Source organism: Lithobates pipiens, unplaced genomic scaffold (genome assembly GCF_037356315.1).
Source record: "Lithobates pipiens isolate NorthernLeopardFrog02 unplaced genomic scaffold, aLitPip1_a1.2 Scaffold_13, whole genome shotgun sequence".
In the NCBI taxonomy this organism is placed as follows: Eukaryota; Metazoa; Chordata; class Amphibia; order Anura; family Ranidae; genus Lithobates; species Lithobates pipiens.
This window is the reverse complement of record NW_027507718.1, coordinates 50811319-50955497: the sequence shown is the minus strand read 5'-3', so window position 1 is coordinate 50955497 and position 144179 is coordinate 50811319. Positions and strand designations below refer to the sequence as shown.

General features: G+C 41.6%; 1 protein-coding gene across 3 annotated transcripts; it reads right to left on the bottom strand.

Moving 5' to 3' along the window:
• Window positions 1-46156: 46156 nt before the first annotated feature.
• LOC143974067 (uncharacterized) lies at window positions 46157-121069 on the bottom strand. 3 transcript variants are annotated; one of them, XM_077475092.1, is made up of 6 exons: window positions 120837-121059; window positions 101314-101466; window positions 74910-75221; window positions 61088-61205; window positions 46804-46905; window positions 46157-46312 (listed from the first exon to the last, which is right to left on the bottom strand). In XM_077475092.1, the coding sequence occupies exons 1-6, from the start codon at window positions 120898-120900 to the stop codon at window positions 46198-46200; spliced, it is 864 nt and encodes a 287-aa protein (XP_077331218.1). In that variant the 5' UTR covers window positions 120901-121059; the 3' UTR covers window positions 46157-46197. The 3 variants fall into 3 exon arrangements, with proteins under 3 accessions (XP_077331218.1, XP_077331220.1, XP_077331219.1); XM_077475094.1 differs by having other exon boundaries at window positions 101314-101449; window positions 120837-121058; XM_077475093.1 differs by lacking the exon at window positions 46804-46905 and having other exon boundaries at window positions 120837-121069.
• Window positions 121070-144179: the final 23110 nt, after the last annotated feature.

Sequence of the window (144179 nt, the reverse complement as noted above, 5' to 3'; positions counted from 1 at the left end):
GAAAGGATATATATAGATATACATTTTGATTTGCTATGAAAATATTTTTTCACTTTTGCACATATATTCATTGGGTGAATTAAGGTTACTTGATATTCAACTTATACGTTTATTTTTATATTTGCATACATATATTTTTGAGGTGAATAGAATAAGGGTTGGAGAGTCCCTTCTGTATACTATCATTATACACCTTTGGAAGGGTATACAGGGGGACTAGTCTTACCTATTTAGCGCCACAAGGTGATAGTGATTTGACACAGTGAAGTTGTCAGGTTATATTTACTTTTTGATTGATTGTGCTATATATATACAAGTGGCAGCTGGGGAGGTTGGGTGCTGGCGCAGTGTTGACACACGCAGGTGGCGGTATTTGAGGTGTGTATTGATTGTGGCATATATTTGATTTAAACACTAGCAGCCAGAGGTATTCATTTACCTTTCATATTATTTAGCAGTATTATTACTAGCTAGTATTTTCTGGTGTCAGTGTGTAATAGCATTTTTTCACATAATTTTAGGTAGGATGGAGGCCATCAACTATTTGGCATCACGACAAATTAATCTTGAGAGTATTTTTTCGAATAATTGCGAAATGATGGAGGAGGAAGAGGATCTATCAGGGCTCCTCAAAAATCTTGACCACTTATTAGAAAAGCAGGTGAAAACCTGGTGGGATGTGCTCACCTTTGAACAGTACTTGAAGGAGGGGTTGATTTTTAGGAGCTTGAGGTGGGATATTCCCCCACAGGACGGTTTAGATGACCAGTCCTTTATGGATGAATGGTTAAATTTTTTCAATAAAATGGGAAAGGAATTACAATTATTGGTTTTAAAAAGAAAGGAGATCAAATTGGTCAAACTAAAGGAACAGATTGAATTAATTAAGGTTAGATTGGAACCCTTGGGCGATACTAACCAAATGAAGGAATTTAATATTACGATGAAGAAGAAATTGGAAAAATGGGACAGAGACATCCAAAAGAAGAAAGTGAAAAAGTATAATAGAGATGCAACTGATTTTAGGAACAACAAAATCTACGCATGGCAGACAAAGGGAAAAACTACAACTAATGAGCAGGAACTCTCTGGGGATGTGAATGCATTGAGTGCAAGGCAGAATCAGGGGGCCAAAACCCAAGAGGGGAAGGGAAAAGCTACCATGAAAAATACTGGCAATAAAACAGGGGTCTCCCAGGTCTCCGGACTAACTTATAATAATATCCAACAGAGGAGATCAAACTCTCAAGGGGGGTACCAGTCACCAAGATTACCACCAGTGGAAAGAGTGGAGGGATACCCACCTAGATATTTTGATCACCAGCCCCCACAGATGGATGGTTATGGATACCCGATAAACTATGCACCTTATACAGACCAGAGATGGCCACAAGAGGGATATGGTGCACCGAGGGATGTCCCTATACCACTGTATAATAGATTTACCCCATTGAGACAGGATGACAGGGGAAGGAGATACAGTGGTAATATATATCCACCTCAACACCCTCCTCCTCCACCTTTTCTAGATCAGAGGGGGAGAGGGGGCAGGGGAGGTGGAACTCCGAGGGGACGAGGATCAGGGGTATACAAAGGTCAGAGAAATGGACCCTACCAACAAAACGAGCCAACCATAAGAGACGGAGGGGGTGCCGGGCAGGAAGGCGGAAACAGTTTAAACAATCCAAGAAAGAGACTGAGGGACAACTGAATGCTGGAATCTTTAACTTGAGTGAGGTACAACTAAATACTAATGAACTGCATATTTTGAATACGGGTCTTAAATGTGCCCCGAAAAAAATTATGAACAAATTCGAAGTATACATGGACATTCATAGGTATATACGTAGTCTAAACATTAAAAAACATTTTTTAATGCATCCCAGTAAAACACACTCAGAGGCTAATACAAGGCCTCTGCAGAGTGATAGTGGTCTAAAAAACCGCTCTCTATTTAACCCCCAGATTGTGAGCAATCACTTCGTAGAGGTGTTTAAAAATCTGGTGTTGAACGACCTGGAACAATTACCCCTAAAAAAAGGAGTGAATGCTAGGCACTTTACAGATGGAATAAAATCCCTGGAAAAGAAGAAGGGAATTATCATACGACCGGCTGATAAGGGAGGTGGGGGTTGTTATCCTGGATAGTGCCTTTTATGATAAACAACTAAAGGAACTATTGGGTGACACTAACACTTATAGGAAGTTGGATGCAGATCCTACTAGCCAATATCAAAGTCAATTGGAGGCCCTAATTCAATGGGGCTATGGGAAGGGGGTGCTGAGTGGCAAAAAAGCATAATATCTAGCTCCCAGTGCTTGCCGCATTCCAGTGATTTATACCTTACCCAAGATCCATAAGAATCTGGAGGCTCCTCCTCCACGCCCAATTGTGAACGGGATTGGCTCGGTGACAGCTAGGCTGGGTGAATACTTGGACAAGTTCCTCCAGCCTAGTGTAAGAGACACACGAGCGTACCTGAGGGATACCACTGATCTCTTGAAATCATTGGGTGAGATTTCTGTTCCCCCGATGGCTGAAGTCTTCTTAGTAACAGCTGATGTATCAAGCCTATACACTATCATCCAACATGAGGATGCCCTACTAGCCCTGAATTGGGCGATGAGTAGGAGGGATGATGTCTCCCATTCTCGGAAAGTATTTGTGGGTCATGCCTTGGAATTTTGCATGACCCACAGCTACTTTTGGTATGGGGGCATGTTTTACTCCCAGCGTGTTGGTGTGGCAATGGGGGCTAAATATGCTCCGAGCCTCGCCAACCTTTTTATGGCTGAGTGGGAGGATAGGTTTGTCTTTGTGAATAAACCTCAACAACTAATATTTTATCGTAGGTTTATAGACTATTTATTCTTTGTCTGGGTTGGCACTGAGCCATCAGCCAGGGAATTTATTAGTAGATTGAATTCTAACTCCAATAATATTGTATTGGACTTCAATATCAGCTCCAAATGTGTAAACTTTTTGGATCTTACCATTGAAAGAAAGGGGGGTCTAATGAAGACTACAGTATTTTTTAAGGCCACGGATCGGAACAGTTTCTTGTCTACAAGAAGTGGACATCACCCCTCTTGGATTAAGAACATCCCGAGAGGGCAATTCTTGAGGGTTCGTCACAATTGTACCACTGACGAGGACTATTTAACCCAATCTGAGGTTCTGAGAAAGAGGTTCATACAGAAGGGGTATAATGCAACCACTCTGGACATGACTATTAAAGAGGTCGCTAATACACCTAGGGAAGTCTGCCTTGAGGCATGTAAGAAGGGGGGAGACATACAACACCAGTTTAAATTCTTATCGGGATTCCATCATCAGTATAAGGAAATTGAATATATCTTTGCAAAACACTGGTATATTCTGGGGAGAGACAAACATTTGGGACCATGTTTACCAGATTATCCCAAGTTCATCTATAGAAAGGCCCCCAGTATAGGGGACAAAATTATCAAAAAAATAATTGATCCCCCGATCAGACAAACTATATCAAGTGAATTGAAGGGATTCTTCTCATGCAGAAGATGTATTTGCTGTAAAACCGTGAGGAATCTGAGTAGAGGGTCACTGTAGTAACCAATGGAGTGGGTGAAACCTTCCACATAAAGGAATTTATGACATGCAATATCCCATATGTGGTATACCTATTATGGTGCCCCTGTAAGCTATTCTATGTGGGCCGCACTAAGAGGCTATTGAGGGTACGCATCTCCGAACATTTAGCTAACATTCGTAAGGGATATCGGGACCATAGTGTTTCTTTACACTTTAAAGAGTATCACCAACAAGACCCGAGTCTTCTACAATTCTGCGGTATAGATCATGTGTACCCCTCATGGAGGGGCTCTAATCGGGTGAGGGAACTCTCTCAGAGAGAAACTAAATGGATCTTTCTGATGAAAAGCCTGGCGCCGAGGGGAATGAACATCGAATTGGATGTGAATTGCTTTATTAGCAACTCATAATACCCTATCATTAAGGTTGGAATTAAGTGAACACTCATTTTAGGACTAACAAATAAATTTTTAATTTGTTTTTGCTTTGGCTGTTGAATAGCCTCCTGGGGAATTGACCCTACCAATGATTCTATCAGGTATATGGGGGATATGGGAAATCCCATATGGAAATGTCTGGACCAATTAATTAATTACACGCCCAATAGGTCCAAGGAGAATTGATCAATAGTTCCGAGTAGTAATGACCAACAGTGATATTTATTGAAAGTAATAATTTTAACTTATATCATGCAGATAGGTGAATGATGGACTGCCATATACTTTTGAATAAAGACTTATCGAGCGGTTATATCTGTGCAATTGTTTACACACCACACCGGTGGGGGTGTATATGGGTGTAACCTTTTACCATTATCTGCGGATATAAAGAAATATTAACTCTTAATTTTTAGTTATTTTAGTTGTTAAATCAATTTTTATATATGATTGTATTTTGATTATGGGATAAGGATGTGATGCACATTTATTTATTTGATGTCATTGGCACCTAGGACTACATCACATAAATGGTAGGATGTTTACTGTGTAAACTTTAAGGCAATGGTGACACAGAGATATTGCGTTTAGTATAGTGAGGATATGTAGATGGGAGTTGTGCTGTGATCACTAGTGTTCCCTTGCCGATCTCTACTACATGGCCCTGGAAATATTGTGGGGAGGGACAGTTTATGGTCTGTTACAGCCACCTTTAAGGGGGAGGAGAGATCCTATAGCTGTACAGCACTGTACTAGTGATGACTGATCGGTATGTCAGCGTCGCTACCTCCCTGTTGATCTGGGTGGAATTGTGTTGAATGTATGGAAACTTTGTGTGGGAGGTAATTGGATGCGCTGCTGGCTCTTTGGTGTGCGAGGTATTGGTGTGCGCGTGCGCGGTGACACCGTAAGAGTATTCGGATGTCTGTTAGGGATCCGAATGGTTGGGGAGATGGGCATTGCTTACGTCCTATATATTCCACGGTGAAGAGAGCGAGGCACTGGCGCATGCGCAGTAGTGGTACACCTGGCCCTGACACCATGAACTCCCATAATAAGTAGAACGAGGTGCTGGAGCATGCGCGGTGGCACCGTTCGATGGGTGAGGAGGGGGGTGGCGTCTGCGCATGCGTGACCGGGCGGCTGAATCATGACACCGTATTTTTTGTAATGGGCAGAACGGGGTGCTGGAGCATGCGCGTTAGCACCATACGAGGTGTTTGAAGCCTGATGAGTAGGGAGGGGGTAGCGTCTGCGCATGCGCCACCGGATGGTTGCGAGCGGCAGTTCTATACAGCTGCTTGCTCATAACCCCTCGGATGTAACGCCACCGGATTGGCTCTGGGTGCTGGAGGGGGACTCCTGTGGAGAGGTGGGTGGATCGGAGCGGTTTGATTGGAGGGGATAGGTGATGGGGAGTGATTGTGCTAATAGTGGGCGTGACTGAAAGGCACGTCTATTATGGGATGGTTGCCATTAGAATAAAAGGAGGTATTGGGATCCAGATAGCCAATCCCATGAATAAGTCCTATGACGAAACATGTCGGGGCGTGGCTATCTGACAACTACTACTGATTGATTCAACACTGCAAACAAGGCGGAAGTGTGTGTGCCTCTAACACGAGGAACAGGACTGGAGAGAGAGTGTCATTGAGAATCTGGCTGTAGGGTACCATACAGTAGAAGGAGGGGTGAGAGATATTATTGACACTGCTAACTGTGACCAGTATCCACTGTAACCACCAATGCCTTTGAGTGAAGTTTTGCTGATGTGAAGGATTGCAGTGACTTTGAAGTGCTTGTTCCAAGTTTTTTACATGTGAGTGCATTACTGAGTGGCTTTTAAAGTGTGCTATTAAAGATATTTTATAGTATTACACCATGGGAAGCCTCTGTTTTTCTCTTTGAGGAACTTGGGGAGATAACCGTATTGGAATCTGCAAAGAGGAATTAATACTTTCTGAATGCTGTGTGCCGGACATCTGTGATCCTCAATTGAGTCACTTAAAACGCCTGTTGAGCCTGGTGCGAGAGTGCTAGGCAGTATAGCTGGTGAGTGCTCCATCCAAAGGGGGTCACTGTTGGTGTGGTGGAGGATTTTCATCGTTTGGGGACACTGATAAGAAAGCACACAGGGGAAGGATGTGCTGATTCTCTATATATCACTACTAGTTGTTCTTTTTTTGGGACACTTCTACTGAGGACTTGCTTCCTTGTCTTTTTTATATTTTTTCTTTTTATGTTGAAAACACATATGAAGTTGTGGTATACACATTTGCATTTTCTGTTGAATGGATCTTTAAATACCTGAGCATTATCCAACGGACAGGTCAGGTTTTTATTCAAGCAAGAAACAGCCGCATCAACAGATGGGACCCTCCATTTCTTGGTGAAACTTTCCTCCAGAGGAAAATGCATAGAAAACCTTTTAGGAGGAGCAAACAGTTTATCGGGATGTCCCCAATCCTCATACATCAATTTATCCATTAAGGGATGAATTGGAAAGGAAAAAGCAGTCTGTGGGATTTTCCTGACTCCCAGGGAAGAAACAGAAGACGTAGCGACTTCAGCAGCAGGCATTCTGAATGTGGTACGCACCAATTCAGTATAATACTGCACCTGTTTTCTGAGCGCCTGGGAGGAGGGGACTCTCTCCTCTTCCTCTGATTTCTACGACTGCTCAAGATCCCTGTCCCAAGATAGGGATCTCTCCTCATTGTCAGAAGAATCATCTGAAAGAGGAATCTCTACCCCTTTCCCTGCTATCTTTCAGGGAAGCAGAAATAAAATTCATGATTCTCCCTTCAAAACCCTCCAATGTAGCCCTAAGGGAGTCCTCAGTGACGTATACCGGGGCTGAGACATTAGGAGAGGCTGCAAAATCTGACAGGGGCACTGACTCATCCTGTGAGGCTGGCTCCAGTCTTGCAGGGGGGGGGGGTGGTAACTTACAGGCATTTTTAGAACCCCTGGACCTAGGCGGTGATTTACCAGTGCCCTTGTTACCTCCCTCTGAGACCCTCTTACGAGGAGACATAGTCCTAAGCTACAAAGCAGAGGTACTAATAAAAAGTGCATTCACTGTTGTGCTAAAAGTCTCACAATAACATATATATGCTTAATACTGCACAACCTGATGTTGAGTAGGTGTCTAAGGTTTGCCTGGATCCAATCCCCTGGGATGCTTACTGCCCACAGCTCCTGTGCCTCTCACTTACAGTCCCCCGACGCTCTGGGCGTTTAAAACTGCCGCCTGGTGCCTGCGCAGTACAGCGCCATGCACACCAACGTGCACGACTCACAACCACACTCCCCCCTCCTCCATTAGCCCGGGAGCGCGAGGACCGCCAGAATCCAGGGGGGGAAAAGGAATCTCATCAGAGCTGCGTGGGACCCCTGTATTACCTTATTGTGGCAGGGACTGCAGTGGATACGTGAGACCTCTGGAGAACCAGGCTTCACTGAGCACGTGTACTGAAAGGCATGTAAGTATGCATCAGGTTGCTCTTACTCCCTCTAGTGGTGAAAACCAGGTAAGACATACAACTACTCAAATGAAGAAATCCATCATATAATTATATATAGGATTAACTTCCCTTACCTGTCCTCGCCGCAGGAATTGCTGAAAACAGACAGATTCCAGCCTTCACCCATCACGGCGGGCAGTGTTTGCCAACCTTCAGGTTTTTCTGGGGTTCTTTCTCAGAAGAACCTCCTACCTGGACCTTGTAAAAGACTCTGCCAGAAATTTTCGTGTCACATGTGTAAACAGTACACCAAGTCTGGTTTTCCCAGAGCCCAGTCTTCCAATAGGAGAGGACTTACAGGCCAAACCTTGTTTCTTCGGATGACGAGGCCCGGGTACCATACCATCTTGGGAGTCAAATATCGGCCCGAGATATGGATCCGGTTTGTTGTAGCCCTTAGGCCCCCGCAGGGACCTGCACAGAGCTTTCTTCATAGCACATGTTTTACGTGACCAACCACCATAGACACTAGCGAAAAAACTGAGGTGCCTCCCATATAGGGGAGGAATTCTCCTTAATTGGGGTTAACCAGTGTCCAATCACCAGAGGTGCCTATATAACCCACTATGTAATGAGCTCCTGTGTCCCGTGATGTATGATCAAGAAATATATGTAAAGCACTGCATAAATTGATAGCATTATATAAGTGCCTGTAATTAAAGAATGTACCTTATCTCTGTAAGTATTTGCATAGATCCCAACTGTCCCTGATTTGGAACAAAGTTCCTCTCCCCTCCTCATTTTGGTCTGATCTATATATTTGCATATAAAATGCACTATTTATCTTTCAAACATTGTTCCCAGTGCCAATGGTGTGGGCGTAGTGATCTTTTCCTCCCAAGCCCACCCTTTTTTGAAGCCTATTAGAGCCTCCGGCTCTAATCACGTGCTTCAAAAAAAAAAAACCCCATTGGAATCCATGCGTCCAGCGCCCCACATGTAGATTAGGGGGCCAGATGCATGGATGGACAGGCCGCAACTGCCCAGTGCTAAACTTTTCATCCAATTTCTAATTGATGCATTTGTAAATGTCTAAAGCCAGTATAAAGGAATAGTAGTGGTAATAAACAAGCACTTGTGGGTTTAACTAATATATTTTTTTGTTTAACCTCCTCATGCCTGTGCTATAGCCGAAAGACAGCTACAGCATGGGCCTAAATTGCGAGAGTGTCCGTGTACAGCCTCCAGTGCATGAGCTGCTTGCGCGCCCTCTGCCCCTTACCACATGATCAGCTGTCAGCCAATGACGTGAGGTAAACAGAAGATTATAATCAGTTTTTTTCCTCTGGCTGACAGTGTGAGGAGGAAAAAAAAAGATTACCAGCTTCTGTCAGAGGGACATCGGTCCCACACACCCACTACTATTAAACAGTGCCCACCAGTGCCACCTGCCAATGCCCACCAGTGCCCGCTATCAGTGCCACCAATCAGTGCCCATCAGTGCCTTATCATCAGTGCCACCTATCAGTGCTGCCTATCAGTGTCACCTACCAGTGCCTATCAGTGCCTCATCATCAGTGCCACCTATCAGTGCTGCCTATCAGTACCCTTCAGTGCTTCAAATTAGTGCCCATCAGCGCCACCCATCAGTGCTACCTATCAGTGTCCACCAGTGACGCCTCATCAGTGCCTATCAGTGCCACCTTATCAGTACCCATCAGTGCCACCTTATCAGTGCAGCCTATCAGTGCCCATCAGTGCAGCCTAGCAGTGCCCATCAGTGCAGCCTCATCAGCGCACATCAATGAAGAAGAAAAATTACCTGTTTGCAAAATTTTATAACAAACAGTTTTTTTTCAAAATTTTTGGTCTTTTTTCTTTTTTTTCTTTAGTGATTACATACCGGCAAAAGAAAGCTCTGTTTGTCTGAAAAAAATGATGAAAATGTAATTTGGCTACAGTGTTGCATGACCACACAATTGTCATTCAAAGAATGACAGCACTGAAAGCTGAAAATTGCCCTGGGCAGGAAGGGGGTTTAAGTGCCCAGTAAGCAAGTGGTTAATTCTCCTTTAAGGTGTGCGTGGCAAGGTGTGCCTACATATTTTTGCTAATAGGTGTCCCTTATTCCCATCTAAGAAAGTTGGGAGGTATGTATTTGTACTGTACAGTGTAATACCTATTAATATTTAGGAGGTGCAATTTTGGTAGCAGGGAAGTAGTATAACAACAAGGGAATACAATTGAGTATTTGTGTTGTTTTTTAAGGAAATGATCGTATCATTTTGTATTGAATAAAACATTTATGGTTTTATAAATAATTGCCTGTGTTTTCTGTGATCTGTGATCTGGCACTTTGAAAATCCCTTTTACCTCCTATCATTTGTGTTATGTAATCTGTATGAATAGAAGATGGTGCCAAACTATTCATGTCTAATCTCCAATGTGTACAATTACATTCCATACACAACGGAAATTGAAATAAACATTGAAATAAAAACGACAGTAAAATGGTATATAGAGAGGGCAAGTAAGAGGCGCTAAACAAGCTATATATCAGAGAGGCCACTGAGGATGCATTTTCATAGGAATCACGAAGGGTAGGATTTCAGAGTAAGAACGTTATGTGAGTCTAGCGGCATGATATTTTGTTTATGCAATTTTACCTGTTTATTATATTCCTTTTAATAAATACTACACTATGAGACATATCTTTTGTTTATGGCCTTTGGTATTTTGGGACATATAAATTGAGCTCTACCCTGTGAAGTGAGATAATATGAGAGGAAATCCTTGTACCTGTAGACATCCCTGTTTTCACCTTTGATGCTTCTTTTGATCTTTTGTTCGGTGAGTGCGCACTGCATTGGGGTGAAAGTTGGTAGAGGCTGCTGATCAACAGTTGTACTTATAATTTATGCATGGAGTGTTACTCACCTGGGTGTAATTTATCAGAGTGGTAGCAATATTATACCATATTCGTTTTTTCTTTTTTACGGCCTATCTGAAGTTCCAGAGATAAGGATCAGAGGAGAGGATTCACCATACTCCACATGAGTGGCATTATCAAAGCATGTTTGGTGGACTTAATTGTGTAGCCATTAATTCTGGTAAGCCTTCAATTATTATGGTGGTCGGACACCTTCTTTTGCACTTAAATAAGTGGGAATATTGGACTTTTTTGTGTTTTTTATGTTTATGTAACTCACGTTTATAATCATCACAGCGCTGCATGTTTTATGTTTATTGCTTTGAAAAATTGGATATATTGCCTTTTTTGCTAGCAGCTGTTATTTAATTTTATTTTTCTGTTTAGCACTCACTTTATTTATATTTTCAGCTATATATCAGGAAGTCATCAACTCAATAGTATACTTGAATCTGGAAGAAGTAAGGATAAGGCCGCGTACACACGGGCGGACTATCCGTCCAACTAAGTCCGTCAGGCAATCCGACAGACAGTCCGTCCTACTTTTGAATGAACGGACTTGACCACACACGATGAACAGACAGTCCGCTGAAAGCTTGCGCGATGACGTGTACAGCACGTACGACGGGACTAGAAATACGACGTCCAATACACTGCAATGCAACCTTCGGCCGTGTAAATCCTTTCTGAGCATGCGCCATACTTAGTCCGTCCAACTTGCCTACTCACGAGCGGACTGTCCGCTGAAACCAAGTTTGTATTACGGAAATTCCGAAAGACTTAGTCCGCCAGACTGTCCGCTGAAAAAGTCCGCTGAAGCCCACACACGAGCGGACTGTCCGCTGAAACACGTTTCAGCGGACTAAGTTGGACGGACAATCCTCTCGTGTGTACGCGGCCTAAGGGTGTTGAACGATGACCCCCTGATATCTCTAACCTCAATAGATAGGAAAACTGTTTATATAAAATGTCATAACTTTATTACAAACTGTTAAAAACAGACATATCACATCATAAGGGCAAAGTAGAGTCCAAATGTATAAAAACAAATTTAGGGTAATAGACAGTAGAAATCGCCTACATAAACATTCTGAAATAAATATTCTAACTGTAATTAAATAAAAATGTAAAACGTCACCATTATATTCTCTAGGGTCTCTGTTAAAAAATATATATATAATGTTTGGAGGTTCTAAGTAATTATCTAGCAAAAACTACAGATTTTAACTTGTAAGCAACAAGTGTCAAAAAAGGCTTAGGCAGGAAGGGGTTAAAATGGTCTGTGGGACCATATATTAGGGTAAGGCCTTCCTTATTAGACAAAAGTAGGTATTTGGCATTTCTTTGAGGTAGGGTTTATCTCACCCTTACAATTACATTTTCTCCTTATAGGCTATCTATGTACATATCCTTCATTGGGTTTATAGTATGTGGAGTGTTACAGGTGTATGATATACACCTGTCCCTCAGGCTTATGTTGGTTGCGTATTATTATTATTATTATTATTATTATTATTATTATTATTATTATTAGTTTATTAATTTAGATTTATCTCTAATATTCTGTTATAATTATTTACAGTCATCCTAACTATTGTTAGGAAATACCATCACAAATGAGGTTGTTTCTTTATCTTTTGTGCCTTGCTGGTGGTTCCTTCTTGCCCCTGTGTCCGCTGGGGGACTGGCTGTGCCATTACCAGATCGCCATGCTTGTCTGGCAAAAGTTAATCAAGTATGTAATATACATATGAGAAGTTTATATAAAAAGCTGTGACTATCATTTGATTTACATATACGGTATCTCACAAAAGTGGGTACACCACTCTAATTTTTTTAAATATTCGATAATGCTGGCAGCACTCATACGTCTATTTCCCAAAGACAACCTCTTGGATATGAAGCTGAGCACATGCACTTAACTCCTTTGGTCAACCACAGAGAGGCATGTTCTGAGTGGAACCTGTCCTGTTAAAACTGTATGGTCTTGGCCACCGTGCTGCAGCTCAGTTTCAGGGTCTTGGCAATATTCTTATAGCCTTATGGCCATCTGTATGTAGAGCAACAATTCTTTTTTTCAGATCCTCAGAGATTCTTTGCCATGAGGTTCCATGTTGAACTTCCAGTAACCAGTATGGGAGAGTGAGAGTGATATATTTTAACACACCTGCCACCCATTCACACCTGAGACCTTGTAACACTAATAAGTCACATGACACCGGGGAGGCTATATGGCTAATTGGGGCCAATTTGGACATTTTTACTTAGAGGTGTGCATACTTTTGTTGCCAGCAGTTTAGACATGAATGTATGGGTGTTGCGTTATTTTGAGGGGACAGCAAATGTACACTGTTAAACAAGCTGTACACTCACTACTTTACATTGTAGCAAAGTGTAATTTCTTCAGTGTTGTCAAATGAAAAGCTATAATAAAATATTTACAAAAATGTGAGGGGTGTACTCACTTTTATGACATACTGTATACAATTATACTGATTTACTGTATATCTGTTTTCTCTTATGTCTAGTGCACTGTTATGTTTCCGTTCTGTACTAAAGAACTGATTTCATCCGTAAAAAGCTTTGAAACAGAGAGGATGCTTTGCCAAGAGCCTAAGTGAATATTGTGTAGACTATATAAAATAATATTTAAAAAATGGTTACTATACAGATATAGGCCATTTGTTAGGCAAATAGGCTCATTCTCTCAAGAACAATCAGTTTGATATTTTTTATGGTTTGATCTATATAATTTTAGGATGTCAAATGATCCAGATTCTCTGATATTCTCAAAAAAATTGGAAATACATTTATATTGTTTTAAATTATTGTTTTTGTCTCTATTATTTTTTCCCTGTGAGGATTTTGCATTTAAGGTTGTGATGCTAGTGAGGCCCCTTTTTTTTAGAATACCTATATTTAAAATGAATTATCCCCCAATTGTATATTACATAGATTGAGATTTCCTTTCGTGGATGAATATTTTGTGGTCATGGGTGCAGAAAATAAATATTCTTTCTAAACATAAAAGTGTTTTAAGTAATTATTTTTCTATATCACATATTACCTATATGATTCCCCAGGTGTTTGCTTATGTCTGATTTTATAAGATATTACATTGCTATACACTAGACACTGAATGACAAAACATTCCCTAATGCTTACCCACTTACACTTTTTATGTTATGTCAATGAGATTTTCTTCATAAGTGACCCAAATAGAATTATAATTCACCGTTAATGACCATCACTGGGCACAGAATGCTTCTTCCATTTCATTTTTTAAAGGTGAGCTCTGAATGCCATATTGCACGTACATCAGTTTTTAATAGTCCTTTACTGTTATCACTGGCAGATCTAATGGAAAGGTCAGGTTAATTCCCAGGGGACTCATAGAGGTATGGTCAGATGATACATTTTATACACTCTCTTCCACAACCGATCAGAAATATAGCAAACTTAAACCCAGTAGAGGTTTTTTATTAGGTTGACTGTTATGGTCATCATATCTCTGTATGTATTGGGCTATCCTGAAATTACTATTACTATTTTCCAGGTTATTTGGAAAAATAGGAAAAGGATTTTGATACTATTTTACCTAAAAAAAGATTTTAAGACTATGCCACCCTTCTTTAACTGCAAAATTGTAGCAGCTGAACTTCACATTGGCTGTTTATTGGCACCTATCGCTATCACATCTGGCATCCATCTCTATAGCCTACACATCAATGTGCCTTTACATTGATAGTCATTGTCAGCTCTGTCCATCGACACATGGGGGGTTATTTGCTAAAGGAAAATCCACTTTGCAATGCAAGTGCACTTGAAAGTAAAGTCACTGTAGATCCGAGGGGGACATGCAAGGATAATAAAAAACAGCATTTTAGCTTGTACATGATTAGATGATAAAATCAGCAGAGCTTCCCCTCATTTTAGATCTACCCCTTAGATTTACAGGGACTGCACTTCCAAGTGCACTTTCAGTGCAAAGTGGATTTGCCTTTCGTAAATAACCCCTTTGGTTTAATCATATTGATCATACTATATTTATGGAGGAATTAATACAGCATAGGTGAACCTCTGAATTCTAATATTTGGTATCTTTGAAGAGAATGTAAAGCAGAACTACACTGCATCTGAGCACCACAAAACAAAAAGTATTTTTAACTAATTTTTAATATTCACAACAAACTCCCCCATCCATCCATGTCCCCATGCTTTATTTTGTTTATGTGATTGTAGCTGTATTAGTGCAATTATGACAGAGGAAATTGAGTACTGTCCGTGATACTTTTTTTATTTGCACTAACATACAATTTTTCAGGACAAGCTTTCGGGGGGTGTCCCCTTCTTCAAGGTCCAAGCAGTACTGATTTACAAATTTTTAAGCAGAATGTAAAAACAACAACAACAAAAAAAAACACATCTCTAAGGGAAAGGAGAGAAAAAAAAAACAATACAAATCAATGGCAATAAAGATAACAGCAGAGTTAGTGAGATAAGACAGAGGGAGAGCTAAGGAATGGAGGGGGGGGGGGGGAGTGCTAGTCACAGAGAGAGTTGAAAAACTTTAGTATAATCAGTAAGGAAACCTATATCTACCCCCAAAGCACCCTCCCAATGTTGAGGGCATGTGGCCTGGTACGGTTCAGGAGGGGGCGCTCTCTCGTCTCCCCCTCTTTTCCTACGGCCTGCCAGGTTTCACGCTCGGATAAAGGGTCTGGTAAGGATTTTTGGGGGGAACTCCACGCCATTTTTTTAAAATTTGGTGTGGAGTTCCTCTTAAAATCCATACCAGACCTGAAGGGTCTGGTATGGATATTTGGGGGGAACCCCACATCATTTAAAAAAAAAATCGACGCAGGGTTCCCCTTAATATCCATACTAGACCTGAAGGGCCTGGTAATTGAATTTGGGGACCCCCACACATTTTTATTTTTTTTTATCAATGACTTTCAATGACTGTTCTCTGTATTACGGGGAACTGATAATTCATTATAGCCACGAGTGCTTTTAAATGACTTTTTTTCCTTCAGAAATTACACTTTGTGCAGGAACTGTTTTAAGCACGGGAAACAAGCGCTACTTTACAGACATAATATATACACCCCCTAAGTACCAAATCTAAAGAAATATTGTTTCACTTTAAGCATTATTAAAATCACTGCTCCCGGAAAAACGACCGTTAAAAAAAAAAAAATTGCATTGATACATGTCCCCTGGGGTGGGACCGAGGTCCGCAAACCCTTTTTATGACAATAACTTGCATATAAGCCTTTAAAATTAGCACTTTAGATTTCTCCCATAGACTTTTACAGGATGTTCCACGGCTTTTCGAATTTGCCACGAACACCCTAAATTGTTCGCTGTTCGGCGAATGGGCGAACATGAGTTCAACTCAAACTCGAAGCTCATCCCTACCTGGGATATATGACATCATTTGCCTAGGCCTAGAAACAAGGAAGTAACTGAAAAATGTAAAAAAAAGAGTTTAATATAAGCAAATATGATATACGTTCCTATCTATGTACTAATGCTTGCAGCATACAGATTAAAAATAGTCAACATTAATTAAGAGCGTGAAGTTCCACTTTAAAGTCGCGTACACACGTAGCCGTCTGTCCGACGTACTTAGTCTGGCGGACTTCCCGCCAGACTGTCCGTCGGACTTTCCGAACGGGCTACTTGCCCACACACGGCACTTTTTGAGCGGACTAATACGGCGTACTAAGTCCGCCGTACTATCCGCCCTACTTTCGAAATGAACGGACTCGCCCACACACGCGGAGGAAAGTCCGCTCATTTCGAGCGCGTCTCCAGGTAGGCGGGGCCCGCGAAGGAGACGTCGCTGGCCCCGCCGCCTGGTATGGACTTAAAGGGGAACCCCCAACGCCGAAACAAATCGGCGTGGGGGTCCCCCCCAAGTCCACAACAGACCCTTGTCCGAGCACGCTACCCGGCCGGCCAGGAAAAGGGGGCGAGCGAGCGACCCCCCCCCTCCTGAGCCGTACCAGGCCGCGTGCCCTCAACATGGGGGGTGCCTTGGGGAAGGGGGGGCCGCGCGGCCCCCCCACCCCAAAGCACCTTGTCCCCATGTTGATGAGGACAAGGGCCTCTTCCCGACAACCCTGGCCTTTGGTTGTCGGGGTCTGCGGGCGGGGGGCTTATCGGAATCCGGGAGCCCCCTTTAATAAGGGGGCCCCTGATACCGGCCCCCCACCCTATGTGAATGAGTATGGGGTACAATGTACCCCTACCCATTCACCTGTAAAATAAAAGTACAAAAAAAACACAACACACGAGATAAAATACTTTATTGCACAGCTCCGGGGGTCTTCCGTCTTCGGGGGTCTTCTCGCCGTACTCCTCCGCTATCTTCTTGTAGCTCTTTTGCTAGCGGAGGAGTCCGGCTTTCTTCCTCGCCGCCGGCCTCTTCTTCCGACTTCGGGGGTCTTGTCCCCCTCTTCGGTTCTTCTGCCGGGCCACCGCACCTTCTTATAGCTCTTTTACAGGCGGTGGCCCGGTCTTCTGTCGCCGCCGCCGCCGCCTTCCGTTCTTCATCTTCTTCTTCTTCTTCTCCAGGAGGTGTTGACTCGAGTACTCGACGTTCTCTCCGGCCGCAATGCCAGGGAATACCTAGGGGCAAGGTCTGACTTGGAGACCTTTCCCACTGAAAATCCTCTGGCTTACTGGGTCTTGAGGATGGATCACTAGCCAGAGCTTGCACAGTATGCAATTGAGCTACTGGCCTGCCCTGCATCTAGCATTCTTTCGGAACGCACCTTCAGTGCTGCTGGTGGCTTTGTTACCGATCACAGGGTGCGCTTGTCCACTGACTCGGTTGATCGACTGACCTTCATAAAGATGAATCATTCTTGGATCACCCACAGCTACCAAGCACCTTAAGCTGATGTAACCGAATAATTTTTTTTGAAATATCACATCCCTTCACTGCCTATGCTGATGCTGAGTGACTGTCCTGTTATGTTGATTGTCTATCCTCTTCCTCCTCCGCTGATATCTTGGAAGAACATTTTTGGATCTGGGTGATGCCACCAGCCCAATTTTTCTGCCCCTGTTTAACAGGGGCCTTTAATTACAATTTGTGATGCAATACTTTGCAGCAGGGCTCATTCCTGCACTACAACTAGAGTATATGGGAGAGGTTGCAGTGTCGTGGCACCAGCACCAGTGCCTAAGGCCCAATTTTTCTGCCCCTGTTTAACAGGGGCGTTTAATTACAATTTTTGAAGCAATGCTTTGCAGCAGGGCTCATTTCTGCACTACAAATAGAGTATATGGGAGAGGTTGCAGTGTCGTGGCACCAGCATCAGTGCCTAAGACCCAATTTTTCAGCCCCTGTTTAACAGGGGCATTTAATTACAATTTTTGAAGGAATGCTTTGCAGCAGGGCTCATTCCTGTGCCCACCAAGATTAACAGTGAGGACTTATAGTGTTGTGGCACCAGCACCACAACCACCGTCGCCTGGTATGGACTTAAGGGGGAACCCGAACGCCGAAAAAAAAACGGCGTGGGGGTCCCCCCCAAGTCCACAACAGACCCTTGTCCGAGCACGCTACCCGGCCGGCCAGTAAAGGGGGTCGAGCGAGCGCCCCCCCCCCCCCTCCTGAGCCGTACCAGGCCACGTGCCCTCAACATGGGGGGTGCCTTGGGGAAGGGGGGCCACATGGCCCCCCCACCCCAAAGCACCTTGTCCTTTAATAAGGGGGCCCCCGGATACCGGCCCCCCACCCTATGTGAATAAGTATGGGGTACAATGTACCCCTACCCATTCACCTGTAAAATAAAAGTACAAAAAAAACACAACACACGAGATAAAATACTTTATTGCACAGCTCCGGGGGTCTTTCGTCTTCGGGGGTCTTCTCGCCGGACTCCTCCGCTATCTTCTTGTAGCTCTTTTACTAGTGGAGGAGTCCAGCTTTCTTCCTCGCCGCCGGCCTCTTCTTCCGACTTCGGGGGTCTTGTCCCCCTCTTCGGTTCTTCTGCCCGGCCACCGCGCCTTCTTATAGCTCTTTTACAGGCGGTGTCCTGGCCGGCTTCCGTTCTTCATCTTCTTCTTCTTCTCCAGGAGGTGTTGACTCGACGTTCTCTCCGGCCGCAATGCCAGGGACGCGCTGCGCTGCCACTTATATAGGGACAAGGGGCGGTGTCACATGGCTTTATGTCACATGGGTTGGTCACATGGGTTGATGTCACATGGGGACTGTGACATCATAAGGGGGCGGGGTCACCATGTGACACCAACCCATGTGACAAAGCCATGTGACACCGCCCCTTGTCCCTATATAAGTGGCCGCGCAGCACGTCCCTGGCATTGCGGCCGGAGAGATAGTCGAGTCAACATCCTCATAGAGAAGAAGGAGAAGAAGAAGAAGAAGAAGAACGGAAGGCGGCGGCGGCGACAGAAGACCGGGCCACCGCCTGTAAAAGAGCTATAAGAAGGCGCGGTGGCCCGGCAGAAGAACCGAAGAGGGGGACAAGACCCCCGAAGTCGGAAGAAGAGGCCGGCGGCGAGGAAGAAAGCCGGACTCCTCCGCTAGTAAAAGAGCTACAAGAAGATAGAGGAGGAGTACGGCGAGAAGACCCCCGAAGACGGAAGACCCCCGGAGCTGTGCAATAAAGTATTTTATCTCGTGTGTTGTGTTTTTTTTGTACTTTTATTTTACAGGTGAATGGGTAGGGGTACATTGTACCCCATACTTATTCACATAGGGTGGGGGGCCGGTATCCGGGGGCCCCCTTATTAAAGGGGGCTCCCGGATTCCTATAAGCCCCCCGCCCGCAGACCCCGACAACTAACGGCCAGGGTTGTCGGGAAGAGGCCCTTGTCCTCATCAACATGGGGACAAGGTGCTTTGGGGTGGCACCCCCCATGTTGAGGGCACGCGGCCTGGTAAGGCTCAGGAGGGGGGGGGGCGCTCGCTCACCCCCCTTTCCTGGCCGGCCGGGTAGCGTGCTCGGACAAGGGTCTGTTGTGGACTTGGGGGGGACCCCCACGCCGTTTTTTTTTCGGCGTTGGGGTTCCCCTTTAAGTCCATACCAGGCGGCGGGACCAGCGACGTCTCCTTCGCGGGCCCCGTCTACCTGGAGACCCGCTCGAAATGAGCGGACTTTTCTCCGGGCGGGAAAAGTCCGCTCATTTCAAAAGTACGGCGGACTGGCATACACACGGCCGGATTGTCCACCTAAATGCGAGTACGGCGGGAAGATTGGTGTGCAACATGGCATTCTAAGTCCGCCGTACTTTCGGGTCAAAAAAGTATGCCGGAGGCTACACACGGGGGGATTGTTTGGCGGACTTGAGTTTGCCGGACTTTTCCACCAGATTGTTTGATCGTGTGTACGCGGCATAAGACATATATAGGCTATTTACAGGCATGCAGTTCCTTGAGTTAATGATTTAAGGACCCATGGACTAGGCATTCTTGCTTATTGTATATACGGTATTTGCATACCACAGAAACATTACTTGTATTTTGCAGGTGACATCTAGGTATAGAAGTTTATTTATTTATTGTAATATCCTGTTTGATAATTATATGTAATTCCAAGTAGCAGTGCTACAATATTTGGATTTGTATGTGAACAAAGAATAAACAGTTTTTTTGTAACCATCTTGTTGATTTGGGAAAAACATTTTCCTTTTCTTCTAACAAAAATGAAATCAATAAAAAAACTTTACCAGGTAAAGCTACTCCCTAATATGAATTTAGTTTGTATAGTTCTTTAACCTCAACATCAGATAAAAGGAATTGTGCATTCTTCTGCAGCACACTGATAGTGTGCTAAAATAATTCCACTAACTCGTCTATGCCAGTTTGTGGGGCTATGATGGGATTAGCAACAGAGAAGGAAGAAGGGGGTGATTTTGCAGCAGTTGGAGACAACTGGCTGTTCTGTGCCTAGGAGTAGGGATGAGCCGAACACCCCCCGGTTCGGTTCACACCAGAACTTTCGAACAGACCGCAAATTCGTGTGAACTTTAGAACCCCATTGAAGTCTATGGGACTCGAACGTTCAAAATAAAAAGTGCTAATTTTAATAGCTAAAAGTCAAGATGTTGTCCTAAAAAGGGTTTGGGGACCTGGCTCCTGCCCCAGGGGATATGGATCAATGCCTAAAATGTTTTTAAAAACTGACGTTTTTTCGGGAGCACTGATTTTAATGACGATTACAGCGAAAAAAAAAAAGTGAAATATTCCTTTAAATATCATGCCTGGGGGGTGTCTATAGTATGCCTGTGAAGTGCCACGTGTTTCCCGTGTTTCGAACAGTCACTGCACAAAATGACATCTAACGGAAAAAAAGTCATTTAAAACTGCTTGCGGTTTTAATGTAATATCTGCTATATGGATAAAAATAATTGAGAAAAATGGCATGGGTGGCCCCCCTGCCCATTACCAGCCCCTTTGGGTCTTGTACGGATATTAAGGGGAACCCCGTACCCATATTAAAAAAAGGAAAGGCCTGGTGCCCCCAGGCCCTATATACTCAGAACAGCAGTATACAGATGTGCAAACAAGACAGGGACTGTGTAGGTTTGTTGTGTTAAGTAGAATCCGTTTGTAATTTTGAACTGGTATATTTTTAAAGTGTAGTTCTTAAGCTTTTTGGAAAACATAGGGAAGGGTTATCACCCCTGTATAATTTGTTTTGCCGTCCGTCTTTTTTCATCTCACTTCCTGTTGTCTCCTTCCGTTTGCAAGTAGGAGACGTTTGTAAGTTGTTTGAAAGTAGGGGTCTGCCCTATATGCTCTGCAGAAATGGCGGAACAAGGTGTTGGTGTTGCCACAACATTGTAAGCCCTGTAAGACTCTTGGTGGGTGCTGGAGCACCCTGCTGTGAACGATTATATCAAGAATTGTAATTACATGCCATTGTTGAACAGTGGTAGAAAAATTGGGCCTTTGGTGGTTGTGGTGCTGGTGCCACAACACTATAAGTCCTCACAGTTAATCTTGGTGGGCACAGGAATGAGCCCTGCTGCAAAGCATTCCTTCAAAAATTGTAATTAAACGCCCCTGTTAAACAGGGGCTAAAAAATTGGGCCTTAGGCACTGGTGCTGGTGCCACAACACTGCAACCTCTCCCATATACTCTAGTTGTAGTGCAGGAATGAGCCCTGCTGCAAAGCATTGCTTCAAAAATTGGAATTAAACGCCCCTGTTAAACAGGGGCAGAAAAATTGGGCCTTAGGCACTGGTGCTGGTGCCACGACACTGCAACCTCTCCCATATACTCTAGTTGTAGTGCAGGAATGAGCCCTGCTGCAAAGTATTGCATCACAAATTGTAATTAAAGGCCCCTGTTAAACAGGGGCAGAAAAATTGGGCTGGTGGCATCACCCAGATCCAAAAATGTTCTTCCAAGATATCAGCGGAGGAGGAAGAGGATAGACAATCAACATAACAGGACAGTCACTCAGCATCAGCCTAGGCAGTGAAGGGATGTGATATTTCAAAAAAAATTATTCGGTTACATCAGCTTCAGGTGCTTGGTAGCTGTGGGTGATCCAAGACTGATTCATCTTTATGAAGGTCAGTCGATCAACCGAGTCAGTGGACAAGCGCACCCTGTGATCGGTAACAAAGCCACCAGCAGCACTGAAGGTGCGTTCCGAAAGAATGCTGGATGCAGGGCAGGCCAGTAGCTCAATTGCATACTGTGCAAGCTCTGGCTAGTGATCCATCCTCAAGACCCAGTAAGCCAGAGGATTTTCAGTGGGAAAGGTCTCCAAGTCAGACCTTGCCCCTAGGTATTCCTGCACCATGTAAATCAGACGCTGGTGATGGTTGCTGGAACCGATCATACCTTGGGGGTGTGGACTAAAAAATGTCTGAACGCATCGGTCAGACGGCCACCTTCTCCACTGCTCCTTCTGACCGATGCCTCAGCAACACGTTGTCCAGGACCAGGAGTTTGTAACCTCCCAGTCTCTGGGAACGCATTGCACAGACCTTTCTGCAAGGCCTCTTGGAGACGGCAAGATAAGGTCGGCAACCTTACCCTTGTACCGTGGATCAAGGAGAGTGGCCAGCCAGTAATGGTCCCTCTCCTTGATCCGAAGAATACAAGGATGCTTCCGCATGCTTTGCAGGATCAGGGAGGCCATGCAGCGTAGGTTAGCTAAGGCATTCGGTCCAGAGTCCTCTGGGTCACTAAGGACAACATGATCCGCAGCTACCTCCTCCCAGCCACGTACAAGTCCATGGGTTTCTTGGGACTGTAAATCATCCCTAAAAGACTGCTGCTGCTGCTGATGCTGAGTGCCGGCCTCCACCTCCATGCTGACACAATCATCCTCCTCATCCTCTTCCTGTGTGATGGGTGGCACAGCAGGAACACTGTCTGGATAAAGGGGGCCTTGAGAGGCAAGGAAGTCTTCTTCTTCCTGCCTCTGTTCTGCCTTAAGAGCCCTGTCCATTATTCCACGCAGCATATGCTCCAACAGGTGGACAAGAGGTACAGTGTCACTGATGCATGCACTGTCACTGCTCACCATCCTTGTGGCCTCCTCAAACGGTGACAGAACAGTGCATGCATCCCTGATCATGCCCCACTGGCGTGGTGAGAAAAAACCGAGCTCCCCTGACCCTGTCCTGGTGCCGTAGTCGCACAGGTACTCATTGATGGCCCTCTTCTGCGTGTGCAGCCGCTGCAGCATGGCCAACATTGAGTTCCACCTGGTGGGCATGTCACATATAAGGCGGTTCTTGTGCAGGTTTAACTCCTTTTGGAGCTCAGCCAGCCAAGCACAGGCATTAAATGATCGATGGAAATGCACACAGACTTTCCTGGCCTGCTTCAGGACATCCTGTAAGCCCGGGTACCTGCCCAAGAACCGCTGCACCACCAGGTTAAGGATGTGAGCTACACAGGGCACATGGGTCAGTTGTTCCTGTCGGAGGGCGGAGAGGAGGTTGGTGCCATTGTTGCAAACCACCAATCCTGGCTTAAGCTGGCATGGTGTCAACCACCTCTCGGCCTGCCCCTGCAGAACTGACAAAATATCTGCCCCAGTGTGGCTCCTGTCCCCCAAACAAACCAGCGCAAGCACGGCATGGCATCGTTTTGCCTGCGTACTTGGGTAGCCCCTTGAACGCCTACGGAGCACTGCTGGTTCCGAGGACAGAGCACTGGAAGAGGCCATGGAGGAAGAAGGAGAGGAGGGGGTGGAGGAGAGAGGTGTGTCACAACCAGTAGTAGCATTTTGGAGGCGTGGTGGCGTAACAACCTCCAACACTACTGCACCTTGTCCTGCATCCTTCCCAGCTGCCAGAAGAGTGACCCAATGGGCTGTGAAAGACAGGTAACGTCCCTGTCCATGCCTGCTGGACCATGAGTTAGCGGTAATATACACCTAACCGCTGACTGCCCTGTCCAGCGAGGCAAGGACATTGCCTTCCACATGCCGGTAGAGAGCCGGAATCGCCTTCCATGAGAAAAAGTGGCGTTTGGGGACCTGCCACCGAGGAATCGCACATTGTACAAACTCACGGAAGGGGGCCGAGTCTACCAACTGAAAAGGCAGCAGTTGAAGTGCTAGCAATTTATCCAAGCTAGCATTCAACCGCTGGGCATGTGGATGGCTGGGAGTGAACTTCTTTAGATGGTCCAGCAGCTGGAGCAGGGAAATTTGCCTGCTATAATCGGACATGGTTGTACTGGTAGCAGAGTGCCCGCAAGCACTTGGCTGTGACACACCTAATTCTACACCTTCATTCCTCTCAGCGCAGGTTTCAGAGAGGACTGAAGGTCTAGTGGGGTTGGAGATCCCAACTGATGAGGGGCAAGGAGAGGTCCGATTTGTTCTTTGGTGTGGGTCTTTGAGGTACGCTTGCCAATGAGCTGCATGGCAGGTCAACATATGTCTGGTCAAGCATGTGGTGCCCAAGCGGCTGATGTTTTGGCCACGCGAGATACGCTTGAGACATATGTTGCAAATAGCAGCGGTGCAATCTGATGTCTCAAAAAAGGCCCACACCAAAGAACTTTTAGAATAACGCTCAGAGGCAGCGCCCTGCACAGGTGGAGCTCTGCGGTGTGATTCAGTCGGTGTGGTGCCCCTAAGCTGGCCCCCGGAGGGCATCCTGCCTCGTTGGAGATGTGCCTCCTCCTCCTCCTCTCTCCTACCAGGCACCCACGTGGAGTCAGTGCCCTCATCATCCCCTCCCTCTTCATCGCTGGAGCAAACCTGGCAGTATGCTGCAGCTTGTGGAACATGACTGCCAGATTGCTGTCCTTCTTGAGCATCCCCTCTCTCTGCGCTCACGCTACTGCCTTCCTCTAGCTGAGTATCATCATCAGAGCCTACAAAACACTGGGCATCCTCCTGGAGCATGTACCCAACACTGTGCTCAAAGAGTTCAGGGGACTCCTCAGGAGGATGTGGTGGGTCTAGGGAAGGAGTCACTGATGATGACATTGAGACGAGGGAAGACGATGCGTTGACAGCTGCTTTGCTAGTACCCTGAGCCTGGGTGAGAGAGGATGAGGAGGATGAGGAGGGCTTGGTCATCCACTCTACCAAGTCTTCGGCATGATGCGGCTCAACACGTCCAGCTGCCAAAAATAAGGACAAGCGTGTCCCATGGCCACGTGCTGATGACGATGCACCGCGTCTACAACCAGCACTGTTGTCTCTAGACACAGAGCCTGCTTGCCCTCTTTTATCGGCTTGTGCCTGTCTGCCTCTCCTTGTTGGCCTTCCAGACATGGTAATGGCCTGAAGGGAGATTGGAAAACCAGCAATTGGTTAGTGTATATTGTGCTGGAGGCACACAACACCCACTAACTCCTGCAGATGCCTTTATTATAGAACAACAGGAATTAAAGGGTAGATACTGGTTTATACTGTGCAGTGCTGGAGGCACACAACACCAACTAACTCCTGCAGATGGCAGATGGCTCAATTAGAGAAGACCAAAATAGGTGGATAATGGTGTATACTGCACTCAGGTCACAAAGACAACACCCAGAAACTCATGCAGATGGCTGATAGCTCAATTACAGAAGAGCAATATAGCTATATAGGTGGATAATGGTGTATACTGCACTCAGGTCACACAGACAACACCCAAAAACTCCTGCAGCTGGCTGAAAGCTCAATTACAGAAGAGCAATATAGCTGCTGTATATAGGTGGACAATTGTGTATACTGCACTCAGGTCACATAGACAACACCCACAAACTCCTGCAGCTGGCTGAAAGCTCAATTACAGAAGAGCAATATAGCTATATAGGTGGATAATGGCGATGGCGCAGTGCATTGTAGGCCGTGAGCGCCACACAAATTTAGCGCGAACGGCCCACAGAGTTCTGGCTTGCCGGTGTTTCGAGTCGAACATGCGTTCGACTCGAACACCAAGCTCATCCCTACCTAGGAGGAGGACAAAACAACTCCTGTGCATGTTCTGGCTGTATAGCATGGCCACTCTCACATAGCAAATGGCCTTGCCTCTTACAATCACAACTCTGTCCTTCTGCTTCCTTATGCCTTTCACTTTAGACTTACTTAGCTTTTTGAATAAAAAGTATTGATTTGTTATTGACATAGAGCATGGTTTCTCAACCCTTTTACCTCAGCGGAACCCTTGAACACATTTTCAGTTCTCAGGGAACCCCTGCTAAAATAATTTTTTATCAATTTTACATTGGAAATCCTTGGAAATTTACCCCTAACAGTGGTGGTCATAATGCCACCCTTACAGACCATTGGTGTCATGCTGCTGGTTCTGCCACGTTGTGTTGACTCTGGAACTATGCAGGGACATTCAGATGGGAGGTCAATCTGCTACAACTCGAAGAACCCCTAGCAAATTCTGGAGGAACCCTGTCAGGAAAGTCCCCATGGAAGACACAGTGCTGGCTGCTCTGGCGCGCGCCTATGTGCGCGCCGGTGTGCATTGATGCGTGCCTGTGCATGCTATGGTGCACGTTGATGTGTGCGCGCCTGTGCATGCTGGTGCGCGGGTGCATGCTAGTGTGCACAGTGTGCGTGGCGTTTGGCGCCAATGACTCTAATTAAGCTGGAAGTGCACTCCGGATCGGTGCTGTCTGATTTGCAGCTCCCTGTGACCCTTGCTCCTGTTTAACTGCCTTGTACATTTGATCTTTGATCTCCTGATGACCTGCTTGCCTTTCGGATTCTATTTGTGTTCTGCCTGTCTTTGACTTTGAACCCGTCTGCTCCTCTGGTACCTCATTGCCTGCCTGTTGCCGACCCAGCCTGTGACTGACCTGTTTGCCCTGCTCCTGCTCAGCATCACCTGCCTGTGCACCTGCCTGTGCACCTGCCTGCTTTTCAGTTGGTTACCATCTTCACTGCATCTGGGATCCAGAGCTGCCCTTCCTGCAACTGACCCGCCAGGCTCTCATACCACTCTGCACTTCTGTGCCTCCTGTTTACTCTACCAGGGGCCGTGAGTCAGACACGTAAGGGAGACCTTCCTCTGCTCCATTGGGCTCATCAGTCAGGAGCATGAAAGTCTGACAAACCCTCACTTTTAAAGGAACCTTGGTTGAGACTGGCTGACATAGAGAATAAAGATGTGATACTTTGCTGCACCAAAGATGTAGTGATTTGGTGCACAATATGATGGCATGCTGCAAACAAAAGACAGTTTTGTCTGTTTCATTAACAAGTTCAAGCTGTGGATTCTGAAGTGAAAAAAGGCCCTAGTAAAATGAGATAAAGGACAGCACGGTGGCTAAGTGGTTAGTACTTCTGCCTGACAGTACATTGGTCATTGGTTCAAATTCCAACCATGGCACTACCTGCCTGGAATTTGCATGTTTTTCCTGTGCCTGTGTGGGCTTTCACCAGGTACTCAGGTTTCTTCCCGGACTGCAAACACAAGCTGGTTAGACTAATTGGCTCCTGTCTAAATTGACCCTAGTATGTGTACATATAAATGCGAGTTATGGACCTTAGATTGTAAGCTCCTTGAGGACAGGGACTCATGTGAATGTGCAATATATACATGTAAAGTACTGTGAAAAAAAAAAAAAAAAACATAAAAAAGAAAAAGATAAGAAAATAAGAACCCAATAAAACACCACAAAAAGGCTGCAAGGGAGGGGGCAGCAGCTAAACAGTAACTGAAGTTGTTGCTGACACGCACTAACAAACCTGTAGTGCAGGAGCTGGCACATAAGAAATCACTGATTATTGGCGCTTGCTAGCTCACCACAGTTCGAAAGATATAAAGCACATTATTGGCTGGTTGCTATGGCAGCAAGCAGTCACATTTGTGTGCTGCTTCTCTGAACTGTGAATGAATTATTCAATTGCATTCACAGTTTGCATAAGCAGCACACTAACCCATGCTTGACCTAAACCACATCCATAATTGTTGTATTTTATGTACAAAGAGAAAGTATTGTGATTGATATTTTGACATACCTTGTGGCATCTCATGATCCATAGATGCCTAGCAGTTGTCAATCCTCAGGCTACTTTTGAGTCCCACTGAACTAACTAACATGAAGTTCTATATAATACATGTAATTGTTAGAGTTCATTGTCTCGAGGGAATTTCAGACATACCACGTATTATGCTATTTTGTTAGTTAAGCTAGAAAAAAAAAATCCCAAAAGTCATGTGTTTTTCAAAGGCTCATAAATAATAATTTCTATTGCTAATAATGTATTTCATAAAATTGCTTTTACGTAAAAATTATGCACATTCTTGAGTATACAGTTATGTAGTGTAAAGTACCTCCTTCTTAAAGTGCTAGTAAACTCCTGGAGTTGCTTACGAAGGGGGAGTCTAGAAGCCCCCTTTAATATTTTATTTGAAGAATGTAAAATGTTTGGGGAATTTGTATGTTTTGTAAATTTTGAAAAGCAAATAAAGATATATAGTAAAATATTTATTTTCAAGAAAAAAATTTAGATTTAGATTTTTACCTACAGGCAGGGCTTTTTCTCAGAAAAAAGGTGCAGGAACTCACCCCCCCTCCTAGGTCACACCCTTACCCGCCGCATAGAACCACCCCCTCCTATGTCACAACCCTAGAACCAACCCCCCCGAGACAGTCCAGTCCTGAAAGAGACAACCCAGTCTAGCAACAGTTAACAGGAGACTAGTGAGGAGGAGGATAGGCTACCTACCCACACCAACCATCCAGGGCCATCTTTAATATTGATTGGACCCTGGGCGAAAATTTTCTTTGGGCCCACCTTCATGCAATTTTACTCTCCACCTGCTGTAAACTTACAATAAATAGCATCTAAACTCAATTTAGTGTAGCAGATCAGGCAGCAATTGTAATTGGTTGCTAGAGGTTCCCGCATAATACAGAGTAACTTACTGAATAGTTGCTAGAAGTTACAGCATATCATTTCTGATTGGTTGCTAGAGGTTACTGCACATCACACCGCCACTAGCCCCAAAAATCAATGGGTGTGCGATGATGCTCAGTGGCAGTGGGGGGGGGGGGGGGCGTGGTATTAATGGCAGGGCTGGGGGGAGGGAGGTGTGGTCACTGACAGTGCCCTATTGTACGATATCCTTTATCCATGGTCTTTAAAGGGATATCAAAGTCTATTTTATTGATTTTGTTTGAAAATAACAAACATGTTGTACTTACCTGCTCTGTGCAGTGGTTTTGCACAGAGCAGCCCAGATCCTCCTCTTCTCAGGTCCCTCGTCGGTGCTCATTTTCCCTCCCGCCTGCCATGTGCCCCCACACCAAGCAGCCTGCTCTTGGGGCAATTGAGCCAAGCAGCTGCTTTGTGTGTTCATTCAGACACAGACCCGCTTCTCGGCCCTACCCCTTGTCTCTCCTCATTGGCTCACTGACTTTGACTGACAGCAGTGGAAGCCAATGGTGCTGCTACTGTGTCTCAGCCAACCAGGAGGCAGAGTCCCAGACAGCTGAGGCTCTTGTGCAATGGGGCTCAGGTAAGTATTAGGGGGGATGAAGGGGGCTGATGCACACAGAAAGTTTTTCATCTTAAAGCATGGACTGTATTAAGATAAGAAACAAAAACTTCTGCCTTTAGAACCACTTTAATTATTGAAGGTGCAAATAGCAGAAAGAACAATAGGTGATAGCAGCAAGACCCACTGATTCCTCCCATACTGCAAAAATCACAAACATGCATGCCTGAATGATTTGATGTGCATGCTCTTACAAAAAAAAAGGTTATTGCACGTTCCTTGCATTTTAGGAAAACAATGGCCATTTTTTTTTTCATTAACCACTCCCATCTGGCCTATTGTAAAATGATGGCCGGTGAGGTGTTCTCCTATCCTGGGTGGATGCATTATGATGTCTTCCCAGTTGAGTGCCTCAGGTTCAATCAGCTGCATCCAGGTTTAGACATCTGTCCCAAACCTCTTAGAAAATACATTGGAGTGTTTGCTTTTCAAAAATGGGCTCATTTAATGTTTTTTTTCACTGTACAGGTGCTCTAGGGCCTCAATTGATGTGTGATATATGCTCCTTGAAAGCCCAAAGGCAGGTTTTGGGCCCTTCTATCCATCTAGTTTTGGAAAAAGTCTCACAGATGTGGTATCCCCATATTTTGGAAGCATAGTAGAATGTACCTTGGGGTGTAATTACAAGTACAGTATGCCTATGCTGTGTTTGAGACATAACTTAAAATTACAACTTTATGAAAAAAAATTCTGATAAAAAAGTCACAACTTCAATAAACTCACCATGCCACTTAATAAACATCTTGGGCTGTCTACTTTCCAAAAAGAGGTTATTTGAGGGACACACCCATGATCGCTCATGACAGAGCGAGAACCGGGATCTGTAAACACACAAATCACGGTTCTCTCAGGGGAGTAGAGTCCAATTGTGTGTTCCTACTAAGTAGGAACACAGATCAGTCTCCTCCCCTAGTCAGTCTCACCCCCCCCCACAGTTAGAACACACCTAGGGAACACAATTAACCCCTTGATCACCCCCTAGTGTTAACCCCTTTACCGCCAGTGACATTTATACAGTAATCAGTGGATATTTTTAACTCTGATCGCTGTATAAATGTTTTAAGTAAAATGTCTTAGAAAATTCATGATGTGCAGAGAGGAATCAGAAAAAAACCAAACATAAGCAGAATAAACTACAGCTTTAGCAATTAACCACCATGGAATGTTGGATACTGTGTAGTAGCTTGTAAGTAATTGTTGTGTTTTTGTGGGGGGTTTTTACGACACATTTTAAAGTGTTGTATTTACATTAGGCCGCGTACACACGCGGGGACTGTTCGCCCAACTTTGTCCGCTGAACAGTGTTTCGGGGGACAGTCCGCCCGTGTGTGGGCTTTCAGCGGACAGTTTCAGCGAACAGTTTGCTGAACAAGGTTTTTCGGAATCTCCGAAAAACTGTCCGCTGAAACTTGGTTTCAGCGAACAGTCCCCTCGTGTGTAGGCTTGTTCGTCAAACTAAGTTCCGCGCATGCTCAGAAAGGATTTACACGCCAAAAGTTGTAATGCAGTGTATAGGACGTTGTATTTTCCGTCCCGTCGTACGTGCCGTTCACGTCATCGCGCACGGTTTCAGCAAACTGTTCGTTCGTCGTGTGTGGGCAAGTCCGTCCATGCTAATTTTGAACGGACTGTTTGCTGAAACTGTTTGACGGACAAAGTTGAGCGAACAGTCCCCGCGTGTGTACGCGGCCTTACTTTAAAAATAATGATATGCATGTCTAAATACACCTTAAATGTATACTTTTTTTCAAAATGGTCTTTAATATATCTTCTATTTATCTGGTATGAAAGCATATTGATTGCTTTGATTTCATACTTTCATTGTCTCAAAAAGATAACGCTTTGATGCTGAAAACAATAAGTCATACCTATTGTAGTTTTTATAACAAAATTACTGTTATTATGAATAGCTTTTTTGAGCTTTGTAGACTGTTTTAGGAGACTAGAGGTGTGAACCGTGTCATTATGCTGTTGTAACAGAAATTGGAAGGGAGAATGCAGTTGAAGGGAGTAGCAAGCACTTATTAGATGTAAGGTAGATTAAAAGGTTATATATTTAACATAGGACCGTTTCATATTAGCCAGCAATCCTGAATAAAAACAAAACAAACAAAAAACCCTTTCAGTGCTCCCAAACATAATGCATTGCTTGTTTACAGTCTAAATATGTTTTGGATAGATTGCAAAAAACTTTAAATCTCAGTTCAGGATTTTACTGCTATCTGTGTCATTGTAGATATTGGCTTTCATTAAAATGTCTATATTGTTTTTATTGTTGCTTGTATGCCTTTCATAAATATCCAAAGTCCACAAAATCCAGGGCACTACTTACAGCACTGAACCAGAATAAATCTGGGTGCCATAGTAAATGTGATAGATGGCATCTCTTTTGGGTTCAGAAATTGCAAACCCCATAGGACGGTCGGGACATCAAGGCCCCACACTTACCCCATCTAAAAAGCGGGCGGGCAGGCAGCGTGTCCGGCAGGTGACAGCTTTTTTCCTTCCTCCTCCTGAGGCTCATGGCGGCCTTTAGAGCCATTTTGAATAGAACCTTTTTGAGAACACAGTTGGAAGTCTGTGGTGACCTGTCAAGCTTTATACCTTGGTGAGGATACCGGCTACCCAGTGTGTGATCCACGATCCAGTGCGTACGAGCCATCCGGGACGTGTGGAATCTTTACAAGCCTGTATGACACATCTACTGTATAGTATTTTGTGTCCACCATCTTTGGTAAGAGTACCTATTTCTTCTGTGAAAAAGTCTGATTGATGACTGAAGGCATTTTACAGTTTGGGCCAACAGAATATCTGAATCTTCTTCGTTCACCATTTGCTCCCATTGGACATTTTTATTTTGTTCACATATTTGATCACTATTATTTTTTACATTCTGTTTCACATTGATCATTTTATTTGTTTCCTATTGGGCAGCATAACATATTTATGGGGTCTTTAATTGAAAAAAAGGGAAAAATGTATTATTCGTTTTTATAGTAAGACATGATTACATGTATATTGGAGAGGTGCGCAGACAGACACATTATTAACATTAGCATTTTGCTTTATATAATCTTATTGACCGATACAGAATAGGTTATAAAAGCGCACCTCCATTATATACATAGAACAACCAAATATAGTAATACATTAAACAAATAATACAATGTAGGCAACAACTTTGAATCTATGACTTCTTGGTTGTTGCAATAAATTAGTAAGAAAAACATAATTGATGCAATGGTTCAAAAATTGATACTAATTGAAATTGGGGTACCAGAATACACGGCAATTATTAGCTCTACGCGTTTCGCGGCTTACTACCGCTCGTCAGGAGCAAGCTCGTGATTGGTCTGAAAATACAAAGTAGTAGTAAATTAGTATTTGCAATGATGGAGCATGGAGAGGTTGAAAAACCCTACCTAGTGGTCACTTACACATAGCCATGCAGTCAAAGGTGCAGCCTCGAAAGCCACCAGGCACCCAAAGTGATGGTATAAAGCAAAATGCTAATGTTAATAATGTGTCTGTCTGCGCACCTCTCCAATATACATGTAATCATGTCTTACTATAAAAACGAATAATACATTTTTCCCTTTTTTTCAATAAAAGACCCCGTACTTCATTTAAAGTCCCGCTTAGCTCTTGTTTTTAATTTTGTGTCTTATATCTGATAGGGATGGAGGCTATGACCTCATTTAAAGTCCCAAAATTTCCCCCTCCCCTTTCCCCACCATGTTAATATTTTATGCATGTTGTCATTGAATAGGTCCTTTCACTGTTAATTTTATTGGGCTTAAGAGTTATTCTCTTTCGCATTTATATGTTATTCTAGCGCTACATTTTTTGGTTACATTGAAAAAAATATACCTTTAAGAGGTATGGGCGGAAGTGACATTTTGACGTCGCTTCCATCCTCCTATGGTATAGAGACGAGTGGGGGCCATCTTAGTCTCACTCGTCTCCATACCCAGCCATCAGTAGGACCCGATCGCCTCCGCCACTACCGACGGCTCCGGTAAGCGGCGGAGGGTGCGGGAGAGCACCTCTCCCGCCGCCGATAACGAAGATCTCGCGGCGAACCCGCCGCAGACACCACCGTTATCGCACACAGAGATACGCCTGAAGAGATGGATATCTCGGTTGTGGCAGCAGCTGCTGCCATTACCGAGATATCCCTCTTCAAAAATAGGATGTACATCGGCATGCGCTGGTCGTTAAGTGGTTAATGGACGTCACCATTAAGTGTAAGGTACGATGATTCTGGGGCAATGGGACAGGTAAAAGGAAAGGGTCCATAGTGGCACCGAAATGTCCCTATTTGTTCTTTAATGGTAATTAATATATATGCTTTATCTCTGTTTCACTAAATTGTCACTATTATGTTCCATATTGTATCTTAAAATATACCTATCTTAGGGAAATTGAGCTTTTTGTTATCAAAGTTGCTAAATATGCAGTATAATTGTGTTTCATTTTCATCTTTTTCTACAATGGCTTTCCAGCAGTTCTACAAACTAATAAGATTATTGTCAGTGAATAGTCTTTAAAGTAGCGCTACATTTTGCCTTCTAGCTGCATAGTACAACATAATGAACAATTGTATGTCTGTCCTGCATGCTGCAGTGGAAAAGCTGCTTAGTCTCAACTCTCAACACTAACTCTTTCATACTGTACTTGCTAAGTATATTTTTTATGTAGTTTAGAAAAATTTATGCAAAGCTTCATGAATTCTTAAAGAGAAAATCAGGTAAACCATAAACGTTGGCAATGTAAAAGACATGCATGAAGCTTAACAAAGTATAAGCAAAGGGCATCCATGACAAGATGGAAGTATACCAGGCAGCAGTAGGTTAAAATGAGGGGTTTGGTTATAAAAAGTCAGTGCTTTTTCTTGAGTGGATGAGTATACGATGTGATGGGAGGAGCAGGAGAGTAGTAGTTCAGGGGAGGAGTGAAGGGGGTGTAACTTATAGTCTGACTATATGTCACCAGGGCCTGCCCACCCTGGTGACATAGTTTGCTTAGGTTTCCTTCCCGAGTTAGAAAGTTAGTGGTTGGGGTCCTTGGCGAGGGTCAAAAACATTGGTTGATTGGTGAAACGGTGGGACCCATCTCAGGTATGGGGTCGTCCGGTTGGTCTTGTTCAGTTTAGACTGACCGGGTGTTAACATGGTAGGGGTCTGTGGTCAGTTAGGATAGTCCTTGAGGCGGTGTGTGGCGGCTGGGGACTGAACCTAGCTTTATGGTATCACAGACTCCAAAGTTGTGGGTGATGGAATCCTCAAGGATCTGCAACCAGTTTCTTCTTCTTTGATTTGAAGTGTTTATTAATCTTCATGTTTAATTATAATTTTGGTTTAATAAAAGGCCGAACTGGCCATTTAACCCGATACAGTTTGGTGTCATTATTGAAGGAAGGGGGGTATTGGTTACTTATTAACCACTTGACCACTGGGCACTTAAACACCCTTAATAACCAGACCAATTTTCAGCTTTCGGTGCTCTCACATTTTGAATGACAACTACTCAGTCATGCAACACTGGACCTATATGACATTTTTGTCCTTTTTTCACACAAATAGAGCTTTCTTTTGGTGGTATTTAATCGCCGCTCAGTTTTTTTTATTTTTTGTGCTATAAAAGAAAAAATACAGAAAATTCTGTAAAAAAATTAATTTTTCTTTGTTTCTGTTATAAAATTTAGCAGATTAGTAATTTTTTCTTCATAAATTTTGGCCAAAATTTATACTACTACATATCTTTGGTAAAAATAAGTACAAATTGGTGGATATTATTTGGTCTTTGTGAAAGTTATAGAGTCCACAAGCTATGGTGCCAATATCTGAAAATTGATCACACCTGAAGTACTGACGGCCTATTTCAATTCTTGAGGCCCTAACATGCCAGAAAAGTACAAATACCCCCCAAATTACCCCTTTTTGGAAAGAAGACATTCCGAGGTATTTAGTAAGAGGCATGATGAGTTTTTTGAAGTTGTCATTTTTTCCCACAATTCTTTGCAAATCAAGATTTTTTTTACTTTTTTTTTTTTTTTCACAAAATTGTCATATTATCAGTTTATTTCTCACACACAGCATATGCATACCGCAAATTACACCCCAAAACACATTCTGCTATTACTCCCGAGTACGGCGATACCACATGTGTGAGATTTTTACACAGCGTGGCCACATACAGAGGCCCAACATGCAGGGAGCGCCATCAGACGTTCTGGAGCACCCAGGACAATTCTGACATTTCTCTCCTACATGTAAAAATCATAATTTATTTGCTAGAAAATTACATAGAATTCCAAAACATTATATATGCTTTTTTTAGCAAACACCCTAGAGAATACAATGGTGGTCGTTGCAACTTTTTATCTCGCACGGTATTTGCGCAGCAATTTTTCGAATGCTTTTTAAAAAAAAAAAAAACAGTTTTGTGCTTAAAAAAAAAAAACACAGTAAAGTTAGCCCAATTTTTGCATAATGTGAAGAGTACACGCTCGTGGAATGGCGCCAAACGTCGCTACTTAAAAATCCCCATAGGCGACGATTTAATTTTTTTTACTGGTTATATGTTTTGAGTTACAGAGGAGGTCTAGGGCTAGAATTATTGCTCTCGCTCTAACATTCGCAGCGATACCTCACAAGTGTGGTTTGAACATTGTTTTCATATGTGGGCGGGACTTATGTATGCGTTCGCTTCTGCATGCGAGCACATGGGGACAGGGGCGCTTTAAAAAAAAAAAAATGTTATTGTTCATTTTAATTTATTTATTTTAGTTTGACATTTTTTTCCCCAAAAATAAATTTTTTGATCACTTTTATGCCTATTACAAGGAATGTAAACATCCCTTGTAATAGGAATATGGCATGACAGGTCCTCTTTACAGTTAGATATGGGGTCAATAAGATCCCGCATCTCACCTCTAAGCTGGGAAGCCTGAAAAAAAGTAGTATTGCTTTGCAGAGCATTGCAGGGTATTGCAGAGCATTGCAGAGTGTTCCAGGGTATTGCAGAGTGTTGCAGGGTATTGGTGGGTGTTGCAGAGCATTGCAGAGTGTTGCAGGGTATTGGCGGGTGTTGCAGAGCATTGCAGAGTGTTGCAGGGTATTGGCAGGTGTTACAGAGCATTGCAGAGTGTTGCAGGGCATTGCAGAGTGTTGCAGGGTATTGGCGGGTGTTGCAGAGCATTGCAGAGTGTTGCAGGGTATTGGAGGGTGTTGCAGAGCATTGCAGAGTGTTGCAGGGTATTGCAGAGCATTGCAGAGTGTTGCAGAGCATTGCAGAGTGTTGCAGGGTATTGCAGAGTGTTGCAGGGTATTGCAGGGTATTGCAGAGTATTGCAGAGTATTGCAGAGTAATGGCAGGGAATTGAGGGGTTAATTTTCGGTGAGCAGCGATGTGGGCACTGCAGATGCAGCCCACAGCGCTGCTGACACCGATCTCTTCCCCCTCCGCTGTACCGATCGGTACAGAGAGGGGGAGGGAGGAACCGACGTCATAACATGACGCCGGTTTGTTTACAAGTGATCACTCCATCATTTGACAGAGTGATCACGTGGTAAACGGCCGCAATGAGCGGCCGTTTACCATGATCCGTGATGTGCCGGGTCCTGTGGACCTGGCGGTCACGGATGCTCTCGAGTGCGCGCCCCAGGGGGCGCGCGAGAGCGGAATTCTGGGAGGACGTCATATGACGGCCTCCCAGAGTTAAACAACCGCCCTGTAGCCGTCATTCGGCTATGGGCCGGTTGTTAAGTGGTTAATAGGGATGGGTGAACGGTTTGGCCCGAGTATAAGTTCATGCCGAAATTTCGCTGTTTGGACGTTCGAAGAACAGCCGAACAAACGGGTCGTTTGACCATTTGTTCAGCCCCCCGAACCAACCACAATGCATTGCAGCTCTGAACAGTGCATTGCAAGCACTGATTGTCTGAAGTAGTGAAAGCTTCAGCCAATCAGGGCACAGAGCACTGTCAGAGTCATGATTGGACACTGTCATCATGACTTTATCCAATCATGGCTCATTCCTGCCCCACAGTATAAAAAAAGTATTCTTTCAATGACAGCCCTTTTCAGTGTGATTTCAGCGTGGAGAGAGATAGAACAGGGCTCTGTTCAGTGCTATTAGTTAGTTAGTGTGCTATACTGTGCTATTCTGCTTGTCAGTGTAGAATATTAGTAGTGTGAGTGTAGTGAGGAGGACCATCCTTCAGCTTTGCATAGTGTGCAGCTAGCGTAGGGACAGCTCAGATAGTTTCACTGTAGTGTAGTGAGATTGTGTCATTCATACATACATTAGTATAGAGTAGGGACAGCTCAGATAGTTTCAGTGTAGTGTAGTGAGACCATGTCAGTAATCTTTACATTAGTGTATAGCTAGAGTAGGGACAATTTAGATAGCATCAGTGTAGTGACTCAACCCATTAGAGTCTGGTTGGCTGAAATTCAGTGGGAAATCCACCTGCCCATAAATTGCCTGATTTGCAACATGCCCACCAGGTGGAACTCGACTATGTCAATGCTGCAGCGGCTATACATGCAGCAGAGAGGGCCGTCAACAAATACAAATATGGCACGACAAAAGGCTCAGGGCGCCTCTGCTTTTTTTCCTCACGCTAATGGCTGATCATTAAGGATGCATGCACTGTGTTGTCACCGTTTGAGGAGGCCACAAGGATATTGAGCCATGACAGTGTATGCATCAGTGACACAATCTCTGTTGTGTTCTTGCTCGAGCAGACTCTGTGTGGCATTACGAAAAGGCCACTGGAAGCAGAGCAGCAGGAGGAAGAGAAGGACTTCCTTTCCTCTCAAAGTTCACTTTATCCAGACACCATCATTCCTATGTCACAGAACACACAGGAAGAGAGAGGGGAGGAGGATCAGAAGGAGGATTCTGGCACTTTCATAGGCATTGAAGAAGAGGAAGACATGCGTCAATCTGTAAGTGATGGCTTTCCAACCCAGGACCCTTGGGCGTAGTACATGGCTGGGAGGAGGAAGTTCCAGATGCTGTCATCCTGAGTGACCACGAGGAGTCTGCTTCTTAAACCTCGGCAAATGTGAGGCGCATGGGCAACCTCATGCTTCAAAGCCTGCGAAAGGACCCAAGAATACGTGGCATAAAGGAGAAGGATGATTACTGGTTGGCAACCCTCCTTGACCACCGTTATAAAGGGAAGGTTTCAGAACTCATCCCATCCCCACAGAGACTGCAGAAGATAAAATCTCTTGGGCACACGTTAAAGAGGATTTTATTGAATGTTTTTCCTGACTCCAGTAGGTTACTCCTGTTGATCAAGAGAGGAGCGTTGGAGAAGGTGTCCGCCTAAGTGAGGCATTTCAGATTTTTTTTAGTCCTCGCCACCTAGGGCTGTCAGCTTCCACAGCCCATCGGCAGCATCTGCATCGCATGGTTGACGATTACCTCGGGGCCAAAACAGAGATAGAGAGCTTTCCAGCTGACAATTCACTGACTTACTGGGTCACAAGAATAGACCACTGGCCAGAACTTGCCCAGTATGCTATTGAGTTGTTGGGCTGCCCTGTATCCAGCAATCTTTCAGAACGGGCATTCAGTGCAGAAGGTTTTGTTACTGACTTTGACTTTTATAAGAATGAATCGGTCCTGGATTACCAGTTATGAAGCCCCCTGATGCCGATGTCCCTGATTACTTTTTTTTGGGGTTGCGGAATCTCTGCATGACTTCGAATCTGCCTTGCTTTGAGGGCGTTCAAACATTTCATCTGGAAGAATGGTTTTGGTATAGGTTTCATGGGCACAATTAACACCCAAAGAACAATTTTTCAGCTCCTGTTTGACAGGTGCAGATCATTGCTTTTTTTTTGTCTTCATCAAGTGCGCCTCTATAGGGTTACGATGGGAAGGGGCCACTGACACCCAAAGACCAATTTTTCTGCATCTGTTTGACAGGTGCATATCATTGCAATTTGTTACAGCAAGGCCAGTTCTTGCTTTCATCAAGATTACCTCTATAGAGTTATGGTGGGAAGGCACCACTGACAACCAAAGACCAATTTTTATGCCCCCGTTACTTCTATACAAAGTCAAAGTGACACCAGAATGTATCCAAAAAATCTCTACTCTTGTTCCCAGTGCAATACATAGTGGCCTCATCATATACACTGGTTTCCCAGCTGTTGTTGAACAAAATAAAGGCAGCTTGCAGGGAAAATGCCTTTTTTTTTGGCTTTATAAATGCAATTATTGCTGCAGCAGATTCTAGACATGGTACAGATCTGCCACTTTACAAGTAGACTAAGGGGACCACCTGGGAACTATATTGGAAGGAATTTTTCATTTTTAGGCTTTCACTTTAAAAATAAAAATCATTGCTCAATTACTTGCATATAAGCCTTCAAAATGGGCACTTTTGATTTTTGACGTTCGGGTCCCATTGACTTTAATGGGATTTGTAATTCGGGTCGGAACTTTCATGGTATTCGGAAGTTCTCGCGGGAACCTGGGGTCCATTCGGCCCATCCCTACTTATTAATAATAAGAGTTAGCAGGTATATCAGAACTACCTCAGTCATGACCTTCTACCTGGATTTTAATGCACTGCTTGGAAGAAAGTGTATTGTTTCATAATTCTTTGGTGCTGAAGATAAAGCCTTTATCATGGGCTTTTCTGTTTGCCCTAGTTTGGACAGGGAGCCACCACTTAACAGATTGATTTAGCAGTAGCCAATCTAAAGTTGATGGGAAATAGTTATTAAAGTATTTCTTAACATAAATCTAAAATGTTATATATTGCAGCTTATTAATCTTGAAATGTAGTAGCTGCAGTACTTTTTTAGATTTTTTTTCTTTACTTTTTAACTGGTGATCCTGCCAGTAAGTCTATTACTTTTCAACTTCCTTTAACAAATCCAACTGTCCAGAAAGGATGGCAGTTAGAACAGGCAGTTAGAACTTCACTCTTTCAACCTTCATTGATAATTTTAATCCTTATGCTGCTAGCATTAGTAAATAGATAGGGAAGTATATCATATTTACTTATTTTAAATAGCTTGTTTACATTTCTTCAGCTACTTCCTGGTTTCTGGGCCTAGGCAAATGATGGCACACATTCCAAGAGTCTTTGGGAGGGAAGAAGAGATTTTCTCATCTAAGCACATAAATCATCCGTCCTTACTCAAGATGACCACATCAGAAATGCATGGGGGGTGTTGTTCAAAGTGATTTCTCAGCAAAATCAAAGCACTGAAACAAGGATGAATGTGTGAGTTTGTATGAATATGAAAAATTAAAATAAATAGCATTTTTGGTTTGTGGTTCTCAGATGCACTATAGTTCTGCTTTAAGACAAACTAGTTAACATTCACAGGGGTGCTTACAATGGTTGGCTTTTATGTGTTTTATGAGTTAGTCTATCCTTTTTGGATATAGACTGAAGGTATTTAACCACTTATCCACCGCCTAGCACATATTTACTGCGGCTGGTAGACTCTATTGCGCGAAATTGCGTACCTGTACGTGATTTCATGCAATAGACACTGGGGTAGCACCGCCTGAGGTGGGATTGCACGCTGATTGGACACATGGGTTGGCAATTAGTGGTTTCCATGGACCCCGATGTCTGTCGGTCACCCGCGATTGTTACTGAGAGAGGCAGATTGCCATTCTGATAGGGGAGAAGATGCTAAGCAGGAACACCGATCTCTGTCTTCACTCAGTCAGAGCAACCCCCACACAGTAAGAAAGCACCCCCTAGGGACACACTTATCCCTTTGATCGCCCCTGATGTTAATCCCTTCCATGCCAGTGTCATTAATACAGTAACAGTACACATTTTTAGCACTGATCACTGTATTAGTGTCACTGTCCCCAAAAAAGTGTCAAAAGCGTCAGTTAGGTGTCCGATTTGTCCGCCACAATGTCATAGTCCTGTTAAAAAATTGCTGATCACCGCCATTACTAGTAAAAAAAAAAAAAATCAGAAAAATATCCCATCATTTGTAGACGCTATAACTTTTGCGCAAACAAATCAATATATGCTTATTGGGATTTTTTTTTACCAAAAATATGTAGCAGAATAGACATTGGCCTAAATCGATGAAGAAATTAGATTTTTTTAAAAAAAAATATTGGATAGGTTTCATAGCAGAAAGTAAAAAATATTGTTTTGTTTTTTTCAAAATTTACGCTTTTTTTTGTTTATAGCGAAGAAAATAAAAACTGCAGAGATGACCAAATACCACCAAAAGAAAGCGCTATTTGTGGGAAAAAAAGGACATACATTTTCCGGGTACAGCATTGCACAACCGTGCAGTTTCAGTTAAAGTAACTCTGTACCATATCGCAAAAAATGGCCTGGTCATTAAGGGGAGTAAAACCTTCCGGGGCTGAAGTGGTTATGTTTACTAGCAAGTTTTGTTTACGGTGACACTCTATTTTAGCTTTATCATTCTGGGATTGAATACATTAGTGTTAATTGTAGATTTGTTTAAATCTACAAGCTACACATTTTTTTAAAATCTGTGTTTATGACATTGATGACACTGTTGTGTAAGTTTACTTGCAAATGAATCCGTTAAAGTAGATCTGTATCCATACCCCTTTTTTTTTTTTTTATAAAATATGAAAGGATTAGAGCTCCTGTCTTCTGCTTGAGAAAGGAAAACACTGCAGCCACAATGGGATTCCATGGCCGGGAAAAGTCCCCTTCTCTCCTAGCCCTGTGCTTGGTATGCCCTTTGCTTATACTCCTGTATACAGCTTAGATTTCGACTCCCTGATAGATTTATTTTTGGCAAATGGGTGCAGTATATTTTTGCATACATTTTGAATTTATGTGGAGACCTACTGTACATCTATATTGGTGATCTTTTCAAAGAATGATGTGACATCTTCAACTAAACAGTTTGAACTCTGGATTTGTTGTAGAGCGGTGTCACTTCAAACAAAAGTAAAAATTGGTATATTACAGTAGATGGTCTCTAGTCAAAGAAATATTCGTTTTTTTCTCTGTCTTATACTGTATTTAGTTTGGACCAGGTTTCTCTAATGGCGCGTACACACGAGCAGACTGTATGACGTACTTAGTCCGTCGAAACACATTTCAGCGGACAATCCGCTCGTGTGCGGGCTTCAGCTGACTTTTTCAGCGTGCAGTCCGGCGTACTAAGAATTTCGGATTTTTCGAAATTCTGTCCGTCGTACTTTGGTTTCAGCGGACAATCCGCTCGTCAGTATGCTAGTTCGACGGACTAAGAATGGCGCATGCCCAGAAAGGATTTACACGGCAGAAGGGTGCTTTGCTGTGTATTGGACTTCCTATTTCTGTTTGTGCATCCGTGTGTGGTCAAGTCCGTTCAGTGGAAAGTACGACGGACTGTCCGTCGGATTGTATGACGAACTAAGTATGCCATACAGTCCGCTCGTGTGTACGCGGCATATGCTTTCAGTATGTTTCCAAATTACTTATGCTTACATCTTTGAAGCTTTTAGTGCCTCTTATCTATTTAATGCCTCTGAATGAGACACGCTACAAATTACTACAAAAATAATATATGATATAGTATACACTCTACCACTACTTTGTAGAAGAATATTATATTCAGCTATAGTGCTGTACAAAAGTTTTAGGCAGATGTGAAGAAAAACTCAAAATTAACCACTTTAAGACCAGGGCTTTTCCAACACTTAAAAAAAAAATCATAATATTTTTTGCTGAAAAATTACTTAGAACTCCCAAACATTATATATATATTTTGGAGAGGTCTTAGAGAATAAAATTGTGGGTTTTGCAATTTTTTATCACACGATATTTGTGCAGCGGTTTTTGGAATGCAATTTATTTGGAAAAAATGCATCTCAATGAATTGTAATGCACACAAACAGAATATAATACCCATTTTTTTGGTAAACTATAAAAGATGGTTACACCAAGGAAATAGATACCTAGATATGCTTTAAAATTGTGCAAGCTCATCAAATGAAGACAAACTACGGTATTTAAAAATGTTCATAGGCTACACTTTAAAAGCCTTTGCAAGTTACCAGCTTACAGAGCAGGTCTGGTGCTAGAATTATTGCTAGAGTTATTGCTCTCACTCTGACGTTTACGGCAATGCCTCACATATGTGGTGCGATCACAGTTTACGTATGCAAGCAGGACCAACACATACTATTTGCCTTTGCGAGCCAACGGGGGGGTAAGGGCACTTTAGAATTTTTTTTTACATTTTTACACTGTTTCTTTACATTTTTTAACTCACTTTTATTGTAAACATTACTTGTGACAACGATAGGCAGTGACAGGTACTCTTTATGGAGAGACCTGGGGTTTTTATAGACCCCCAGATGTCTCCTCTGCCCTTAAAAGCATCTGATCACACCAAGATTGGTGCAATCAGAAGCATTCACAATAAAAAATGGTGCTGTTTACATCTGGGGAAACCGGGAGTGACAATAATACTCGTCACTTCTGGTCTGCTATACCATAGCGCTCATTGAGGACCTTCCAGTCCTCGATGAGCTCTATGGTAAGCCAGCAGAATTGCTGGCTTCATGCCGGGCTCACTGGTGGGACTTTAAAGGCATCTGCAGTCAGTGGAAGGGGGGGGTGACCACTCCCGCCGCTTGTAAAAGCCATCCAGCAGTGATTAAGAATGCTTTCAAAAAATATATTTTAATTGATTTTTTTTTTAGCAATTTACAAAATGCATAGTGAGCAACAGAAGAAAAATCTAAATCACATCAATATTTGGTGAGAATACCATTTGGCGTCAAACCAGCATCAATTCTTACACTTGCAAACTTTGTGCACTTGCAAGTCAGAGATTAGAGGTAACCAATATATACCAAGCAGGTTCTAATGATCATCAATTTCATATGTAGCTTGAAACACAATTATTAACTGAAACAGAAACAGCTGTGTTGGAGGCCTAAAGCTGGGTGAGGAACAGCCAAACTCTGCTACTAAGGTGAAGTTGTAGAAGACAGTTTCATGTCACAGGTCATACACCGTGACAAGACTAAGCACAGCAGCAAGACACAAGGTAGCTATACTGCATCAGCAAGATCTCGCATGGGCAAATATTTCAAAGCAGATTGAGGTTTCAAGATGTGTTGTTCAAGCTCTTTTAGGAAGCACAAAGATACTGGCAATGTTAAGGATAACAGACACAGTGGTTGGCCAAGGAAAATCAATAAAAGACTCATGATGATTACTTCCCTTTGACTTTAGAAGATGTCTATCAGTGTCATCAGCAAATAACTGGTGACAACCAGTGGGACCCAGATACATCCATCTATTCTCTGCAGAAGCCTGGCCAGAAGTTGTCTTCATGGAAAAATTGCAGCCAAAAAGCCATTCCTCTAATGTGGAAACAAATCTAAGTGACTCAACTATTCACAAAAACAACTGGGGTGTAGAAAAATATTAACAGGTGCTCTGGACTAATGAGTTAACATTTGAAATATTTGGCTGTAGCAGGAGGCCGTTTGTTCGCAAAGGGCTGGAGAACGGTACAATAATGAGTGTCTGCAGGCAACAGTGAACCATGGGGAAGGTTCTTTGCAAGTTTGGAGCTGCATTTCTGCAAATAGAGTTGGAAATTTGGTCAGGATCAATGGTTTCTGCAATGCTGAGAAATCCAGGCACATATTTATCCATCATGCCATACAATCAGGGAGGCATGTGATTGGCCCCAAATTTATTCTGCAGCAGAACAGTGACCCAAAACATACAGCCAATGTCATTAAGAACTATAATGAGCGTAAAGAAGAGCCCTGATCCCAACATTGAGTCTGTCTGGGATTACATGAACAGACAGAAGGATTTAAGGCACCCTACATCCACAGAGGATCTGTGATTAGTTCTTCAAGATGTTTGGCCAAGTTCCTTCAAAAACTGTGTGTGCAAGCGTACCTAGAAGGTTTTATGCTGTTTTGAAGTCAAAGGGTGGTCACACCAACCAATGCTTTGATTTGGATTTCTCCTCTGTTCATTTACTTTCTATTTTGTTAGTTGATAAATATAAACTACCAACACTTCTATTTCTGAAAGCATTCTTAACTAACAGCATTTTCACACCTGCCTAAAATGTTTGCACAGTAGTGTATGTCTCTATGCTGGCTAAATACTGTAAGCCTACTCAATACTTGACATGAATAAGTGTGAACATAATTCAGGTCAATTGAGAAGCAAGTTTTTCCTGTGGACTATAACATAGGTGGGTTTCCTTTAGTTATTTGTTTTTTTGGATTTATTCAAAACCCTTATTATATTTCTATTTTGAAGTCAGCGTTGCTCACCTTTCCCTTTCTTGTTTTCTTGATTGAATATTTATTTTTTGAGATGCATTAATGGGGTCACTTTATGATGGACCACAAACCTTTCCCTCTTGTGTAAGCTTTGATTGCTGCCTGTGTCCCCACTAGGTAGTTTTACTCTCTCTGTTTATATATTGTCACTGGGACAGAATATTACATCAAATCCAAAACGTTACAGGTGCCAGCTGAGCAAGAGGTGAATTAAAATCTTCCAGTAGGTGACATCTGTCTAGGGGGAATCCCTTTCTCGCAATCTATGTTTCTAGGACAGGAAGTGAAGAAAAATCTCCCCAAAGGGAAATAGACAGACAGGTGTTTTAACCCTTCCCTATTCTATGCAAAAACAAAAAATATATACATTCAGTTTAACTGTATCATATAGACACAGGGAAAATTACAATTCTAAATGAATGCAAGTGAAAATAAGTTAGCAATAAAAAAAAGAAGTCCAACAAAATGTATTGTTTTTTGTATGGTTAATCATATATTACTATATTTATTTTTAAACGGTTGTAGATTTATTGTCTGACATCCTGCCTGGCATGTCCCCTCTTTGTTGATAAGCTTCCTGATTCTCACTGGGTCTGCTGCTGTCCCCTGCATTTTGACAAGGCGATCTACAACAAAAAAATATATATATTTCTGTAAATAATAAAATGCACAATATAATTTTTGGTTTTATACAGAATAAAGCAAAAGGGATATTTTTATAAAATAAAATCAATTCAATGTATATGTATCCTTTAAACTATGACCCTAGAGGACAGATTTATGGTAAGGTCATATGGAGAGCTATAAGTGAAAAAAAAAGTGGAGAAAAAAAACATTAGAGAACTGAAACAAGTACAAATTACAGGGGTCAAAGGGGCTAAAACATTCACCAGTAGAGAAAATGGATAGAGCTATATTTGATAAACATTTTCTTTTTTTTACTTTTTCACTGTTATCTAGAGTTTTTAGGAAACAAAATGGTAAGAATTGGAATAAGAGAGTGAAAAGAGAGAAGGAAACAGTTAGAGAAATTGTAAAGTGCTGCTGAGTGAAAGTGCAATTAATTTGTGAGCAAACAAAGTAAACAGCAAAAGGTGGTATGTTATGGACTACTTACCCACTAACTGTTCCTTCTACTACTGTATTGTCATTGGATTCCACATTAATTGTTTCCCCAGCTTCACTGTCTTTCTCACAACTCTTGACTATTACAACTCTCCTACAATGTAATTAAGGTTTATCAATTAAATGTAATAAATTAGCTACTGACCACAAAAGATGCAATGTTAATTTTGAACATGATTTTTATCATACCTCTATCATGACTAATTAGATTCTTGTTTCTTATACTTAGGCAATTAGATGGTACGTGGCCTGAATAGGTCTGGCATTGGTGTTGATAGAAGGAGCCAACAGAATGGGGCTAGTGGAACATTTCCTCTCATTCTCCAGATCTGTAATGGTCGTTCCTATATCCACCAATGCATGAGGACATTCTTCTTCCCATTCCCCATCAATGTAATGGACACTACGCCCACTGACCATCAAAGAAATTAGGCATTCTTTCTAGTGACTACTGATGTAAGAAGGCATTCCTCCAGTGACCACCATTGTAAGGGTGTATTCTTTCTTGCTATGACCATCAAGGTCATGAGGGAATTTCTACTCCCACTAACCACCAACACAATAAGACATTTTTTTCTTCTGCTAAGCACCAATGTAAGGGAGCATTTTTTATTATTACTAGACACTAATGTATATCATTCACTACCACCACTGTAAGGGGGCACTTCTTTCACTGGTCTCCAAAATAAGGGGGCAATATACTGACCAACAGTGTAATAAGACACTACACTTAGAATCATTGTAAGGAGCACTTCTCCACTTAAAATTATGATGTTAAAAATGTTATTATAGTTAAATGTTATTAACCACTTAACAACCGCTCATTGCCGATTAACGGCTTCAGGGCAGTTGTTTAACTCTGAGAGGCCGTTAATTAAATAATTAATTTAATTCATAAATTTAATTAATTAATTTAATTAAATTTTTTAATTAATAAAAAACTGAGAGGTGATTAAATACCACCAAAAGAAAGCTCTATTTGTGTGAAAAAAAGGACAAAAATTTCATATAGGTCCAGTGTTGCATGACTGAGTAATTGTCATTCAAAATGTGAGAGCACCAAAAGCTGAAAATTGGTCTGGCTATTAAGGGTGTTTAAGTGCCCAGTGGTCAAATGGTTAATATTAATTGAATTTCATTATTTGTACTGAAAATCATTTTTCATAGAGAAGAGCGGTTGACAAATGACGGAGCTATAGAAATAATTTCTAATGCCATAATGGCTAAATTTGCATCTGGATCTACAGTATTAGTTGCACAGATTCAGAGTAAAACATACTTTTCTGTTCTATTTCTATAGATGATGGACCATCCAAAGAATTGTTGGGTCACTGATATTTATTCAAAACAAAAAATAATTTGTGCTAAGCCCATGTGAAACTGCTGCAACCCAAATCCTGGATGTGGGATAAAAATATAAAATGGTGCTCTTTAAGTAAATGTAAATGTGGCAATCAACTCTGAATCGATCCCATAAACAGTATGTTTCCATTCCATGAATCAAATGGAATCCATTCATCAAGATAACATATGTGACATAGAGAGAAGCCTCATAGCATAAATAAGCTTAAAACATGTAATGTAAAGTCACAGAAATACAGTTACATTGAGGCAAAAAAAAGCGAGCAGTGCAAACGTGCCAGCCGAGGTATCACCCATCCAAGCCAGCCACAATGATGTCACACGCAGTCCCCATCCAACGCGTTTCGTCAAAAATGGCGTCTTCTGGCATTGGAGGATCTGATATAGATGATTAAACACGTGTAGGTGCAAAATGTTTGAAAGCTTTGGCTGACGGTCATTTAGTGAACTAAATAAAGAAGTTATCTGACTTGACAACTCTGGGAGTGGACCATCATCTCTTTATTTGCACTAGTGATTAGCTGAATGTACCTGGGTTCAGTTCGGGGCAGGTTCAGTGAATATGGCTAAAGTTTGGGTGCCAAATATGAACCCCATTTGAAGTCAAAGAGATACACATGTTAAAAATAAGTATTATATCTATATATTTACAATATATAAATACATGGGATGGGGGCTGGGCACTGCCTTGGAGAAAGCAAACAAAATTCTAAAATATCTGTTTGGATTATTAGAGATTTTAAAAATAGAGAGATTAGATTTTAAAAATAGCAACATTAACAATAATAAACCCTGGTCGTTGGTTGTCGGGGTCTGCGGGCGGGGATCTTATTGGAATCTGGGAGCCCCCTTTAATAAGGGGGCCCCCAGATACTGGCCCCCCACTCTATGTGAATGAGTATGGGGTACAATGTACCCCTACCCATTCCACTGTGAAAAAAATAAAAAAAAATACAACACACAAGGGTTTAAAATAATTTATTGCACAGCTCCGGGGTCTTCTTCCGTCTTGGGGGGTCTTTTACTAGCGGAGGAGCCTGGCTTTCTTCTTCGTCGCCACCGCCCGGGGGTCTTCTTCCGACTTTGAGGGTCTTGTTCCCCTCTTCGGTTCTTCTTGCCGGGCCTCCGCTCCTTTTTCCAGCTCTTTTACTGGTGGTGGCCCGGTCTTCTGTCTCTGCTGTCACCGCTGTCTTCGCCTTCTGTTCTTCTCTTCCTCTTCCTTGAGATGTTGACTCGTCGCTGTCTCTGGCCGTAATGACGGGGACATGTTGAGCGGCGACTTATATAGGAGCAATGGGCAGGGTCACCGGGTGATGTCCCCGCCAATTATGATGTCACAGTTCCAGCATCCTCTGGGACTGTGACATCATAATGGGTGGGGACATCACCCCGGCGATGTCCCTATATAAGTCGCTGCACGCCGAGTCCCTGTCATTGCGGACAGAGAGAGCGTTGAGTCAACATCTCAAGGAAAAAGAACAAAAAGAACAAGAAGAACAAGAAGAGAAGGCGGGCCACCGCTTGTAAAAGAGCTGGAAGAAGGCGCGGAGGCCCGGCAAGAAGAACCATTGAGGGGGACAACCAAGAGGGGGAACCAAAGAGGGGGACAAGACCACCGAAGTCGGAAGAAGACCCCTGGGCGGCGGTGACAAAAAAGAAAGCCGGGCTCCTCTGCTAGTAAAAGAGCTAGCAAAAGAGCAGAAGATAGTGGAGGAGTCCGGCAAGAAGACCCCCCAAGACGGAAGAAGACCCCAGAGCTGTGCAATATATTATTTTAAACCCTTGTGTGTTGTGTTTTTTTTTTTTTTTCACAGTGGAATGGGTAGGGGTACATTGTACCCCATACTCATTCACATAGGGTGGGGGGCCGTTATCTGGGGGCCTCCTTATTAAAGGGGGCTCCCGGATTCCGATAAGCCCCTCTCCTGCAGACCCCGACAACCAACGGCCAGGGTTGTCGGGAAGAGGCCCTTTTCCTCATCAACATGGGGACAAGGTGCTTTGGAGAAGGGGGGTCGTGCGGCCCTCCTTCCCCAAAGCACCCCCATGTTGAGGGCACGCGGCTTGTTACGGCTCAGGATGGGGGGGGCACTCGCTCATCCCCACCCCCCGTCAGGCTGCGTGCTTGTATAAGGGTCAGATATGGACCTGGGGGGGCCCCATGCCGTTTTTTAAGCGTCGGGCTTCCCCTTTAAGTCCATACCAGGTGACGGGGTCAGCGATGTGTCAATCTCGCCGCCAAAGGCGGCGACATTGACTTCCTTCGCTAGTCCCATCTACCTGGAGCCGCGCTCAAAAAGAACGGCCTTTTCTCTGTGCGGGAAAGTCCGTTCATTTCAAAAGTATGACGGACTAGCACACACGGCTGTATTGTCCGCCGGAATGCAAGTCCATTTTTGAAGCTACTCTGAGTCAAAACTACTTTCTAAGTCCGCCAGACTTTTGGGTAAAAAAAGTCCGCTGGACCCCACACACGGATGGATTGTTTGATCATGTGTCCTCGGAAATGAGTCAACCACCAGTGCCAACAGCGCCTCTGCTCCTATGTGCTTTCTTTTCCTTCATTCTGGGGCACACTCCAATGCAACAATAGTAAAAAGAGTCGGCAAGACTGTAATCCTTGAAGTGTCATTTATTGGTACATCAGAGTGACATCAGAGTGACAATAAATACTAAAATACTATTGTTACATGTGACTTTTAGCATTCCTTTGGTTCCTTATATCATCATTTGCTATGTTTTACAGGTTTTTATTAAAAAATAGAAAAATAATGATGAACATGGGGGCACAGTGATTAGCGCTACTGTCTTACAGCATAGTTTGAATAGCCCTCATTTATATTCTCTACAAAATACTGTGGAATATCAGACTATGATCTCTTTAGAATGTGTATTTACATTTTGCTTTTTACGAGGTTTCCCTCACAGTTTACTGACATAAGATATCTATAGACATAACATGTTAGCCACTGGTTTCAGTAATGCCGAAGGCTACTGCTGCTGTGGGAGCCAGTTAGCAGAGAGAGCCGCTGCTCTCATGTACAAACAATAAGTAGCAATATCTACTTTTGTCTAAAATGTACCCAGAAAGATAGTGTTGAAATTCCCATGCTCCTGTTTTGTGGCCTCATAGCTGTAAATCTGGAGTGTCGAGTCCAAGGCCTGATATGCTAGATAAGAGATTTGGGGTGAATTTTGAATACGTCATTACTGAGCTGCTCACAGATACTGTATATGTCCAGCAAGGAGAACAGGATTCGGGGCCTCCAGCATTTTCCTGCATTTTTCTGCTTCTGCTTAATTTATTCTGTGTATTTTTCTGAGCCTCTACTGGTGCTGTTTATTAACATCGACACTAACTTGAGAAGCAAAGATACACAATGCAGAACAAGGCATGGTTATTTAGTGGGAAAAGCTTAGCTACAGGGAGACCATGGGCAATGCTGGTAATTGGGCTCAGCTTTCATGGTTCAGGTCCTCTTTAGACTGAACACCAGTGGCTGCTGGTGGTATATTTTTTTGAGGGGACGGCAAACAAGGTTGGGCCACCAGCACCCCCGTGGCCGGTCACCAGGCCAAAACTTATCCCATCTAGGTCGCCAGCAGCATTTCCTCCAGTCGGTGGCTTCACCTTTTGCCTCCTCCTCCTGGGCTCCATGGCAGCTTCTTCTGCATCTCCTCCCTCCTCCTCCTCAGCGGCCAATTGAGTAGTGGCTCTCAGGACATGCTTCCTGATTGACTGGGAGGAGAATCGGGATGACAATAGCAAATATTAATTTGCTATTGTGACACAACTGGGTGGGCTCAGGGCGCAGTGCTCTGCCCCCCAAGCCCACCCTTTTTGAAGCCAATTAAATCCTCAGGCTTTAATCATGTGCTTCTAAAAAAAATTGGCATCCATGCGTCTGGCGTCCGGCGCCCTGCATGTAGAATAGGGGCCGAGCGCATGGATTAGGGGGCGGCGCCCCTGCGCTCCATGCAGGCACCACTGCTGAACACACACAGAAGAATTGGGTCATGTTTGGATTGACTGTAGCATATGAGTATTTATACCGTTTTTTTTATTATTATGGATCTTGGAAAATAAACTAAAGAGGAGTAAGATAATATCAGGAATAGTTGATTAAGCATAGCTGACTCTGTAAAGAACAAAGGAACACATTGGTCCTCTATATAGATTAATGTAAGTCACATGACACATTTTTTTTTGTGTGTATGACTTTGTATATTTATTCGTTAATAATGGCAAAGGTTATTAGTAACACATTTATAGACTTGTACATTTTTATGTTTATTTTTACCAAGCCTTGAGTTTTGTACATTGTTAATTTGGCCCCTTGAAAAAAAAAATACAAAACAAGGCTTTCTAATAATTTTAATTTAAAAATTCCACCACGCTTTGTAAACAAATTGCCCTTCTGGCTTTGTCATAGACATATATACCCACACACAATCTAAAGTGTAATACAGCAATGTTCCCCAATGAGTTACACAATGTAAATTAATACTCTCAGCTTCTTAATTACCTTATAAACCATAACAGATGTAAGCACATCTGTCAAATAATCCTTAGTGGGAGTACCCACAGACACCACTGCTCATTAAAGAGCAAATGTAATCCATCATATCTAATAAGGTTAAAAGCTTTAGAGTAAGGTTACAAGCACTGAATAGAGAAAATCTAAATAGCTAAATACTTGTTAGTAATACATAGAATTCTTATATAATGATATAAGTATTTGGTACCTTAAAATGTATTTAAACCTTAACAACAAACTCTCTTTTTTGTTCCCTTTTAGTCAGTTAAATATGCAACAGATTTTTTTTTTTTTATGTTTTCCTATATTAGAGACGAAAAGGGTAACAACACTACTTCAATAGATATAGTACAGTGAGTGAGCATTGTGACTTTATGACAAGCAAATCAGAATCATGAGGTGAAAAAAAAAAAGGCTGAAAATAGAAAACTAACGCAGCCACCTACATTTTGTTTTTAGATTTAGATACATTTTAAGACACTGGTAAATCTAATCTATTGGATACATTTATTAAAACTGGAGCAAAGTGAATCTGAAGCAGCTCTGTATGGTAAACAATTAGCTTCAGACTTCAGCTTCCTCAGTTAGACCCCTTTCACACTGAGGGCATTTTGCAGGGGCTATAGCGTTAAAAATAGCGCCTGCAAAAACGCCCTAAAACAGCTGCTCCATGCACTCCAGTGTGAAAGCCTGAAGGCTTTCATACTGGAGGGACGCGCTGGCAGGGCGTCAGAAAAAGTCCTGCCAGCAGCTTCTTTGGAGCGGTGAACTCACTGCTCCTCCGCCGCTGCTCCCCATTGAAATCAATGGGGCAGCTCTGCGATACTGCCGGCAAAACACTGCTCCGGCTGTGTTTTGCAGGCGGATTTAACCCTTTTTTGGCCACTAGCGGGGGGGTTAACCCCCCCGCTAGTGGCCAAATAGCACCTCTAAAACGACGGTAAATTGGCGCTAAAAATAGCGCCGCTTTACCGCTGACACCCTAGGCGGCGCAGTGTGAAAGGGGTCTAAAGCTTTTAGATTGAGATTTGAGTCCTTGGATTTTGAATCCCTCTGCACCTTTACCATACCATCATGTAACTATGACCCTGGTACATGGAGCTGCGTTATCACATACCTTATGCAATAGGTTTGGTTCATTCATCAATGAGAAAAAAAGTTTATTGCATATTTAAAACCTGTGATTTTGGAGTAAAATATTATTTTCACTGCCATATTGCTGGCAGCTTTTCAAGAACAGTAAAACTCAATCTCATGCTCTTAATGTAAGGAGACAGTAAGGAGTTACGCCTTGTACACACGGTCGGACATTCCGACCACAAAATCCATCAGATTTTTTCTGACGGATTTTGTCCTAAACTGGTGTTGCATACACACGGTCGGACAAAGTTGTCCGAAAATCCGATCGTTCAGAACGTGATGACATTCATTCGTTACAACAGGACTACGTTCAGGCTAGTAGCCAATAGCTTTGGTCTCGTAATTTGATCTGAGCATGCGTAGCACTTTGTCTGATCGGAATTCTCTACAAATGATTGGATTAAGTCCGATCGGATCATGTTGTCGGAAAATTTTATATCCAGAGAAAGAGGGAAGGCATACAAGAATGAGAGGAAGGCAGTAGTACTGAGAGAGAGGGAGGCAGAGGAAAGCATATTACTTATCACTTCATGCCATGCCTGCAGAAGTGACACCTCCCCCACCTACACCTGCATGCTCCCCATCAATCATCCTTCCTCTCACCACCTACCTATAACAACTGCACCTCTCCCCCTCCTCTCAGAAGTGTGCCTGTGCTTGTTTTCTTTCACCCGCCCAAAACTCACCTGTGCCACCACTAACACCCTCCACCTGTAGGCCGCTCTCCCCTGATACCTGCACAAAGCACTCCCCTTTTAACACTGCACTTGTACACCCCACCCCTCTCGTTACATTCATAGCTACTCCTTCCCTCTTTACTCTCATACCTGTACACCCTTTCTCTCCAAGCCAGTGTACAACCCCCCCTATTCCATGCCTGCATAACGCCCCACTTGCTGTTATCCCATACCCCATGACCATCGGAAGTGTCACCCAGATCCAATACCCCCTTGCTCTAAAAAACACGCTTGAAACCGCCCTCCCCTATGCTATACCTACTTCACTGTTGCCCCCTGGGCTAAAGGAAACTTGTAATAAGAAACAAATGCCAGTTGCCATGTCTGAAAATTCTACATGCCTGGTTTTACTGGCTTGTGCACTTCATCAGGTACCAATACCTGATCAGAAAAGCAGCCTGATGTAGCAGGCAATCAGGCAAACAGCATTTGAAAAATAAATCAGCAATTAAGTATTTTTCTCATCATGTTTCCTTTAATGCCACATACACATGACCGGTTTTCCTGTCTGAATAAACTCGTAGTTTAGTACCTAGTACCACGGGACTAGAAAAAGGAAGTTCAATAGCCAGTAGCCAATAGGCTCCATCTCATATTTGCTTCAGAAAATGCGTTGTTTTTGGTCGTCAGAACAGCATACAGACGAGTGGTTTTCCCGATAGGAATTGGTTTTGTCGGAAATATTTAAAATATGTTCTATTTCTAGGTCCGTCAGAATTTTTGCAAAAAAAAGTCAGGTGAGGCATATATGATGAAAAGCTTCTGTCTGACTTTTTCTGTCGGACATTCGCTCGTGTGTATGCGGCATAAGGCATCCTTCACTATAACAGGAATAATACCTTAAATTGTATTAGATCTCACTGATGTCAGACCTTTCCCAGAATTCTCTGTTTTCTTTAAAACTGTTCCTAGGCATGCTCCCCTCACTCCTCAACAAAGAGGTAATATAAGAAGCTGGGGCTCTGCTTTTTACAAAAATAACCCTTCCATGGATTGGGACCCAGCTCACACACCGATGTATAAATAGGTTAAGGTATTACTAAAGGCAAAAATTTTTTGTTGTTTTTGTTTTGGAAAGTGGAGTGGGATTTGAACACCTTGGTCTTTATTGCCATCTCTCCCACTCGTTATGGACATTCACCCTCTCTATCTGTCCTGCTTACTGTTATCACCAAAAGTGAAAGTTGAAGAAAATCCCAAATGTTGGGTTGTCCCCAGAACAGAAATATAGGGGAAATCTCCCAACAGGAGCACTAGTTCAGGTGCCCTGGGGGAGGATCAAGGGATTACCATAATTTTCAGGGATTTACTCTCATTTCCTGTTTTGGCTATGGGACAGAAAGTGAAGGTAATTCTCCCCAATAGGGAAAGTGAACTACACATTGGTCTTAAAAGGACACACAAAATTAATTGCATAAAACATTAAAACATGTTTTTGTCGTGTTCTCAATGTGCTTAGGAGCAATTGTAAAGTGTCATCTATAGTTTTGTAAAAAAGCTTTTTTGAGAAAAAAATCGCTGAAAACAAAAGCATTTTGAACATTTTATGAGTTTCTAAGCTGTGAAAGTTGCTTACACCAGCCAAATTCTGCTAGCAAAATAAAAACCAACATGAAGTGCAGCAAAACAACATAAACACATTCTGAACTTTATGCTTTAAGTGTATACTAAAGAGTTCTAAGGGCAAGAGGCTTAACATATTCTGGTCCTAAAATTGCAGGTGTTTTCCAGTGACCAGAGAGTCACAAGTGCTGCATACAGCCTGCCATACACATGAATGCTTCTGTACATCAGCTTTTACCCACAAACATACATTTGATGTATTTCCGAAATGTGTGCATGCGAGGGTAAAATGCTGATGGACAGAAGCATCAGTGTTTACAAGAGTATGGTACAACCATTCACTTGTATGACAGGCTGTTAGTGCCACCTGAGGCTTCCTAGGTGTGGGAAAATGTCCATAACTTTAAGCACAGCATGTTTTCATCATCTCATTGTCTGTGTGCATTAGGCCTTAGAGAGTAGGCACTGGCATTGTAAAGCATTGGAAAAGCTTCAATAAGGTGAACCAAATACCTTTTTTGTATCCTTTTGTGAATGATGTTTAACTCTTCACATATTTTTCAAAATGTTTAAAGCAGAACTTATGGGCACCATAAGCTGAAATCACAATTTAATTATTATTTAATATTCACATCAATCCCATTCATCCATATCTCCATTTCTAGCTGTAGCCATCCTGAGTAAGGCTAGGTTCCAAACTGAGGAAAACTGGGAGTGCATGTAAATCGCACACAGTCCCTCACCCATAATGCAATGCTTTTAAGAAAACGTGTGGGGTGCCATTAACTCTTAAAGTGGAGTTGCACCCAAAAGTGGAACTTCTGCTTTAAGCACTCTTTGCCCCCTGACATGCCACATTTGGCATGTCATTTTTTTTGGAGGGGAGTGTGTACCTTATTTTTAGTGGGGCTTCCTGTCCCAATTCCTCCTCCCTCTTTTTGGCCGCCTAGGCAACTCTTCCTCTAGCCCTAGGCGGCTCCTCCCTGATCTTCTGGGACATGTCACTGGCAATAGCAGAGCGCAGAACAACTCGCGCATATGCAGTGCAGCTTACGGCTTCAAGGACCGGGTGGCCACAGTTACTATGATGGTGCCGAGGAGAGGAGGGGGAGAGGAGCGAGCCTCCAGGCAGCTGAATCGCTGGACCACGGGCAGGTAAGTATCGGTTTATTAAAATTCAGCAGCTATGCTTTTTTGTAGCTGCTAACTTTTAATAAACTTAAAAACAGGTGGAACTCCACTTTAATGGCACCCCCATGCACTGAAAAATGCAGTGCAGTCTCCCACACGTAGAAACACATAGTGCCAAAGCACTCTGTGGTTTGCATTTGGCTTCACTTTGAAAAATCTGCAGGCACTTTTTTCCTGCAGGAAACGCAGATACAGCAGCCCATTCAAATGAATAGGCTGCTGTGCCTGTGCAAACATGGCACACAGAACTGCATAGATGTGGCACCAATGCTAGCAGAAAAGGGATTCAAAATAGTTAATGTTAACTGAGAAAGTTTAGTTTAGCTTTAAACAAATATTTAAAAAGGAATTAACTAAATTATTTCTAACCCCACTGGAAAACCTATGCATAATCAGGATCCTGGTTGGGTTAAATGTAATTTATTTTGAACATATAATCAAAGCAAAATATTAGCAGTCATTAAACTATGATGCTTTTACTTAAAATGAATGGAAATTAGCATTCTTCTTACTGATTCCCTCATATGTGCACATCTGAGAAAACATCTGCATCTGCATTGAACTGATGATTTGGGTGAAAACTGGAAAGCTATTCCATGCAATGCAGTTTTACATGAACTACTTCCCTAATTACATTTAATGTGTAAGGACCCCTGCCTCAGTTATCTTTGCACCTTTAGCAAATACGCAATTCATACAATTCCATTGTTTTAGAGACTAATATCAAGACAAAACTGCTACATTCTATTTCAAAATAGTTTTGTAATTTTCATTAGCAGTAGATTTAAAAAATAAATAAAGTAAATGTAAGCTCACACACTGCAGTCTCATATCAGCTTTTACATGTTAAAGTAATTTCAAAAGTAATGTTCAAAATTTTTAAATTGATATATTTTTAAATCTGCACCTTTCAGTAAAATAATATTAAGTTATCCTGCTATTAAGGTCCTTGTGCAGGCACTTCCTGTTATACAATGTTTGGCACTATGTATTGTAATTGTGATTCTGTGTTGTCAGTCTGTCTCTACCAATAGAGACTGCAAGTAGCTGTAAGGCCGGGTTCACACTGCTGCGGGGGGAGATCCGGATGTGATTCGCACCGCACTGCAGTGCAAATCACATCCGATCTCCGTAGCGATTCGAGTTCAGCCATACAGATAGTATGGCTGAATTCGCATCGCTCCCGCAGCAAACTCGCACGGGACCCTTTTTTTGGTCCGCAACAGAATCGGATCGCATGGGTGTTCACACCATGCGATCCGATTCCTGTGCGAGTCGGCAGATCGCACTGCGATATGCGGACGGATCTGGGGGTGTCATTAACATATCATTGACACTCCCAACCGTTCGCATAGGGCAGTGTGAACTGCCGGCGGGAGTAATGCGATGCGGGAAAATGCCGTGGATTTGCGGCGTTCCCGCATCGCTGTGGTGTGAACCCAGCCTAAGAACACAAGCTTGGCCTACTGTTGTGACTACCAGAAAACCAGCCCTGTGAATTCATGTATAGTAGTAGCTGGAGTGCATACATGCAGACAGAAAGGGGTTCATTCACTAAAACGGAGTGAAAAATGTGGTGCAGCTGTGCATGGTGGCCAATAAGCTTCTAACGTCAGCTTGTTCAGTTAAGCTTTGACAAAAAAAAAAAAACAGAACCTGATTGGTTTCTATGCAGCTGCACCAGATTTTAGTAAATCAAGTGGCTTCAAAAGGCTGCAGGATATTAACTATGCTTATATGTAACATAGGATGTAAAAAATGTAGAAACTGCATTTTATTAATAAAATACCAAAAGCAATGCAAATGTTTATGATACACAATGCTTTAGAAAATGAATTGTTATTCAGTTATGGTTTAAAAAAAAATGTTAGGCTAATAAAGAATATGTTAGGAGAGAAAAATGGGAGTTGCATTTTTCCTTGATGTGATTTTTGAAGGTACAGACTCTGGATTATGACCATACCTTACCCTTACTCCTCTCCTTACTAAGTCACTGGTTTGAAACTCGATATCAAAATCTGTTGTGTGTCAGTTTGTGTTTGTCAAAGTGTTAATTTATATTCATGTGTTTCATAACAACATATTTGACCACATGCAAACTTGAATAGAAAAGATGCGTGCTCAATATATGGTTTGTGCTCTAAATATAATATTAGTTTTCTTTGCTGTTATGTTTGTAAAGCAGCATTTAAAGAACTATAATTACTCTTTACTCTTTACTTTAAAAAAAAAAGTTCTACCCAACAAACTGTATATGTAGTACTTTGTTCCATGTAACTAAGTGCTTCCTATGTGTAGGAAGTCTGACCTGCCTCCCCTCCCTCATAGCAAATCTGACAACAGCTTGAAAGTAGACAGATCCATCATAACTTCAGCTTGTCTAAGGCTCAGAGCAGTTTCCTCCAACATGGACAAGAGGAAAAAGACAGGAGGACAGATAAAATCAGATCAGTAGTTGGGTCCTCTCTGACTGTGTTCACCAGACAGGTGAGTTTATGTATTCTGTGTCCTCCTCTTTCAGAGTCAGGGCTCTGATAATAGCTGGCATTGCTGTCATGGTGTGTATGTCTGTTGTTCTGCTGAGGCTTATAGGATTGCGGGCATTCTCAATGGCCACCAAGGCCTATGTATCTGGATCCCTCTCTGCTGCTTATGTCACTTGTCCTAATGACAAAGTGGCCAAATACATTGCCAGGGGTCTGGTGGAGAAGAAGCTGGCAGCCTGTGTGAACATTATAGCACAGATCACCTCCATATATGAATGGAAAGGGAAGATCGAGGAGGACAGTGAGGTATTACTGATGATTAAGACCAGATCATCCAAAGTTCCATCCCTAATGGAATATGTCAAGTATGTCCATCCATACGAAGTGTGTGAGGTGATCAGCGTCCCCATAGACCAGGGGAACCCTCCGTACCTCTCATGGGTTGAAGATACTGTGGCAAAATGAGACTTTGATATCTCCACCGTCGCTGTGTGATGATCAAAAAGAGTCAGTCCTCCCCAAAGTGATAGCTAGAGGTGGAGCTTTGTAGGCTAATTCAACCCTTGACTTCTTATATGTCTTGAATGTGTCAATTCTTTCTGCCATGGTTCCTGGCTCTGTTTCTTGGAGTTGTGTGTGTTTCAGCTCCTCTTGTTACATGCACTATAATATGAAATCAATATATAATCCAGTATGGAGTGTGGGAGCCGCTAGTAATCGGCACAGCGGGTAAGCAGCCCAAGGAACTCTGAAATCTCGCTAACAGAGATTTAAGAAAATGTCAGGAAGTTTAACTCTCCAGCATCTACCAAAAATACAAATATCAGTTTTTGGCTGGACTGACCCTTTAAGAAAAATTATGTCATTAGATGTCAGAATTACATTAAAAGAGTGTTTACTATAAAAACAAAACACAGACAAGAGGACTCCTGGGGGGGTCAGCCACTCTGGTCTCTGCATTACTCCTACTGCAGTTGAAAGTGCTCTGAACCAAGACAAGCTGCAGTTACAATGGATCCATTTCCTTCCAAGCTGTTTTCAGATTTGCCATGCACGGAGGAGGACAGGTCAACTTTATAACTAGAATTGGGAAGCACCTAGCAACATGGGAAAAACATATTGTGATAGTGTTTCTTTAAGAAAGTTAAATTTAAAAAATATATATTTATTAAAATGCCTTATTTACATTGATGAATTATAGGTAAATTGCACAAGGGGTATGCTAATGGATACTATCTGTTATAGTATATGAATAATACCTTCGCCTTCTGCATAGCAAGCAATAAACAGCAAGCACTACAGCCTCTATGGCCAGGAAAACACCAACAGAAATAACTCCAATTTTCCATGGTTCCAGCCCCAAACGTCTTTGTTTTCCTATAAAAAAACATAGGAGAATGCGGTTAAAATTGGGATTTTAGCAAAATAATCTGCCGTAACATGTACAGGCAAGTAAATCTGTAAAATTAAAAGAACAATTTTTAAAAGAACAATAATAATGTTAATGCACTTGTTAAATCCAATCATAAATATCATTTGAATAATTTGACCACCATGTAGTATCAAGGTACTGCATCCAGTCTGTGTTGTGAATGCACATACTAAGAGCTTATACTTGCTTATACAGACCAAATTACTGTATGAAGTAGTGATGCAGCTCATATTATGAGTTCAAGAATGAAACCTGATAACCTGCAACAAATAATTATGCTTTGTACATCATCCCCAACTTTACCAAAGCGTTATTAAATTTTTTAATAATTATGTAATATCTGATTTATACCTTAGTAAATAATTATGTAATATTCAATTTACACCTTAGTAAAAACACAATTCATTTATTATTATTATTATTATTATTATTCAGTGGATAAATGTTAGTGTACATAAAATTGTATTTCAGTTATAGTTGAACATTGGTGGGTTTAAATCACCCAAGGGAAAAAAGCAAGCATGATACCCTCATAAAGGTTGCAGTGGGAAGATGCAGAATTTGGCTGTCCAATTTTCCATATTGTATTGTTGTTCCTTTTCTATGGCCATAAAGTAAAGACAACATGTCAAGTTTCTGTATATATTAAAAAGTATATCCTGCAGGGATATTTTGATCTATTTTAAACATAACGTCATGAAATCAGATATACATATTGCCTCTATTATGCATAAAAGTTATGGTGTTAACATGATTTAGTCTATTTCTTTTTTTTTTTAAATCAGTCCTATTCAACAATCAATAATAATTCTGTTTTTCTAATGTTAGACCTGTACAATATAGTACTGCAAGTGTTACTGCAATTTAAAAATAGCACTTAGGAATAAGCACTGTTTTCTGAAAAAATGTCTCTAGTGCCTTAAAGCATACTTGCTAAATGATTTAATAAGTCTTATAGTTTGTTATGAATACGCACAGATGTAATTGACTATGAATTAGAAAATCTTTAAAGCTGACTTTTAGCATTTAAATCTCCATCCATTGACAGCCTCACACCAACTCCCCCTCCACCAATGGAGACCCCTGGGTATTTTATTTTAATTAAAAAACAAAAACATGTACATACCCTTTTCTGCAGTCTTCTTGGTGATGCATGGATTTCATGGCAATGGCCTCTTCTGCCTCTTGCAGGGGGCAAGCAGTGTCACAATAAGCTCATCACTGTTGTGACTCTAATAGGTTGCTTTCTTATGACAAAATGTACCATTTATGTAATCACATTTTTTTCATTTTGTTTATACTCTGCTACGAATCAAAGGGGTTCTGCTTTGCATGTGGCATCCCGCTACCTCATTGCACACTTGTCCATGTAACAGGTCACAATGGAGAAATACTACACTGTTTGAAGCACACCCTGTTCAATGTTCCAAGCATAGGCATTATACCTTGAATGTAACTTTTTTGGAATGGGTTTTGTTTTGCCTTAATGAAGTTCAACGTTGTTCTATTCTATTCTGTTCTGTTTTATTTAAGCCTAAATGCACTCTTAAGGTTAAATAAAACTACACAGTAAAAAAATAATGTGTATTTAGGCCATCTGGTTCCTGCATCTTAAAGCAGACCTAAACCTCCCCTTTACAGCCAAGAAAGCTGCCATCTAAGCCTCTGCTTAATCTGAACTTGCCAATGTGACCAGTTATGACAATAGCCATTGCTGGCTTGTCAGTTCTGTTGAGAGCACAAGCAACTGTAACAGCTATCATTCACACCTTAAATGTAACTGTTTTAGGAGATAAAATAAGGAAAGCAACGATCCAACTCATTGTGAACACACTTTCTGGTAACTCCAAGTCGTGAGTCTACGATTAGGCCCATGTTATGGTGAAATGTATCAGAGCCGTGGCTTATAGGAGGAGACTAGCTGAAACCAATCTTCCATGTCCAGCATCCCTAGGCTGACATGTGTGCAGCTCCATTCTCTCTTGTTGGATATTTGTTATATAGGAAACAGTTTATTTGATGGGTTTAGTGTTGCTTTAATGAAGTTCAAAGTTCCCCTATCCCGGTTGCCCCTAGTTCTAGCCCAGATAGTTTAACCTTTATGATCTGAGGTGTCGATTCCTGTCATCATGTTTGGATGAGAGCACACGGCTGCTACTGTGCCCAAAAGCAATATATGCTGATTTTATTCTGCTGGCATGTAGTATATGGCTGTTGTTAAAGTGATTAACACACATAAGTGGGGGCCCTTGAAATCTGCATTGTAAATAATTGTAATGTCTATTTATAAGGTTGTAATATTGTGTAATTCAATGGTGGTGTAAATATAAATAAACATATAAAGCAATGGATGAATGTTAATCACCTCTACAGCAGATAGAAATATCTCATTTTGGTTCAGTTTGATTGAGGAGGTTAGGATATGCTTGAAGTCATTTCCTTTGTGGTTTTATTCATGGTGATATGCACTCCTTCATCAGATGGTGCTCCCCAATGCTCTGGTGGTGGACTGTCCCTCATGGCCCTAATGTCCAGATCAAGACTATTAACCTACGAATGGTGATGATGACGTATAAACCCTAGACCAGGTGGAAGGTAGGGGAGAAGATGCTGCAGGGACTGGTATAGCATTAGGGAGAAGCAGATGATCGGGAAAGTAAATCAACTTTTTGGTGTCCCCAAGACCTATAAGCAATTCATCTCTGCAGTCTAAGCACAGTGCCACTTCAAGAGATAATTGTATGGTTTACCAGAGTTGTGCCTAAATTGTCAACTTCAAATACATGTTTCTTTCCAGTTCTTGATTTATTCTTGCTTCTTTCAACATGATATGGGTAGTATCCCCATTGCTGAATGTCTTCCATTTGTAAACTTTAAACTTAAGGACGCTGTAACACTAGTATTCTTGTAGAAAATAATTGTGCTAACTGGTCCTAACTGGGGAATAATGAATGCACAAGTCTTTTTTTAACTGGTATTGCGAGTGGTAAACAATACATGGGCAGGGACACTCAGGAACAAGTTTTTCCTGCACTTTTATTCAGCAAAGCAGCAAACAAGCATAGTTTCAATGCAAAATAACTCGGTGTAGCAATTTATTTAGAACAGAACAAACAATTCTGCTTGTCTGAGACACTAACTCAACTAAGGTCAGTTCCTGATTGCACTCTAATGGGTTTCTCAAAACAATCAGGCAGCACATTTTAGTATTCTGTAATCACTCAGCCTTTTCACCCAGCAGCAGGCTCCCATATCATAGAGAGTAATAGAGAGACCCCCTGAGTCCAGGTATAACTTCCCTTTAAAAAAAAGTGTGCTATTTATTTGGAGTTTCATTTTTTTGGGTGGGATATATTGTTTTTTTTATTATATGTTAATAGGACTTTTTTCTTTTAATAAGGTCAAACTGCTCTTTTTACGTTTTGGGGTAATTTAACCACTTTCAGACCGGACCATTTTGCTGGTCAAAGACCAGACCACTTTTTGCGATTCGGCACTGTGTCGCTTTAACTGACAATTGCGCGGTCGTGCGACATGGCTCCCAAACAAAATTGACGTCCTTTTTTTCCCACAAATAGAGCTTTCTTTTGGTGGTATTTGATCACCCCTGCGGTTTTTATTTTTTGCGCTATAAACAAAAATAGAGCGACAATTTTGAAAAAAACACATTATTTTTTACTTTTTGTTATAATAAATATCTCCCAAAAATATATCACATCACATGGAGCAGAGATCAGTGTCACTAGTTGCAGGGCAGAATGGAGAAATGCTGTTTACACGGCATTTCCTCCATTCAGCCGTCCCGTGAGACGATCGCGGGGATGCCCTGGACTCACGGGGGACCCGACCAGCGTGGGAGCGCGCCGCTGGCGCGCTCCCGATGGCAGGGCGGCATTGAATATTGGACGTACATGTACGCCAATATGCCTGCCCGTGCCATTCTGACGACGTACATCGTCGTGCGCTGGTCAGGAAGTGGTTAAGGGGTTTTTATTGATTTAAAAAAAAAAAATTTGATAGAGTCTTTTTTAATTTTGGGGTGCTCAAAGTGCTGAATTTACCTTATCCTGACAATCTGTTTTGGAGTTACCTTTTATTTTGTTCAATTCGATCAGTGACATCACCCAAGATTCCCAGCTGTTTGTTTACATTATTGCAGCAAAGGAATCTGCCATTTAGTGAAGGTAAACATTAGCACTGTTCATGAGGATTCAATTTCTAGATACTATGATTGATGTGGATAACATTGCTGTAATCCTGACTGATGTGGATTTACTTTAAAGGACATTTAATACATTTATTTTTATTGTGTTATTATTTTATTTCAGTTAAATGAAATTTTCAAGGTGTGTGTGTGTTTATGAAAGTGATTCAATTGTGCCCATAAATATATACAAAGTTGGTAACCTAAGGAATGTTGTGTTGATGGCAGTGCACTGGTAATTGAAGCTAAATGGGATATACAGTACATCATGGGCGTAGCATAAGGGGTTGCAGGAGTCACAATCACAATCCCGGCCCTAGCTTCGGGGGCCCCTGCTGCCTCCCTGTCATATCATATCCTCCACAAAATCCAGCTTCGATCTGCCCTAGGGCCCCACAGCCATGCTCCAGTGCTGGGCTTCTACTTTGCCTTCCACAGTCCACACCCCTCTGTTCCCATTGGCTGGGGAGAAGCTGTGAGCCATTTCCTGAATGAAGAGGAGCACGAGAGGAAAAGAGCCCAGAATGGGGAAGTGCCTTTGCTGTGTGCTGGCAATATGGAATGGTAACCAAGCTCAGCGAGGCAAGAGGAGGAGAGTGCTGTCCTGTAGCCACAATGGACATGATGTCACTGGTGAGGTATGACACCTCACCCAGGGATGTCTGCTTACCCCACTCCCCTGACAATTATGGAAAAGACACACACCTCTGGGAGGTGACCTTCCCCCAACACCTGCGAACACTGACAGAGAAACTTTCAGAAATTGCTAAAACGAATCCCTTTGCACCTCCTCAGGGTCCCCTGAAGTGCTGCGGGCTCCAGATTTTGTGTCACATGGCTTTGCCCTCCCAGATCTTAGTTGCCCCCCCAAGCCCCCTGACCACCCCCTCCACCATGCATACTATGCCCGGCTGCTGAGCTCCTTTCCTATTACAGCATTCTATACTGTTCCTCCTCCACAGGGCTAAAATTACATTCCTTTACAACATAGCCAGTTAGCCATGATCTGCACAGAGTGTATCTGCCTACTGCAACTACACTGCCATTCCAACCAGAGAATTTCACAGATCAGAAGGGCAAGATAAAAGCCAGATACACCCTGTGAAGACTGACTGCGTGTAAAGGAATGTGATTTCAGCCCTGTGTAGTGTGTGTGTGTGGGGGGGGGGGGGGCTGTACATAGTGCTGGGATGAGAGAGAAGCTCTGCCAAGTGACCTGCCAGGGGTCCCTGTCCCCTGATTCTCCAGTGGTGATCCCTGTCCTCTGATTTTCCAGTGGTGATCCCTGTCCTCTGATTTAAAGAGTAAAATGGGAACTCAAAACTCTTAAGCCATTTTGAGTTTCTTGGGGTGCGGTGGATATATCTACACGCATGTTGGAAGTAGTGGTGGGGGAGGGGGCTCAGGTCAACTTTTTCAATGGGGCCCACAAGTTTCAAGCTATGCCTCTGTAGTACATAATGGTGTTTATGAAAGAGGGCCTATATGTATAAGTACCTTTACATCTTACTGCAGATGATACTTTAATCATGTAAATAGAAATACAGTTTACCCAGTGAAGTGCCTTGTGTGTATGGGGTACAATTTAAAATCATCTCTATTAGTATATAGAGTCACAGTTGTCTCATGGGATAGTCACCTGATGAATCATACTTTTTTAAATATAGGAAATTTTCTCAACGGATACAAGAGGGCCTTTGTTTTTTGAGGAAGGAGAAATCGTGTTTATAATCATAAGGCTTGTGTAACACAGTAATTGTTATACCCATCATTAATAGAGAATATTGGTTGTGTGATTGTATATACAGTATACTATATATACTTATGAAATTATATATATATATATATATATATATATATATATATATATATACATATATATGTATATATATATACATATATATATATATATATATATATATATATATATATATATATATATATATATATATATATATATATATATTTATTTATATATATATATATATATAATATACAGTATCTCACAAAAGTGAGTACACCCCTCACATTTTTGAAAATATTTTGTTATATCTTTTCATGTGACAACACTGAAGAAATGATACTTTTATACAATATAAAGTAGTAAGTGTACAGCTTGTATAACAGTGTATATTTGTTGCCCCCTCAAAATAACTCAACACACAGCCATTAATGTCTAAACCGATGGCAACAAAAATGAGTACACCTCTAAGTGAAAATGTCCAAATTGGGCCACCATTATTTTCCAGCACTGCCTTAACCCTCTTGGGCATGGAGTTCACCAGAGCTTCACAGGTTGCCACTGGAGTCCTCTTCCACTCCTCCATGATGACATCACAGAGCTGCAGAATGTTAGAGACCTTGCGCTCCTCTACCTTCCATTTGAGGATGCCCCACAGATGTTCAATAGGATTTAGGTCTGGAGAAATGCTTGGCCAGTTCATCCCTTTTACCCTCAGCTTCTTTAGCAAGTAAGTAGTTGTCTTGGAGGTGTGTTTGTGTTCATCATAGGGAGGGGATCATGCTCTACTACATTATGTCACAGTACATGTTGGCATTCATTGTTCCCTTAATGAACTGTAGCTCCTCGGTGCCGGCAGCACTCATGCAGTCTCAGACCATGACACTCCCACCACCAAGCTTAAAGAGGAAGTAAACCCTGATGAGTTTACTTCCTCTTTTTTTCCCTGCAAAGGTAAAGCATAATGGACTACTATGCATCGCATAGTAGCCCATTATGTGTCACTTACCTGACACAGGAGCCAGCGAAGTCGCGCTGTCCCCTGTAGTCCGCCACATCCATCTTGCTGGTGGCGTCTCGCAGCTCCGCCGCTGTCATTCGACGAAGCCGCGATGACGTCACTCCCGCGCATGCGCACGGGAGTCGACAAATGCGGCAGCTCCATTCTTGGAACTGCCGCGTTCAGTGCGCCTGCGCGCCGCTGTCTAGGTTTAGGTTTAGGAGATATTGCTTGGACCTACAGGTAAGCCTTAATCTAGGCTTACCTGTAGGTCAAAGTGGTTTGTAAGGGTTTACAACCACTTTAACTGTAGGTGACAGCCATGCAGACCAATTTGATGCAATGTGCATGTGGTGTAGGGTCTGAGCACTGACAGGCTGACCCCCACCCCTTCAATCTCTACAGCAGTGCTGGCAGCACTCATACGTCTATTTACAAAAGACAACCTCTTGACACGTGCACTCAACTTCTTCAGTCAACCATGGCGAGGCCTGTTCTGAGTGGAACTTGTCCTGTTAAACTGCTGTATGTTCTTGGCCAACGTGCTGCAGTTCAATTTCAGCGTCTTTGCAATCTTCTTATAGCCTAGGTCATCTTTATGTAGAGCAACAATTCTTTTTTTCAGATCTTCATAGAGTTCTTTGCCAAGAGGTGCCTTGTTGAACTTCCAGTGACCAGTATGAGAGAGTGAGAGCGATAACATCAGATTTAACACACCTGCTCCCAATTCACAACTGAGACCTTGTAACACTAACAAGTCACATGACAACGGGGAGGGAAAATGGCTAATTGGGCCCAATTTGGACATTTTCACTTAGGGGGGCACTCACTTTTGTTGGCAGCTGTTTAGACATTAATGTCTGTGTGTTGCGTTATTTTGCGGGTACAGCACATTTATATTGTTATACAAGCTGTACATTCACTACTTTACATTGTAGCAAATTGTAATTTCTTTAGTGTTGTCACATGAAAATATTTAATAAAATATTTACAAAAATGTGAGTGGTGTACTCACTTTTGTGAGCTGCTGTGTGTATATATATAGCAAAATTATAAACGCAACACTTTTGTGTTTGCCCCTATTTATCATGAGCTGAACTCAAAGATCTACGCCTTTTTCTATTTACACAAAAAGCCTATTTCTCTCAAATATATTGTTCACAAATCTGTCTAAATCTGTATTAGTGAGCACTTCTCCTTTGCTGAGATAATACATCCACCTCCCAGGTGTGGCATATCAAGATACTGAATAGACAGCATGATTATTGCACAGGTGTGCCTTAGGCTGGCCACAATAAAATGTTGCAAGTTTTGAGGGAACGTACAATTGGCATGCTGACTGCAGGAATGTCCACCAGAGCTGTTGCCCTTGAATTTAATGTTCATTTCTCTACCATAAGCCCTGTCTGCAGTTCATCGTCATAACCGACTTTAGTGGGCAAATGCTCACATTGAATGGCGTCTGGCAGAGGTGTTCTTTTCACGGATGAATCTCGGGTTTCACTGTACAGGTCAGATGGCAGACAGCATGTATGGCGTCATGTGGGTAAGCGGTTTGCTGATGTCAATGTTGTGGATCGAGTGGCCCATGGTGGTGGTGGGGTTATTGTAGGGGCAGGTGTATGCTATGGACAGTGAACACAGGTGCATTTTATTGATGGCATTTTAAATGCACAGACATACCGTGACGAGATTCTGAGGCCCACTGTTGTACCATTCATCTCATGTTGCAGCATGATAATGTTGCAAGGTTCTGTACACAATTCCTGGAAGCTGAAAGCATCCCAGTTCTTGCATGGCCAGCATACTCACTGGACATGTCACCCATTGAGCATTTGGGATGCTGTGGATAGGCGTATACGACAGTGTGTTCCAGTTCCTGCCAATATCCAACAACTTCGCACAGCCATTGAAGAGGAATGGACCAACATTTCACAGGACACAATCAACAACCTGATAAACTCTATGCGAAGGAGATGTGCTGCACTGTGTAAGACAAATGGTGGTCACACCAGATAAAACTGGTTTTTGGACCTCTCAGACCCCCCAGTACAGTAAAACTGCACATTTTAGAGTGGCCTTTTATTGTTGCGAGCCTAAGGCACACCTGTGCAATAATCATGCTGTCTAATCAGCATCTTGATATGCCACACCTGTGAGGTGGATGGATTGTTTTGGCAAAGGAGAAGTGCTCACTAACACAGATTTAGACAGAATTGTGAAAAATATTTGAGAGAAAAAGCTCTTTTGTGTACATAGAGTTGTAGATCTTTGAGTTCAGCTCATGATAAATAGGGGCAAACACAAAAGTGTAGCGTTTATAATTTTGCTCAGTGTATATATATATATATATATATATATATATATAAAGATTGGCACTGATAAAAAGTTTAAATACCATGGAATGTTTGGCCTTGGTGCAGACACAGAAGGTGGCACACACAGGTTAAAATGGCAATTAAAGGTTAATTTCCCACATTTGTGGCTTTTTAACTACTTCCGGACCAGCCGCCGCAGTTTTACTGCAGCAGGTTGGCTCCCCTGCGCGAAACCACGTTACTGTACATGGTTTTGCGGGGTCTGGAAAGCAGGCGCGCATGCATCCACTGCACATCAGGGGTGCCGATGCTCGTGGCCGACGGTCGCGATGACCGCCGGCAACACAAGCGATTGTGACCAGGAGACACAGAACAGGGACGAGTGTGTGTAAACACACACTTCCCTGTTCTGTTCTGACAGGAGTGACCGATCGTGTGTTCCTATTAGCTAGGAACCATGATCCATCACTTCCTCTAGTTAGCCTCCTCCCCTTTCAGTTACAATCACCTTCCAGGGAACACAGGTAACCCCTTTTCCACCCCCTAGTGTTAACCCCTTCACTGCCAGTGACATTTTTACAGTAATCAATGCATTTTTAATCGCACTGATCGCTGTATTAATGCCAATGGTTCCAAAAATGTGTCAAAATTGTATGATGTGTCTGCCATAATGTCGCAGTCATGATAAAAATCACAGATCGCCGTCATTACTAGTAAAACAAAAAATAATAATAAAAATGCTATAAATCTATCCCTTATTATGTAGAGGCTATAACTTTTGCGCAAACCAATCAATATATGCTAGCTGCGATTTTTACTAAAAATATGTAGAAGAATACATATTGGCCTAAACTGAGGAAAACAATTGTTTTTTTTATATATTTTGGGGATATTTATTATAGCAAAAACGTAAAAAAATTTGTTTTTCCCAAAATTTTAGTTTTTTTTGTTTATAGTGCAAAAGAAACAAAAATGCAGATCAAATAACACCAAAACAAAGCTCTATTTTTGGGACAAAAAGGACTTCAATTTTGGTTTGGTGCAACGTTGCACGACTGTGCAATTGTCAATTAAAGCGACGCAGTGCCGAATCACAAAAAGGGCTCTGGTCAGGAAGGGGGTAAATTCTTCCGAGGCTGAAGTGGTTAAATCGCAATTAATGTCTGTGTATAAATAGTCAATGAGTTTGTTAGCTCTCACATGGATGCACTAAGCTGGCTAGACACTGAGCCATGAGGAGGTAGAAAAGAACACTCAAAAGACCTGCGTAACAAGGTAATGAATCTTTGCTAAGATGGAAAAGGATATAAAAAGATATCCAAAGCCTTGAATATGCCAGTCAGTACTGTTCAATTACTTAATAAGAAGTAGGAAATTTGGGGATCTCTTGATGCCAAGCCAAGGTCAGGTAGATCAAGAAATATTTCAGCCACAACTGCCAAAAGAACTGTTCGGGATACAAAGAAAAACCCACAGGTAACCTCAGGAGAAATACTGGCTGCGCTAGAAAAAAGGTGGTGTAGTTGTTTTTAAGGAGCACAATATGATGGTAGTTGAACAAAAGGAGCTGCATGGTCAAGTTGCCAGAAAGAAGCCTTTACTGTACAAGTTCCACAAAAAAGACAGGTTACAATATGCTCAACAACATCCTTGACATGCCCTATTGGCTTTTTTGTGGCATTTACGCAGTAAAGGCTTCCTTCTGGCAGCTCAACCATGCAGCTCTTTTTTGTTCAAGTATCGTTGAATTGTGCTCCTTAAAAACTACCACACAGTCTTTTTGGAGAGCAGCCTGTATTTCTCCTGCAGTTACCTGTGGGTTTTTCTTTGTATCCTGAGCAATTCTTCCGCCAGTTGTGGCTGCAATCTTTTTTGGTCTACCTGACCTTGGCTTAATATCAAAAGAGCCCCTAATTTTTCACTTCTTAATAAGTGATTAAACAGTACTGGCTGGCATATTCAAGGCTTTGGATAGCTTTTTATATCTTTTTCCACCTTTGTAAAGTTCCATTACCTTGTTACACAGGTCTTTTGAGTGTTCTTTTCTATCTCCTCATGGCTCAGTGTCTAGCCTGCTTAGTGCATCCATGTGAGAGCAAACTAATTGACTATTTATACATACAGACTAATTGTGATTTAAAAAGCCACAAATGTGGGAAATTATAGGGATCTGCTGCCCCCTTGGTTTTTACCATAGAGTTTGTTATAGAAATCCTAGCTGGGTCAGAAACCCTGAGTGGAGGATGGCGATATGTCTAAAGGGGGGTTTCCAGGAAGTAGACACAAAACTGAGCCATCTGACCAGAAGCAGTGACTATTGGGCAAGTATTCTTGTTCTAATAGTTTAACTGTAGCTACCCATAGCTTCTAACATGTGTCATATCCTTGTGACATATGCATCTCTGTCCTATTGTTATTATCTCACATGCACAATGCCAGATAGCTAGATCTGTGCTAATAAATGTGTGTAGCGGTCACCTTCCAGTATATTAGTAGGTGAACCCATTTATTGCAATAGGGTTTATATGCAGCTCCTGTTATTTTAGTTAAGGATAGGTTTCCGATGACTAATTCTGGTAGTTAGAGGACCAGTTTCATGACAGATTAGATGCTAATAAGGACTAAGTGCAGAGTAGATAGGCTGACTCTGATTTCCAGTTTAGATTATCATGGCTGACTCTGATTTCCAGTTTAGATTATCATGGCTGACTCTGATTTCCAGCACCACACCAAGGTTTTTGCTACATTCCAGGTTGGTTGGAAATCTGATGGAGGGTCTTCTCATGCCTGAAGATCTTGTCTTCAGGTCTATGACACCATGAACGCTGCATCATGAGGGACTTTGCTGCATTGGGAGGAACTGTACAGTATCTCTATTAATACCTATACATTGTATATATCTGGATATATGTGCACAATTACACCAGAACTCTTGTTGAGCCCTTTGCTGATAATACATGTTTGGATTTACATTTATATTAGATGTAGATATTATTATTATTATTAATCTTTTCCTATATAAAGCTTGTATTATTCTCATACTGTTGTTCATTTATATACTTATGGTTAATTTTAAATGCTGTTTGCAGTAGTTCCTCTGCTCCCAATTTCTTTGATTAGATTACTGGTGTAGTCGAGTGCTGGACTACAGTAATGAGAGGAAATACTGATGTTATGCTGCATTATTCTCCTCTAGCTGGCAAGGGGAGAGCTACAGCCAAGCAAGCCCATAGGCTTCCATGCAGAGCATTGAGAATCCCTGGAGTGGCAGTTTGAGACAGTAGCCATATAATGGAATAAATTGACTCCTTACAATACAATTCCCAATATGCACTGTGCAGTAGGAGGGAATGGAAGGATTATTTTTATTACACTGCCTAGGAAAGTTATCCAGCACTCAATAGATTCATCTTTACTACTGCTCACAGTTGCACTTGAAGTGGCATTGCTACTGTTTATACTGAACTGGACACCAAATGTCATCTTATGTCCAGTCTTTACTGTTAATCAAGTAGTATGCTAAACTGTGTTATTACCATTGGTAATCTATTTTTTTACTTGCCTAGTTGCCAATCATATTGTGTGACAGTATATTGAGCTTGCCTTTACTACCTGATTTGTTGCCGATATTCTTTGGTATAGCACTACTTCTGGGTACCAAGTATTATTTTCTGTGATTTCCTGTGATATTGTATGTTTGTACACTCACCCTGGTGTGTTGGGGGGGGGGGGTGCTGAAGTTCTTGAGAAGGTCGAGGCAAAGAACAGAGGACCCATCCTATCCAGCAGCTCCTACGGGAATAGCGCAACAATGGTTGATTTCCCAGGAAGGAAATCCCCTCTCTATACAGAGGCCCTGCGCTGGGTGGAAGCACTGCCAACTTTATTGTGAAACCCACTCTTCCACTTATTAAAGGTTCTCTCACAGGGTAGTGTAATATCCTGCCTGAGGTGGGACATTTGTCATAACCCCCTCCCCCACCCCCCAAAAAAAGGCTACGGTATGATAATGCTTCAAATGACAAGCATTTTAGAAAATGGGCATGAAGAAATCAAGAAGGTTCTTAAAGGTTTACAAACTAGTGGTGACGCCATCACATCATCACAGCAGATTTCTTTAATCTAGTTAAATCTGTGATGCTACCAACTCCTGTTTTCTCCACCTAATTATTAACGCAATTTCTAAGTTCACAGGCTCAACCTTTCAGTTGCACTAGATTAAATCATTAAGATGTTTGATGCTTTATAATTGTTTAATATACAAGTAGAAAAATGTAATGAAATTAAATAGCTAAGTTTTTATGAATCCTGTATATTTATTGTTTGTGATGTGTATGACACAAAGTTCATTGCTTAAATTATTTTACAGGGACATGTCTGCCTTACCTCCAAGTTCTTCTGATGTTTCCTCTAATAATACATCAGCCTCGATTTCCTCATAAGGTGTGACTTGTGACTCAGTTACAGATGGATCTGGTGTGGTTGTTGAGAGATCCGGAACGCTATTTTCCACTTCTGGTGCTATAGTTCCTTCACTTAGGTTGGAAAGTTGGTCATCATCAGTAAAAATGTCATTAGATTCTTTACTGGCGTCAGAAACTTCTGCATGAGAATTTTCAGGTAGCTGAGGCAATGTTGAAGATTCAGGATGATGTGAGATAGGAGACAAATTAATCCTTGGCAGCTCTGGGCTGAGGCCTAAGAGAAAGTCGCACATCCTGGTTAATTAACACATTTTAGCACTTAAGTGCTTAACATTTTTTATAGATATATGTTTTTTTCTCAAATCAGTGTAAGTCTACAAGTGGAGGCATGCTTTGTGTTGCTTTATAAAACCTTAAAGGACCACTAAAAATCTATTAGTAATTAATGCTACAAGTAACTTTAAAAAAAAAATGCTTTAACAGTTATATATTGTATATTGTACATTGTTACCCATTACCAGGCAGACTAAAGTGACGTCAGTAGTTATTGGTGAACAAAGGAAAATAATCAAACATGATCATTATTCTGAAATATTTTCAGTGTAATTGACCTTATTTACTATAGACTGCTAATTCTTTATTCTAATTCAGTAATTTAGTAATTTATAACAGCCAGTCAGAATTTGACTTTTGTTAGTCTGACTACTGTAAAGTGAAAATTGCTATAAATACACTTCTTCATTGAATATGACTGAATATGTTCATACAAGGTAATGAATACAAAGAGAATTATTAGAACACATAAAAACTAATCAGTTCATTTTGAATGTGGTGAATAGCTGAATTGTTAGTCCTCCTTTCCATTTAGATGCTATGTATGCAAACATATGATGTGTAAAAAGGGGCATTTTAGTAAAGAAACAAAAAGGAGAAAAATGAATAGATACAATAACAACTAATACTCAGTAAAAAACAGTTAAAATATAAAAAATATAAATTATAAAATGACATGTAAAATTACATTTGATTATTGGAAAAAAAAAGAGAGAGAGAGAAGCATAACAAACAAACAAACAAGCAAAAAAATATACAATAGAGTTTTTACAGCAAAATGCCCTATTAACTGCTTCTGGACCACCCACTGCATATCTACTGCGACAAGGCGGCCTGGCTGTGCCAAATCACGTACCTCTACGTGATTTTGTATATGCAATCTGGGGCGAGTGCACGTGCTGCCAGAGCACCGCTCCCACTGTAATTGGACACATCAGGAGCCAATTGTTCAGGGGAAAGAACGGCAGTCTACCTATGTAAGCAAGGCAGACCACTGATCTGTCAGGGAGGAAAAGAAAGCTCTTGTGTTTCTGCTAAGCAGAAACACGGATCTCTCTTCTCGTCCAGTGCATCCATTCCCCCCACAGTTAGAAAGCACTCCCTAGGAGCACACTTAACCCCTTAATCCCCCCTGGTGTTAGTCCCTTCCCTTCTAGTGTCATTTATATAGTGACAGTGCATTTTTTTAGCACTGATCACTGTATTGGTGTCACTGGTCCCCAAAAAGTGTCACTTAGTGTCAGATTTATCTGCCACTGTGTCGCAGTCCCGCTAAAAATTGCTGATCGTTAGTCCATTTCTAGACCTTTACTAGTAGAAAGAATAAAAAATAAATAAAAAGTCCATAAATCTATCCCATAGTTTAAATGCTATAACTTTTGCACAAACCAATCAATATATGCTTATTGGGATTTTTTTTGCCAAAAATATATACTAGAATTCATATTGGCCTAAATTGATATAGACATTTGTTTTTTTTACATTTTTTATTAATATGTTTTATAGCAGAAAGTAAAAAATATATTTTTGTTTTCAAAATTGTCTGTCTTTTTTGTTTATAGCGCAAAAAATAAATACTGCAGAGGTGATCAAATACCACCAAAAGAAAGCTCTATTTGTGTGAAAAAACAGGACATCAATTTTATTTGGGTAAAGCGTCACACGTCCATGCAAATGTCAGGAAAATCAACACAGTGCCATATTGCAAAAAAATAGCCTCGTCAGGAAGGGTGCAAAGCCTTCTGGAGTTGAAGTGGTTAATGTAATATTTTTCTTGAAAAGATATTTTAAATAAAATTAACTTAAATTATGTAATAAGTCTGATTTGTTTACTAGATACCAACATGCAGACAGGTACAGTACATATACAGTATATGAGAATGCCTTAGGTAAATCTTTATAAATGTTGAAGGTTTTCTGTTTACAGTACAAAATAGTAGATAATAAATAGGAGGAACACAGATGATCAAAGAACAAACAATTACAAAAAATGGAAATGGTGAATAAATGGAAAATAAGCAAATAATTACTGATAATTTTATTTGTATTTTGCAAAAATATATATGAAATTTATAAAACTGGCACTGACTTTACCAAGTAGGCAATTACAGGTGAGAGCATTCCAGCTCTATTTTATCAAAGAGTTGACCAGAGACGCTCTAAATATCCAGGTGCTAAAAGAAGTGGCCCACTCTGCCACATTTGTACTTTAGTATTGGGCAGTTATAGTGATGGCTGACTTCACTAATAATGAAATTTGACATGCGATAACAAACACTAGTTTCTGCCTTTATGTGCATATGAGAGCACCTTGATATTCCAAGCTCCTTATATGTAGCCATTCGGAGGTGCAGAACAAATGGCAGTCCAATAACATTTATGTAAAGACCCACTGGTATACAACAATGTTCTTTTAGTGGTGGCTAAATAAAAATGATCAGATACTTACATACCATAGTTGTTACCTTCATATGCCTGAATGTACTTTATAAAATATCCTGGTGAGGGTACTAGGACACCAAAAAATAGAGCACTCTGTTCAAAACAGTGCAACTAGCTAGATGTTCTCTGACATTGACCCATCCCCTCTCGCCTTCCTCAATCTGCTATTTGCAGATTATTATGATGGGTGTCCTCAAGCTATTTGAAATCCTATACCATTAGCCAGAGGTGCCAACTACCGTATGTAAGCCTCTGTTAGATATTTTGCCTCAGCTAAACAATGCATCCATTTTCATTTATACCAGTTTACTAATTCAATGTTGGTGTTGTTGTGCACCTTGGCACAAATGATTTGTCCCAGAATGATGGGCGTTCTGTACAGAAGAATTTTCAAAATTTGGGCAAGGATCAACAGGGTATACTGTTACATTTTCAGAGGTCTTACCTGTGCATAATGGACATCAAGCGAAAATGCTTCACATAGCAGAGTTCAATGTTTGGTTAAATAATTTGTGCAAAGCTGAACATTTTGGCTATGTTAGTCATGATTCTATCAGGTGGTCTGACATGGACCTGTACAAGAGAGATGGTCTGCATCCCTCACAAAAGGGCACCAGGCTTCTTAGAATGGAATTTAGGAGTTTTTTGGACATGCATTTAAACTGAGAAATGAGGGCAGAAATGTAATTAATGATGAGCATTTCTGCCCCCAGCAGGTAGAAACAAATGTGAGGGTTTGTATTGCTAAGGCCTGGGCTGATGGGATGGTCACTTAAGTTAAAGTTTCTCATGGTAAAAATAAAGGAGTAGATAGCAGTGTTTGTCATGTCATGTGCAAGAATGCTCGTAGTTTAGACAACAAGCTTTGTGAGCTGAGAGCTTTTATGTCTAGAGACAACTTGGACCTTGTTGAAAATACAGAGACATAGTTCAAGGATTCAAATAACTGGGAAATACTATACATGAACAACATAGTGGGGAAGAGGGTGGAGATACCATATATGTCAAAAATAGCATAATGCTAACATGAATTCAAAAAACAAATGAAATCCTCAAAGTCCTCTGGGCTTCCAACCAGATTGGGATCTTTCCTTAGAATTGGTGTAGTATACGTTCCACCAGGAAAGACTGAATATTATTATAACTTGTTGATTGACGATATAATTTAAATGGCAATGAAGGGAAAGCTTTTGATTATGGGTGACTTCAACATGCCTGGCATTAACTGGACTTCTCAAACTGCTATTACAAGCAGAAGCATGGATGTAATGGAAGCACTGAATGGGCTTTCTCTAAAACAATTAGTAAAAAGCCCAATCTGAAGTGATCTTATTCTAGAACTAGTACTGACATCAAATTGACTGTCTAATGTGGATGTGGGAGAAAATGTGGGTTCTAGTGATCACCAATGCCTTTAGTTTGATATTAAAACAAGAACTTAATAAACATGAACAAAAACAAAAATTTTTGATTTCAAAAGGACAAATTTTGCTGGAATGGGGATAGTTCTAAAAAATGAATTGAAAGGTTGGAGTAAAACGACAGGAGTAAGTGATCAGTAATCAGTGGGCACTGTTAAAGTCTACCACCCTGGAGGAAACTAAATTATATATCAGGCAAGTTAGTAAGAATAAACAGAAGAAAAAAAAAACCAATATGGTTCACTAAAGAGATAAGTAGGATAATAAGAAAAGAAAAAAAATGCACTAACAATAACAATTTGAGGAATCATATCAGTTCTAGTAATGACAGTATATTTTTAGGATTCCTGGAGACAGAGGTAGCAGAGGAACTGGCTTGGTTAAAGCTTAATAAAGCAATGGGCCCTGATGGTATTCATTCCAGAGTTCTAAGTTATACTTCCATATATATATATACAGCTAATATTGTACCTATCCACAAGAAGGGCAGCAAGGTAAAAGATGGCAATTATAGGCCAATGTGTTTAACATCAGTTGTAGTCAAGTTAATGGAATCACTCCTGAAAAGAAGGATCATTGATCACTTAAAAATACACAGCTTTCTAGACCCAAAGCAACATGGCTTTACCGAGGGCAGATCATGTCAGACTAATCTGATTTAACCGGTTCTTGACCAGTCACCGCAGTTGTACTGCAGCAGGTTGGCTCCCCTGGGCGAACCACCGTAATTGTACGTCAGCCCTTTAAGACGCTATAGGAGCAGCATATGCTTGGTGCCGATGCGAGTGCCCGGCGGGCGTGTGATAGATCGCTCGTGACAGACTGAGAACCGGGATCTGTGTGTGTAAACACACAAATTCCTGTTCTCTCAGGGGAGAGGAGACAAGATCATGTGTACTAAGTATGAACACCAATCTCTCTCCTCCCTTAGTCAGTCCCATCCTCCCTACAGTTAGAACACACCTAGGGAACACAGTTAACCCCTTGATCGGCCCTAGTTTTAACCCCTTCCCTGCCAGTGACATTTATACAGTAATCAGTGCATTTTATAGCACTGATCGCTATATAACTGTCAGTGGTCTCAAAAATGCGTCAAAAGTGTTCAATGTGTCTGCTGCAATATCGCAGTCCTGATAAAAATTGCAGATTGCCGCCATTAGTAGTAAAAAAAATAATAATAAAAATGCCGTAAATCTATCCCTATTTTGTAGACGCTATAACTTTTGCACAAACCAATCAATATAAGCTTATAGAAGAATGTATATTGGTCTAAACGCAGGGAAAACATTTTTTTTTTATTGGGATAATTATTATAGAAAAAAAGTAAAAGATATTGCGTTTTTTTTTTTTAATTGTTACTTTTCTTTTGTTTATAGCGTAAAAATTAAAAACGGCAGAGGTGATCAAATACAACCAAAAGAAAGCTCTATTGGGGAGAAAAAAAGGACATCAATTTTGTTTAGGTACAGCATTGTACGGCCGCGCAATTTTCAGTTCAAGCGACATAGTGCCGTATCGAAAAAAATGGCCTGGTCAGTGAGCAGCCAAATCTTCCGGGGCTGAAGTGGTTAAATTTTGGACTATATTACCAATGTTCTGGACCAGGGTGGTGCTGTGGACATAGCATATCTTGATTTCTGTAAAGCATTTGATACAGAGCCACATAATAAACTAATACAAAAGTTGTTAAGTTAGGACTTAACTCCTGGGTGGTTCAGTGGATATGCAGTTGGCTAAAGGATAGATACCAGAGTGTGATTGTAAATCAGGTTCACTTAGAACAGAGACCAGTCACTAGTGGGGCACCACAAGTCTCTGATCTGCGTCCTGTTCTATTAAATGTATATATAAGTGATACAACTAAAGGTTTGTTGGGCAAGGTATATCTTTTTGATGATGATACAAAGGTGTGTAATAAGCTTGATATCCATGGAGGTGTCTGTAATAGGGAACAAGATTTCACATTTCTGGAAAATTGGTCAAAGCAGGGGAAACTGCAGTTAAATGTTTCTAAATGTAAAATAATGCACATAGGGAAAAAGAATCCCCTGAGAGAGTATGACATTGGGGGTACAGTGTTAGCCAGCACTACTAGAGAAAAAGATTTGGAGGTACTTATTTCAGATGATTGCAAAATGAGCAAATAGACTGACTAGGCAGTGTGAAAAGCGAATAGTATTCTAGGATGCATCACTAGAGGTATCACCAGCAGCTACAGTGGGGCAAAAAAGTATTTAGTCAGCCACCAATTGTGCAAGTTCTCCCACTTAAAAAGATGAGAGAGGCCTGTAATTGTCATCATAGGTATACCTCAACTATGAGAGAAAAAATGTGGAAACAAATCCAGACAACCATATTGTCAGATTTTTTAAAGAATTTATTTGCAAATTATGGTGGAAAATATTTATTTGGTCACCTACAAACAAGCAAGATTTCTGGCTCTCACAGACCTGTATCTTCTTTAAGAAGCCCTTCTGTCCTCCACTCATGACCTGTATTAATGGCACCTGTTTGAACTTGTTATCAGTATAAAAGACACCTGTCCACAACCTCAAACCATCACACTCCAAACTCCACTATGATGAAGACCAGAGAGCTGTCGAAGGACACCAGAAGACCACTGATAATCTCCCTCGATGTGGGGCTCCACGCAAGTCTCACCCCGTGGGGTCAAAATGATCACAAGAGCGGTGAGCAAAAATCCCAGAACCACACGGAGGGACCTAGTGAATGACCTGACATAACAAAGGCTACCATCAGTAACACACTACGCCGCCAGGGACTCATATGCTGCAGTGCCAGACTTGTCCCCCTGCTTAAGCCAGTACATGTCCGGGCCTGTCTGAGGTTTGCTAGAGAGCATTTGGATGATCCAGAAGAGGATTGGGAAAATGTCATATGGTCAGATGGAACCAAAGTAGAACTGTTTGGTAGAAACACAACTCGTAGTGTTTGGAGGAAAGAGAATGCTGAGTTGCAACCAAAGAACACCATTCCTACTGTGAAGCATGGGGGTGACAACATCATGCTTTGGGGCTTGGAATGATCAATAAATAATATATATTGGTGTCCATCAGTGCCGCCTCATCAGCGTACATCAATGACAGACACAAATTACCCGTTATAAAAAATGTAAAACAAAATTTAATTTTTTTTTTTAAATTCGGTCTTTTTACATTTAAAAAAAATATATATATAAAAATTGCACAGGTGATCAAAGGTAAGCAAGTGGTTAAATAATATTTATACAGTTTTTTTCTAAATGTTATATTTTAGTCACAAACTCAAATGAGGAGAACCTATATAAACATACTATACATTCAGTTTAACTATTACAGTTAAAAATCTGACACCTTTGGAGTGGTTTCAAAAGCCCCAACTACCATGATCTTTAACCGCCGAATCCATTTGTAACATGTACTATGAATATTTGAACTAATAGATTTGAATTGAACATAAACCACAAAAGCTAACTTTTGTCCTAATGCACAATTAGTCACTTGATTTAAAGCATGTCAACTCCACAGCTAACACATCCCCAGTAAGTCAAACATAAAGAAACTGTGTAATTAATAGTACTCCAAGAGGAAAATAGAGCAATTAAGTCACTGCAGTCTGTGTAATGTAATGCCTTTTTATAACAGACAAACCCATGCAGCGCTTAAAATGCGTAAAACCTTGTAACAAATTAAAATACTACAAATCAAACTATTTAGTTTCACATTTAGGGCTTGAATTTGTAGAAAGATGTAGTACTTTAATTACATTGCACAAATGAATTGGAGCTAATAATGAAAAAAGGCTTTATTTAACACGATAGAGAAATTAAAGAAAAAATACTCTAGCAACCCATCTGTCTTGTTTTAAATTCTATTGGCGAAAATGTTGCTAATAATTGTTTTCCAAAACTTTTAAATTAAGAATATTATTTTTAGATATACCTGTCTGAGAAAATATTAAACAATTTAAAAATGTAAAATGAAAATGCACACAATGTTCCTAAATTATAAAGGGCTCTTAGCATTAATTGGCTACTAGCAATGAGAATGCATGAACTATTATAGAGTAATTTTGTCCAAATTAATATTAGTAGAAAAACTGATTTTATGGTTAAATAGTACCCTTTGAATCATCCATCCTAGGGTCAGTCCCCATACTTGGACACACTATAGACAGTTTAGCCATATGATTTGCCCAACCTGGAACTACAGTAAGCCCACTTCTAATATAATATATGTATACATTATGGGTGTTCATACAATTTTCATGTAAATCTATTCAGGTTCTGTTTTCTTTGACCAGTTGTGCATTTTCCTATTATAGCACATAATCAAATGCAGTTATAATTTTTGGTGATGTCCTTTCTTGTATATTATTTTTTATAATACTAGGTTTTCTGACTTTCTGTCAGTTCTTTACTTTGCAAACTAGAATCCTATGTAAAAAGAACTGACACCCTTCCAGGAGAGTTTGCAAAGTGGTACTTTGTGAATTCTATTGAACGTGTTTTTGTTTTTTCTTTGCAAATTAGAGCCCTGATCTTCCACTTACTTTGGTATGTTCCACTTTATGAACTTCATTGAAGAAATGTTAGTTTTTTTAAGCTGGTTGATCAGGAGTGTCACCACTTATGTGGTCCCCAAAAATGTAACTGAGGGCCCCATGGGTAACTGGGTCTGCAGACTAGATGAGTTGTCATTGTTGCAATTTAACTTACAAGACTGCTGCCCACAAGCACCAGAAAGTAATAAAAACGTTTTTTGGATTAACCCTTTCACGACTAAGCCTATTTTTGGCATTTGGTGTTTACAAGTTAAAATCCATATTTTTTGCTAGAAAATTACTTGGAACCCCCAAACATTATATATATTTTTTTAGTAGAGACTCTAGAGAATAAAATGGCGATTGTAGCAATATTTTATGTCACACGGTATTTGCGCAGCGGTGTTTTAAACGCAACTTTTTGGGAAAAGGGACACTTTCATGAATTAAAAAAATACAAAACAGTAAAATTAGCCCAATTTTTTTACATAATGTGAAAGATAATGTTACACCGAGTAAATAGATACCAAACATGTCACACTTTATAATTGCACGCACTTGTGGATTGACGACAAAGTACGGTACCTAAAAATATCAATAGGTGACGCTTTAAATTTTGTTTACGGTTACCAGGTTAGCGTTACAGAGGAGGTCTAGTGCTAGCATTATTGCTCTCGCTCTGACGATCACGGCGATACCTCACATGTGTGATTAGAACCCCGTTTACATACGCGGGCGCGACTTCCGTATGCGTTTTCTTTGCTTCGTGAGCTCACAGGGACGGCTGGCACTTTAAAAATTTTTTTTTTTTTTTTATTTATTTATTTTATTTATTTTAAAATGACTAAATTGTTTAAAAAAAAAAGATCACTTTTATTGCTGTCACAAGGAATGTAAACGTCCCTTGTGACAGTAATAGGTGGTGACAGGTACTCTTTATGGAGGGATTGGGGGTCTAAAAGACCCCCCACCTCTCCTTTACACTTCAATGTATTCAGATCGCCGAAAACAGCGATTCTGAATACCGTCTATCTTTTTAAAACCGGCGACATTGGCAGCCGAGTAAACGGGAAGGGACATCATGACGTTGCTTCCGTGTTTACTATGAGGAGACTGTAACGAAGCCGATTATGGCTTCGTTCCAGTTCCTCCCCAGCAGCCGGAGGCAGCGGAACGTGAATCGGTGCTCCCGATCGAGCGGGAGCACCGGTAACAGCGGTGGGAGGCGGCGGGAGGGGGGACGTCCCCTCCAGCTCCTCCGGCATAACAGCCAAGCGGCTTTTAGCCACATCGGTTGTTATGCCTGGATAGCCAATCGCCTGCTGAAAAAAACGGTACCGGGATGATGCCTGCAGGTGCGGACATCATCCCGGTATACCCCCCGGAAGCCGAGTACGCACATCTGCGTACGCTCGGCAGGAAGGGGTTAAAAGAAGCACTAAGGGCCTGTATCTTCTGCTCTTTTCTGGTGATGCAGAATCAATAAGTATTACTAAACTCAAAACCCAGTATTTACTATATCTGGTTTCTCACAGTACACAGAACATTGAAATTCTATTATTTTAGTAAATATAAACTGCTAAATACCTTTTCTCATCAGCAGTATATAGTAGTCTTGTGACTTCTATCAGTGTCTGGTTAAAGCTTGTAGGAGTTTTCATTCTCCTATGAAGCTGTAGGACCCCTGACCCTCTGTCTGGACAGTGCTGATTGTCCCTATGCTGATCACATACACCCTCCCAAGAAAAAAAATAAAAAATTCTAGCTATACACACCAAACTGAGCATGTGCAGAGTGACTCCAAAGGCTCTGTCTTATCAGGAAATGGATTGGGGACAGTGGAAAAAGGGGAGGTTTAGAGAAGACAGATCAAACAACTTTTTTACACAATACGGATGATTAAGCCCATAGGATCCACAGTGAGTATAACAAAGATGCTTTACTGCATATACAGACAGATTTTTACTGTGGTGGGTTTAGTAACACTTCAATATACTATCCTCATCACCATTGTTATTGTTGCCATTTGTTATTAATAAACGGCATCAGAACTCCAGGCACTGGTGGCTATCATTCAGCAACATCACCTCCACTGTAGCTGTTCTGTTTCCCAACCATCACCATATATAGTCCTAATAAAATGGCAACCTCCCCAGCCCCCACCCTCCAATGATTAATTCACCCATTTCTATTAACATTATGAGTACCATTCGAGTGTAGAGTTTTTGAATAAATCAACAGAGTCTCAGTGACTTTCTTTTTCTTCAACAAATAAATGCAAATGCTATTTTAATTTACCAGCTTAGAGTGGTATTTAACCACTTAAGGACCGGAAGATTTGCCCCTTAATAACCAGGCTATTTTTTGCAGTACGGCACTGCGTTAATTTTACTGACAATTGAGCGGTCATGTGATGCGTTACCCAAACAAAATAAATGTCCTTTTTCCCCACAAATATAGCTTTCTTTTGGTTGTATTCGATCACCTCTGTGGTTTTTATTTTTTGCGCTATAAACAAAAAAAAGCCAACAATTTTGAAAAAAAACATTTTTTTTTTACTTTTTGCTATAGTAAATATCCCCTCCCAAAAAATGTAAAAAAACAAATTTCTTCATCAGGCCAATATGTATTCTTCTACATATTTTTGGTAAAAAACATTGCAGTAAGCTTATATTGATTGGTTTGCGCAAAAGTTATAGTGTCTACAAAATAGGGAATAGATTTATGGCATTTTTATTATTATTATGTTACTAGTAATGACGGTGAGCAGTGATTTTTAGTGGGACTGACAGATTGGACACTTTTGACGCTATAAAAATGCACTGATTACTGTATAAATGTCACTGTTAGGGAAGGGAATAACACTAGGGGGCAATCAAGGGGTCAAGGGGTTAAATGTGTTCCCTGGGAGGTGTTTCTAACTGTGGGGGGAAGGGACTGACTGGGAGTACATAGAGATCATTGTTCCTAATCAATAAGAACAGACAATCACTCTAAACTCCCCTGTTAGAACGTGAATCTGTTTGTTTACATTGACAGATCCCCACTCTGGCTCTCTGTAGAGTGAACTCGGGAGGCTGGCGGACATGGCGGTTACCGAACACGTGCATCGTCTCCCCCGCCATGCCGTGTGCACGCCTGCTGTAGCTGTTAAAGGGACCACCGTACATCTACAGCGATTTGCAGGAATGAGCCAATCTGCCACCGTATAATGGCTAGTCGGCAAGTAGTGAATTAGCAGAGTGAGTTTTGCTCATCCTTTTCTCCCAGTTGTACCTCTACTATTAGGGTAGGTGTAAGGTAAACCAGACCTCCACTACTAAAAGGCCAGTGTGGATACTTGCTCATGCTCGTACATATTGCACTTGAGCTAATATTCATAAGCAATGTAAGCAACATAATTCCCCCAGTGCCAGTTCAGTTAGACGCCAGCAAAATGACTTTACTGTGATGGCATTGGTCATTATTTCTGCAACTGCCCCATAAGGCAACAAAAGACTGTCCATGCTCATGACGCTTCCAGCTGTCCTGTAAAAAGCATTTCCTCTCATCTTCTGTTGATACTTTCTTTGCAGCTACCGGGACAGAGCATCCAAACCCAAGCTATTATTGATTCCAGAGCCTGCAGTTGTTTTGTGGACTACACTTTTGCTAAACAACATCAAGTTCCATTGCAAACTAAGATGCAGCAATTAAAGGTTAATCTGGCTGATGGCTCAAATCTCAAGTCAGGACCACTCACGCAAGAAACTTGCCTCCTACTGGCAGTAACTTCTTTGGATTATTCTGAATACCTAAACCTGGACATTATCCCATCTCCCTTATTTCCCATCATTCTGGGGATTCCATGGTTGCAGGCACACAACCCCCAAATAAACTGGGAATGTGGAACTGTGTCTTTTCCTACCACCTACTGCCAGTAACACTGTTTTCCCCAAGCGGTTACCCCCACAGCTCCCCTAATGGAGCTGCAACCAGAGTCTTCAGTTTCACAACATGTCCCACCTGTTTACCATGATTTCTTAGATGTTTTTGATAAAAAGAAGGCCAAGACTTTGCCGAGACTTTGCCGCCCCATTGGTCATATGATTGCCTGATCAAATTACTACCCGGGGCCGAGATTACATTTGAATGGATTTTTCCTTTATCAGAACTTGAGCTGGAGGCATTGTGCCTATACATTGATGAGAACCTGGAAAGGGGATTCATCCGTCCATCCACATCCCCCCACTGAGGCTGGCATATTTTTTTGTTGAAAAAAAAGATCACACATTGTGTGGACTATAGAGAAATAAACAAAATAACCATTAAGAACAGATACCCTCTTACACTTGTTCCAGAAATTTTCCAGCTCTTCAAAGCAGCAAAAATATTCACAAAACTTGATTTACGGGGTGCATATAACCTGGTAAGAATTCAGGAAGGGGATGAATGGAAAATGGCCTTCCGTACCCGTTTTGGGCACTTTGAATATTTAGTTATGCCTTTTGGGCTATGTAATGCCCCAGCTACTTTTCGGCATTTTGTCAACAATGTTTTTAGAGGCTTTCTTGACCTCTTCATGATCGTGTATCATGACTATATACTCATATTCTCCCCTTCCTTAGAAGAATACAAGCTGCAAGTTAAAAAGGTCCCCAACCGTCTCCGGAAACACCAGTTCTATGCAAAGGCGGAAAAATGTGAGTTTGAGAAAGAAGAAACGATCCAGTTTCTGGGACTTATTATCTCAACATTAAGCATCGCTATGGATCCACAAAAAGTTAGTGCCATCCTTGAGTGGCCAGTGGCAATTGATCGAAAGGAAACAAAGAGATTTCTTGGCTTCGCTAATGTTAATCGTAAATTTATCAAAAGCGTTTCAGCTATCATCAGCCCCATCACTCAGCTTACTAAGCAGAACACCCGATTTCAGTGGACTCCAGTGACACAACTCACCTTTGATAAATTAAAAACTCTCTTTACATCAGCACCAATTTTACAATATCCTGACCCTGAATTATCCCATGTTCTTGAGGTAGTTGCTTCTCAAAACGCAGTGGGCTCCATCTTATTTCAATGACAAGGCACTAAATCTCTCTTGCACCCCTTGACCTTCTTCTCTAGGAAACTCAGCCCTTCAGAGAAAAACCATGAGGTGGGAGATTGTGAGCTACTTGCCATTAAGGCCACTCTGGTGGAATGGCGTTATCTGCTTGAGGGAACTAGTCCCACAATCCTTATTTTTACGGACCACAAAAACTTAGAATACCTACATACAGCCAGGCGCCTAAAGCCTCATCAGGCCAGATGAGCCTTGTTTTTGCTCACAATTTACATTCCATATAACCTACAGACCAGGCTCTAAGAATGGGAAACCTGACACCTTGTCACATATGTTTCAGGAAGAAAAGAAAGTTACTCGACCCGATACCATCCTATGTCCACAACATTTTCTGTTACTGCAAGGAGATTTGGTGTCACAGCTTAACCACTTGCCGACCGCCGCACGACGATATACGTCGGCAGAATGGCACGGGCAGGCATATGGGCGTATATATAAGTCCCTGCCTGCCCGCGGGTGGGGGGCCCGATCGGGCCCCCCCCCCGGTGCCTGCGGCGGTCGGCATTTCTTCGAGAGCGATCCGGGATGAGGGGGCGGCCATTCATTCATGGCCACCCCCTCGCGATCGCTCTCGACGAATGGAAATCCTCCGTGACATCACTTCCTCTCCTGTAATGTAAACACAGGAGAGGAAGTGATGTATTCTCTCCTCCGTGTCGGTATTTTTCGTTCCGGCACCGAGGAGAGAGGTTCGGTGAGTTGCACCAACACACCACACATACAGTAGAACATGCCAGGCACACTCACACCCCCCCTTTACCCCCCGATCACCCCCCCAATTACCCCTGCCCCCCCAGTCACAGTGACACCAATTGCTTTTTTTTTTTTTTTTTTTGCATTGGTGTCATTTGTGACTGTAATAACTGTTAGGGCAGTTAGGGTTAGCCCCCTTTAGTTCTAAGGTACCCCCCTAACCCCCCCAATAAAGGTTTAACCCCGTGATCACCCCCCGTCACCAGTGTCACTAAGGCTGGGTTCACATTGCAGCGGTTTGAGAACGGATGTGATTCGCACCGCACTGCAGTGCAAATCACATCCGATCTCTGTGCGATTCGTGTAATAGGTAGTGAGGAGTGAAGTCAAATATTTACGCCCTTAGAAAACCTGAAGGCGGTTCTTGGTTTTCGGGGCCCCGTACGTGGCTAGGCTCCCAAAAAGACCCACATATGTGGTATCCCCGTACTCAGGAGAAGCAGCAGAATTTATTTTGGGGTGTCATTTCACATATGCCCATAGCATGTGTGAGCAATATATCATTTAGTGACAACTTTGTGAAAAAAATAAATAAAAAAGTTTGTAATTTTCCCGCAATTTGTGGCAAAATATAAAATATTCCATGGACTCAACATGCCTCTCAGCAAATAGCTTGGGGTGTCTACTTTCTAAAATGGGGTCATTTGTGGGGGTTTTGTGCCATCTTGGCATTTTATGGCCTTCAAAACTGTAATAGGTAGTGAGGAGTGAAGTCAAATATTTACGCCCTTAGAAAACCTGAAGGCGGTTCTTGGCTTTCGGGGCCCCGTACGCGGCTAGGCTCCCAAAAAATCCCACACGTGTGGTATCCCCGTACTCAGGAGAAGCAGCAGAATTTATTTTGGGGTGTCATTTCACATATGCCCATAGCATGTGTGAGCAATATATCATTTAGTGACAACTTTGTGTAAAAAAAAAAAAATATATTTTTTTGTCATTATTCAATCGCTTGAGGCAAAAAAATAAAATATTCGATGGGCTCAACATGCCACTTATCAATTTCCTTAGGGGGTCTACTTTCCAAAATGGGGTCATTTGGGGGGGTTTTGTACTGCCCTGCCATTTTAGCACCTCAAGAACTGAGATAGGCAGTCGTAAACTAAAAGCTGCGTAAATTCCAGAAAACGTACCTTAGTTTGTAGATGTGACAACTTTTGCACAAACCAATAAATATACAGTTATTGACTTTTTTTTTACCAAAGACATGTGGCTGAATACATTTTGGCCTAAATGTATGACTAAAATTGAATTTATTGGATTTTTCTAATAACAAAAAGTAGAAAATATCATTTTTTTTCAAAATGTGCGGTCTTTTTCCATTTATATCGCAAAAAATAAAAATCGCAGAGGCAATCAAATACCATCAAAAGAAAGCTCTATTTGTGGGAAGAAAAGGACGCAAATTTTGTTTGGGTACAACATTGTATGACCGCGCAATTACCAGTTAAAGCAGCGCAGTGCCAAATTGTAAAAAGACCTCTGGTCATTTACCAGCAAAATGGTCCGGTCTGAAAGTGGTTAAACAAGCTTCTAGGGAGGAGCAGGACTTTCAGTTGCAAGAATGGGATGGATTGTTCTTCCATGAGCAAAGAGTTTTTGTACCCTCAAGTTTGTGCCAGTCAACCTTAAATTTATGCCACGACCATTCCTTGGCAGATCCGTAAGACTTTGGAGCTGTCAGTCACAATGATCCTTCTGGTGGCCAAGCCTTAGACTTGATTGTCAGAATTATGTGAGGAGCTGTGCGATTTTTATCCGGAGCTTGGGGTTTGTTAACCTCCCTGGCAGTATGATTATTTCAGATTTTAGGTGCTGAAAGCAGTACAATTATTTTGCATGGAAATTTGGCGTTTTATATTGTAGTCCTGTAATTCTTAGGAATAACAACCTTAAATCTGTCCAAACCAGAGTCTAGTAGACATCCCGGGTATGATAAAGTTTGAAAAATGAAATCATAAATTATAATATAATAAATAACTATAAAGAATTATACCAAATAATAATATAATAATAATAAAAATGATTCAATAATGTAATCAAATCAAAAACACTGAAATATGCTCAGTTGCAGAAATGTCACTGTCATTACTTTTCAGTGTTTGATGACTGATCTCCCCAAAAATCGATATCGCTCAATTCTGCGAGTGATTCTAATTTATTATCACTGTTTTCTAGCTGGTCTAAAACCACTTTTGCTGTAAAGGGACAGTTTTGGTTGCTACGGACAATCTCCAGTTTCCAGGCAGAAAGAACAGTTTTTATAATATAAAACTACATGCAGGGCACTGGGCAGACCACTAGGGACAAAGGGGATGTGAAATAATTACATACTGCAATGTAATCTGTAAGATTACATTATACTGTATGTAATGTGTGTGTTTCACTTTTTGAATTTGGCGCCGTTCTCCATCCCCATGCGTCGCAATGTTCGCAGGGAACGGAGCTTGCACAGCCGGGAGACATCGCTGGATCCAGGGGATAGGGTAAGAAAACTCAGGGTTACCGCTAATGGTACTGGATTTTCACCCCGAGACAGACTCGGGAATAGCGCCAGGGGGGTTAAGGCCCTTGCCCATTCCTAGCAAGCTCTGGGAAATGATTAACATGGACTTCATTGTCGAGCTCCCACCTTCTGAAAGCTTTACCACTATTTTTGTTATAGTTGATAGGCTATCCAAAATGGCACACTTTATACCAAGGATTGGAACGCCGTCTGCTTTAGAAACTCTACAAGTTTTTGTCAAGGAGGTAGTACAGGGTTCCTCGGAGTATAACTTCTGACCGAGGAGTATAGTTTATGTCCAAATTTTGGAAAGAACTTTGTAAAGCGCTTAAAATTGAGATGTGGTTATCTTCAGCATATCACCCCCAGACGAATGGTCAGACAGAACGTACAAACCAGACCCTAGAACAATATCTTTGGTGTTTTTCTTCATTTACACAGGATGACTTGGCTCCGCTTCTTCCTCTAGCAGAATTCGCCTACAATGATTCTGTCCACTCAGCCACAGGTCAAACGCCATTCTTTGCAAACTTCGGATGCAACCCCTCTTTTTTACCTGATGCAGTTTTTGATTCTTCTCTTCCAGCAGTCCAGGAGCGACTGATGTTTCTACGAACCAACAATAAAATTCTACAGGTAGCTATTGCCAAGACCCAACAGGACAACAAAAAATTATTTGATAGAGAAGGGGTGATCTGGCTCTTAAACCCAGGGACAAGGTTTGGTTATCAACCACTAATTTGAAAATGGATTTTCCTTCCAAAAAAACTGGCTTCCAAGTACATTGGCTCATTTGTAAAGAGAAAATAAATCCAACAGCTTATAAACTTATGCTTCCAGAATAGTATAAGATTCATCCGGTTTTTCATGTATTTTTACTAAAGCCTACTGTACCAGATCCCTTTCCTGGCTGTAATCCCAGCCCTCCAGCACCAATTATGATTCATGACGAAGAAGAGTATGAAATTGAGCCCGTTATAGATTGTAGGAAGAGGGATGGCCGCATTCAGTATTTGATCAAATGGAAAGGGTACTGTCTTGAGGAGAGTTCGTGGGAACCAGAAGACAATGTCCATGCTCCAAGGCTAATAAGTATGTTTTTTCAAAGCTATCCTGCAAAGATGTCTCAGATGGGCACTCGGAGGCTGCCCATTAGGGGGGGGAAATGTAAGGTAAACCGGACCTCCACCACTAAAAGGCCAGTGCCTAAAAGGCCAGTGCCTCGGCTTGTTCCTTTACTCTGATTACCTGGTATCATGACTTTGGCTTGTTTACTGGACTTGATCTGCCTGCTGATTTGGTGCCACATTGCCCAGCTGTTCCCGACCCTGGCCTGCCCTTTGGACTTGGGCTGATTCTGTCCCCTGCTGCCTGGTTGTTGCTGACTGCTGCTCTTCTCCTGGTTCTGCTCCTGTCCTTGCTCTGGTGCCAAGCTGCTTCTACTTCCTGCTCCAAGGACCGTGACTGCCAGCTCTACCCACCTACAGAGGGGACATCACCAGCCAGCTACCCGGTACTCGTGCCACTCCTTGCCTTTACACTTTCTGTTTCCATGATCAGGAGTGTAGGCGAGAGGAGCAAGGGAGGTCTCCATCACATTCCAGTCTCCACCAGGTATGTGATAGTAGGGTGAGTGAGTTGTGCTGTAAGATTTATTTTACCCTTGTGTAATCAGGGTTGATTTAATTGTTTAAAGGGGCGTTCTGGCTGCAATGTGTTTTTTTTTAAAGTCAGCAGCTACAACCACTGTAGCTGCTGACTTTTAATAAGGACACTTACCTGTCCAGCGAGCCCGTGATGTCGCCCCCCCCCAGGCTGATCAGTCCATCGGATCGGCTGCCGGGGCCTCCATCTTAACTAAGGGAAACAGGCAGTGGAGCCTTGCGGCTTCACTGCCCATTTCCTACTGCGCATACCCGAGTCACGCCGCACTTTGTGAATGGCCCCATTGTTTTCTGGGACACACACATGTCCCAGAAGGCAACGGGGCCACTCGCCGAAGAGGAGGAAGAGCCGCAGAAGAGGAAGAGGCAGATTAGGAAGACTGCCTAGCAACAAAAATTCAATTTTTTTTTCAATTTTTTTTAAGATTATTAATGTAATTTTTTTTGTTTAGGGTGGCCCTCCACTTTAATATAAAATACAAAAAAAAGCTAACATACAAAGGTGAAGGAAGAGGACAGGGGTGGGTCTGTGCAACCTTGTCGGTGCCACACAGCTGCTGGTGAAAATGTTTCCTGTTGGGCCTGTACATGTACTTTGCATTCTCATCCAACCTTGTAGAGGGTACGATAATACTAGCTTGTATTCTAGACTAACTCTTATCACTACAGAGCAAGTTCAGAGCATTACAGAGCAATTTGAAAAAACAAACAAAAGCATTCAGTGACCTACTGTAAGGTAAACTGGATCTCCAGCACTGGAGCATAGCACACATGCTCATATTTCCAAGCGAAGGACCAAGGTTAGATGTGCTGGTCCATGTTATCACACACATGCTTTTTGTCCCCTGCTCTGGTGCCAAGCTGCTTCTGTATCTTGTTCTAAGGACTGCAACTAATAGCTCTACCCACTTGAAAAGTGGACATCAACAGCCAGTTCTCGTGCCATGCCTGGCCTTCACACTCCATCTCCACGAGGAGTGTTGGACGGGAGGTGCAAGAGGCCTCCACAACACTCCAGTCGTCACCAGGTGCGTGATAACTACTATCGCTATTTAGCAAACACTACAGTTTTGCGCACATTAGAAATTTCACTAATGTGTTCTGTCTAAACTACACCCATACCTCTATGCAGGATCAGTAGTTGGGCAGTGGAATAGTACTTCCTTCGTAAATTTCTGTCTCTCTGCCTAATGCCACACCCTTCAAGCAGGTTGAATTTGATTGGTGGCAGTGGTAAACGTTTTAGTACTGTTTTTTAACATCAATACAGTACATCTGTATGAGTTGTCAAGGAGAGTTTACCACCATCACCAGCAGGTACATTTCAGGATCCCCAGATTACAAGCAAAAGGGAGTATACTTGACTGGTACAGTACACATATGCATCTTGGGGTTTAATTTTCAGTTTTGATTGGCATGTACCTTTCACTGGGTAAGATTGTTTCCCACCATAATATTTAAAGCAAAATGGACGGCCGTTTCCGGGGGAGGAGTCTGTGATGGTGCGTGTCAGCACCTAGCGTCCAGGTGTGCTCCATGGCCCCCACCGTCCGGAGAATGCCGCTGAGTGCGGCTCCCTGCTAATCCCCCCCTGCCGGCCTCCTTGACTCGATCCTAACTCCCGCAGAAAACGAGGATTTTTCCCCCCTGCCTATCCTCCTACCTTCCCCCTCCGTCTCTCCCCCCCGGTCCGGGATAAGCATCAGCACTCCGGGCGACGATTCGGACCTTTAATGGAGTTCGTGGGGCTCCAGCGGGTGTACGGACGTGTGCCGGCGTGACCGGTCTACTGGAACAGCGGGCAGTGCAGGGCTGCGCTCTGGAAAACTCCGGTATACTTCGCTAACCCTCGGAAAGCCTGCTGTGAGTTCCGGACGCCACCTACTGGACAAAGCAAGATAAAGCTCCTAGGACTCAGGAAGGTATCGTATTGTATTGCACTGACAAAAAGGCAGAAATCTAATGAAGGTCAGTAAAAAAAAAATGGGGGCTGAATCTGAAAGAAAATGTTGAATAATTGAAGGCTAAATACATCATATAACTATAACAACAAGGTAAACCTCACTACAAAGTAAACGGTAAATGGTAAATGGACGGAAAAATTATAAAAAAAAGGTTAAAAATATATTGTACCATAATATCCGTTAAACAGGGGAATGCTTGGAAAATTTACCTGTAAGGGTCAATACATAAGCAGGAACATACAATTTCTGTGGCATAACATCAGTGCCAAGATAATTTGTAAATATAGTGATAAAACTATTTCTCAGCAGTCACGGGAGGCTGTCGATACCCCAGGACAATAAATAAATAAAAAAAAAAAAAAAAAAAAGGGGGAGAGAGAAGAGGGAAGAGGAACACACAAAATAATAGCAATAAAAGGTGTTCAACTATTGCTGAGCAAGATGAAGGGAAAATCAGCAAAAGCAGGGGCCACCCCAAAATCCCCACGCCGGAGCTTAGTAGCCAGTCCAGGTGCAATGAATAAATACGTTACACAGACGGCAGCCATAGAGAAGCAGCAAGTAGAAAAAGCTCAATTGCAATACACAAAAACTCAACAGACAGAAACTAGTGACAAAAGGGAAAGAGAAAAGAACAAAAAGGAGAAAAGAAAACATCAAGCGCTAAATAGCTCCGTACAGGATCTGGAAATATTGGCTGATGTCCCATTAGAAGAAGGACCAAGATTAACAACTGAATCAGATTGTATGGTTGAACCCTTAATAATTCAACAGATACAGCAGGATAACCTCCAGGTTTTGCCCACTAAAGAAGAGATGATCTCTATGTTTGCAGCTCTGGAAAATATGAAATACCATGAAAGCCGAAATGGAAAGACTACACAAAAACCTTGGTCACATACTTGAAAGGGTAGAAGAGGTGGAAAAAACAGTGGAAAAAGAAACGAAGATAATAAAGAACCTGGAAGCAGAAATACAAAACCTAAAAAAAAACCTGTTGGGGGAGCCCCTAATGGGCGTGATAACCACCTTGCCAATAGAAGGCGAGATGGGTGACGGCACCATTAAACAGAATTCCACCCTAGGGCCAAGGGATAATTGGAACGAGGGTGTTCCAGATAAAAGGTCCCAGACCAATGGGTCAACTATATATCTGGTGGGGGGACAGGGAGGGGGGAGAGCGGGGAGGGTTAAGGGGAGGAGGGAGGGGGGTAAAGGGAAGGGGGGGAGGGTTAAATCTGTTAACAACCACAGCTCCTTGAAAAAAATGATAGAAATTTTTTTAAGTACGTATAATGTCAGAAATCAAAATAGCAACATATAATGTTAGAGGAATGAATTCTCCAAAAAAAAGAAATAATATACTAAAGGAGATAGAGGGATACTCTGTGGATATCGTGTTTTTACAAGAAACGCACCTGACGTTGGATTTATGTATTAGATTAAACACACAGAAATATCCAACGTGGTATTACGCAGATACTCCAATAAGGGGCTCCAGGGGAGTGGCAATTGGGATCTCTAAAAAAGTTAAATGGAAAATGGAAGAAATAACAATAGATCCACAGGGGAGGTTTCTATTGGTAAAAGGATGTATAGAAAGAAATAGATATACATTAGTAAATATATACTGTCCCAATGAGGGCCCAAAAAAATACCTGAATAAAATCCTGAATAAATTAGATATACACAAACAGGGTCATATAATCCTGGGTGGGGATCTAAATTTTGCCATGGATCCGCATATAGATAGTACTTCACGGGTATGGTACATGAAATTAAACAACATAGAATCTTAAAAAAGAAGATGGCCCAGCAACAATTAATGGACACGTGGCGAATATTTAATATGGGGAAAAAAGATTACACATATTACTCCACAGTACACGACATGTATGTCAGATTGGACTATATACTCGTTGACCATGAATTATTAGAAAACATACTAGAAGCAAAAATAGGATCCATAACCCTTTCAGATCATGCACCGGTAATAATAAAATGAAAAGATCCAGGAAAAGAAGTTAGTAAAGGGATATGGAGACTTAATGAGTCCCTATTAGAAAACGTGGAAACAGAAAATATCCTCAAAAATGAAATTGAACAATATTTTTTATTGAATGATTCGGAAGAGATCCCAAGGGCTACTCTCTGGGAGGCCCATAAAGCTTTAATTAGGGGGAAATTAATCTCTATAGGGTACTGGAAAAAAAAAGAATATTTATTTATTTTATTTATTAGAACAAAAACATAAGTCTCATCTCGATAAAAGCATATACAAAGAAATAATACATAAACGTACCCAATTAAAAAACAGAATGGAACAAGAAGTAAGAAAAATCTATAAAAATGTAGTAAAAGAGAGATATATGTGGGGAAACAAGACGGGGAAACATTTGGCCAGATTGGTAAGAGATAAAAAAGCTATTAACTATATAGAAAAGATTAAGAACGCGAAAGGCGAAATAAAATATAGAACATCAGAAATAGCAGAAGCGTTTAAAACATATTACGGCGCCCTATATTCAATTAGGAGCAGGGAGACTGAAAGTCAAAAGGAGAATAGAAAAATCTAAATACAGGAATACCTGAAAGAAATAGACCTACCAAAAATAACTCCAGAGATGGCCAGAAACTTAGAAGACCCGATCACCCCAGAAGAAATAGAGAACGCAATAAAGGATATGCCCAATGGGAAAATCCCAGGACCAGATGGTTTTACCATCAGATATTATAAAAAATTTAAACAACAACTGGTCCCCCAGCTATGTAAATTTTGGAATAAACTGGTAGAGGATGAGTCCATGAGAAAAGAATCCTACTAGCAAATATTACCCTTATACCAAAACCCGGTAAAGATCCTTCGATCTGCTCTAATTATCGTCCAATAGCGTTGCTGAACACTGACACTAAACTATATGCAAAAGTATTAGCAACGGGGATAAAAAAACTACTCCCAGAAATGATTAATGGAGATCAAGTAGGGTTTGTCCCAGGAAGGGAGGGACGAGATAACAGCCTTCGAACGCTGTTACTAATGGGGAAGGATGGAGAAACTAAACCTCCAATGATATTGGTTTCGATTGATGCTGAAAAAGCCTTCGATCGAGTAGATTGGAGCTTTATCATGGAAACACTACAGACATACGGCTTTGGGCCAAAAATGATGAAATGGGTGAATAACTTATATAAGTATCCATCAGCCAGAGTGGGGGTTAATGGGAGTATGTCGTCTGCCTTTGATATGCATAACAGTACAAGACAGGGGTGTCCCCTTTCGCCGTTACTATATGTGATAGCTCTGGAACCCCTATTAGCAAAAATTCGAATTAATCCACTCATAGAAGGAATAACAATGGGGGGGAAGAACATAAAGTGGCGGCATATGCAGACGACATACTCCTATATATGACTAACCCCCAAACATCGTTATTAGGTCTGATAAAGGAGATTAAGGGGCCCTCTCTAATTTTAAAATAAATCCAATCAAAACTGTTATTCTGAATATCGGCTTAGACTCGCAAGAAGAAGAATTGACACGGCATAAATTCCCTTTTACATGGGAAAAAAAAGAAATAATATACTTAGGGATTAAAATAACAAAGTCAATTAAAGGGTTATATCAAGCTAATTATATCCCGCTAATAAATGAAATCAAGGAGTTACTCACAAGGATGAACAAAGGAACAATATCTTGGATGGGAAGAATTAATGTGCTGAAGATGGTGGTATTACCAAAAATTACATATAAAATGCAAATGCTTCCGATAAAAATACCAATTTGTTTTTTTAATATAATAAGAGCGTTATTCTTAAAATTTATATGGCAAAACAAAAAACCTAGGATAAAATATAATTTATTAACAAGGAAAAAAAAACGGGGAGGAATGGCACTACCAGATATACACAGATATCACTTAGCAATCACTATATCGAGATTGGTCGAATGGTCAAACTCAACCACTAAAAAGAAATGGGTAAAAATAGAGGAGATATTGATGGGGTCACAATTACAAAAAAATATTTGGATTCCACCAAAATTTAGAGCAATTAGTAGTAGGACACACGAAATCACACTAATGACACTGAAAAAATGGGACACAATACAAAGTAAAAACAAATGGCAACACAATTCACCCTTAATCCCTTTAGAGGGCACGAGCTTCTTTACACCAGGACACGACACTCCATTAGGGAAACAAATGAAGGACTTACAATTAAAAGACATTATAAGGGAAGGGAAGTTAATGCCAAAACTCGATTTAATGATGAGGCATAAATGGCAAAGGTTAAAAGATTGGGAATATCAGCAGATTCAGCACTTTGTGAACTCCATCCCAAAACCATTAAGAAATGAAAGTAGTTTAACACTAATGGAAAAACTATGTATAAGGAAATCAGTAGTTAAGCATTGTGTCTCACAGATATACGATGGCCTTTCTGAACTAGAGGGCCAAGGAAATATCCCACCTATATTCAAATGGGAGAAAGATCTTGGCTATAGAGTGGATGAGACCCAAATGATTAACTCGATATATGAGTCCATATATGATATAAGATCACTTGAAGTAAATTACAAATGTTTAATGAGATGGCACTTAACACCAGATAAATTACATCAAATTCATCCCTCAAACTCCTGTTGGAGAAAATGTAGTATACCAGGATCAATTTTTCACTTCTGGTGGGAATGCCCTGTAATAAATCAATACTGGAGTAAAATAATAGAATATATAGAGAAGATAACAGGGCAAAAGATATCTTTATCCCCAGGGGAGTGTTTGTTCTTGGGAGTAGAGGAAAAGATGAATAAGCAATCCAAAAGAAGAACAAGAAATTCATTAATACCCGTCCTACTCAATGCTGCAAAAGCCATAATACCAAAAAATTGGTTACAGGTGAAAGGACCCTCGATAAGAGAATGGATTCAAAAAATTGAATATATAAATAATATGGAGTATCTAAGAAAAATGGAGGAAGATAGAATGACACAATTCCGTAGAACATGGGAAAAATGGAGAATATTTAAAAAGACGAAGCATTATATACAAGCATTAATGGAATGAAGAGCTGTGGAGATAGGGAAGGTTAACAGATAATTAGAGAAGAGGGAAGGGTGGGGGTGGTATAACTGAATTAAATAAAGAATAAATTACTAGGATAAGGCAACAATTATATGAGGGCAAAGATAATTTAGGGAATGATAATTTTACTCATTGTTTTTTCTATTCTCTTTTTTTTCCTCGTAAAATGTATATGGTCTTCTCTTTTTAATGGATAAACATTAAACTGATATAAGGAATAACGAGAAGATTAAAAAAAAAAAAAAAAAGAGACAGTGAAAAGAAAAAGATACCTTGCCACAATGATGTTAACAACAAAGACTAGGATTCTGAGAGTCAAACTGATTAGAAATTACTAATAACAAGAATCCTACTGAGTGGCAAAAAAAAATAAAAAATTTAAAGCAATAAGGCTCTACTGTCTAAAGTGAGCAGGTTCAATAAAAACTTTGATAAGAGTCCCATTTCAGCAACGTTAACCTGAATCACTACACTCCAGACAAGCACTACTGTGAATTAGCATTGACATTTTTTCTTGGAGTTGTTGTAGATAAAAAAGTTATCATCATCACTGTACCTGAATGCTGTGTTGTTTGCACTTCGGGCTGCACCATGTGAGGATTTGTTTCAGTGGTCTCTTCTCTTTCTGCCAAAGCAGAGGTGCTTTTCAAGACAGGGAAGGAGGCAGATGGTGATGGCGATAGGACAAAAGTCTGAAAGGACACATCCCCTGTGAATAGATTAAATTAATTTTCTCATTTTTTTTTTATTTGTTATTCATATTTAAAGCAGGTTCCATTCTTGGAACACTCAAAAAAATTGCTTAGTACAAGTACTACTAAATTGCTTCATCTGTGACTGATCATTATGTCTCTTTTTAGAATGACACATACCATTTGGTCAGTACTTACCTGAACTGCATTTAACCATTGGTTTATGAGACTGCAAACTGTAAGTACATTTATCATCCATCTAACATATTGTTTTAAAAATGTAACCACAAGTGGAAATACTGAACAATGATCTTATATATATTTATAGATGTTGCATGATGTTCCTGCATGCTTAGGACTTGGAGCCGTGGGTTCAAATGTGTCAGTATTTCTAAAAAGGATGAAATGGCTATCTTATGCAGATGTTCTATGAAGAATTGCAAGCAACCTATTCAGTGAGAGATTTATTCAGAGTGAACCCTCATTGATTATCTATTTCAGAGCAAACATTGTAAACTTCAAGGCAGCAAGCCCTACAGAAACAAATTGATGAGCATTTTTCAAAAATAAGGCAAGCATCTTTGGGGTTTCTGGCTGTCTATGAGTAGGCTGATCATTTTTCTAGTAAAATCTTGGACTTTTTAGTCCACCTTGTCATAAAAACCATAAATTAGGATAATGCATGCCCCAGCTTAGATTATACAAATCTATTTACTAGTATCATACAATACTGAGTCTGCCTGGTCAACCAGTGCACTGTACTCTATTGTATTTAGAAAGTGTTTTTTAAAGGTACAGTTTTAAACCTGTACCTTTGTTCATGTAAATGATAAAACAGAGAAGAATAATATGCTCATAATATGTGCCCACTTTGAATTAAATCTGGTGAAGAGAAGAACAAACACCAATTAGTTATACAGATCATCCATATAAGTAACATACAAATGTTATGGGAGTGGTCATTTACAATAAATATATCAAGTATGTGTAAGTCATGCTGGAGGTTTTTGAACTAAGTAGTGAGCATGATTAAGGTGACCATACTGTACATTACTTGTATGTACGTTTCACCACATTTGTTTTTCAAGCTGACAGCTGAAAGAGATGACATTTTAGGAAGGCAAGTGTAATGTGAACCTGTCTATGGTTTATGCCCTTTAAGTTATTATTGGGTGCATTACATTAATTTAATATTTTCCCAATAAAAAAGTTAATGCAAAGTTTTTGTTTCGTTGAGTTGAGTCATGTTTTCTATCTTTTGTAAACAATTTAACAAAGCTTCATTGCGATTTTCTTTCAAGATCAAATCAATTTTAATTTGATCTGTTGTTTCTGGGCCCATTACTGGCGCTGGGCCCATAGGCCGGTGCTTACTCTGTTTATTTTGTAATCAGGTGCTGTGCTGGGACATATAGGGGTTGATTTACTGAAACTAGAAAGCGCAAAATCTGGTGCAGCTCTGCATAGAAACCAACAGACATGTGCAGAGTGAAATATTTTGTTTCGGAATTTAGTTTTCGTCCGAAAAATTAATTTATTTTGTTACTCACAAAATTCGTTTTTATTTATTTTGTTTTTCGTTCAAAAATTGCATTCGTCCAAAAATTCACATGAATTATGGTCGAATCTGTCTTTGAAGGCTTATGGTGTCTGTCGAATGTGTAAAGAAGATTCAACGGAGCTAGTATATACCATACTTTGTGTGAACTTTAGAACCCTATTAAAGTCTATGGGACTCCAACGTTCAAAATCGAAAGTACTAATTTTAAAGGCTAATAAGCAAGTTAACGGCTGTTTTTTCGGGAGCAGTGATTTTAATAATGATTAAAGTGAAACAATAAAAGTGTAATATTCCTTTAAATTTCGTACCTGGGGGGTGTCTGTAGTATGCCTGTGAAGGGGCGCATGTTTCCCATGCTTAGAACTGTCCCTGCACAAAGTGTCATTTCACAAGGAAAAAAAGTCCTTTAAAATCACTTATAATGAATTGTCGGCTCCCGTAATACAGAGAACACTCATTGAAAGTCATTGATAAAAAAAAATAAAAAAAAGCTTGGGGTTCCCCCAAATTCAATTACCAGGCCCTTCAGGTCTGGTATGGATATTATGGGGAACCCTGCGTCAAATAAAAAAAAAATTGACTTGGGGTTCCCCCTAAATATCCATACCAGACCCTTCAGGTCTGGTATGGATATTAAGGGGAACCCCGCGTCAATTAAAAAAAAATGGGCTTATCAGAATCTGGAAGCCCCCTTTAACAAGGGGATCCCCAGATCCCGCCCCCCCCCTGTTTGAAATGGTAAGGGGGTACAAAAGTACCCCTACCATTTCACAAAGAAAGTGTAAAAAATTGTTAAATAAGACAAACACACTTTTGAAAAAGTCCTTTATTAAAAATAAAAAAAAATAAAAAAAGATTCCAGCGGTGGTAATCCACGACAGATGATCATCTCTCCGGGTCCAGCGATGGTTGATCTGATCCAGCACCAGGCATCCATCCATCCTCTGTCTCCACGGAGGAGACACTGTGGGATCCCGGCGGCCTGACGTTTGTTATATGTGGAGGGCGGGGCCACCCATCACCTTACCCCGCCCACCCGACGCGATTGGGGAAACCAGGCTTCCCCAATGATGTGTGGGTTACCCCGCCCCCCTCTTATGTAACGGAAACCTGCCTTACATCAGAGGGGGGCGGGGTCACCCATACGTCATTGGGGAAATATAGGCAGTGTTGGTAGTAGTGACAAGTACATTGTGCTGGCGAGTAATGATGTTACTTATGTATAGGTGTCAGGGCTGGCTTAGCCCTTCCTCCCCTGGGCGGCCGTTCAGCTGTCGGCTAATTGCCAGCTCTATTCTCTTTTCACAGTTACCAGCTGTTCCCGATGATGCTCGTCTGACCTGCCTATTTAAAGCCTTCCAGCTCACTCTTTCCTTTGCCTTCGCGTTGGTCACATCACTAGGAACCATCTCCTGCTGTTTTGTTTCAAGACTTGCTGACATCCCTCCTGGCTTCTATCCTGCTTGCAGTTGCTCTCATTGGATCCCTGACGTCTGGACTGGCTGATTACCCAATCTGGTTTATGAACTTTGGACTGGCTGACAACCCGATCTGGCTACTGGACTCTGGCTATGCTTGACTACGCTTTTTTCTATTTACCTTTTTATTTTTATTAATAAACAAGTGTGATTTGATTGTACTTCTGTCTCTGTCTGCTTCATGGTTCCTGACAGTACGCGAAGGCCATGAATTCAGAAGATACAGTCAATCCACTTGTTAGTAATATTTTTTCCAGATTGGATGAGCAAGATCACCGCATGGATCAGTTTGCCTTGGTGTTACAAACGCTCCTGAATTGCACGGCTCACCTGGAATCCCCCACGGTGGCTGCTCCGGTACAACCTGAGTCGCAGACCATCCCTGCTGCTGCGCCAGTCTCTGTGCAGGCACCCACCTCGAGTATTACCTCTATAAGAGGTATGTCTGGTTCTGCTCCGCTTCCTCAGCGATTTGGGGGCGATCCAGTTCAATGCAGAGGGTTTCTCAATCAGGCTGAGATATACTTCGAAATGCTGCCCCAGGCGTTTCCCACGGACAGAAGCAAAGTAGGTTTCGTGATTTCTTTGCTTTCTGAAAGAGCCTTGGCCTGGGCTAACCCTCTCTGGGAGATGCAAAAACCTGTTGTCTTGAGTTACCCTCAGGTGTGGCCTCCTTTAAAAGGGTTTTTGACGTTCCTGCCCGCTCCGCTTCTGCTGCCAAGTGCCTCATGTCCATCAAACAGAGTATGAGAACTGTTGCCGACTACGCCATTGAATTCCGTACTCTAACAGCAGAGGCTGCTTTTTCTCATGGTCTCTCGGATTCCATCAAGGATGAATTAGCAGCCTGAGATATACCCATAGAGTTGGAAATCTTGATCTTGTTTGCCATCCTCATTGACTCCAGACTCAGAGAAAGACTTTCTCTTAAGGAGTGCTTGCAGAAGCCTCCTGTACGCTTGCCTCCGAGCTTTGTAGTCCCACCCATGCCTCCCTCACCTCCCATGCCTCCTGGTACCGAGTTGGTCAGTGAAGATGAACCCATGCACCTAGGCTTCACACGTCTCTCTGCGGATGAGAGAGCCTTTAGGATGAGGGAGAGATTGTGCCTTTATTGTGGCCAGGCAGGTCACTTTTTGAAGTCTTGTCCTATCCGTCCAGGGAACGCCCGAACCTTGAGGTCCTGTCATGGACAGACCTTAGGTGGCATTGTTTCGTTCCCAGTTATACAGAAGGATAAGCCCCTGGTTTTGGTCACCCTTTCTTGGGCTGAGTCGTCCATCGAGATACAGGCGCTAATCGACTCTGGGGCTGCAGCCCTGTTCATTGATGCTGCATTTGTTTCGCAGCACTCGATTCCACTGCAGCTGCGTGACACTCCACTTGCCATTGAGGCTCTTGATGGGAGATCTTTACAGCCTGCCCATGTGGCTCATGAGACGGTTCCGTTGTCCATGGCCGTAGGGGCTCTTCAACATGAGATAATCCAATTCTAAGTTATTTCCTCACCCAGATTTCCGCTGGTTATTGGTTATCCTTGGTTACAGAGGCACAACCCCTCTTTTGATTGGCTCCGTTCTCTCCTGGTCACCACAATGCAGTGAGACATGCTTCCTGAAGGTATCCAAGGTCCTGTGCACCGCTTCACTCCCCTCCCTGCCGGAGGAGTACCGTGATTTTGGCGATGTCTTTGATAAAGATCAAACCAGTAGTTTGCCTCCACACCGGCCTTAGGATTGCGCAATTGACCTTCAACCTGGTGCCATACCTCCTCGTGGCCGGGTTTACCCTTTGTCGGTCTTGGAGGATAAGGCCATGGAGGAGTATGTTGCTGACTCACTTTCTCCAGGTTTCATCCGCAAATCCTCGTCTCCTGCTGGTGCTGGTTTCTTCTTTGTGAAAAAGAAGAGCAGTGAACTGAGACCTTGTATAGATTATAGCGGTCTCAATCGTGTCACGATTAAGAATGCCTACCCGATTCTATTGATTACAGAATTATTTGACCACCTCAAGGGAGCAACGGTTTTCACAAAGCTTGACCTGAGAGGGGCATACAATCTCGTGCGCATTAAGGAGGGCGGCGAGTGGAAAACTGCGTTTAATACCAGAACAGGCCATTATGAATACCTGGTAATGCCTTTTGGCCTTTGTAACGCCCCGGCAGTTTTCCAGGAATTTATTAACGATGTCCTCTGAGATTTGTTGCAATTGTGTGTGGTGGTTTATCTCGATGATATCCTCATATTTTTCAAGTCCCTGGAGAGCCATCACACAGATGTCTGTCGTGTACTTCAGAAACTAAGGGAGAACAATCTCTATTGTAAACTGGAGAAGTGCGAGTTCCATCGGGAACAGGTTACATTCCTGGGCTATGTCATTTCCACTGCTGGTTTTTCAATGGACCCAGAGAAACTGTCGGCAGTCCTACAGTGGCCTCGACCCGTGGGTTTATGTCCTCTGCAGCGTTTCCTGGGCTTTGCCAACTACTATCGGAAGTTTATTTGTAACTTCTCGTCTCTGGTCAAGCCTCTGACTGATATGACCAGAAAGAATGGTAACCCACAGAGTTGGTCTCTGGAGTCCATTAGGGCCTTTGAGACTCTCAAGGCTGCCTTTGTTTCTGCTCCTGTGTTGGCACATCCTGATCCTACGTTGCTTTTTATCCTAGAAGTTGATGCTTCTGAGACTGGAGTTGGCGCCCTTCTGTCTCATCATCCTAACTCTGAGAGCGCTATGCATCCGTGTGGTTACTTTTCCAAGAAATTGTCACCTGCTGAATGCAATTATGAGATTGGTGACAAAGAGCTTTTGGCGATCATTTTAGCTCTGAAAGAATGGAGACATCTCCTTGAAGGTACCACTGTGCCCGTTCTTATTCTAACTGACCATAAGAATCTTACATTCTTGTCTGAGGCTAAGCGACTCTCTCCCAGAAGGGCGCAATGGGCTCTTTTCTCGTCAAGCTTTAATTACATTGTCTTATTCTTATCCGGTACTAAGAATGTAAGGGCTGATGCCTTGTCACGACAATTTTCCTCCACTTCCAAGTCGGAGTCGGTTCTGGTTCCTATGATTCCTCCTGATCGTATCTTGGCTACGGTTCTCACCAGTCTTACTTCTCCTTTGGGTGACAAAATTCTTGCTGCTCAGGTCCATGCTCCTCCTGATAAACCTTGTGACCCCTGCTTTTTCCCAGAGAGTCTCCGTACTGCAGTGCTCCAGACTTACCATTCTCCGAAGGCAGCTGGCCATCCTGGGAAGAATCAACTAATTTGGGCCATAGCCCAACAATTCTGGTGGCCTAGTCTACGGGCTGATATTACTGCCTTCGTAGCTGCCTGTCCCATGTGTGCTCAGAGTAAGACTCCACGACACCTTTCAGTGGGCCTCCTACAACCCATACCCAATGGAGAGAGGCCCTGGACTCACCTGTCTATGGATTTAATGGTGGAATTGCCCAACTCCCAAGGCAACACTATTACCCTTTGGTGGTTGACCGTTTCTCAAAGATGTGTCATTGTATTCCACTTAAGAAGTTGCCCACCTCTAAGGAACTGGCTTCCATTTTTGCTCGGGAGATCTTTTGCTTTCATGGGCTACCCAAGGTGATTGTCTCGGATAGGGGCAGTCCGTTTGTCTCCCGGTTCTGGCGAGCCTTTTGTGCACAGTTGGGAACCCAGCTTGCGTTCTCTTCTGCATATCACCCGCAGTCGAATGGGGCCGCAGAACCAGCCAATCAGTCCTTGGACCAATTCCTACATTGCTATATTTCTGACCATCATAACAACTGGTCTGACCTATCACCTTGGGCAGAGTTTGCTCACAACAGTGCCTTGAATTCTGCCTCTCGATTGTCTCAATTTATGGCGAATTATGGTTTCCAACCTTTCATGTTGCCTGAATCGTTTGTTCCGTAGAGTATTCCTGCGTTAGAGGAGCATCTCCGTGGTCTTCGTTCCACTTGGGTACAAGTCCAGGAGGCTTTGCGTCATGCTAATGATAGGTACAGACTCCATGCTGACCGCAGACGCCTGCCTGCGCCTTTCTACCAGGTTGGGGACAGGGTCTGGCTGTCATCTCACAACCTCCGGCTTCGTGTTCCCCTCATTGAAGTTTGCACCTCAGTTTATTGGGCCTTTCCGTATCCTTCGCAGGATTAACCCAGTGGCTTACGCGTTGGACCTTCCTCCTAGTATGCGCATCTCAAATGTGTTTCATGTGTCCTTATTGAAATCGTTGGTCTGTAACCGATTTACCACCTCGGTGCTACGTCCTCACCCTATTCAGGTTGAGAACCATGAGGAGAATGAGGTACAATCCATTGTTGACTCCCGTAGGTTCCATGGGCGCATACAGTACCTGGTGCATTGGAAGGGGTACGGTCTGGAGGAACGCTCCTGGGTTTCATCCTCTGACGTACATGCCCCTGTCCTCCTCTGTGAGTTCCATAGATGGTTTCCCCTCAAGCCCGGTGGCCCTCCGTGGGAGAGGGGTCATTGGGGGGTACTGTCAGGGCTGGCTTAGCCCTTCCTCCTCTGGGCTGGCCGCTCAGCTGTCGGCTAATTGCCAGCTCTCTTCTCTTTCCACAGTTACTAGCTGTTCCCGATGATGCTCGCCTGACCTGCCTATTTAAAGCCTTCCAGCTCACTCTTTCCTTTGCCTTCACGTTGGTCACATCACTAGGAACCATCTCCTGCTGTTTGTTTCAAGACTGGCTTGCTGACATCCCTCCTGGCTTCTATCCTGCTTGCAGTTGCTCTCCTTGGATCCCTGACGTCTGGACTGGCTGATTACCCAATCTGGTTTATGAACTTTGGACTGGCTGACAACCCAATCTGGCTACTGGACTCTGGCTATGCTTGACTACGCTTTTTTCTATTTACCTTTTTATTTTTATTAATAAACAAGTGTGATTTGATTGTACTTCTGTCTCTGTCTGTTTCATGGTTTCTGACAATAACCAGTGTTGGTAGTAGTCACAGGTACATTGTGCTGGGGAGTAATGATGTTACTTTAGTATAGGCATTGTTGGTAGTAGTGACAGGTACATTGTGCTAGGGAGTAATGATGTTACTTTAGTATAGGCAGTGTTGGTAGTAGTGAAAGGTACATTGTGCTGGCGAGTAATGATGTTACTTATGTATAGGCAGTGTTGGTAGTAGTGACAGGCACATTGTGCTGGGAGTAATGATGTTACTTTAGTATAGGCAGTGTTGGTAGTAGTGACAGGTACATTGTGCTGGTGAGTAATGATGTTACTTTAGTATAGGCAGTGTTGGTAGTAGTGACAGGTACTTTGTGCTGGGGAGTAATGATGTTACTTATGTATAGGCAGTGTTGGTAGTAGTGACAGGTACTTTGTGCTGGCGAGTAATGATGTTACTTATGTATAGGCAGTGTTGGTAGTAGTGAAAGGTACATTGTGCTGGTCAGTAATGATGTTACTTATGTATAGGCAGTGTTGGTAGTAGTGACAGGTACATTGTGCTGGCGAGTAATGATGTTACTTATGTATAGGCAGTGTTGGTATTAGTGACAGGTACATTGTGCTGGCGAGTAATGATGTTACTTTAGTATAGGCAGTGTTGGTAATAGTGACAGGTACATTGTGCTGGCGACTAATGATGTTACTTATGTATATGCAGTGTTGGTATTAGTGACAGGTACATTGTGCTGGCGAGTAATGATGTTACTTATGTATAGGCAGTGTTGGTAGTAGTGACAGGTACACTGTGCTGGGGAGTAATGGTGTTACTTTAGTATAGGCAGTGTTGGTAGTAGTGACAGGTTCATTGTGCTGGGGAGTAATGATGTTACTTTAGTATAGGCAGTGTTGGTAGTAGTGACAGGTACATTGTGCTGGGGAGTAATGATGTTACTTATGTACAGGCAGTCTTGGTAGTAGTGACAGGTAGGGATGAGCTTCGTGTTCGAGTCGAACATACGCTCGACTCGAACATCGGCTGTTCGTCTGTTCGGCGAAGTCCGAACATTTTGGTCCGTTCGTGCCAAATTCATGTGGCGCTCACGGCCCACAATGCACTGCGATGGCGCAGTGCATTGCTGGCTCATGATTGGCCAAGCATGCACTGTGACCCCGCATGCTTGGCCAATCGCAGCGCCAGCAGCGAGGAGAGCCATGATTGGCCACAGGCAGGATGCCTGTGGCCAATCATAGCTCAGGCTGTGTAGTGCACGCCCCACACTATATAAGTCCGCCAGCGTGGCGGCCTTGTGTAGTGTGTTGGCGTCTGAAGCAGTGGGTGTTCTGTGTACCTTCAACACAGTACACACCGATCGTTTTCGGACGATTTTCGATCTTGCTGTTGTGTAGTGGTTGTTGTCTGCGTGCCCTGACCGCTGTATACACCGCTATATTCACCTCACCTATATAGCTAGTGTTCTATCTTTTATAATAGAGCTTGCAGTCAGTAGTGTTAGGAGCTAATGCGTGCTGTCTGCGTGCTCTGTACCCAGTACATACCGCTATATCCACCTACATAGCTGTTCTCTATTTGAGCCCACTTGCCATCTGCAAGAGTTATTGGAAGTTGTGTGTGCCTCCAGCACAGCACAGTATACATCTGTATATACCCCTTTATCTCTGGTGTTCTATAATAAAGGCATCTGCAGGAGTTAGTGGGTGTTCTGTGTACCTTTAACACAGTACACACCGATCGTTTTCGGACGATTTTCGATCTTGCTGTTGTGTAGTGGTTGTTGTCTGCGTGCCCTGACCACAGTATACACCGCTATATTCACCTCACCTATATAGCTAGTGATCTATATTTTATAATAGAGCTTGCAGTCAGTAGTGTTAGGAGCTAGTGCGTGCTGTCTGCGTGCTCTGTACCCAGTACATACCGCTATATCCACCTACATAGCTGTTCTCTATTTGAGCCCACTTGCCATCTGCAGGAGTTATTGGAAGTTGTGTGTGCCTCCAGCACAGCACAGTATACATCTGTATATACCCCTTTATCTCTGGTGTTCTATAATAAAGGCATCTGCAGGAGTTAGTGGGTGTTCTGTGTACCTTTAACACAGTACACACCGATCGTTTTCGGACGATTTTCGATCTTGCTGTTGTGTAGTGGTTGTTGTCTGTGTGCCCTGACCACAGTATACACCGCTATATTCACCTCACCTATATAGCTAGTGATCTATCTTTTATAATAGAGCTTGCAGTCAGTAGTGTTAGGAGCTAGTGTGTGCTGTCTGCGTGCTCTGTACCCAGTACATACCGCTATATCCACCTACATAGCTGTTCTCTATTTGAGCCCACTTGCCATCTGCAGGAGTTATTGGAAGTTGTGTGTGCCTCCAGCACAGCAGAGTATACATCTGTATATACCCCTTTATCTCTGGTGTTCTATTATAAAGGCATCTGCAGGAGTTAGTGGGTGTTGTGTGCCTCTAGCACAATATACACTACCCAACTGCTTTTTTACCCAACTCCCTTCAGGCCATTACCATGTCTGGAAGGCCAGCAAGGAGAGGCAGACAGGCGCGAGCCGATAAAAGAGGGCAAGCAGGCTCTGTGTCTAGAGACAACAGTGCTGGTCGTGTACGCGGTGCATTGTCATCAGCACGTGGCCATGGGACACGCTTGTCCTTCTTTTCGGCAGCTGGACATGTTGAGCCGCAACATGCCAATGACTTGGTAGAGTGGATGACCAAGCCCTCTTCATCCAATTTTTGATGCAATGCTTTGCAGCAGTTCTAATTCCTGCAATAAAACTAGAGTATATGGGAGAGGTTGCAGTGTGGTGGCACCAGCACCAGTGCCATCAGCCCAATTTTTCTGCCCCTGTTTAACAGGGGCGTTTAATTACAATTTTTGATGCAATGCTTTGCAGCAGGGCTAATTCCTGCAATAAAACTAGAGTATATGGGAGAGGTTGCAGTGTCGTGGCACCAGCACCAGTGCCTAAGGCCCAATTTTTCTGCCCCTGTTTAACAGGGACATGTAATTACAATTCTTGATATAATATTTCACAGGAGGGCCCCTTCCTGTGCCCACCCAGAGTAACTGTGAGGACTTATAGTGTTGTTGCACCAGCACCACAACCACCAAAGGTCAATTTTTCTACCACTGTTCAACAATGGCATGTAATTACAATTCTTGATATAATCGTTCACAGCAGGGCGCTCCAGCGCCCACCAAGAGTCACTTTGAGGGCTTACAATGTTGTGGCAAAACCAACACCTTGTTCCGCCATTTCTGCAGAGCATATAGGGCAGGCCCCTACTTTCAAACATCCAACCTACAAACATCTCCTACTTGCAAACGGAAGGAGACAACAGCAAGTGAGATGAAAAAAGATGGACGACAAAACAAATTATACAGGGGTGATAACCCTTCCCTATGTTTTCCAAAAAGCTTAAAATTTTTTTTTTTGACTGGAGCTACACTTTAAAAATGTACCAGTTGAAAATTACAAACAGATTCAACTTAACACAACAAACCTACACAGTCCCTGTCTTGTTTGCACCGCCTGTATACTGCTGTTCTGAGTATATAGGGCCTGGGGGCCACACGCATTTCCTTTTTTTAATATGGGTACGGGGTTCCCCTTAATATGCGTACAAGACCCAAAGGGGCTGGTAATGGGCAGGGAGGGCTACCCATGCCATTTTTCTCAATGATTTTCAACCATATTGCAGGAACCAGATATAACATTAAAACCGCAAGCAGCTTTAAACTACGTTATTTCCGTTAAATGTCATTTTGTGCAGGGACTGTTCTAAACATGGGAAACACGTGGCACTTCACAGGCATACTATAGACACCCCCCAGGCACCATATTTAAAGGTATATTTCATTTTTCTTTTCCACTTTAATCGTCATTAAAATCAGTGCTCCCGCCAAAACGGCCGTTTTTAAAACTTTTTTTTGCATTGACCCATGTCCCCTGGGGCAGGAGCCAGGTCCCCAAACCCTCTTTAGGACAGTATCTTGCATATTAGCCGTTAAAATTAGCACTTTTAATTTCGAACGTTTGAGTCCCATAGACTTCAATGGGGTTCTAACGTTCGTACGAATTTGGGGTCCGTTCGAAAGTTCTGGTGCGAACCGAACCGGGGGGTGTTTGGCTCATCCCTAGTGACAGGTACATTGTGCTGGCGAGTAATGATGTTACTTATGTATAGGCAGTGTTGGTAGTAGTAACAGGTACATTGTGCTGGGGAGTAATGATATTACTTATGTATAGGCAGTGTTGGTAGTAGTGACAGGTACACTGTGCTGGCGAGTAATGAGGTTACTTATGTATAGACAGTGTTGGTAGTAGTGACAGGTACATTGTGCTGGCGAGTAATGATGTTACTTATGTATAGGCAGTGTTGAAAGCAGTAACAGGTACATTGTACTACTGAGTCTCCTCACATAGGTATCTAACTGCATGACAGTTGTGCTTTAAAGAGGAAGTAAACCCTGAAGGGTTTACTTCCTCTTTAATTCCCTGCAAAGGTAAAGCATAATGTACTACTATGCATCGCATAGTAGTCTATTATGTGTCACTTACCTGACACAGGAGCCAGCGAAGTCACCGCTGTCCCTTGTAGTCCGGAGCATCCATCTTCTCGGTGGGTCTGGCTACTCCGCCGCTGTCATTCGGCGAAGCCGCGATGACGTCACTCCCGCGTATGCGCACGGGAGCCGCCACTCGCGGCATATCGCCGTTGACAGCGGCGCGCACAGTGCACCTGCGCGCCGCTGTCTACGGCGCATGCACCGTAGACAGCGGTGCCTGTCTTTCGGCAAATATCTCCTAAACCTAAACTATAAAACAGTTGCCTATACAATTGTAGTATTTATTTTATGTACTTACAGAAATATTTGTTTGTCATTACAAAAATAAAATGTGGATGGAAATCATACCATTAAAAAAAAAAACTAGCAATCAGACCCTGCGTAGGTTAAATTATTTTTAACATTTAGTAAATGACTCCTAGTGCAAATGTATGAGGAGCATGTGAGGTGAGTCAGAGGTGATAATCTGACTCAGCTACATCCCTGCTGTTCAGTGATCTGATGATCAACACGTCATGTGGCATGAATTCTCTTGTGCAGGTTTTGTTGCTGCTTTATATGCGCGGGCCCACGTTATCATAAGATTCTTTGTAATGGGAACATTTACTATCTGACATGCAAAGGCAAGAAGTGAGCAGGTGGAGGACAATGTGGAGGGAGTGCACCAGGCCTGGATTTGTGAAACAGTAATAAAAGCCGATGCCTAACAGAGCATTTACACGTCTTATTTTAATTTGTTGAGGTTCTTTTTTTTTATGTGTTTTGTGTGTTGTATTATTAACCTCTGCACTTGCTAAAACATTTTTTGAAAATGTAGTAAGCATCATTTTTTTTTTACCTCTCGAGTCCCTAAACTTTAACCTCCTTGAATCTCAGAGTATTTTATTTTTGGCTTAAATAATGTTTCGGTTCTGTACTCTTTGTCGGTTACTTGATGGTATTATACCTAATTATGTCTTCAGGACTTTAAATTGGTAGCAGATTTGGATACACATATTTTTATGCCCTAGGCTTTAAAAAAGGAAAAAATTGAGAAAAAAAATAAAAAAAAATACATGTGTTTATTTGTTTTTTAATAAAACTTTTTGTTTCAATATATTTATTATTGAGTTTTCAACAAAAAAATACCACATTGTTGTCAGTATTCCAATTCTATAAATAAACTGAATGTCACATTGAGCTAATATGGACAAACTAGAAACTTTTTTTGTGCGACTAGTGTATATCCTTCACCATCAACCTAATATAAAAATAATCCTACATCAGTACAGAATACAGCAGTAATATAGGGTCTGGCAGAAAGAACAATGGCAGGCAATGGGGAATCAGGCATCTAGCACAACTGGAAGTGTGTTTTGGTTGTTATTATTATTATTATTATACAGGATTTATATAGTGTCGACATTTTGTACCACGCTTTACAACAGAAGGACAGACAGTACAATTACAGTACAATTCAATACAGGAGGAATCAGAGGGCCCTGCTCATTAGAGTTTACAATCTATATCATAGATAATTCTGCAAACGTAGCTCTTCTTCAGAAGTGAAACAGGTAAGTACTAATTATATTGCTTACAGCCGGGGCTTTCAGTTTTTTTTTTTTTTTTTAATAGCTTTACATCTGTAATTAATGTCAGTACTAAAGATGAAGCAAATTGTTAATCTTTTATTCCTCATTTACATTTGCGTTTGGAAGAATTGAAAAAACACATGGTTGCATTGAGTTTTCACCACCCCAACTGCTCCCCTTTAAGCTGCAAAGACAAAGGGTTGCTTTGGGTGTACACATGGTGTGGCAAAAATGATCCCCTTCTTCTGTTTGGCAGGCAGTACTGGCTGCCAAGCACCACCCATTCAACTGAAGGGAGCTGCACAGCAATCATCCAATTGCACACAGTTGCAACATAGTGGTGCAGATTTATAGAGGTTGAAACAGGTGCCCATAAATCACCTTCTGAAGAACTAATGAATTTGCTAACACAAATGTAAACCAGCCCTTAGGTAGTTTGATGTCCAATTAGCAAAATAGGTTTTGCAAATACAATAAAACCTTGGAGTGAGAGTAACTTGGTCTGAGAGTGTTTTGCAAGACAAGCAAAATGTTTTTATAAATTTTGACTTGATAAACGAGCGATGTCTTGATTTACAAGTAGTGTCATGTCACAACTGAGTATAAAAGAGAAGAGAGGTGCCTCTAAATATAGCAATATGGTTACATTTAATGAGGGTGCAACATTTAGCAATTCACATGGTTGATGATTAAAACAGGCACATCTAAGTATGCAGGCATCTGGGGCAAAACTATCCACATAGATTGTCCTCCGCACCGCCATTGACATCATCCCTTCCATGCTGTGCTCCACGAGCACTTCAAGCCTCGCTTTCAGATTGCTCTACTGCAGGGTAGTATATATGATCACAGACTGACAGCGGTGAGAGCCGGCGGTGCGGAGAATGGACATATTTACCCCAGATGCTTGCTTACTTAGATGTGCCTCTTTTAATCATCAACCATGTGAATTGCTAAATGATGTACCTTTATTAAATATAACCATATTGCTACACTTAGAGGTACATCTCTTCTCTTTTATACTCCATAGCTCCTGTTGGATTTTGCTTCTAATCCCCTTGTGGAGGTTGCCATTTGTGGATGGACATTTTGTGGTTACACAACCTGGTCACATTGCTATAATCTTTTAATATGGTCTATAAACTGAAGGACTTATGAATAAATGGTTGTGGAACAAATCATCTGAGTTCCCATTATTTCTTATGGGGAAATTTGTTTTGATATACGAGTGCTTTGGATTATAAGCATGTTTCTGAAACAAATTATGCTCACCACCCAAAGTTTTACTGTGCCTGTACATAATTTCCATACTCACATTTTTAGTTTCGATTGTAAAAAGTTGTTTTATATTGTTTGGAACTATTTGCAACTTCATAGGTATGGGTTAAAATGCACATCAGACATCGAACAAACTCTGGTGAATGTTGGTGAAATTGATCAGCCAGAGTTTGCCTAACAATGATAAATATGCCCCTTGAACATTAATATGCACACAACACACTTTACAGATAGTAAGCAGTTTAGTGGTGGCTTAAACCAGCATTAATCTTTTTTAATAACAAAATATAATTAAACCGATTTTCAATTAATGTGAAAAAGCAATAACAATGTATAATATTTATCATGTTAATAGCTTGGAGAGTGTCTGTGCGTGCTGTGTTATTGTTATTATTTAACTATGACAGTTTGTTTATAAAGATCTGACTTTCTTTAGCGCTATAGTTAAGGGGGTTGTAGATCTCATTTGAGTATACTTGCTAGGGACACTGGATTTCACAACCAGGGGATTTATTGATATAACTTACCAATGCCATTATCCTGTTAAAACACTACTTTAAAATGAGGTGCTTTGTCAAAGGTGAATCCCTGAAGTGCTAACATACTAGATTTTAGCATTTTGCTTATTCATAAAAAAAAAATGTATGGAATGTCCAGTTGTATGTCTAATCTCTTTGTCTTCCTCTTGTTGCATTTTTAATATCTGATTATCTAATGCTTATGACTGTCTGGGAAGTTGACGTCACTAGTTAAAAAATACATTAGAAAGCTGAATAAATTATGTGGTACTGTACATATCTAAAAAACATGTTCAGAAGAATGAAAAGTTCCCATAGACCTTTCTTTGCACAAAGCAGGGCTTTCCAACAGAGCAGTTTTAAAAAAAATGGTTTTACTATAAACAATATTGCAACAGATAGCAATTAATAAATGTGAAATGTTTAGTAAAGATCTTGTTTTTACATTTGAGTAATTCTTGTGACAGATAACCTAAAGTATTTAAAAAACCAAAACCTTTTTCATTCTGTATAGCAGTGTTGCAAACTGTCAGTATTTTTACTGGCAGCAAGTAAAAAAAAGGTCACTTTTCTCCTGCCAGTTGCCAGTAAAAAATATGGTCCAGAGCCGGCCGAGACCATCTGAGTGCCTGCTGCAGTGTATTTGGGCATTGCGTGGATCTGGCGGACTTTTTGCCTGCCAGTAAATGCCAGTGATGGGAAAAGTTGGCAGTAAAAAATATGACTGTGATGCTCAGCTCGGTCCGGAGCCAGCCAAGACTATCTGAGTGCCTGCTACAGTGTGTTCGGGCGTTGCGCGGGTCTGGCGGAGGCGGTGCCTGGCGTGATGTCATGGTGCAACGGAGCTGAGCGGAGCAGTTGGAGCCTTGAGTGTGGGTCCGCAGGATGGGAGCAATGCAAGCTGGGAACAGGACTATCAGTGCTGTTTGGATTGGAGTGGACTGAAGAGACCACCTGTTGTGGAAAGAGACTGTCACTGTGATTCAGGAGGGGACGTGTCCTGTCAGTGAGGAGTCATCATCATCTGTCCTGTCCCTAGCTACATATTTACTTTATAGTGAATAAAAAGAGCAAAATGTTTTTGCCTTAATATCTGTACTAAAGCACATTGCTAATTGTATATTGTACTTGTTTGTAGCCTAAATACTGAAATTTGCACTTACAACTGTAATTTTGTGACTTTTAAAAATGCCAGTAAAACTGTGTCTGTACCAGTAAATTTTGGGTGTCTTGTCAGTAAATGTCAATCTGGTAGGTTGGCCACACTGCTGTATAGAGAGGGGACTAATTAAAACCCCTGTTAGGTTGGTTTTTGCCATCTGTGCCAATTGGAAGTTTTCCCCTTATTTCCTGCCCTGTAGCTTCAGCAGGAAGTGATTAGAAACATCTACAAAGTAATGAAATTGCTCTCTTCAATAATTGTCACCAGAACAAGTGTACCCATTTAAAGATTTACCCTCCATTGCTACTCTGGTTTCAAGTTTGGGAATTTCTATTTTATTCAATCATGAGCACAACAGTCACCAGGACAACGAGGGAGGGTGAATCTCGCTAAGGTCTATTTCAGATTTATGGGGACCTCTGAAGAGTGATCCATATTTGGACCACTTTTCAGAGGGTATTTTGTAGGTGATAAGAAGGTGCCTCCTCACCACCTGATTTAATGCCACACTACCCAGCCACAATTGCGTACATTGCATGAGGTTGTGGCCCAGCCACATTAAACTCAGTGGGCGAGTTTAATGCCACACTACCCAGCCACAATTCCACACTACCCAGTCACAATTGCATACATTGCATGAGGTTGCGGCCCAGCCACATTAAACTCAATGGGTGAGTTTGACAGGCAGTACCGTCTTTCAACTATGCGCACTGAGCTAAAAATGCATCTGGACAGCCCTGTCCGGCTGTATTGGGGCAGTTTGGGCGGGTGGCCAGGAGAATGGAAAAACTGTAGCCTGGCCACCCATTTTTAATGCCTCCCTGGCCACCCTTCCCTACTCTGTTCAAAATGTTGAAAAAAGTTTTGGCATTAGATTACATTTTAATGCAACAATATGCCTGTAACCAACTTGTACACAATGCTAGTATGTTAGGGAGACATGAGACAGCAATTGTTATAAAAAAGAATAGTCGTTATAGCTTGGTGAATTGAGTCTAGTGTCCTTACATTGAACAGTGTTATATACCTCAATAGGCAGCTTATTATTCAACATACTCTCAGCACAAATCTTGTTATAAAGATGAAAGAAACTTTTGAAATCAGATCCGCTGTGGGAATATATGTGTTAGTGCAATGCATGTTAAGGCACGTTCTGTGTATTAGTGCCATTCATTTTGAATGTCATCCCATTGCAGAAAATGCAGTTCTGACATAAATATCTTGCAGCACACCACAATGCGTGGTATTCCATTACTGTACATTGTGGTACACTGCATTGAAAAAAATGGTGCATGTCTGTTTTTTTGGTCCATTCCTTTGTGGTGGCACCCCATTCAAAATGAATAGGCTTCCTCAAGTAAATACATAATAACATGTGACACAATGCATATTAACATGTGTGTATTAATGCAATGAACGGTGTAAATAGGCCCTTAACATATTATTAGGTGCACTCTCTGATATCTCTGATATCGTTATCTTTTAACAGGGGCTGCACACAAACCCAACACACCCAAATTAGAACATATTTTCATCACCTCCATGAAAGTAAGTTATGCCCATCGCTACCTATCTGTAAATTATATGAGTCACTGAAGAATATATGTATGATAGGGGTACAGAATATTATTATTATTATTATTATTATTATACAGGTTTTATATAGCGCCAACAGTTTGCTCAGCGCTTTAAAACATGAGGGCGAACATTACAGTTACATTACAATTTGGTACAAGAGGAATCAGAGGGCCCTGCTCGTTAGAGCTTACAATCTAAAAAATTACATTGTGTTTGGAGCATTTATTAACTAAAAACCACAATCTTCTGTCATGCAGAAACATGACACATACTGGTTTATTTATTTAACACCAAGTAACAAGTGACTAGTTATCTACTCTACTGTATATAAGATAATGAAAAATTAATTTCTTAGCTATGACTGCCATAAGCATATAACTTTTTTTTATAATCTACAGTACTTAATAACTGTGTTATTATATAGGCCTGTTAAGCAAAAATACACTATTACTATTAAATCATAGAAATATTACATTCGCTCAAAGCTCGGTGCACCTCTTGCAAGAATAAAAAGTGATTTTTTAATCAAATATTTTTCCATAAATTTGAAATATAATTCCAAGCCAAATGAAGTTAGCCAAACGTGTAGAATGAATACATTGATCCACAAAAAAAAAAAAAAAAAAATCTATATTTGGGAATAAAAACAGCTAAAATGGAATAACGTTCTATGTATTTGAAGGTCAGAAAGAGAAAATGAACCTACCTTTCGTTTTACAGACAATACATAGGACCAAAGTAATAATGTTTTCAAATCCCAGAGATTTCATTATTTGATTGGCGCTATCCTTCCTTGTCTTGTATAGAAGGTAGTCAATACCATATAGATGGCACTTACAAGTTAAAGATAATACTGTTCAAACTAAAGGAAACAATTCTTGTGGTTGGTATTTAGCTGGAAGAGTGCTATGAAATTTGACTCTACTTCATGTAGAATCCTGTCGGAAGATCCATTACTGTCCTCCACAGAAAGTCACAGGTTGTTTCCAAATACCAATAGGCACAGTATTTTACATCACCAAAAAGAATGATGGCATCTAGCAAACACCCTTAAATTCTATTCATGGTAATTGCTGTTCAATTTAACCCAATGTGATAACATTTCAAGAATGTAAACTGAGTATGTATGTTACTTTAATAAAAATGGAAGCAGATGAGTTAGATTAGCTGCCTATATAGGAACATTGCTGTATTGTAGGTTTGAAAATATAAGTAGGTTTATAAGTATACTATATCAGTAGTGAAATTATGAAAATATTTCTGAAGATAATTATGAAATATATGTTATTAATGCAAAAATCTGGAATACCTAATATGCTTCAGATATATATAGTGCTTTAAAAAAAACTGCAATCATGGGCCAATGCCATAAAGGCATTTTCTAGAGCAATCTGGTTCAAATTGAGGAAACCCATTTGTATCTCACACTCCCACAACAAAGTGTCTGACTTCTGATCCTATGAGGAAATTTCTAACAGTTTGGGAAATGAAATTTTAATATGCAGATCCCAGAAATCTGGATAATGACAAGCTTTCAAGTCTGGGAAAAAACTACATTTTGTTCACTGTGGTCAAATATTATGTTTAATGAACATGTTTTTGAAACTATTTTATGCAAACTTTTAAAATATATTCCAACTGTACATATATATGTTGACATTTGTTTTTTTAGGTAGTTTTAAGGATAAAATAATCAAAATATGAATAATAATAGTAATATCTAATACAGGCTGGTCCAATTGTGTGAAACATTTACCCAGCATTGCTCAGTTTAATATATATATATACTTCACAATAAAGGGGCACACATTGCAAGGTGACAGAATGTCAGAGCTTCAAATGATGATGGAAATTGATATTTACATATTGAACAGTGTTTGAGGCTTTGAATTTGGGATAGGTATACTCTGAGAGGCACATAAATATGAAGACAATGATCAGTATGTTGTATGTATGGGGAAGACAAATATTATTCATTCTGAATATAAAATGTTCTATATGAAAGACATAGTTTGAAAGCTAAATGAGGGCATGCATGAGGTCCCAGTATGACCCCAGTATTCCCAATGCCACCCAAACAATATAAACAGGAGACACCTGACTGGACCACTCTTATTTGCCCTATTTGAATATAACTGTGGATGACAAAACATTTTGCAGTTTAGTTCATCTGCATCTACAAAGAATAAGTCTCTAGAAACTCTATGCTGCGTTTGGGCAGCTATATTTATGTATTTATTCATTCTGTGTCTTTGAAAAAGATAAAGCTGTATAAGTCTATACAGTGAAACATAGCAAATAATTGTGCTGTTTTTTTCTTACTGTCACCTATACAGTGAATCATACATGTTTTTCTTACACCTCCTACCTAGGTAAACTACATTTGGCAATAACTATATATGGTGAACAAACTCATGTTGACTTGTTTGGTCTGTAATATGATCTAGATTTTCATTTTTAGTCACCTTTATTATCATTTGAATTAGAATTTTAAAAACTGTCAATATATTTCATACATTATGTTGCATTTTTGTGAATTCCAACTCTAGCCATTTTTAGCGTTCTTTTGGGGAAGGGTAATACCTTTAAAATGTATATACAGGCATACCCCACTTTTAAGTACACAATGGGGTTTAGTTACTAAAGCTGAAAATTGCAAAATCAGGCTCACTTCTGCATAGAAACCAATGAGCTTCCAGGTTTTATTACCAAAGATTAACTGAACAAGCTGGGGTTAGAAGCTCATTGGTTTCTATACAGAAGTGAGCCTGATTTTGCACATTCCAGCTTTAGTAAATAAACCCCAATGCGTACTTAAAAGTGAGGTATGCCTGTATTGAACTTTTTCCAAAGTAGAATTAACGCCCCTGTAAATGTACCTATCAAATCTCCATGATCTCTGATCCACTCATATACTGAGCTTAATAAAAATGCAAAGGTGTTGATTAACCAAAGGAAAATAAACTGTGCACTGCAAATGCACTTTCTCCAAAGCTTAGTAAATGAGGTAAAGCTTCACTTTGCAAGAATACTTAATCTCATGGAAGTAAAATAAAAAACAGCATTTTTGCTCGTACATTATTGGAGAGAACAGAGCTTCCCCGCATTTTACAGCTTCCCCTCAGATCTAGAGCACATGCACCTGAAGTGCTCAGTATATTTTCCTTTAGTAAATCAACCTCACAGTGTCATACTTTTCCACTGTCAATGCTGTTCCAATAATTGTTTGTAAATGTCAGTAGTAGTCTATCCACACTGCCCATGTTTGATAAAATATTTCATATTTATCATTGCACCTACGGTATATCTCCATCCCTCTGCCTCCTTAATCATCTGAACCCCAGACATCTTCCACAGCAAGGGCACCAGATGCTTCCTGGCCTTAAACAAGTGGGGCAAGAGGGACCTCTTGTATTTACCCACAGAAATAGAGGTAGCATGAAACAGGACTATTAGAATGTATGGGACTGATAGCTATATTATGCTTTGTATCTGCTTCTGTACCTCTACCCGGAAGGGTTTGATGATGGGTCATTTTCACCAAAATGTGTATTAAAGTGCCCTTTAGCCACATGATCACTAACAGTCAGTAGATAACCCTGTATATATGATATATAGTGTTGCTGGCACCTTGAACTAACACAATTAACATGTATTAACAAGTTTCTTGCATTTTTAACTGTAGACACAATAATAGACCTGCCCCAACTCCTTCTCTTATTGCCTAATATAATAAGGGATAACCTGGGACTCTTACTAAAAAAAATCTATGAGAATAGGAGAATTGTTTAACTTGCTTGTCCTGGGCACACAGAGTTCAGGTGGGATAAGAGAGACACCTGATCTAAGCTGGCCTCCCAGAATTAAAGCTGGAGAGCTGGACATGCTTCCAAGTATCCAATGGTGAATGGCCCCATTCACTACGAAATGCAAATGCCCCGTACACACGATTTGACTTTCCAACAACAAAACAATGGATTTTTGTTGGAAGGATCTTGGCTCCAACTTGTCTTGCATACACACGGTCACACAAATGTTTGCCAACAATTACGAATGTAGTGACGTACAAGACGTACGTGAAATCTCCATTGCGAATGCTAGTTTTACAAGACCAAGCGCTTCCGGCTCATACTTGATTCTGAGCATGCATGGACTATTGTGCGATGGACCTGTGTACACATGATCGGAAAGTCCGACAACAAACATTTGTTGGCGGAAAATTTGAGAACCTGTTAGCCAACATTTGTTGGCGGAAAGTTTGACAACAAATGTTCGATGGAGCATGGTCAAACTTTCTGAAAACAAGCTCACATCCAACATTTGTTGTTGGAAAATCCGATCGTGTGTACAGGGCATAACTGTACACCGGGACAAACCTCTGGAACCACAAACAAACATTTCCAAGCACACTTACCAACTAGCCTGCAAACAAACCAAATTGATCCTGACACGGACTTTCACTGTATTGTTCATTTAAGCACAAGAGACTCCATTTTGTTCATGCTGTTGAAATGTGTTCTATAACCTTCACCTATTCACCTAACACACAGACACATCTTCTGCTAGAAGCTCTCTTTGTCTGTACTCCCCCCCCCCTCCCCTTTTGCAATTGTTCTATTCGCTAGCTTTTAATAATATATTCCTATTTGTTAGCTTTTAATAACATATTTCTATTTGTTAGTTTTTAAAGTGGGGTACCCCCTAAAAAAAAAAAATTAAAAGTCAGCAGCTACAAATACTGCAGCTGCTGGCTTTTAATAATCGGACACTTACCTGTCCCGGGTTCCAGCGATGCGGGGGAACGAAGCCCCCCCCTCGCTCCCCGCTCCGCTCGCGGCGCCGTCATGCATACTGTGGGCACCCGGCTGTGGCTTCACAGCCGGGCACCCACTGCGCATGCGCGAGCGGCGCAGGGCGCCGTGATACGCCGTACAGTCACCTGGGACACGTGACAGGTCCCAGGTGAATGTGCGGCGCGAGGGGAAGTGATGTCACCAGCCCGGGCAATGAAGAAGGCAGACTACGAGGGACCCCCTAGCAACCGGTATTTAGAGGTGAGTAAAAATTTTAATTTTTGCCAATTATTTTTTTTTGATTTTTTTTAAGATTTTTAAGTGGTTTTATTTTTTGGGGGGCAACTCCACTTTAATAACATCTCACACCACTCCTTTGTTATCTATGTATAAAATAACATGTAATGATACATTTTGCACTGAACAGACATTTTAAACACAGTGATTGCTTCCTGTTGCTCTGTTCTGTACTGCATTTGCAGTAGTAACTTCTGTTTTTAAAGTCCCAATCAGAAATAGTTCCATAACAATCCTGTCTAACAACTGATGTTAAAAACAGAGGGTTTTATCGTACACATTTGCAAATATATGTGGAAGCCACAGTCCCCACGTCAAGACTCCTCTGTATACAGAGCAGCTAACTCTATATTTTTGATAGTCTCCAAGTTGAAGCATATATAGCATTGAATTAATTCAGGGCAGGTTTGTTTGAAGGGAGCTCACTCCTTCTTAAAGGCACAGGGACATGTTGGATGTCCAGCAAGAGCACAATGGCAGCTAAAGGCACCCAATGTGTCCCCACACCAAATCAGCAAACAACATTTACAAAAAATGGCAACCCCTATATAGCAGTAGATAAATTACAGACAGGTTTGCCTTGGGGGAACCCCCAATGGCAGTAGAGGTGGTGGGATGCCATACCCCTGCCCTTGTTTAGAGAATCCAACGTATGAATAGTTTTTCAATAAAGCAGTGAAATTTATGAAGACCTGTGATGTTTTAGGAGCCAAAGTGCATGCCAGGCTGCGAGCTACCAACAACTTTTCCAGTACCCCCACATTCAAATTAACAATTCTTGCCAAGGCAGTGGATTGTAATATAAGTAATGGTCTGTAAGACCCAGGCCTCCTCTGCCCATTGGCCTCGTTAACAATGCATAAGACAATCATGGCTTCTGTTTAAATTGTCCCTAGTAAGTGTATGTATGCATGCGATAAAGTTATCTTAGATTGTAAACTCCTTGAGGGGAGAGACTAATATGAATGTACAATAGATGTAAAACACTGCATTCATTATCATCACTTTAAATAGGCATCTGAAGATAAAACACAATCCAGGAATTCATTTTAATTTATTTATTTTAATAAATATTCTAAGCCACGTAAAATGCATCTTCTCCCTGTTCAAGGGATCTATCTTAATAACCTACAGAAGGGCCGGGAAATTTGCATTGAACAGCTCACTCTACTAAATTCCTTCATCCACACAAACAAGGTGGATGGAGGAATACCCCCTCACCACAGCTATCGGAATACACTGATCTGGGACTGCAGCCGCTAATCATGGAACATTTTCTAACATGTCCCACTTACCATCAAACAATCAGTTTTGATCAGCGTATGGCCAGCTTAACTTTTAGATACACAATAGACTACATTGGCCATTTACATTGACCATTTACATATCTCCAAGTAATCTCTGTTCCCCAACAAAATGGTAATAGGTTTCTTCACATCCAAGTACTTAGGCATTAGGGCTCTGTTTAGCCTTCCAATCTCCAAGGGCTGAGTTGCTGGCCTTTCTAAATCTGCTTGAAAATCCCCAAAAGAGAGCAAATAATCTTGGATCCATGCAGCCATTGCAGCTTCTGACTTTATAATTATCTAATTGTGCAACTAAGGTTTCAAGTCTGTAGCCCTGCTGTTTAGATTCCTCCAACAAAAGCTTTACATTATGGTCGTGGTCCCTTCTCTTCTAAAATCTGTTACTCATAAGCCCCTTTCATACGATCAGTCCAATCGGATCCACCTGTCTGTTTTTCAGGTGTGTCCAATCAGACCCTCCATTTATTTCTAAGAAGCGGCAGATGTAAACGGATTTGTGTCCATGTACACTTGACAAACTCCAATCTAATCCACAAAAAAAAACTTGCATCTGGGTGGATCGGATCAGAGGGCCCATAGAGTAGAGCGGGCTGTGTCCGTGTCTTCTCTGCATATGTGGGGTGGACACGGAACTGTCATCTGCCCACACCACTCATTGTGGCCCACGACTGGTTACCAAGTTGCTGAAGTGGCCATCACTCTACAAAAGGTTGGGCACCCCTGCATTAGGTCCTACACCTGGACAGGAATAGCAGCATATACAGGAACTGACCCCCTCTATTTTCTTCTGCAACCGCTGAAAGCTTGCGGGAGAGGAGGAGACAGCTTTCAGAGGCTGCAGGAGGAAAATGGAGGGGTCAGTTCCTGTATATGCTGCCCCCCTGTCCAGGTTATTCTTATGTCTGCTGCCCAGGCCCTCTTTGACAAGCCCTGCCCCCCCACCCCCGGCTTCCCCTCTCCTACAGCAGCCTATAGCTTCTGCGGGGGATGTTTCAGGATGGAGAACTCTGATATGCTTCAGTGTGTGAATGAACAGGAAGACAGATCAGAGCTCTTCCTGTTCATTCATTCTGTGTAGCTGAGGCTGCAGAGATGGAGATTGAGGTCTGTGTCTTCAATCACTTTCTATGTTTCAAAAGTGAAGCATCAGGGGTCTGTTTAGAAAAAAAATTGTAGAAAAAAAAAACATTTCTAATAAACAAATAATCTGATAACAAATCTAATTGGGACAGGCTTGTAGGGGCCCCAGAGCAATACATTACCCAGGGGCCCATTATGCTGTTAAGATGGGCCTGGAAGGAGAGACAACAAATAAAAAGGATTGAACACTGGTTAACTTACAAAGAAGATCCTGTACTCTGCTTACAAAAGCTGCAGCTCCAAAAGTTTTGTTTCAATGTGCTCTGTTCATGGCATCTGCTAAAACACCATCCATCATATCTAGATTTATATTATAAATCCTTTTCCGGATAGTCAGGCAGCAGGAATGTTTTCTGATATTAAAGATAGTCAACTTCCATTCTTGTGGAGATAAAGTTGTCCCATTATCTTGGTCCCAAGAAATCATATAGAATATAGTAGTTAATAATTGGGAGCTATATTTTTAGGCGTTAAGGCCATTATAACATTCCCATCACACACATTCCTGGAAAAGGCTTTGTAATAGAGAACACTGGCTGGAAATCAGTATCGACACAAGGTTAAAGCATATAACACCAGTAGGGATAGGTGAACAGTTCTACCCGAGCATAAGTTTGAGCCTCCACTGACAGGGATGATGGTATAGCACAGGGTGTCCCAGGTCCTAGCAGCACATCTGCCAACAGCATACCACCAGCTGTAGACTGTAGCCAGCAAAATTCTCTGCCCCATCTGCTGCAGTGGAAAAAAAATATACAGTCCCTGCCACCCACATGCCCAGCGTCTAAATGCAAGCTTGTCAAAGCTGTTGACTCTCCAACTTCTGCCTTTCAGCCTGATGGATTCTGCCCCCTTCCGTGAATCTGCCCAATGTGCTGTACCACAATGACAGGTTCCCAGTCACTACTACTTTTCCCTTAAGGCCGTTCCATCTCTCTACCATCACGTGGAAGGGAATGTTCTTGCATCGTTGGACAAGGCAGTCAGCCATAAATCCACCTTACTGCTGACACATGGTCCAGCAAGCATGGGCAGGGATGATATATTTCATTCATAGCACACTGTGTAACACTGATTGCAACTCAAAAAGATGCAGAACAGGGCTCGGTGCTGCAGCTTGTGCCCCAGTATCTCCATACAGCTGGTGGTGATAATGCCAGACCTGTGAGCTCTAACCCCTCCTCCTCCTTCTCTGCCACCTCCATGCCCTCCTCTGCAGAATTGTCCTATGAACATCAGGCACCCCTCAAGCGTTCAAAGGGCTATTCCCAGAGACAGGCTAAAAGGTGCCATGCAGTGCTTCAGCTGGTGTGTTTAGAGGACAGGAACCACATCAGAGCAGATATTCTTGCAGTTCTTCAGGGACAGGCCCAGAGGTGGTTCACACCACCCCAGCTGGAGCCAGGAATGATGGTGTCCGATAATGGCTCAAACCTGCTGTCCGCCCATAGACAGGGAAAGTTGACACATATGCCATGCCTGGCACATGTCCTCAATTTGGTGGTGCAGCATTTCCTAAATACATACCCAGGGTTGCAAGGTGTGCTGAAGCTAGCCATTTCAGGTGGTCATACACAGCCAATGCTCAGTTGGCTGAAATTCAGCAGGAAATACACCTGGCCATAAACCATCTAATTTGTGACATGCCTACCAATTGGAACTTGACTATGTCAATGCTGCAGCAGCTATACATGCAGCAGAGGGTCGTCAATGAGTACCATTGCGAATATGGCCTGACGACAGGCTCAGGGCGCCTCAGCTTTTTTTCCCCACACCGATGACTAATCATTAAGGATGCATGCATTGTATTGTCACCATTTGAGGAGGCCACAAGAATGGTGAGCCAAGACAGTGCATGCATCAGTGACACAATACCTGTTGTGTTCCGGCTGGAGCAGACTCTGCGTGGCATTATGGACAGGGCACTGGAGGCAGAACAGCAGGAGGAAGATGAGGACTTCCTTTCCTCTCAAGGCACACTATATCCAGACATCATCATTCCTATGTCACAGAACAATCAGGAGGAGAGAGTGGAGGAGGATGAGGAGGAATATTCTGGCACTTTCATAGGCTTCGAAGCAGACTCTGCATGGCATTATGGACAGGGCACTGGAGGCAGAACAGCAGGAGGAAGATGAGGACTTCCTTTCCTCTCAAGGCACACTATATCCAGACATCATCATTCCTATGTCACAGAACAATCAGGAGGAGAGAGTGGAGGAGGATGAGGAGGAATATTCTGGCACTTTCATAGGCTTCGAAGAAGAGGAAGACATGCATCAATCTGAAATCGATGGCTTTCTAACCTCAGCAACCTTGGGAGTAGTACGTGGCTGGGAGGAGGAAGTTCCAGATGCTGTCATTCTGAGTGACCCCAAGGAGTCTGCTTCTCAAGCATCTGCAAATTTGAGGCACATGGGCAACCTCATGCTTCAAAGCATGTGAAAGGACCTATGAATACGTGGCATAAAGGAGAAGGATGATTACTGGTTGGCATGCCTCCTTGACCAACGCTATAAGGGGAAGGTCTCAGAATGAATCCCATCCCCACAGAGAATGCATAAGATAAAATCTCTTGAGGACACATTAAAGAGGATTTTATTAAACATTTTTCCTGACTCCAGTGTCATGGAATACATAGTTTTGGGTCTTCTGTTGGTCAAGAGAAGAGCGTTGGAGAAGGCGTCCGCCTAAGTGAGGCATTTCAGAATTTTTCTACTCCTTGCCACCCAGGTCTGTTAGCTTCCACATCCTATCGGCAGTGTCTGCATCACATGGTGGATGATTACCTCTGGGCCAAAACAGAGATGGAGAGCTTTCCAGCTGATGATCCACTGACTTACTGGGTCATGAGAATAGACCACTGACCAGAACTTGCCCAGTATGCTATTGAGTTGTTGGGCTGCCCTGCATCCAGAGTGCTTTCAGAACGGGCATTCAGTGCTGTAGGAGGTTTCATTACTGATCATAGAATGCATCTGTTCACAGACTTTGTGGACCGTTTGACTTTTATAAAAATAAATCAGTCCTAGGAAGGCACCCTCGACACCCAAAGACCAATTTTTCTGCCCCTGTTTGACAGGTGCATATCATTGCAATTTTTTACGGCAAGGCCAAATCTTGCTTTCATCAAGATTACCTCTATAGGGTTACGGTGGGAAGGCGCCACCGACACCCAAAGACCAGTTTTTACACACTTGTTACTTCTATACAAAGTCAAAGTGACACCAGAATGTATCCAAAAAATCTCTAATCTTGTTCCCAGTTCACTACATTGTGGCCTCAGCATACACGCTGGCTCCCCAGATGTTGCTTAGCAAAATAAAGGCAGCTAGCTGGGAAATTTTTATTTTTGTTGGGCTTTATAAATGCAATTATTGCTACAGCAAATTCTAGACATGGTACAGATCTGCCACTTTACAGATAGACGAAGGGGAGGGGTACTATATTTTTCATTTTTATGCTTTCACTTTAAAAATCAAAAAATCACTGCTAATTTAAAAATGAATCTTTTTTTACTGATGCATGTCCCCCAGGGTAGAACTCAGACCCCTATAATCATTGTATGCCCAATTACTTGCATATAAGCCTTCAAAATGGGCACTTTTTATTTTTGATGTTCGGGTCACATTGACATTAATGGGGTTTGTTATTCAGGTCTGAACTTTCACGGTGTTCGAAAGTTCTGGTGCGAACTGTCTGTTCGGGCCATCCCTAATTACCAGCACACCAAGGATCTTTGAAATAGCATCCATAAGTTTATTGACATGATCACATCACAGCATATTTGTAAGATTGCAACATTTTGGAGCCATGCAGTACCCCATTTTTAGGCATGTGGCACATCGCATGTCTAAAGAAGGGGTCCTATGTGGGGTCACGTTGCTGTTATGTGACAGATGTCTATATGGATTTGTGCACTGGTGCGCAATCATGTTCAAAATAAAAGAGAAGTGGGAATAGGACGCAAGGTGTCCTTACCTTCAGTGAAGGAAAAGGAACAAACTGCGGTTTAACCTGATATAACTTTATTAGAACAATTAGTAGAAAAAAATATTTATCATTGAAAGGAAAGCATAAACAATAGGAAATTGCACGTGGTAAAAACTAACAACGTTGTTAATTAAAAACGCATGCCCATGAGCTCTACCATATCTCAATCATCCACACATGTCAATCATCTCAAGCTATTAAGTGTGACTTAATATATAATGCTTTCATGTATTTAGGTGAAGTGAGTTCTGGGAAACCTTGGTAGCACAAGTCGGTGCCCATATTGTGCTTAACTATGGCCCTCCAGACTCCCTATATGCCTATGGAGCTGCTGCATTAAGTCTTTACAATGTTGAAAAAAGCTTTGGTCATCACAGACAAATAAATGCAATTTTGGCTAGAAAGTATCCCTGTTAGTTAGTGAACAAGACAGGTTTGATTTCTAGGTATAGCACTGTCAATCATAGAGATAATAAAAAATGCAGCACGCTGTGATGTAAGCATGTGACTTGCGGCTTTACTATCTCTATGAGTGACAGCGCTACACCCAGAAATCAAACCTGTCTTGTTCACTAACTAGCAGGGATACTTTCTAGCCAAAATTGCATTTATTTGTCTGTGATGACCAATGCTCTTTTCAACATTGTAAAGACTTAATGCAGCAGCTCTATAGGCATATAGGGAGTCTGGAGGTCCATGGTTAAGCACAAAACGGGTACCGACTTATGCTACCAAGGTTTCCCAGAACTCACGTTGCCTAAACACATGAAAGCATTATATATTAAATCACACTTAATAACTTGAGATGATTGACACGTGTGGATGATTGGGATATGGCTGAGCTCATGGGCATGCGTTTTTAAGTGACAACGTTGTCAGTTTTTACCATGTGCAATTTCCTATTGTTTATGCTTTCCTTTCAATTATAAATATTTTTGAAGGTAAGGACTAGGGATGAGCTTCGAGTTTGAGTCAAACTCATGTTCGACTCGAACATTGCCTGTTCGCCTATTCAGCGAACAGTGAACAATTTGGGCTGTTCGCGGCAAATTCAAAAAGCCGGAACACCCTGTACAAGTCTATGGGAGAAATTTAAAATGCTAATTTTAAAGGCTAATATGCAAGTTACTGTCCTAAAAAGTGTTTGGTCCAGGGGACATGGATTAATGCAAAAAAAAACATTTAAAAAGGGCAGTTTTTTTCAGGAGCAGTGATTTTAATAATGATTAAAGTGAAACAATAAAAGTGTAATATTTAAATTTCGTACCTGGGGGGTGTCTATAGTATGCCTGTGAAGGGGCGCATGTTTCCCGTGCTTAGAACTGTCCCTGCACAAAGGGTCATTTTGCAAGGAAAAAAAGTCTTTTAAAATCACTTTCCATTGTCGGCTCCCGTAATACAGAGAACACTCAATGAGTGTTCTCTGTATTAGCTGACAATTCAGTCATTGATAAAAAATAAAAAAAATAAAAAATAACTACCCAGAGCACTTTTTGCGATTCGGCACTGTGTCGCTTTAACTGACAATTGCGCAGTCGTGCGACATTGCCCCCAAACAAAATTGACGTGCCTTTTTTTCCCACAAATAGAGCTTTCTTTTGGTGGTATTTGATCATCCCTGCGGTTTTTATTTTTTGCTCTATAAACAAAAAAAGAGCGTCCATTTTGAAAAAAAATGCATTATTTTTTACTTTTTGATATAATAAATATCCCCCAAAAATATATTTAATTTTTTTTCCTCAGTTTAGGCAAATACATATTCTCCTACATATTTTTTGGTAAAAAAATCCCAATAAGCGATTATTGATTGGTTTGCGCAAAAGTTATAGTGTTTACAAAATAGGAGATAGTTTCTATGACATTTTTATTAATCATTTTTTTTTAAATGATGGCGATCAGTGATTTTTATCGTGACTGCAACATCATGGCTGACACATCAGACATTTTTGACATATTTTTGGGACCATTGTCAGTTATACACCAATCACTGCTATACAAATGCACTGATTCCTGTGTAAATGACACTGGTAGTGAAGGGGTTAACCACTAGGTGGCAGTGTAGGGGTTGAGTATGTCCTAGGTGTGTGTTTCTAACTGTCCGGGGGGTATGGCTGTGTATGACATGTTGCTGATCTCTGCTGTGATCACACGGAGCAGAGATCAGTGACACTGTCACTAGGTAGAACGGGGAGATGCTTGTTTACATTAGCATCTTCCTGTTCTTCCTTCCCGTGAGGCGATCACGGGTATCCCCATGGCGTTTGAGTCCGCGGGACCCGCAAACCCTAATTCTCTGAGCTTGCCATGCAAGCGCCCACTGGCCGCCTCTTAAAGGGCAAAGTACAGGTACTTGATTCGGCCTGTACGAGCCCTTCTGCGGATGTAAATAGGCATGAGGCGGTCGGCAAGCGGTTAATGGAAAGTAAGGATGATGATCAATCTATCCCTACTAGCCCATGAAAACGAGGCACCAATCTACTTATAAAATCAACAAAAATACCCCCTTTCCGAAAAAATAGATGGTTGGGGGTCTTCTTAGACCTGGTTCAAGATGACCTTACTAAGGTGAATTGGCAAAGAGGAAGAAAAGACAACCTCGATCCTAAACAATACCAGGCCTTATGAGAGCTGAAGGAGGCACCAAATTTGGTGATCAAGAAAAGCGACAAGGGGGACTATGTAGTATTGCTCTCAACAGAATACTATGAAAATGAGATAAAAAGACAGTTAAATGACCGATCCCCCTATGAAAAACTTCCTGCTAACCCCTTTACCTCTATAGCCAATGAACTAAATTTTTAACTTATGTTTGCACAAGAAGCTGGCCTATTCTCATCTTGCAATGAGTATGAGTATCTGAAAGTGAAGGAGTTTAATACCCCTACCATTTACATCATTCCTAAAGTCCATAAATCCCTGGCAAACCCACCAGGCAGACCAATAGTTTCAGTGGTGAAGGGTCCTCTGGAAAAAAATGGAAGATACTTAGATGCTCTACTGAAGAAAATGGTATTTGAGTTACCCTCATACATTAGAGATACCCTAAATGTATTAAGCAAAAATTGAAGAAGTAACCGTATCTCCTGCAAATCTCCTGGTATGCATTGATGTAGAGTGCCTTTATACATCTATACCCCACGTATGGGGCTTGGCAGCCGTGGCACACTTTCTTTACCATCAATTTTCACATATGGGACCTCAGAACGAGTTTATCCTTGAGATGCTGCAGTTTGCCTTGATTAATAACTGCTTTCCATTCCTAGGGGTCTATTATAGACAAATACAAGGCACATCCATTGGGGCCCCTTGGGGTCCTGCCTATACATGCCTACATCTTGAGTATTGGCAAGAGGAATTTTTTTATTGCTCTGAATCTTATCTAGATCATGTCAAATTGTGGCTAAGATATATCAATGATGTTCTGCTGCTGTGGCAGGGGTCTGTCGAATCCCTTGAAGAGTTCTTGAGTGAACTGAACGAAAACAGCCGTAATATATGACTAACATTCACCTACGACTTGAATGAAATTTTGTTTCTGGACCTCCTAATAAGGATAGATGGAGACTATCTGTCCACGAAAACATTTTGTAAAGCAACTGCAACAAACACCCATCTTGAGGCAACCAGCCATCATCCTAAGTCCTTGGTCAGAGGTATACCAATGGGGCAGGTTCTGAGAATTAGATGCAACTGCTCACTGGATCAGGACTATCAGGCTGAATCAAAGCAACTATATAAAATGTTTAGAGAAAGGGGTTACCCGCATAGATGTCTAAGAACTAAAAAAAACCGAGCATCCGCAATTGACCGGAAAGAACTGCTAATACCAAAGAATGATAAAGATTTGGTACACAGTGAGAAGATGTGCAAATGATCTTGTCTAAACATTGGCACGTATTGACTCGAGCTCCCCAGATGACTTCAATAGTTGGCCCTAAACCCTTCATGGTGGCAAGAAGAGCCAAAAATCTGACTGATGAACTCGTCAGATCTGAATATACCAGACCTAATCCACGCATTTGGCTCATGGACCTGCCTCCACTGCGAGGCATGTATGCTTGTTGAAAATGCCATATTTGTGGATTTGTAGATAGATCTGACTCATTTACAGATGCAACAGGAAGAAAGGTGTATCACATTAAACACTTCATTAACTGCAATACTACATGAGTACTGTATATGCTGGAATGTCCCTGTCATAAACTGTATATAGGCAAAACAAAGCGTCCCTTAAAGGTCCATATAGGGGAACAGCTCTTAAGTATTCGTTCCCCAGATGACGATACCCCCATAGGAGAACGCTTTTCAAAATATCAATAGGGAAACAAACAGACTCAAAATTAAGGGGTTCTATGCCTTAAAACTCCCAGTAAGAAGAGGTGACTTCGACCTGGTACTTCTTCAAAAAGAAAAGGAGTGGATTTTTTGGCTGGGGACGCTCACGCCGAATGGATTAAACACTGAGCTGAATTTAACTCCTGACTCCATAAGTTGATCTCCACCAAATTGATCGATTGTCAAAATATCATACTAAGCCTCAGGTTGTACAAATGTATACTATCTGTATACAGCTTTACATTCACATCTCAATACAACTGCTTTTAAATGTAATAGATGTGATTAAAAGCATATAATGTCAATTTGTGAATGGAGATGTACTTTATACATCAATGATCATATACTATGAACTGCAATAGTCGCATACTGCCACAAGATTGCAGCGGTGTAAAAACACTTTTTCCTTACAGCAGTCTGAATTTTCCTATGGGGTTAACATGACCATGTCTAGGCAGGAAGTGATGTAACAGGAAGTAATTCCCTGAGTGTCACTATGAAAAGGATTCTGTCCTTGCAAACACTTCACCCTGAAGAAACCCATGTCACAAGTGGGTGAAACATGTCAGTGTGTTTGCCTACACATGCCCTCTGCCGATAGCCAACCTGGACTTTTCATCACTTTTTAGCCCTCATCCTATCTCCGCAAACTGGAAATCCACAAACAACCGAAAACTGGAAGTAAATGGCCAGGTGGCCCCATGCTGGTTTTGAGTGGATAACATCCTGTGCGTGTCACCAGGACTAGGAATACAGAGATTTGCATCCTGCACACCTGTGGACCCCTGCAAAGGACTCTGGATTCACCACCTTGTCGCTGCAATTGAGGACCAAGCTAATATCGTCTAAACCAGCCTTTCTGTCACGTACCTTTAAGCAGAGCCCGGAGTGCAGGGAGTGGCCTCTCGTAGACCTCTGACTCGAGAGACCCTGGTAGTGGTGACAGGGGCTCAGGAGCACAGAGGGGCACAAGTGCCTGACTGGATAGCAGGTGGTAGAGGCAGAAGACCGTTGAAGGAGGAGGTGTATTGTAGTCCGGTGTCTGAATGCAGGCAAAGGTGAGATAAGTTCCAACAGACAGCAGGAGGGTTCCTGTAGTCCAGCAACGGCATACAAGTGATTGCAGGAAGTGACAAACAACGGAGGGGTATTGTAGTCCAACAACGGATGTAGGTGTAATGGATAAGCGGAAGCGGAAGAGTCCAGTAGTCTGCGGCCAGAGGTAGAAGGCTACAAACGCAGAAGGAGTACAGCCAGATATAGCGGAGGACTGGGAGGTGTCCTGTAGTACAACAGCAAGCAACTTACAGTTGACGGATGGTGTAACAGTCCAGGTCAGGCACAGGCGGGCAGATCAGGTACAGAAACGGAATCCAGAAGAGTAGTCGGGTACAAGCCAAAGTCGGAGGGGCAGGCAGCAAACAGCAGAGTCGGGAACAAGCCGGGTTCGATACGGATCAGGATACAGGTACAGATACAGGTACAGGTTCAGGTTCAGATTCAGATACGGATCACCAGGACGCACAGGAACGCTGTTGATCAGGCAGCAAGGCAGTGAGGCATGGATCCAGTTTAAATAGCGCTATTGGCGCCAATTTGCGTCAAACGGCCGCGCGGTAACGCTCCTGGAACTGGGCAAGAGATCTTCTGCGACTTTCGCCGCTCGGACGTCCGTGAGGAGGATCTTCCTGACACTTTCTCAACCTTTTCAACACAGAGGAACGCTTGAAATAGTTCTCCGGTCTCGAGGAACCCCTGCTAAAAATTTGAAATCTACAACTCATGATACAATAGTGTGATGGTCAGTGGGAAGAATGGTCCTTACACTTGTGGTCATTGGGAAGAATTACCTCCTTATAGATAGCTAAAAAGATCAATGTGTCAGTGGAAACTTATCTGAGAGGCAGAAATTGCCCAATGCTGAAGGAAACCCTAGCAACCTTGAGAGGAACCTTGGTTGAGAATCACTGGTCTAAACAGTGAGTCTCTTTTAAACTGATATATCCAGCAATCGATTATAGCCTGGACATTTTTTGAGGCTCTGTGATTTGACTCTGCTAGCTGACTATATTTTTCTATTCAACTTATATGCGGTGCTATCTTTATTGTTTCATGGAAACATGGTGCTGAATTACTAACAGGATTATTGTGGATCTATTGTTTCTCCTTGACTCAAGTTGCATGCTTACATCACAGTGTGCTGCAATTTTTACTATCCCTATGCTTGACAGTACTACACCCAGAAATCAAACTTGTCTTGTTCACTAACTAGCATGGATACTTTGTAACCAGAATTGCATTTATTTGTCTGTGATGACCAAAGCTTTTTTCAACATTGTAAAGACTTAATGCAGCAGCTCTATAGGCATATAGGGAGTCTGGAGGTCCATGGTTAAGCATAATATGTGTGCCGACTTGTGCTACCAAAGTTTCCCAGAACTCACCTCGCCTAAACACATGAAAGCATTATATATTAAGTCACACTTAATAACTTGAGATGATTGACATGTGTAGATGCCTGGGATATGGCTGAGCATTTTTTAAGTGACAACGTTGTCAGTTTTTACCTCGTGCAATTTCCTATTGTTTATGCTTTCCTTTCAATGATAACTATTTTGTCTACTAATTGTTCCAATAAAGTTATATCAGGTTAAACCGCAGTTTGTTCCTTCTCCTTCACTGAAGGTAAGGACACCTTGGGTCCTATTCCCATGCCCCTTTTATTTTGACTACTTCTCCTGTTTTGATAAGGAACACCACCCTATTAGGTGAGCCGGTAACCTGTTACCTGAATTGACCAACAATACTGGTCATCAGGACCCCACCCATTACATTTTTTACTACGATGTGTATGCGCAGTCATGTTGGCACAGGAAAGAGCCATCCCCAACATTTTCCAACAAAGCTGGAAGCATGAAATTGTCTGAAATGTCTTAGTATGCTGATGCCTTAAGCGTTCCCTTCACTGGCACTAAAAGGACAAGTCCAACTCCTGAAAAAAAGCCAATACCATAATCCCCCCTGCACCCAATGATTTAGAGGGATGGCTCAATACTTTTGGCAATTTAGTGGGAATTATATTGATTGGTTTGTGCAAATGTTATAGCATCTACAAAATAGGGGATAGATTTATGATCTTTTTATTATAATTTTTTTTATTAGTAATGGCGGTGAGCAGCGATTTTTAGCAGGACTGATTGCAACGGACAGATCGGACACTTTTGACACTTTTTTGGGACCATATACAGATATACAGCTATCAGAGCTAAAAATAGCCACTGATTACTGTATAAATGTCACTGGCAGGGAAGGGTTTAACACTAGGGAGCGAACAAGGGGTTAAGTGTTCCCTAGGGAGGTGTCTCTAACTGTGGGGACAGTGTAGTGATTGGAGGAGGAGACAGATCGCTGTTTCTAATTGCTAGGGGCAGCAGATCTGTCTTTCCTCCCCCAACAGAACATGGATCTGTCTGTTTATATTGGCAGATCCCCATTCTGTCTCTCTCAGAAAACAAATTGCGGGTGGCCGGCGGACATCGTGGCCGCTGGCCATGCGCATCAGCAGCCTCCTAGTGAACTTAAAGCGGTCAACGTATAATGACGGAGATTCGCCCAGGAGAGCTAACCCGCCGAAGTACAACTGTTGGGACTGGTCCTTAACTGGTTAAAAAAGACCTTAAGACTCTTGATTTTCTGCAGCATATTTTATATAACTCATACATTGTTTGGTATTGTGGACAATGCAGTACAACATTTTTTACTGATGCTGTTGAAGTGCTCTGTAAATAGATCTAGAAGAGCTGCTATAATTTTGGGGATCTTAAAAAACCCCTGACACATTTTCTTTTGCTGTCTGTGGATATTTTTCTTTGCTTTCTGTCTTGACACAAGACAGGAAGCGAAAAGGTTTTCTCTAAAGTAAGTGTAGCAATACCCCTGCAGGGGTTGCTGGCAGCTGGTTCCCCTATTCCTGCACAGCCAGGCAACACACATTTCCAACTTGCATTCAGACACAATAATCAGTCCATGGGCTTGTTTTTGTTGTTTCATTGGGGAAAACAACTTGGATAGGTAATAGAGATTATGGGATGCCCAACTTGATGTGAAGAACAACAGATGAGGACAGCTTCCTTTCTATGAAAAGATCCTAGACGGATCTCCTTGGTAAAAACACTCAGTCTCTTGGACCAGTGACAATGTCCCTTATAGACTAGGAGCTCTCAGCTCCTTTGGAAAGTAGCCCAAAATATTGAAAAGCTGCATGCAGGAGTATCTCCTCTCCTCTCTTGTAGAACTGTTCCCTGTTCCACTGCCTGCATGAAATACCAGCCCTCCTGGCTGCATGACTAACAGCCTGCCAGGCTGCTGCAAGTTCCCTCAAGTATGCAGATCAGCCCTCCTGGCCTCTGCCCACTAACTTCTATACGTTTCTCCAAACTTCCAGACCCAGTAGGAGGTACCAGCGACTTGCTTCTGTAAGTCATCCAGCCTGACCTGCAGTAAACCTTGACCAAATTTTAGACTCACAAACTAAAGCCTCATACACAAGGTTCAATGGTTCAATCGTTGTACGACCGAGCGTCTGATTTTTGTCAAAAGCGTGTGTGCAGGATTTTGTCTAGCATACTATCTATCTGCAAATTGTCGTTCGACAAACATGAACTTAGTGACGCACTACAAGAATATAAAGAGGAAGTTCATTTCTCAAGCACCACCCTTTGGGCTCCTTCTGCTAATCTCATGTTAGTAGAAGTTTGGTGAGCGTTGATTCGCACTTTTTTGTTAAGTTATTTTTAATTGGATGGCAGATAGCATTTGGTAGTAGGCAGTTACATTAAAAACAACACAATGTGAAATTAACGAAGGACACCAACTAAGTTGCATCTTTGATCTTAAAAACTCAGGGATAATGGTGTTGTGGTAACTTCCCCAAAGAAATCAAACATCAACCATGATATTAATATTATTTATATCACCGAATTTCGACATTTCATCAATTGCCGCATCACAAATGTTAATTATAGATTACGAGCAGTAGTTTACAAGACCAAACTCTTCCCGGTCATTCCTTGATTCCAATCATGTGTGTTTGTACTTTTGACTTTTGTGTGACGATTTATGTACTGACTATCCGAAAATCAGACTTTGAGTTCATATCCTACAAAAATTTTATAGCCTGCACATACAAATTTTGTCTGACGAAAAAGTGAAATCGGCTGTCGAAAGCACCATACTAATGATCTGAAAATCTGCAGATAGCTCTTCTTACGAAATTTCCCATCTGATTTTTGTATCGTGTGTACGGGCCTTACTGGTGAGTCAAACATAAATTTGCCTGCACTAATCTATGAGCACACTAGAGGGTGCTACATAAGGAAACTTTCCACTTAGCTGATACTGGACAAATGTTCCCATTGAAAAATGTCCCTTCCATTTCTGTTTGACAACTCAAGATCTCAGATTTTCCTTCATGTGACAATTGTCAACAGGACAAGTACAGAGGATAAATCTCCCTGGTGGGTTCATAGACAGCAATAAATAAATGAATAAAACAGATAAAATGTGCATTAATCTAAATATTTTTTACCTAAAGCTATTTATAATGATATTTTGTCTAATCATAAAATTTGATTAATTGAGGTTTTAATACATCTTTGAACTTATAAAACAATTGATTTTATAACACATCAAGGTCTAATTGTAAAAACAAAAGGTGTAATATTTTTTTCAAAATACAATACTAAACAATTGTGTTGAATCTGGTATAATTGTAAAATGATTGTTAATCTTATTTATTACTAAATATTATCTTCCATGTTGAAAGGCTAGACAATATAATCTCACTGTAAACCTATTTTACGCTATAATTAACATATAATTTGTAGATAACTTCAGCACATAAGCTCTATTTTTAAAAGATTAATAGTCCTTGACATTGCGGTGTGAATGGTAATTCATGCACAAAGCATGTGACAACATTTCATGTGAAGAAAAAAAAATAAGGGAGGGGGGGGGGGGGGTGACCGAAGTTTATAATTATATGATAAATGCCTTTTGTGCTCAATTTCTGTTCAAAAATTATGTATGATTAAATATTTAAGACTACTAAACACCAAATAATACAAAACTACATTGTATACTACTGTAATGTATTTTGCACTTTAGTAATCTAGAGTAGTTTTTGATTTCTGACATTTATCATTTTAACACTTGCAACTAAACTCAAAGCAGATATAAAAGTCATAACTTAATCCTGTTATATAATATTAAAATGAACTATAATTAGTATCCAAATCTGTCTTTATATTAGCCTCCTGAAGCTGTCTGCACTGCATAGCTAATACTGAGAGACTGACTGTTGTCGTCCTTACACGTGCTGACAGAAGAAAGCACAGAAATGATTTAATCAATCTATTGCAATTATTACTTTATAGCACAATTCATGTTAATAGAGGACCTCATGGCAAATATCTATGACGAGGATGAAAATATCAGAGAGACTTGGATACCCTCGATAGGGTTTATGAGCTCCTCCAAATATAAAGACATGTTAACCAGCTGAACTGAATAGTGTACTCTACAAAGTCTCCCCCCCCCCCCCCCCCCACCCACACACACACATGCATGTCTGAGAGATCTGCAGGGCACACAACACTTTAATGTGCTGTCCCTTTGGCAGCTTCCCTCTAACATCTCAAGCCAGGAGCTGACACAAAACACAAAATTGGTGGTACAATAAAAAGAGGCTCAAGCTGGGCCAATATATGATAGCAGAATGTGGTCACCACCAGGGGCGTACTGACCATTCAGCAACTCGGGCACTGCCCGAGGGCCCCGAGCCACTAGGGGGCCCCATCAGGATTGCCAGCCTCAGTAAAACCAGGGACAGTATATAAAAATCTGTGTTTTTTTTACATCTGCCATCTGAAATGTCCCTTGCTGACATCCTTTTGGTCTAAAAATCCAGAGATTATAGCTGCCTCACCTCTCCAGTACCTTCTCAGCCAATAGAAACATATCTGTGTATACTGTGTGTACATGTATGTGTAACCTGTGTGATTTTATACTGTGTGTGTGTGTTTGTGTATACTGTGTGGCCCAATAATCTCTGATTGCCTGGGGGCTCCATAATCTCCTATTGCCCAGGGGCCCCATGAGTTGTCAGTCCTCCCCTGGTCACCACTGAGGCACAGTAGTAAGGCTACCTTCTCAGAAGTAGGTAGCATCTTATTTCACTAATTGGCCACAGTTGCATTACTGCAACACTGGAGTCATCTGAAGCTTGCCTCTTGTTTTTTGTTTTTGTAATGTCTTTTTATTTTAATAACCACATCAGTCATCATCTTCTTTCAATGTATATTTGACCTGAATGTTCGATACATTTTTTTTTTACCCTAAAAAGAACTATCATGATATAGGAACAGTAGAGACATGTATCTATGGAATGGAATCATCCATATATTTATTATACAACGTCTCCTATTCTCAATTTTTCTTCCATCCATACATCCACCTTGGCATCCCCATCTCATCTCTCATTCCATTCCTCCCTCTATCCATCCCTACCTGTGGGAAAGAAGCTTACAAACAGTGCAGAGCAAAGGGAACTAAAAATTACTATAATACTGACTTGCAATTTCTAGTAAGGAGTCCCTAAGATATGACTGTTAGATTAGATTTTATATACTGAATCCAGCATCATATATTGGGATGGAGTGACCGTGTAACATACTGGTTGTTTTAAGAATCTACAGTTTAAAAAGTAGATATAGCACTTTATTAATATAAGACATTTAACATAGGTCATGTCTAGCATAAGCTCCCATATGAAGTGAGATTTTTACTGACAAAGTTATGCAAAAATGTCACAAATCTTCAGTATTCTAAATGGCGTAGAAATTATAAAATCAAAGAAAACTATTATTAACATTATACAAAATGTACTGCATATAGCAGCAACAGTTTGCACAGTGCTTCACACTATAAAGGGAGACAGTACAGTTTAATACAGAAGGAATGAGAGGGCCCTGTTAATGGAGCTTACAAATCTAAAGGGAGGGGGAGGTGGTACAAAAGGTAATAGCTGTGGAGCATATTCTGATGGAGGTGGGAAAAAGTAAAATTTTTAAGTGGAAGAATGGTAGGCTTCCCTGAATAAATACATTTTCAAGGATCACCTAAAGG

Coding starts and splice junctions, on each gene's coding strand:
- LOC143974067 (XM_077475092.1), bottom strand. CDS start 120,900: ATGAAATCTCTGGGATTTGAAAACATTATTACTTTGGTCCTATGTATT. Junction 61,206..74,909: donor AACATCAGAAGAACTTGGAG/GTAAGGCAGACA, acceptor GTTTTTTTATAG/GAAAACAAAGACGTTTGGGG. Junction 46,906..61,087: donor TTGCTATGCAGAAGGCGAAG/GTATTATTCATA, acceptor ATTACATTGTAG/GAGAGTTGTAATAGTCAAGA.